This window comes from Phoenix dactylifera, chromosome 1, assembly GCF_051530095.1.
Source record: "Phoenix dactylifera cultivar Ajwa chromosome 1, Ajwa_hap1_PhDact_Kaust_v1.1, whole genome shotgun sequence".
In the NCBI taxonomy this organism is placed as follows: domain Eukaryota; kingdom Viridiplantae; phylum Streptophyta; class Magnoliopsida; order Arecales; family Arecaceae; genus Phoenix; species Phoenix dactylifera.
Genome location: NC_143190.1, coordinates 52,785,326 through 52,920,083, shown reverse-complemented (window position 1 = coordinate 52,920,083; position 134,758 = coordinate 52,785,326). Strand labels below are relative to the sequence as shown.

Here is a 134,758-nt window from a genome sequence, read left to right as displayed (position 1 = left end):
TTTGCAATCCAAGTAGGAAGATAAATCGAGATATCACCACGGGACTGGTGAGGGAGCTCCATCGTCACCCCAACATAGTTATTCCAAGCCATGAGCCCAAGAAAGAGAGAAAGAGAATACGATAAAGTCTATGGTACAGACAATGATGCAACCACCAAAGAACAATAATGGGAAAACCCAGTATCATCATGAATCTCATGAGAATAAGAGAGGCGATAGATCAAAATTTCACGGCTTAACAAAAAGGACCCTCCTGCGTGTTGAAAGGGGGAGGGGAGGTAGGATAAGCAATAAAGAAGAAATTATCAGGTGAACCAAATTTCTCTTTATTTTTCAAATCAAAAAAGTGGAAAAAAAAACATAGAAGCAAGAAAAACAAGATAAATTTATTTTTATAGTATATTGAAATATGTTCCCGTGTAAATTTATATATATAGTAAATGATGGGGCATACTATTTTAAATATAAGAAAAGTTAAGCTTTGACAATAATACAAGTTGGACGCCATCTAAAGCACAATTTGGACCAATTTGTAATCCAAGTAGGAAGATAAATTAAGATATAACCGGTGAGGGAGCTCCATCGTCACCCCAATATAGTTATTCCAAGCCATGAGCCCAAGAAAGAGAGAAAGAGAATACAATAAAGTCTATGGTAAAGACAGTGATGCAACCACCAAAAAACAGTGATGGGAAAACCCAGTATCATCATGAATCTCATGAGAATAAGAGAGGCAATAGATCAAAGTTTCACAGCTTAACAAGGAGGACCCTCGTGCATGTGGAAAGGGGGAGGGGAGGTAGGATAAGCAATAAAGAAGAAATTACCAGGTGAATCGAATTTCTCTTTATTTTTCAAATAAAAAAAAGAAAAAAAATATAGAAGCAAGCAAAACAAGATAAATTTATTTTTATAGTATATTGAAATTCCCGTATAAATTTATATAAATAGTAAAAGATGGGGCATACTATTTTAAACATAAAAAAAGTTAAGTTTTGACAATAGTACAAGTTGGACGCCATCTAAAGTACAATTTGGACCAATTTGCAATCCAAGTAGGAAGATAAATTGAGATATCACCACGGGACTGGCGAGGGAGCTCCATCGTTACCCCAACATAGTTATTCTAAGCCATGAGCCCAAGAAAAAGAGAAAGGGAATACAATAAAGTCTATAGTAGAGACAGTAATGCAACCACCAAAGAACAGTGATGGGAAAACCCAGTATCATCATGAATCTCGTGAGAATAAGAGAGGCAATAGATCAAAGTTTCACAACTTAGCAAGGAGAACCCCCGTCCAAGCGGAAGGGGGGAGGGGAGGTAGGATAAGGCATAAAGAAGGAATCATCAGGTGAGCCAAATTCATCATGGATCTAAAATAAAATCATCTTAGATGAATTTATTTTATTTTAGGCCTATAGTGGATCTGACCCGTCTAATAATTTTATGATATAAGAGGCATAAACAGAGAAAAAGAAGAAGGGATCCGAAGGATGAGAGGGGGGGAGAGGAGAGAAGAGGGAAATCACGAGAAGGGGGAGGGAAAGTGAGGACCACGCCAAAATGAAATTTAAATTCAAGATCGCATGTAATGGCATGTGACAGAGAAAAATCAACAAAATGATAAATATACAATAGATATATTATTCTTGTGTTGATAAAAAAAATAAAGAGTTTTGTAAGCAAAAAATATGTCAAATGATAGCCAATGTTAGCATCCTAGTAGTTACAGCATCTATTTAATTAGATGACCCAAACGAAGTGACCTAGATATATAATACCACAGTGGAGCCCCTAAAAATAAATAATTCCGCGTCTATTCTTTGCTCCGAGATATCTGGGCAATGGTGAGGGATGGAGGGACTTTTCAGATCAAGCATGTCTTCCGTGAAGTTAATGGGCCGCGAATTGGGTGGCTGCTTATGTAGTCAGTCACTCGGATAGTATTTTGTGGGCTGGAGATGAAAAGTTGCCTCCAGCACTCTGAAGTATTTTATTTTTTGGTTTTATTGAGTGCATCTGTATTCGTCTAGTATGATCCATCCGTTTTAAAAAAGAAAAAAGGAAAAAAAAAAAAGATTCGAAAGACATTAAGCTTCAGTGTTTTAAGGTCAAGTTAGGCCATCTTGTTCCTGACGCCCGTAACCAAAAACCAAGTCGGATCCGGAAGAATGATTCATCTTTTTTTCTGGACGTCAGCCGTTGGATCGCATATCGCACAGATGTCAAAGCAACCCGACCCTTTTTTTCTTTCTCGCGAATCAACGGTCGACGTCGCAAAAGAAGGTGACTCGTTCTTTCGCACGAAAGATCTGACGCCGAACCCGTATCATGGATCACGTCAAGTGGGCCCACCTGGCCTTTAATTCCTCCCGTCATGTGATGCGAAGAAGACGTGGAAATCAAAGACACCGGACGACACGTGGGGCGACGTTGACTTATTTTTTAAGTTTTCAGTCTTTTCCCTCTGTGCTCGTCTAGAATTGTTATTAGGGGTATGATTCTCCGGATATGCTTTTGATTTTAGAAAAATAATAATTACAAATCACAACGTATCACACGTTGATAGATGCAGATATGAAACATTATTTTTGAGCCAACGCTGACGGCAAAGTCACGGCCCTCCCACAATCCCACTAGCTCTGCATATGGAATAGGACGACAGATGGTTACCAGCGAGGTGGTAGCACAGCTGGGCACCAGTGATAGTGCTAGAGTGACGTACTTATACGCGGATTCGACCGTGCTGATGGGGAGAATATGAAAAATTTTCTATCTGCATCAAACATTTTCTGGTAGAAAAGAAGCTCAGTGTATTTTAGCAAAAAAAAAAAAAGAAAAAAAAAAGAAAAGAAAGACAGATAGGTTAAGTCCCCAAGAGATCCTATCGTCACGCTGTCCAGATTTAGTATTGACATATTGCCGATGTGGACCACCAAGTCGGATGAAAAAGTAGCCTGTAACTTCGGCCGGTCCCATGACCTACCATGAGAAATAAACTCATTAGGTAGTATTAGTAAGGTCCACCTCCATATTCATATAAGTAGGCTACTGTATCAATAGAACATTAGAACATCATGAATATTAATTTAAAAATCTGATTTTTAAATTAAAATCAGATTTTTGGCCTATTAAATAAATATATCATATTCGAATAGGCAATTTTTTGATTTATACTATATCTGCTCTAACTTGTATCTGATTCGACCTAATTTGATTGCCGCCTCTAATTTTGGAGGAGAGCCTAGAGCTAGAACCGGCTCGATTTCCACAAGCAAATTTGTGGTCCAACCTTGATTTAGAGAGGGCAAATTGATTCCCAGGATAGGTGGGCGGATGCACGTCACAGAAATTTCTTTCTTGCACTTCACGGATAGCTAGCTAAAGTACCATTAATAACATCAGAGCCTAAGAAGTTTCGAGTGTTTGGATATAAATATTAATAACATGAAGCAGTTTTCTTTTTTTTTCTTCTTTAAAAAATAATAAAAATTCAGGTGGATCTCATCAGTCTGAGTTTGTACGCGTTAGTAGTTGCACATAAGATTTCAGCGAACAAATACCATCTTCTCCTCAAGGCGAATAAATCTAAATTCATGCTACAGTAAATATTTATTCATAGATAAATAAGGTTGCAAGAAGAGTGTATTTTGATACCCTATAAGAGAAGCAAAGTCTGACTTTTCTAATCACCATATCATTCAAAAAATCTGAGATTTGATGGTGAAAGGTTGCCGACCATTGTGACCCTCAACCTTGACCCATGGATCTTCCGCTGAAGGCAATCGTTGAGGGAGCCTATACGGAACTCTCTTTTGGATTCTTATTTAAGAGTTCGAGGGACCATTAGGTCTTGCTTCAGAGACCAAGCCCAATTTCTCCTCGCCAGGTAGGTGTGCGATAGCTTGTGGTGCCACGAAGCAAACCGATAGCAACTTCCGTTTTAACAAGCACAAATCATCTTCCAGGTCTGCGGACCGGCACCGGGTCAGAATGACCACAGGATGAGAACTTTTAAGCATTAAAAACCAAGGTAAAAAATATATATGATTTTTTTTTGCTTTTTATTTTTCTTTTTTTTATTTCAAGACAAATAAGAGTGCAAAAAATTTATTTCAAATTGTTACAAATAAGAAACTTATTTTTTTTTTACCACTATTAATACCATCTTTACGACAACCATCGCTGTCCTTGTTGCTACCGACGTTGTTACCTCCACCGCCACCCTGTCACCATCTTTTTCACACCATCATCGCCATTATTATACCACCTTGGGCAAATCTTGCCACTTGTAAGGTACAAAATATTAGAGTGGTGTTTCTGAAATAACATTTTTAAAGAGATATAGACTTCTTCTGAGCCACTCATGTTTATTGGAAGGCAGCTATCTGGGTGAACCAGGCGGATGTTTTCTACTCTTTTTGTGAGCTTTTTTTTTTTGAATTTATTGGCGGTATACATATAGGTATGGTGTGAGGAGCCGGTGCAAAAGAAAAGAAAAAAAAACTCTAGCTTAATGGGGCCTTTCACTATTATTATATATTTGAGAAAAAATTAATAGAGCACGATGTAGTTAGTAAAAATAGAGGTAGCAAAATTCAAGTACTACTAGCAATTATCCTGCAGGAGCACGTTTAAGCTCAAGTAGTTAGAGCTCATAACTATAATAGGATTATGCAGCCACTTGGAACTTCCCACCTGTCTTGTGTTACCCATCTCTTAACATCAAGTTTAACGATATTCTTTTATGTTGCAGGGATCCATAGTCAAAATGCTTAAAGCCACATGAAACTCAAGCTACAAATTCTCTCGCAGGATGAGGACATTAATCGAAGGTGATCATATCAAAGCTAGATGTCAAAGAAATATTATTTCCTCATACACAAATTTGACATAGTATTTTCATGTGTTGAAAGTTGAAACCATATTTCCCTATCAGCTTGAATTGAAAATGGATCCAAGTCATTCAATAATATCCATTGATATTATTGATACTAAACATAAACATTAGGTACTGCCGATTATCAAATGGACAAAATCCGATCGTAAGCAATAAAAAATGGACTCTGAGTTTCCAAAATTGTTTAAACTTTGAAGTATATTTTTCCTAGAAAGTGTTTTAATAATTCATGATATTAAAGTTTAAACTATAAACATATTTCTCTCAATAATATTTTATAGAATATAAACTATAAATATACTTAATCTAGAATTAAGTTTAGCCTTCCCACCTCATTGGAGAGGCAGAACGTCGTAGTATTATTATTAATATTATTATTTTACCAAATGACGTTGGAAGTAGAGAAGTCTTGCTTCTAAATTCTAATTTGCGGCAGCTACACTCCGCAAAGCAACCCCGCTATTTAACAATCGTCCATGAACACTTGCTTTCATCGACCGAATAAAATAAATTGTGAGACGTCATTCGGCTTGGGAGATTCCGTCGGAACTTCATATAAAAATATGCAAAAGTTATTGATATTTTTAATAAAATATTAAAAATATTATTTGGATACTATTCAACTTATTTCTAGCTCTATCGAGGGAATGGGCTTTGCCTTTTTTTTTATATACAACAATAAATATTATTTTAACCATGTTGCAAGAAATTTGATGTGGGAGCTGATGTAATGGAACAAGGATGTTTCTTTGATGCATCGACATTTAGAGATATCAAAGGACCAATACCTAATTTTTTATTGTCTTGAACCCAATCACCAGCCCAAACTTAGTTAAAAGTTCATTAAGTTATATGTTTGATTCCTGACAATTGCACACATATATGATCTTAGCACGGTTTTGATTCTTTGCACATAAAAACATATCAAACTATAAAATTTGCATTTGGCCTATGATCATTTTCTACTTCATTAGTGGACAGGTTACTCTATACCCTTTGCAACACAATTTTAGCCACGCAATGATGTAAATCCAAACTAACGACTTGTTTGGTTTGTGAATTTTTTTTTATCTCATCGAAATACTTTGTATGTGAACCTAATTTCTGAATATATGATGCTTGAAAAAATAATTTTAACATATTTGGTTGATCATAGAAAAGTGGTCATTCCAAATGATTTATATTTGGTTGAACATGTACTTTCTTATAAAAGTCGTTTGAAATATCTATCATATCCTTAATAAAGGAAAAGACCTTATCAATAGATTTTGATGATTTAAGAGTAGTTTCGGAGAAAAAAAATCCCAATTTCTGATGGAAAAGTAGCTTTTTCATATTCATTATAGGTTTTTTTTCCATAAAATAAAAAAATCTTATTTTTATAAAAATACTATTTTTTAATCTCTCTCGATTGAAATTCCAACTAAATAAGATGCCTTTCTTCGTCTTCCCATTTATCATACCTTTTTTCTTTCTTTTTCTAAGGACTAAATGAGCCCTAAATTACTCCGGTAAAGAGTCAAAATAATTAAAAGGATGTGACCATTTTACGTCTAGTTTGAATGAGTGAGTAACCATGGATGCCTCCATAAAGGATTCCTTTTCTAATTTATTGCTCTACCCCTAATAATAAATGCATATGTTTCAAAATTTTCAAATAAAGCCAATCACATGTAGAAGTTGTTAATATGTTGTTTTTACATTCTTGTTTCATTTAGTAAGCTTTTTCTATTAATTAGCTAAATTTGCAAGTTAATATTATGTTTCATTGAAGCCTTTATTATAGTAACAGTAACAATATTTACAAATAGATGGCCATATTTACATGGACTGCCAGATATATTTACCACAACCCAACTAACACTTAGTAATGCTTCACAATATATATAAGAAATGATTTTGAGAGCACAAGCACCATTCTTGAAACTTGAATTATCTTAAAATGAAAAGAGATATACCTACATAAAAATTCGTAAAGATGCAAATCAAAGCAAGGAGTTGAGCTAATATGGCCCAAAGGAGGAGAAATTACAAGTATATTAGTTGACATTAGGTTTAACATAAACTAATGTTCTCAAAGACAATCTAACCTAAACTAGGTAATAAAGGAGTATCACATGAACCGTGGAAAATCAAGTCCATGTACATCGAACCATGGAAGCTACCTGAGCTATAAATAATAAACTTATATATAAGATTGAATCAAGCAAAACCAAACCCATCATTGAAAAATTTCAAATTTAGGTCAATATATTTAATTTGATGTCAATCAAGGTGAGTCATAAATCAATCAGATCATAATAGAGTTACCACTCAAGAGCAATTTCATTGTCATACAACTACAATAAATCTAATGAAGTATCAAAACATGTATGTAGATGAATCCTAGAAGTTTCGACGTCAAAATTGGACATGTGAGAATAAGTGGCTCATATTAAGTAGTATTCTTATTTGAGTGGGATACTGGTATTCTAATGGAGCGGAGCGAAGCAACGGGATATATTTATCTTTGGGATAATTATGTAGTGTTTTTATTTTACTAGGGATGCTGATAGGGATTGGGACTCTAGGTTAGGGTTTAGCTATAAATATCTTGTAACCCTTGTTATTTGAGATAGTTGAAAGTTACGGCCGTTTCGCTCCCGTGGACGTAGACACATTGCCGAACCACGTAAATCCCTGTGTTGAATTCCTCTTCCTCTTCCTCTCTCAATTTTATGCGTTGTTCTGTTTGCCGTTTGGATCCTGTGTTTTGCGCAATAATTGGTATCAGGGCCAGCGGCACGGGTTCGATTCCTAGGATAAGCAATTAAAGAAAAAAAAAATCCCTTGCTGGAGGGGGCAATTGTTGGCGGAGGCCGGTATGGGCCAGGTCAGCAGGGCTCGCTTGCTGGGGAGGATTGTTGGCAGAGGCCGGTGTGGGCCAAGTCAGCAAGGCTTGCCCGTGGCGGAGGTCGGTGTGGGCCAAGTCGCAATCGAACGCCGGAGGAGCGCTTGGGATGGTCGGTTTAAAGAAGGCTCGTCGCGTCGCCACCTGCATCCTCGCGCCGCCGCCTCGTGAACGGATCCAGAGGAGAAGAACCTTCATCGCCGAGAAAGGGGAAAGCCCTCCTATCGCCGGCCACGAGCAAGGAAGCGCCCCACTGCACTGCCGGAGGAGAGGAGAGAAGACTTGTGTCTACATCCACCGCCGATCTGCCTGTGTCCGTGTCCTCGAACGGCCCGACGCAAGCAAGGAGGGCGCCGACTGCGTGCCCGCCGCTGCCGCACGTCTGATCCGAAGGAAGAGGAGCCGAGCGTTCCACCACCCGCATCGCTGAGCCACTGTGCTCACGACCCCGCACGCGCCGTCGTCTGCCTTCACCCACCCGTACGTCGCCATCCGCACACGAGGAGAGGAGTTTCTGCTGAGCCGAAACACCTTGGATCAGGTCCTGTTTTTATTTCTTTTTCCCCGTTTTATTTTGCAAAAGGATAACATGGCATAGATTTCTTCTGCGAAGTTCGATGGAACTGGACATTTCGGGCTATGGTAGAGGAGGTTAAAGGATCTGTTAGTATCACAGGGTATGGTGAAGGCCCTGTACGGAAAGAAACTAGATGACATGGGTAATGCAGAGTGGAAGGAATTGGAGGCGAAGGCTATTTCAAATATACGACTTTGTCTGGCTGATGATGTAATGTATCATGTCATGGATGAGGAATCGCCGATGACAATTTTGTCAAAATTAGAGAGTCGGTACATGTCTAAGTCGTTGACGAACATGCTCTATCTTAAGCAGAAACTGTACAGTCTTAAGATGGCGGAGGGTGCTGATTCAAGCCAACATATCAACGTGTTCAATCAGATTATCAGTGATCTGCAGCGAGTTGATGTGAAGTTCGAAGACGAAGACAAAGCGTTGATGTTATTGCATTCTTTATCCGCTTCTCCTACATACGAAAATTTGGTTACAACTCTGACGTGGGGAAATAAGACCCTAGAGTTAGAGGATGTCATTGGAGCCTTATTAGGTTTTCATCAGAGGAAGAAAGTCTGTGCTGAGAGTTCTCAGGGAGAAAGCTTAGTGGTGAAGGGTAACCAGGAGCGTGGAAGAAGCAACATAAGGAATGGATCAAATCGCAGTAAATCTCGATCTAAATCCAGGAAAAATAAGAGCATAACGTGCTACAAGTGTGGAAAACAGGGTCACATAAAGCGGAATTGTCCTGAGAAAAAGAAGGGTAAAGACGATGACAGATCTGAAGGGTCCAAGTCTGCAAATATAGTGAAAGAAGACACAGAGAGCAGTGACGGTGATATACTTTCAATTTCGTCCAGTTCAAATCATCTCGCGGATTCTTGGATTCTGGATTCAGCATGTTCCTATCACATGACGCCCAATAAAGATTGGTTTGACACCTACAGGTTAGTTAATTCTGGTTCTGTTTTGATGGATAATGATGCATCTTGCAAAGTTATTGGAATAGGGAATATCAGAATTACTATATTTGATGGTGTGGTTAGAACGTTGTGTGATGTTAGACATGTTCCAGATTTGAGAAAGAATATGATTTCATTGGGTATCTTAGACTCTAATGGATTTTGTTACAAGTCTCAAGGTGGAGAAATGAAGGTTAGTAGAGGTGCTATGACAGTGATGAAGGGACAGAAAGTAGCAGGGAACATCTACAGGTTGATAGGGACTACTGTTGTAGGTGGAGTTGCTGCTGCAGAGTTTGAGTATGATAATACAGTCTTGTGGCATATGCGTTTGGGTCATATGAGTGAACGTGGTATGCTGGAACTGCATAAAAGAAATTTTCTGAAGGATGTTAAAACTTGCAAACTAGATTTCTGCAAGTATTGTGTTCTTGGAAAACTGAACAGGGTTCAATTCAGGACTGCCACGCACAAGAAAGAGGGTACTCTTGATTATATTCATACAGATGTTTGGGGACCAGTCAGAGTAGCATCACGGGGCGGACATACATATTTCTTAACTTTTATTGATGATTTCTCGAGAAAGGTCTGGGTATACTTCATGCAGCACAAGTCAGAAATGTTTACTAAGTTTAAGTTGTGGAAAGCTGAAGTAGAGAACCAGACAGGGAGAAAGGTCAAATGCCTCAGAACAGACAATGGGACTGAGTACACAAAGTTCATAAAGTTTTGTGAGCAGCATGGAATTAAGAGACACTTCATAGTACACAAGACACCTCAGCAGAACGGTGTGGCGGAAAGGACGAACAAGACTATAGCTGAAAGAGCATGATGTCTCAGGTTAAATGCAGGGCTTGCAAAAAACTTCTAGGCAGAGGCAGTGAATATGACATGCTTCTTGATTAACAGGTCACCGAGGGCAGCACTAGATGGTAAGGTTGCAGAGAAGGTATGGACGGGTAATGAGTTAGACTACTCTAGTTTGAGAGTATTTGGATATCATGCCTATGTGCATATTCCTAGTGAGGAGAAGTCAAAACTAGACCCGAAGTCTAGACAGTGTATCTTTCTAGGGTATCAGAAAGGGGTGAAAGGGTAAAATCTTTGGGATCCGAAGGCAAACAAGGTGGTGATCCGCAGAGATATGGTTTTTGATAAGAAAGCCATATTAAAAAGTACTCAAGAAGAAAAAAGTAGATACCAGAAAGTTGTAGCAACAATAAGCAGGTGGTGCAGGTGGAGTTAGAGAGTTCTGTCAAGAAAAATAATATTCAAGGTACAGAGACTTCTACCTCAGCCGATCAAGAGCAACATAATATAATCACAGACAGACCCAAACGTACTATCAAGCCACCAACTAGGTATAGTTTCAAAGATTTGGTTTCCTATATATTAATCACTAGCAGTGGAGTTCCTACTACTTTTCAGGAGGCAGTTCACAGCTAGGAGAAGAGTAGATGGATGGGTGCTATGATGGAGGAGATGGAATCTTTGAATAAATATTAGAAATGGAAGTTGGTGGAGCTTCCGGGAGGGGAAGAGAGCGATAGGATGCAAGTGGGTGTTCAAGAAAAAGGAAGCAGTATCAGAAAAAGAAGAGGAAAAGTTCAAAGCACGTCTGGTAGCAAAGGGATACTCACAGAGAGCTGGGATTGACTATGATGAGATTTTCTTTCCAGTGGTCAGACACACTTCCATCAGGGTAGTGTTGGCATTGGTAGCACATTACGATATGGAGTTAGAGCGGATGGATGTAAAGACAGCTTTTCTTTATGGTGAGTTGGAGGAGCAGATTTACATGCAGCAGCCAAAAGAGTTTTCAGAACCTAGACAGGAGCACTTAGTCTGTAAATTGAAGAAGTCATTTTATGGGCTAAAACAGTCTCTGAGGCAATGGTACAAGCATTTTGACTCCTACGTGATTCGGATTGGCTACAGGAGATGTGAGTATGACTATTGTGTTTATGTGAGGAGCCTTGATGATGGTTTTTTTATTTTCTATTACTTTATGTGGATGATATGTTGATTGCTGCGAAGAGTATGAATGAAGTTAATAAGTTGAAGACTTTGTTGAGTAGAGTGTTTGACATGAAAAATTTGCACGTGGCCAAGAAGATTCTTGGAATGGAGATTCGTAAGGACAGAGATTCTAGAAAATTGTGGTTATCTCAGGGTAGTTATATACAGAAGGTGTTGGAGAGGTTGAACATGGGTAATGCGAAGCCAGTAAGCACACATTTAGCGAATCATTTCAGATTGTCTACCTCATAGTGCCGAAAGACAAAGAAAGAAATTGAAGACATGTCAAAGGTTCCATATGCTAGTGCAGTGGGATGTCTGATGTATGCTATGGTTTGTACTAGACCGGATTTGGCGCATACAGTTAGCACAGTGAGCAAGTTTATGGCAAATCCAGGGAGACAGCATTGGGATGCAGTCAAGTAGATTTTCAGATACTTGAGGGGTACTACAGACCATGGTATCTATTTTGTCAGACAACAGGATGATCCTTCAATCGTAGGGTATGTTGATGCAGATTATGCAGGGGACTTGGATGACATGAGGTCGACTATAGGCTATGTATTCACTCTTGCAGGAGGGCCTATCAGTTGGAGGTCCATGGTATAGTCTCTAGTTGCCTATCTAGTTACTTGGACTTGGTTAACATCTCTAGGTGCTAAAGAGGATGTGTTCCAATCTATCAGCGTCAGGTGGTGTCTCAGGTTATTTTTCCTCCTAAGGGGTGAATATTCGCCAAAGTGGAGATTGTTAGAATAAGTGGCTCATATTAAGTGGTATTCTTATTTGAGTGGAACACTGATATTCTAACGGAACGGAGAGAAGCGACGGGATATATTTATCTTTGGAATAATTATGTAGTGTTTTATTTTACCAGGGATGCTGATATGGATTGGGACTCTAAGGTTAGGGTTTAGCTATAAATATCTTGTAACCCTTGTTATTTGAGATAGTTGAAAGTTACGGCCGTTTCGCTCCCGTGGACGTAGACACATTGCCGAACCACGTAAATCCCTGTGTTAAATTTCTCTTCCTCTTTCAATTTTGTGCGTTGTTCTGTTTGCCATTTGGATCCTATGTTTTGCGCAACAGAATAATATTAATCCAAAAAAATCTCTATCAGCATGGTTTCCAATCAGTATTACTCTAATTGTTTGAGTGCGAACCCTAGAAATAACAATTATATATAACGGTCCACTGTATCTTGTTGTTCCACTCGTCAGCACATCATTTTTCCAGCCGTGAAATATGGTGTTCGCTTTTACCCCAGCTACTTACTGCCCTGCATCAGATCCCAGCCCGCAATTTCGAGTTTAAAAATGCTTCCAGACCCAACAAATTTACCGAATCATCTTTTTGTTTATACGTGGCAATAAATGACTGGTTGTTTGGATGCCATTATTGCGTCGACCAATGGAAACCCACCAATCACCTCGTGCCATATGGTAGAATAGTAAGAGAGCGAGCGGCTAAAGTTTTCTATAAATAGGCAGCCGGAAGGGCTCCCTCCACGCCCGCCGAGCTCTTGATCTGTCTCTTCTTGTTGCTACTCTTCACTCTTCTTTTCTTCTCCCATCTTTCACGGAAATCCCTTTTCTTCTCCGATCTTTCACGGAAATCTAGGGTTCTCAGAGCCTTCTCGTGGGTTTCTGTCCCTTTCTTGTCGCCATCGAGCGCCTGTTTTCCCTTATACGTGCCCTCGATCGGATTCTTGAGGGGATCTCTCTTTAAGTTTGTGGTTTTCAATTTTTAGTTCTGTGTGTTGGATATATATATATATATATATCTATAGAGAGAGAGAGAGAGAGAGAGAGAGATACAAAGAAAGAAGAAAATAGTGATTTTGGAGGGAGAGTGAGGGAGGGGGCACTAAAGAAAGGAAGAGAGAGATGTCTCGGAACGTGGTGGAGAAGTTGGCATCGATCGATGCGCAGTTGAGGCTTCTGGCGCCGGGGAAGGTCTCGGAAGATGATAAGCTGGTCGAATATGATGCCCTCCTCTTGGATCGGTTCCTTGATATTCTCCAGTACTTGCATGGCGAAGATCTCAGGGAAACGGTATTGCAAATTCTGCCTGTGTTTTCTTTTGGTGATCCGTGTTGGTTTTTTCGACCTCTTTTACCTAAAAGAAATAGCTTTTAAAAAAATCTGGGCTTGAAAAAAACCCATATTGCCTCTGTCAGAAGTGGATGGTATATAGCAGGATTTCGAGTTATTTAAATGGTTGAAACGTTAATCTGTTGATAATTCATTTTTGGGAGAAATTTCATTTCAGATTTTGATGTTTGCTTTGGAATTTTTCCCTCGTTTTCTAGATGAGTGACTAATTGAATCAATATCTTAAGAATTGAAGATTTTGGTAGGTAATTTACGCTAAATGATTGGCCGTTGATCTTATGTTAGAACAAAATTGGAGGCCAATGGATGCCAATTTCAGTAAGCTGACTTGGAGTCTGAGGGGCACGGCAGGGTGTTCCTTGGCTGTTTTTGATTGATGCTTTGGTAATTCATTAGGATGAGAGAAGAAGCGCACTCGTGTTGTTATATCTTGTTTTTTTAAAACTAGAAAAATAGTTTTTTTTTCAACAGATCAGTTTATGGTTGGTGTTTATGTTGTTTTATTCAATCGCTCAATTTGCTCATTTAGTCAGTGTTCGTACTGTAGATGGTATGGTATACTTCTTCTGAACAGAGATTTGAGATCAACACATGGCTTGCTTTACGTTGCTAGGTTCAAGAGTTATATGAGCTGTCTGCAGAGTATGAAGGGAAGCCTGACCCTAGCAAGCTCGATGAGCTGGGGAATGTGCTGACAAGTTTGGACCCAGGTGACTCCATAGTGGTCGCCAAGTCGTTCTCACACATGCTTAACTTGGCCAACTTGGCTGAGGAGGTCCAGATTGCCTACCGTAGGAGAATCAAGCTAAAAAAGGGTGATTTTGCTGATGAAAATTCTGCAGCGACTGAATCAGACATTGAAGAGACACTTAAGAGGCTTGTGGTGCAGCTGAAGAAGTCCCCAGCAGAGATCTTCGATGCTCTGAAGAACCAGACAGTTGATCTCGTTTTGACTGCACATCCAACTCAGTCAGTCAGGAGATCACTGCTTCAGAAGCATGCGAGGTTTGTAGCCAATAATCAGAATTGTTTCTCTGGGCCAGTTTAGTATACTTATACTCACGTTTTCTTTTTCAAATTTGACTAGTCAGCTTAATTATATACACATTCTAGTGCTTTTATTTTTTGTTGCATAAACTTATTTTCCCTGACCAGTCTCTTCTCTGGGACAATCTTTCTTCACATGCTTCTAGATGAAACAAATTGCATATCATTTTTGAACATTTGCTTTTGTTGTTCAGGATAAGGAATTGTTTGGCGCAGTTATATGCGAAGGATATTACTCCTGATGACAAGCAGGAACTTGATGAGGCTCTTCAGCGAGAGGTAATTTGATAAGAATGCACGTTATGTTGCAATTGTTACCTCTTCAATATTTTGTTTTCAAATTTTATGTCATCTTGCCTCAAGCTTGAAGATATCATTCCAGTTTCATATGTCTTTTTTAATCTGGAGTTTGTAAAGAAAATCAACTGATCACCTTCTAGCCTACAGGCCAATCAGCTTGATTCACTAGTCTTCCAACAGTCATGCCCTATAGAGTTAAACCTAACATAACAAAGCATCTCTGAAAAAATTTACTGGTTTTTAAGAATGGTCGGCTAAGTCACCTACTGAATCATTTGATCTACTGTAATTAGAGTTTGGAACTTTGAACCTGGTATGAGACTGCTTGTTTTGACTATTTGGTTTATCATTTGTCCATCAAAGTTGAACACCATTACCATATCAAACCTGTTATGTACTGTCACTATCCAGTCCTTCTGAAATTAGGTAAAAAGATTTTGATGATTACCGGACAGCAAATTGGTGCACTGTTTACTAGATCCTTTCAGTTTGATTCCTTTGTAGAATGAATATGTTGGACTTTCAGTTCCATACAGTGGTCATTTTGACCCCAAATTAAAAAGGGGTTTCAGAAGTTGTATACAAAATTACAAATCAAGATAAAGGTACAGCATAAAAGGAGTGAATTTAATATGTATGAATTTTAGAAAAAACAAATAATTGTAGTAACATGGAACAGAACATAGATTATCTCAGACTCATGGTGATCATGGACAAATAGCACGCCAGTAGAAAAACTCAAAATCATAGGAGAGATAAAACTAAGCTAAGAGAAAATTCCTAAAAAACCAAAGGTGGTTTGAAGGATGAGGTGTGAAGAAAATATTGATGTTATTTATTTATTTTAATTCAGCGATTGGGATAGTTGGTGTTTTCTCATAGGCATATTTTATTCTGTTAATATATGATATTGGACCAGAATAGTCGATTGGCAGGTTAGTCTTACATAGTTGAATTGTTGAAATTCTATGTTTAACTATGTTTCTTCACCATGCTTTTGGATTTCTGGATGTGGACTTAGTTTGTCCTTTACCAAGGGCATCTCTTTATTCGCGCAAAAAATCTTCCTTCTCTCTCAAGACAGCGATTCTCCATTTTGGCAAGTTTTGGAATGATTTAATGGGGATCCATTGCCTTTTTATTGACATAATCATGTAATGCTTTGACAGTAAATGCAAATGCTATTAAATGAGTGAGATTCCATCAGAGATAATGCTTCATATTCAGGCAGATGCTCAAGATGTTAGTTACCGAGTCTAAGCTTTTCTTCTTTTGTGTTAGGGACTTCATCTCTTTCAACTGATCAAATATACCTTTGACTTATATTTAGATTCTTTGAGGTGCATAGGCTACTCTTGAATTTTGCTGAGGCTATCTAGAGCAGCTAATATTAATTATATCAGAAATTGGTCCGACTTTTAAAAATTGTTCTCTTTAGAAGTGTGTATGATCTATGCATGTACATCAATTGCCTGTGTGATTTTTCTTAAACTGCACTTTACGATCTCATTGTGAACAAGTGCATACTAGTTTCTGTTGGCTATTTATTTATGCTTCCCAGAAATCTTTGATTTGATTTTGCTACACTCCATCTTAACAAATTTGTATTATTGACACTTTCATTTCACATGTAGTTCCAATGTTTTCAACAAAGAGATGATGCAAAATAGTCTTATTATCTTATGTATATTTATATACTAGTAAGCCTTTCTAGCTTCCTTATTGGAAACATTCTCATCTATCCCTCCATCTTTTTCCTCCACTGCAGTAGTGAAAAAAATGTTTAGGATATTTTCTAGCCACTAACTTTAGTTAAAGCATCATCTTTTCAAACATTACTATTTTCGGGTCAATCTCTCCATCATTGTACTTCATTTAGTACAAAAAGTACATTTCTGAGTTATCATTTAGCCGTTAACTTCAGTTAAGCATCACTACTAATTTTTTATGCATTTTTGTTCTTTTTTTTGACTAAATTGTACCTCTCACTATCTCAATAAACTTCTGTGTGTTATACTTACAATAGGGCAAGAATAACACAATAAAGTTGTTAATAATGGAACTCTTCTCACATTATATTAGTTAGGTCCTATTTGTGAAGTTAAATTATGTACTTACATTGTGCATTCTCTGTTTGTCAGCTGTGCAGATACATTACGTTTGTTATGTTGCACATTGTGCTTTTGAATAAAGAAAAGCTTTTGGCTTTCCAATATGACTGTCAGCTGTATAATTGCATGCTTCACTTCATAGTATCAGATCCTGGTTTCATAGAACCTTTCTCAATCATTTCATAGCATCGGAAGGAGATTATATAAAAGCCAATGTTCTCAATGTATTATACACAACAAAACCACCTCACGATAAAAAACAATATTGCTGGATACATAAAATTTAATTGAGTTTAATCATTTCTATTAATGTCTAGTAAAGTAGGAATACCAAGAAGAAACATACTTCACAGTCACAGACTATGCAAGTAGTGTCACTGCCACTGACTTTTTACTGACCATTGTCTTATTTGTATTTTTTTTTTCAAAAAAAGAACTTATTGAAAGCCAGCTTCTTTACCTGTTCTAAACACTTGCCTGTTTTGCTTATTTGTTTTATACTATTTTTGCAGATTCAAGCTGCCTTTAGGACTGATGAGATACGAAGAACTCCTCCCACTCCTCAAGATGAAATGCGGTTTGGGATGAGCTATTTTCATGAGACAATATGGAAGGGTGTTCCAAAGTTCCTGCGCCGGGTTGATACAGCTTTGAAAAACATAGGAATAAGTGAACGTGTTCCTTATAACGCCCCTCTTATTCAATTCTCTTCTTGGATGGGTGGGGATCGCGATGGTATGATACATCTCCAAAAAATTTTTATCGAACTTCATTTTCTTACTAATTGCCTTGATGATATCATGTAATGCTAACAATATGTAATTAATTCACAAAAACTGATGATTCTCTCGAGGAAGGGAGTTACTGAATTCAGGAAAGAGTTTTTGCATATTTTTCATTATATCAGTCATCTAGGCAAGGGTTTTTTTGACCTTTTCTATGTTATTGCAAACTAATGCCTGTGTGCTATGACATATAGGAAACCCTAGAGTGACTCCAGAAGTAACAAGGGATGTATGCCTGTTGGCTCGAATGATGGCTGCTAATTTGTACTATTCCCAGATTGAGGATCTAATGTTTGAGGTATCACTTTTTTCACTCTTCATGGTTGTACCATTTTTTTGCCTTTTGTATTGTTATTTATTTGTCATGAAGAAACTTATGCACCATCTAATGGTTTCTTGCACCATTTTATTTTCCTGCAGCTTTCTATGTGGCGCTGCAATGAAGAACTCCGAGAACGAGCTGACGAACTCCACCGCTCCTCAAAAAAAGATGCTGCAAAACATTATATAGGTGTGTAAAATATGTTTTCTCCATGAAATTAGGTACATTTAGCATATCACGCATCCCATTATTGATGTGAATAGAATGGCCTTGCTTGGAAAAGTGTTTTGGATGCTTTGTATGGATTCATGGGTCAATTTCCTTGTATTTTCTGGAAATTTGGATACTTTATTCTGTGATCTCCTCCAATCACAAAATTTGCTCCTCAAATTTGTTAGTTGCAGGGGTTTTAAGCCATTATAATCTGTTATTACTTATTTCATTTTCTAACATCCCTTTATTTGCTGCGATTTCCTTGTAGATATTCAGCGTTTTTTTGCATAATTTGTATCATTCATTCATTGTAGTTTATCTTAAATGCCCTTAAGTCTTGCTAGATATTTGCAATCCCTCTAACAATTTAGAAGTAATTATTTGCTTTGCAGTCCCTATTCAACATTCAATTATCCATTTCAGGCAGTGATCCTCTATGTTGTAGGGTTCAAAACTTCACTTGGAGTGATTTACTTTCTCATAGAGCTGAGATATTTATATACGTATGAAATCTTAAAGGCATTTATTAACCCCTTCACATTCTTTTCAGCATCCTTGCTTACTACTGCAGTATTTCTGTCTCATGCCCGGAAACTTTTTCATTCCCTGATGACTGATACAGATAATCTATTGCCAAATCCTTTCCTAGAAGTCCTAATAGCATGTGGTGGTCACAACCGTGCATGAAAGAAGCGTATCTCCAACTCAACTACCCTGCTTGAAATTATATTGCTTCCATCTAGCTATTATCCTTACCTGCTGTGATGAGGAGGTTTTAATATACTATTGGAAGCGAATTTCTTTATATTGTATCATGCAGACTAGAGCTTGTGAAATGGCTGGAAGCTTGTGGAGGTTGCATTTTGATGGTGTAATACTAATGCATCATATTGATGATCTGTGAGGAATTATAGATAAGAATCTTTACATAATATCCAATATCCATCAAGAGGTAAATAGCCTTGCTATACATGATAGACCCACCATGCTTAAGTCTTTCTTAATGTTCATTAGGCTAAGAGCCACATATTTCGTGCTCAATTTTATGGCTTATTCCTTGAAAAGAAGGAATATATGCCAACACTAATCTAAGAGACAAGTGTTTGTGGCCATCTTTCCTACAGATTTTTTTTAGTTGCTTCTTTGACTTCTTTTATGGGTCTGATGTGGAGTCTAGCGGCAAGCAGCAAACATGCAAGTATTACATATGAATTTTAACATTATTCTATGCTTTTCTTATGTGAAGCTGTCAAGGATGCGTCTTAAAGAAGTATAAAAATTTGCGGGCAAGGTATGCTGAAGTGGGCCGAAGTGCCCAGTTCACCTTGTACCAAACCAAACCGATGGAGAACCGGGTCGGTTCAACACTAATATTTGAAATTCCTCTGGAACTACCCCGAACCAGACGGTTCAGAGCAGAACCAGTTTAGGCCCCCCCATCTCTTTAAAGGCTTGAAATTGGTCTATTGAACCGGGTGTGAACAAAGTCTCCAAGCTACCTAGGCGCAAAGGCAAAATGATGGATCTGAGTGCAGTTTGACTATTCTGATTGAAGCCTTGGATGACCACATTCTCGGGACTGAGGTTCAGAATGTCCAATGCTAGCCTTTTCAATGTGCAGAAGGACATTAAGTTGACTGAAGAGCTAGGATCGATCAAGATTCGATTGATTCTCTCCCTCTCAATCATTCCCGTGACATAAAAAGAGGGTGATTATGTTCCGACTGCCCGGTTAACCCCGTACCAAATTGGTAGTCGACCGGCATGGGTCCCTGTACCGATTCGGCGGATCTTGCTTGTGAGTTTTTTTAGAATTATAGACTCCTACCAACAACTTACAAGATACAACCTACTAGATTTTTTTTTGGTGTACAATGGAGACTTGTGATTCTCTTTAGACACATATTGAGGGAGGGTTATACATGTGCATATTTATTTTTATATATGTGCAAATATGTAGTGATATGCAATGGTGAATTTGTTAACAATATGTAATAATGGTAAATGGAAAATTTTAATCAAGTGAAAGAAGGCTATAAAAAGAATACCATGAAAACAAAAGGACAACACAGTATGATGCCCGCATCTTATAGGATTTAACACCCAACTATAGGTAGATATTTATATGAAACATTTTGAAGAGAAAGACAACCAACATAGGATATATGAGTCACTACTTAAAACCAAAACATGTATAATAGCACTCGTTTGTGAATACTTCTGCCAACTAGAGATAACTAGATACTACGTCACCCTTTTGACACGTGAAATAGACTAACCAGACAAATGGCAGCCAGTGCATCACTTGAGTCACTTCTTAAGTTGCACGTTTCAGGAAACGGTTTGCTATATTTTCTTCTGCCGTGTGACCATGTCATTATATTGTCACAGAAAGTTTTTTTGGACTTCAGGATAATTGTTAATATTGGTATGCTTTAATTGTTTTTCTGATAATTTTTGATTGCAGAGTTTTGGAAACAAGTTCCTCCAAATGAGCCTTACCGTGTTATACTTAGTGATTTGAGAGATAAGCTATATAATACACGCGAGCGGTCCCGCCATTTATTGTCGAATGGATATTCAGACATTCCTGAGGAAGCATCTTTCACCAATCTTGAGCAGGTAAAATGATTAAATGGAGCAAGCACGAAATAAAGATTCTTTGTTTTCTTTTCCCCTATATTGGAGAAACTGGCATCAGATCTTCTACATCAAGATCTCCTTTTCAAAAGATCTAGATCTGGCAAAAAACAATCAAGTAAAACTCAATTTTTTAAAATCATTCTTTAGCCATAGTTTCAGTTAGTATTTTCTGAACTTCACATTTGATAAACTTTCATATACCACTCTTTTCTACCTCTGTAGTCATTTGTGCGTGCATACTTTTCTTCCATCTGTTTGTCTTAAAACTGCGCTGGGCTTTTCTTGCAGTTCCTGGAGCCCCTAGAGCTATGTTACAGATCTCTCTGTGCTTGTGGTGATAGACCAATTGCTGATGGTAGCCTTCTTGACTTCTTGCGTCAAGTATCGACCTTTGGCCTGTCACTTGTGAGACTTGATATCAGACAAGAATCTGACAGGCACACCGATGTTATTGATGCTATCACCAAGCATCTAGGAATTGGATCATACCGTGAATGGTCAGAGGAACAACGTCAGGAATGGCTGTTGTCTGAGCTTAATGGAAAGCGCCCTTTGTTTGGTCCTGACCTTCCCAAAACTGAGGAAATTGCTGATGTTTTAGATACATTGCATGTTATTGCAGAACTTCCTTCAGACAACTTTGGGGCATATATCATCTCCATGGCAACTGCTCCATCAGATGTTTTGGCGGTTGAGCTGTTGCAGCGTGAGTGCCGTGTGAAGAAACCTCTGAGAGTTGTCCCACTGTTTGAGAAACTTGCAGATCTTGAGGCAGCCCCTGCTGCTTTAGCCCGACTATTTTCAATAAACTGGTACAGGAACCGGATTGATGGGAAGCAGGAAGTCATGATTGGATATTCAGATTCAGGAAAGGATGCTGGGCGTCTTTCTGCAGCTTGGCAGTTATATAAAGCTCAGGAGGATCTTATAAAGGTTGCCAAGCAATATGGAGTGAAATTGACAATGTTCCATGGGCGAGGCGGAACTGTTGGAAGAGGAGGTGGTCCAACTCATCTTGCTATATTATCTCAGCCACCAGACACGATCCATGGATCACTTCGAGTTACTGTTCAAGGTGAAGTTATTGAACAGTCATTTGGAGAGGAGCATTTGTGCTTCAGAACACTCCAACGGTTCACAGCAGCTACTCTTGAACATGGAATGCATCCCCCTATTTCTCCAAAACCTGAATGGCGTGCATTGCTGGATGAGATGGCTGTTATAGCCACAAAGGAATACCGATCAATTGTCTTCCAAGAACCACGTTTCGTTGAATATTTCCGCCTAGTAAGTAATCTGGCTTTCTTATTTATTACGCAGCTAACAAACTACTGTGGTAAGTGTTATGGTTGTGCAGCGCAATATCTGCTTGAAGATTACCTAATAATGTTTCATTCTTTTGGACACTTGGATTACTGCCACAAACTTTCTAGAGATTTACTAAACCTGATTTTCTTTTGCATTTTTTCCTTTTCCTTTTTATGTTTGATGGATAGGCTAACTCTTTGATTTACAGGATGTACTGATTTAAGAAAAGTGTTCCTACTTTGCGTAACTGTCTTATTAGGAAATAGTGATTTGGTTGTATCATGTAGATTCTTTAATTTCTTCCTTGAGTTTCTTTGTATGCTTGTCTTCTTCCATTAAATTTTCTTGGAGATATAATTTCATATAGATCATGACAGGAATGTTTTTATAAAAATTTGTAGGCAACTCCAGAGCTGGAGTATGGTAGGATGAATATTGGCAGCAGGCCATCAAAAAGGAAGCCCAGTGGGGGCATAGAATCTCTACGTGCAATCCCATGGATCTTTGCATGGACACAGACACGGTTTCACCTTCCAGTGTGGCTTGGCTTTGGTGCAGCATTTAAGCATGTCATGGAAAAAGATATCAGGAATATTCATATGCTTCAAGAGATGTACAATGAGTGGCCATTTTTCAGAGTCACTATTGACTTGGTTGAGATGGTTTTTGCCAAGGGAGATCCTGGTATAGCTGCTTTATATGACAAATTGCTTGTTTCTGAAGACTTATGGCCATTTGGCGAGCAACTAAGAGCCAGCTACAAAGCAACAAAGCAACTTCTTCTTCAGGTAGGTTTCTCTTTCCATATACATGGATTTTAAGGAAGCTTAAGGCTTGTCTATCAGGGTTCATGAGATTTGAGCAGTACATTTCCTAACTCAGGTATTTAATTTTTTCATATAAAGAAGAGGGTTACCATTTGTCATTCTAGAATTTTGCCAGGAATGGAGCAACTTCATTTTTCTCCTTCCCCCAGAGTTCAAGTAGGGTAGTTGGTCCTTGAAAATACCATATTCCTGACATAAGAGCATCACAGCTAAGGCAATGACACCATTCTGTGTGATGATATGATGTTTATGGTCAGCAAAGCTGGACGCAACTCCATTAACCATGTAGATATTTTCTCCCCTAATAAGTGCCCAGTCAAGCTCTTAGTATGACTTCTCCATATAGAATGGTTGTCATTATGTTTCTAAAGACCAAAGTTTAGTTTGGATAAGTCAGTCTTTCTTACATAGGACAAATGCAACAACAAAACCTTCTATATTGAATAGGGAAAATCTGTACATTTGAGTAGATGATTTCACTCTTCAGGATGCACATGCCATATACGCCTCTAATTTCTGCATGGGACCTATCCTAGTGCCTTTGGGTTCCTTTAACAAGGGCATGTGTATGCACTCAACTTTTAGTGTTTCATCTTCACAAACATGCAGTCTTATTCTTCAATGTGTAGTTTCAGTCTGAAATGAATGATCTCTATATTCTGTCAATATAATCTGTTAATCTCTATAACCAGTCAATGCTGTGTATCTGCCCTCAAGAACTTTACATAGTTCCATGCAGTTGTAAACCTTATAGGGTATGAGAGTGTTCTAATAAAGGATCAATTTCATGCTCTTTTGTATGCCAAATTATTGCTTGCATCATTTTCTTGGTGCAGTCATTTTATATTTTAAAACAGTCATTTTATATTTTAAAAAAAAACATCTTTTACTCTTTGTTGTACCATAGTGAAAGATTATTCAATATGAGATAACAATTCAGGCATAATCATTATTTCGCTAGATCAGGAAAAAGGATATGAAACTCTGGAGAGTAACAGTTCAAAGTAATCATACTTTCTTTACATATCTCAAAGTTGTAACAGTCATAAATTATTTTTAACATTCTCAAAGTTGTAACATTCATAAATTATTTGTAACATCTGTAATGTATAAAACAATAGATATGTCCATGATCTCAATGATCTCAGAAATTTGATCTGAAAGTTATATTACTTTGACTTGCAGCCTGGTTTTCGTATTTTATTTGTAGACTCATTTGTTATGTTGCTAAGTGATCTCTGACGGACCGAAAGACAATATTATGAATTTTAACTCAAACTTTTTACCCAAGTTAAATCCATATTTCCTCCTAACTGAATCATGTACCTGTTTATTTTAAGATCCCGATAAAGTTACATTATTCACTGATATGTACTTCTCAGTTGTCAGATATCATTAGTCACATAACAGCAACTAAACATGGATTTCTGCAGGTTGCTGGCCACAAAGATCTCCTCGAAGGGGATCCATATTTGAAACAGAGACTACGTCTCCGTGATGCATATATCACAACTCTGAATGTTTGCCAAGCTTATACGCTGAAACGGATTAGAGACCCCAGTTACCATGTGAAGATGAGACCACATCTGTCAAAGGAGATAGCAGGGTCTAGCACGCCAGCTGCAGAATTGGTGAAGCTAAACCCCACAAGTGAATATGCCCCTGGACTGGAGGATACCCTCATTCTGACCATGAAGGGTATAGCAGCTGGAATGCAGAACACTGGCTAAATTGGTTAATTATGTGCCGGAAGAATGTTTATTCAAAATATATCTAGAGTTTTGTGTTGTCTTTTCTCTAGAAACTTTGCTGCCTTGCTACTATCTTGTATGTATGCAGCTATCTGAAATGGCGACAAACTCTTTGGGCTTCGTAGCCCTGGTATGAATAATGAGAATGAAACCAGGCAATGGAAAACTAATCTATAAACTGCTATATCTTCTGATTGGATGAAAAAGGAAACCATAACCTGAGTGAATTAATGATTCATGTGTGACAAATTATAAGATTGAGCACCTTTGTACTAATTATGTGGGCAGATCCTGGATTTTCAAACTGATGCTTATTGGGTTAAATCATGTCTGATTGGTTGGGTTTTCCATAACCAATCCATACCGAACCGGTCCGGAGTGTGGTCTTAATTGGGACCCATGCCTGACCCATGGGTCTTCAGTTTTGGCAGGGGTTAGATCTTAAGCCAGGTTGGGAATGGTAAGATCTGTTTCAATGTTTGGAGATAAAATTCTCACTTTGAATTTCATCCTGATCATCTAAGTCTCACTTGTAGCCTTGGTGGCTTGACATTCCCTTGCTCCCACATGTAGCTCTGCTGCATGTAAAAGTTGACATAGAAGGGGAAGGTTTAATTAATGTTTTAGAAGTCGGTCAAGCACACACATGCTGGCTGGAATGGTTGCGATCATAAGAAAACTTTCTCAGTGACTATTATGTATATTTTCATTATGTCAAGTCTGTCATTGAGCACAATTGAATGGAGAAAAATCTTCCAAGTCGGAAGTTGCAATTTTATAATTTGTCATTTACATGCTCAGAGCAGCAGGCAGCTAGTTAAATTTGGATGGTGAAGACTAGTTCTTTTCCTTCACAAGCTGTTTTTCACCATCAGCCTAGAAGATTCTCACTTGGTTAATTTCTCTTGCACTGGAGCCCTTGGAATTTTCTATTGTTTGTGAAATAGATGGTAAATCATGTATAATTTCCCCATTACTGCTGCATCTAGAAATTTTTGTGCTCAATGTCTAGGGCATTGCCTGCATGATAGCACATGCAGTTGTATGGCATAATTCTTTAAAGATGTGATGTCTGACCTTTATGAGAGCATACGCTAATGTTGCGGAAGATGTGTTCGGAGATGCTTTAATTTGTCATCAAAGGCTTGTTCTTGTTTTATACTTGATATCATTACTGTAATTTTTTTTATTAAAAAGTTGGATGGATTTACAAAAGAATAATGAGAGTTAGGTTAATCATAGACAGGAGAAATATCATGAACATTTGCGGGGTTTAGAGAAAGTTCAGGGTACATGGAGATCTGAGACACAAGTAAGCTGTGATATTTGTGGTCACAACACCAAATACTCAAGCTGTCTTTGATATGGTTTTGAAAGCTTATAGGATTAGAGAGAGAGAGAGCAACATATTAATTCACAATTGTCTTGTAGGAGGGCATCAGTATCCCCCAACCATGCAGTAAGTTGACTAATCCGTGAGCTATATTTTTTAGTTTCTTTTTAAATCTTTTTCTGCTCTCTAAAGTGCAAACTTCCGTTTCAATTGATGTTCCTATTCAGTGCAATTTCTTGACTACTATATGTCGGCTATCATAGATGGGAATTTGTAGGATATTTTTAGGTTTTCTTTTTAATTAATTCTTTGTGCACCCTTTCATAGATCCAACAGCAAGGCTCCCTTTTCTAAATTCATCACTTTGATTAAAAGATTGTTGTTTGAACAAAAAAGATATGAACGAAGTGGTTGTTGCATATTTATTACCTTTAGATAAGGGCCATGATTTAGACACTGAGATTCCATACTTTACTTTAAATGCTAATTTATTGTACGGCTAGCGCTGGCATATAAAGTATACTTGATCATAATATGCTGATGTAAAATCCAGTCCTGCCCATCATCTGTTAGCTGTATCATGTGACAATGGTTAAGAGAGATTTCCTAAACCTTTGCAGTCCACAAGATTACATTCAAAGAAATAAATATTCGATTTTGGATGAAGATTCTGGTTGAAAGCTGACCTAACAAGCGCATGTGTAACGCGATATTTTTATACAAAACAGTTGAGATGCAACTTTTTTTCTGCTTACGCTTTGAATTGTTACAAATGGTATCGAAGCAAACTCGGTGTATAATCTATGTAGACTAAAAGAATACTAGAATACAATATAGATCCATTTGGATTGATTACTTGCTGATCATGACATTTGTAATTAGATTTATGATATTTATAATTGGATTTGAAATGATCATTATTCTTGACTTGCTGAATATGCTAAAATTTAAATAGAAAGAATATATGAGGATCCGTGCGGGCATATATTTAATTCTATACCAAATATATATTAGATAGATTTTAGATATTTTTATAGAAATTTAAATAATATTTTTGTGTTTTTGGGTGAGATTTTAAGCTTTTGCATACTCAACGCGTGTACTTCACCTCAATGAACCAAAAAACTATGATAACTTTTGTGTAAGATTTTCATGGGACCTCAGCCCTGCTTAAATTTTCCCTCCTGAGACTTCTGGGACGGCATTTCTCAGCACTTCATTGTTGTCTCCAACTTTTCCTCTGTTCTTTTCCAGTCGCGTCCGTGCATGGTTACCGGAGCTAATCTCCCGGGCTATGAATCACGTATCAAGTCATATTAATCCACATCCATCACCTGATGATCTAACCGATTGATACAAGATTTCATACTTGCAAACCTAATCTTTCGGTCAGCTATTGTATGTAGATTACCTTTATTTATTTATTCTTTTAAGCAGTATTTGTGCTTAACGATAATCCTCGCAGTGAATAAATGAAACACCTTTATTCATTTTGCAATTTATAGGAGGTGTTAGATTTGATGCTTGAATTTTTGGTAGTTGGGTATCCAAGTCCTGCTGCTTTAAGATAGAAGTCTCCTAAGAAAAACCCCCTGAGATAGTTGGGAGAATCCAACCAATTCTTCCAACTGATGCCCAGGCTCTGAGGCTAACACAAGATTCATACCTAAGTAACCTAACACTGTAAGTTTCTTATTACAAAGGAAAGCCAAAAAGAGGGCAGACTCAGGATCTTTCCAAAAGTGCAGAGGGGTCCTTGATCAGATCAGTCCACCAATACTTAGAATTTCCAGGATAGACCTACAAACTATAATGGGCACTGGGCAGCCAGTCTATCTGTATTAATGGCATGGTAGAGGTGGGGTGAACCCTAGGAAAGGAAAAGGATAAGGATATGGCTGGCCTTTGCATAATTTATGGAAGGGGATTATTAAAAAAAAAAAAAAGAGATCAATCTTGGAACCAAACAGCATCATGGAAATGTGGACTTTCCAAATAAACAGCTGGTTCTCGCTTCTTCTTCTTCTTTTCTTTTTAGTTCTAACAAAAAGCTATTAAATTGTAGGAGGAGAAGACCCATGCTTACCCAAAAAGCATATACTTTTTCAAGTGAAAGAAAAGGGGGGAGATGCCCATCGGAATAACTAGTTATACAAGGAAAAGTGATGATTTGACTAAAAGATTGAGAGGGTGCTTTTGAATTATTTTAATTAAGATTCCTTCGTAAACAAGTCCAATTCTTGTTGACACACAAATAAAGAAAAAAATATTTTCTATACAATACCAATCAGATAGCTGTGCACGCCACCAATCACAACATATGGATTCTATTCATCAAGCATGCATTGCTACAGAAATGAATAGTTGTGATTGGAGGCATGCATGGTCACATAATATAGAAAATAATTTCTCCAAATAAAAACTATTCTGTTTAACTATTTTGAGATGAAACCAAAGATTTTCCTTCTGGGTCAAGGCAAACTAGGAATTGTTGTGGTTGCTTTGGACAAAGGTACTACTTGAAACAGGATGGCCACACTTATGGCAAGGCACAACAAAGGCTGCAAATGAATGAGCTGCAAAAATCAAAACCTTTGTGCCAAGTTTCAATTTATATAAATGATTGGAGCCCGAGTCATCCTCATCTTGCTCTAGTCAAACTTATTCGATTAGGAAAGGAGCCAAGTTTGATCAATGCGTGTGTGCATAGGTGGCCTTTGCTCAAGCTTTTAGCACCATTTTCGTATAACAAATTGAATAACCATCCCAAAGCCTGACCTATTTGCTGCCGTGAGGCAATAGCATCGACAGCTACAAGAATTAACCGCATAGTTTGATCTGATAAGACACCATGAAATGAAAAAACCTTAGGTATGTATGATATGTCGATGGTCATGCTGTGAGCCATGGAGCGCCCGTTATTATTATTATTATTTTTTGCTAAAATAAATGTATTATATATTATAAATATGAAAACAGATAAAAAAATAAAAAATAATAAGTTTTGAGATGCATAAAGTAGCTTCTTCCTCTCCGTGTCTGTTAGTTCACCCATCGCTCCCTGCGTTACATGGGATGAGGAGTGTCCACGACCGCCTAATTCACAAAGTTGATGGCAGTAAATAGAATAGGTTGCTACTGAGGTGGTAGTATGGTGGGAACGGGGCTTTGATTCCATCGAAGTGATCCAGGTTCGAAACGCGCGGGCATCGATTGAATATGGAGATCAAATGCTCCCATCTGACTCATCCGGTGGAGTCGCTATCTGGTCTGCTGGTACCGAGGTAACGCTGGGGTGATGTACTCACACATGGGTATTGATTCCAGTGAGAAGAGCTCATGGGTCAGAGAGGGAACGTAAAAATTTGCAGCATTGAACATTCTCTGGTGGAGAAGGTTTCCAGTGGGGACTACTATGCGGATGAAGTACGTCTTTTTTTTTTTTTTTTTTTCTCTCTTCCATTTTTTATGAAAGAAAATAAAAAAATAGAAGAGGTTCTCTGTTCATTTTCTCACGTCAGCGGCGCATCAGATTGGGTGCTCCGAAGCTTTTCCCTTGCAGACGAGACAATTATTATTGGGTTGGGTACTGGTCCTCCCTCAGAAGGGTTGGGACCAGTGATTGATAGGAGCTGAAAGCCATGTACTAAATAACATAAATGAGAGGGTGGGGGGAGAAAGAAGACACCATAAAAGAATCAAAAGCTCCAAAATCTAACGCTAACCGTGCCCTTTTCAGCCCTCAGTGCCCAGCTTTAGCCATGTAACTCCAACTCCGTCCCTTGTCAACTTCTCAACCCTCCCAATGACGTGATGTTATTTGTCAGAATCCATACACTGAATTTGAGCAATCGACAAACGTCACATGGGCGTAATTCATTATGAAACACGACCACTTGCACCTCGTTTTGATGTAAACGTTTTTTCTTCTTCTTTTTTTTTTTTAATGGTTGTATACATGGCCTCTATGTCTCCGCTGTAGAGCCACTTGACACGGCCTAGCTGAAATGGTGCAATATGTTTTACACATTTCATATAACATAAATCACCATTTGGGCTAAATACCGCATTTTAAAAATACATCACCAAGCGTTTTTACCTGCTTCTCTATATGAATTCTATGAGAATCCGTGTAAACATGTGTTTAGTCTCACATCGATTATTCGCTGGATAGATCTTGGGTACTTATACAGAATTAAGAAATCCAAATAATACCTTACGGCTAGACATTCTGGGTGAGGTCTTGAGTTATTATAAATTGTATCCGAACGGATCCAGCCTATAATCTATATGGACTAAAAGACACTGCAGTACAGATCCATTGGGGCTGACTTGAATGAGAAAGTATGTGAGTAGTCCCACATCGGTTATTCACTGAATAAATTTTAGGTACTTATACAGGATTAACGAACACAAATAATACCTTCCAGCTTGCCATTTTGGGTGGAGTTCTGGGTTGTTACAAATTCATTGTAAGATATTTCTTTTTGTAAATCGAATTTATTATATACCAATCTAATATAAACATATTTGGGAGATTAAAATATGTAAGAAATTAGGAGAACCACAGTATAACTTTCATATGATTGACTATATATGAGACCTGCAGCGCTACTCATTTTCCTATAAACATATGTTGTCTTGTAGCAAAGAGTTGTCCTCGTTTTTAAATAATTCTGTATCTCAAAGACCGACGGAGTGGTATCAAAAGACCTTCCGCCGCATGCATACTCCGGCAACAACTTTGGCATGGCATCACTCGCTTCCTCTATCTCATGAGCTCGCACTATTGGATTGGCTCCTACTGTTGACCTATTATGTGGTGAAGTCGTTCTAGGAGGACCACTAACTTTAGTCCCAACTTTGTGAAGACATGATGGTAGGAGAGAAGGAGAAACAGTTGGGCCTTCGTCAAAAAAGAAAGAGAAGATGTGGAGGAGCCCAACGGAAAGTAGAAAAATTGGAAATTTGAATACAAACCTTGGAAACAAAGAATTAGGCATTAAATTGAATGTTTCAGCGGGACAGTAGATCTATAGCAGATATGGACCGTCTTGAATGTAATGAGGCTTGGATCAGATGCAGCAATGATAGCAATGACTATCATTTAGAGAGAGAGAAAAAAAAGCAAGGAGGAATGGCGTGATGTGACACCTTTCACCAACATTACAAATTATTTAGTTACAGAGAGCTAAATTCTGGAATGAAAATAAAAATGAGCGACTTCTATTTTGTTTATTTGGCTAAAAAAGTCCTAATCTTATTCTAATTTTAGAGGAAAATAGATATACTACTTTAATCTTTCAAAATCTAATTCCGATTCGCCTATTACGGACCAAACGCATTGAAAAATATAATCATTTCAATTTTTATTCTAATTTATTCACCCTAACGTAGAAGCAATAATAAAGTTGTTTGACCTAGAGAAAAGAAGGCGGAAGTTGCCGACTTAGAGAAGAGACGGAATGTTAACGCTCCATTCCTCTCATAATCCTCCAGCTGTCTTGACAGAGCCGAGTTCAGACGCCACGTCAAGCACGTAAATGGTTTCTGTAACCATTTCGTGCTCAAGTACAGCATTCCTCGAAATGGAAGGCAAAATGGTCCCGTGCATCAAACATTGCTTTATTCCACTCATAACCAAAGTGTACAAAAATTATGTAATCCATGCACCCCATACTTAATCAACATCCCTATTAAAGGATGTGCAGACTTTCTGCTTGCAGCTTGGTGCAATTCATGACGAGCTTTAGCAAATTTATCGCCATACGCCTGCCGTGATTCTTAAAAGTTTTCCAACCATAGCAGACCCAAGCCATTAATTCCTTCTTACTTTTTCTATAGGGCCTATTACTTGATATTCAAGGAAATTACGAAGTGAAGGCACGGGCTAATTAATCTGGTAAAATCTTTAATACAAGCGGTCTACGATTCCTGTTGTGCGGCACAGTGATAACGAATCTGTTCTTACAACAAAATGCATGAATGAATGAGTGAATAATAAAAAGTAAATCCCCCAACCATATCAAGATCTAGTTTGATGGAATAAGAGATGCTAATAGAACCCGATGATGTCAAAGTTTTATGCTACGCAAAAGTTGAATGATTCTCGCATTTATCTAGAGAAACATTCATTAACAATTGCCAGATGGCTTTTTTATCCAACTTTTGCTTATGCGGGTATCTATCTATTTTTAGATGGTTGCTGGTAAATGATGCGTGCTTTGCGGTTTGGTGAGGCTTCTCGCGTAGAAGCTAACAATATTGTAGATTGGATGGCGAGCTATGTAGCTAATTATACTGAATTTACATTATAAAATTTTTCTATATATCTTCTACACTAATTTTTATGAATGTATTGACACTCATTTTAAATAACTAATTCATTCGTTCTACCAAAAAAATAAATAAAAATAAAAGAAGAAGGAGAAGAAACCGTACAGTCTTTGCAAGATTTTTACTATGCTGTCTAGTATAAAACGGCGGGGTCTCACCCAGAAAAGGTCTCCTTTGTCAAACTAATTACTTGGGCTTTTGCCCATCCATACTGGTGAGAAACATTAAAGAATGAACCGCCTCCCTTGTATAGCCCTTTATATAGCCACAGCATAGCTCACCCCTCTCCCCCCCTACTCTCTCTCTCTCTCTCTCTCTCTCTCTTGCTTGCTCTCTCTTACACACACACACACACACACACAGAGGTGAGCTGAGCTGATCGGCATGGCCGACGTCGAAATGCGTGGCAGCGGCGAAGAGCCGGGCTTCAAGCTCTTCGGAACGGTGATCATAACGGAAGACAGACGGCCAAAGGAAGAGGAGGGGGATAGGCCAGCGGAACCGGTGGCGGCGGAGAGGGTGGTGGTGGAGGCGGCGGTGAGGGGGACGGCGCTGCCGTGCCCGAGGTGCAAGAGCAAGGAGACCAAGTTTTGCTACTTCAACAACTACAACGTCAACCAACCCCGCCACTTCTGCAAGGCCTGCCACCGCTACTGGACCGCCGGCGGCACCCTCCGCAACGTCCCAGTCGGCGCCGGCCGCCGGAAAAATCGCCCCGCCCCCCGCAGCGGCGCCGCCGCCGCCGCCGCCTCCTGCATCCTCGAGTACCCCTCCTCTTCTCACTTGGATCGCGGGGAGGTCGAGCGGTGGCTGCTGCAGCCGGACCCGCCGGCGGCGAGGCCGAGGACCAACGAGGGGTTCAGACGCGGACTTCGTTGAGTCTTCCGTCAGGGTTGCCGTATTTTTCTTTTTCGGGGTTTTCACTTCGTGTTTACTTTTCTAATATCTCCGTCTCTTTTTTTGGTTTGCAAAACGTGTACATCCCGAGTCTAGCGATCGCCCAATGATAGAAGTAGGAATATGCGGCGGTATCTAAGAAGTAGGTGGAACCAGAGATGGCTCATGGTTGGATTCCCTTTTACTGGGAAACGCTACGCTTGAAAAATGTTGGATTCTCACGCACATCAATGAGATTTTTTCTTGTGGTTTCTTGGAAGCTTGTTGATTTCGTGAAGATTAGGCATGGTGGTGAGTATTCTCCTTTGAGCAATCTTCTGAAAAAGACAATGTATAGTGTATTAGGGATTGACAAGTGGATCACCTTCACTTCTCATTCACATCATGGAAGTGAAGTCAAAGAACAGTTCCTATACATCTCTTCACGCCAAAAGCATTGATTTAATGAAAAAAAAAAATGTTTTACTTCTACTACAAGGTCCTGTTGCTGGCTAATTTCTTTTTTCTGATGATCAGCCAGGAAATTGTGTAGTCCATCATAACTTGTTCCAAACCAAATGGATAACGATGGCGGGCTGGAAGAGCTTTTGTCTTCAAGCTTCTTTTTGGCTCGATAAGGATCACCATTTGTGCAACAATTGTCAGCATTCGCTTCTTCCAAAAAAAACAATTCAGTATTCGCACTGATACTTCAGTATACCAAATGTTTCACAACCTGTGGTATTTAGGATCCATTAAAAAACAGAAGTTTACCACACGCAAACATCAAATTTATCAAGCAGAAGATTGCAATTGTGCAGCTTACACTGGGCTTACCTAGAAGCAAATATTAGTAAAGAGAGAGCAATAAATAGAAAACAAGCAAATACCTTTTGCTGTACACTGTAGAGGAGGATGCTCTTTCCTTGCAGCACTTGCAATCTTGTATGCAAATATACAATGGTTAGCTTGTCCAGTCATCCATTTGTCCTTACCCATGGGCTGCACAAATCCCAGCTGATTGTATAACATCAACGTCCTTGTGTTACACATGATAGGGTTCGCAGATTTACGTCACTTGATTTGTCCATACACTTCTCTCGTTGGCCCCAATCTGGTCCAGTTAGAATAGATTCAATGAATATACGGCAATTGTACAGAGAATTGATATCAATTCCACCTTTGTGTCTATATGTCGATGATTCAGAAAATGGTTGGAGAGATATTGGAACCCTTAAAAATTTCTGTGGGATTTTCTCCATGATTCTCTACCTATAAAATCAGTTTATCTATATTCATGGGAATTTGAACCTGCACAAGTTAGAATATGATTTAGATGATACAACATTAAAAATTCAGCATGGATGCATCATAGTACCAAATGAATGCCAATATATGACCATATAACTGGATTATCATCATTTCTGTGCAACAATCATTTTGGACTCGTTCGGTTCGTAGAAAAAGGAGGAAGGTGTGGTCAATGGAAAAACAAAGAAATACCTCTTGTTTGGTTCGAGTTTTCAAAGGAAAGAGATGAAAAATTAGCAATCCTATTAAAATAAGATTTTTATATTTCATAGAAAAAAAAATCCATAGAAGACATAAGAAAGCTACTTTCTCACTAATTGAAAATTGGAGTCCCTTTTTTTCCAAAAGTACCCTTAAACCATCAAAATCCATAAGTAAGGTCTTTCCCTTTATTAAGATTACAATATATATTTCATACAACTTTTCCAAAAAGGTAGATGCTCAACCAAACATAAGCTACTCTAAAATGTGCCACTTTTTATAATTAACCAAACATACTAAAATCTTTTTTCTAGACATCATATTATTAGGAATCATCTTTTCAGAAAAAATATTCTAACGAGGAAAATTTTTTTCCGCAAACCAAACAAGTCCTTAATTCTCTATATAAGATGCCAATGGCATTGACGTTAATATTCAAACTTGGCACTTCTCAACTGCATTCAAAGCATCCTGAATAGCTTGGACAACAGTGGCAAACCTACATGTGAAAAAAACCGACAAGCATCGGTATCAGCGCCAGGTGCATGAAGCCGTAATCTAGGGCTAATATCCAAGCTCTTAGAGATGAAATTGAAGGACAAGTACCTCATTGGAAAGAATGATATTGAAAAAAGTTCAGAACCATGGAAACTAAATGAGTGCAATATTCATGATGCATAATTCTCAGAGACCTGACCAGTTCATGCATTTTGAATGCATCAACAAAGTCTTTCAAACGTACTGAGTCATTCCATCTATTGTATTTCATGACAAGTGCCAGTGTGCCACTGGAACCAGTAGCCTTGGTTGCCAATTGCTCCCCTGAAGACACGTTCTTCAGTGAATCTTTGAGCTTTACAAACAAAAGCTCTTCATTTCTTCTTTTAATTTATCTACACTAAAGGTAGCATGCTATAAACACAAGAACAAAAATCTTACACCCACTTACAAGAACATGAAATCCAGAAACATACGTGATGGTGACATTTCTGGTGTTCTTAGCAAGAGATATCACTCAATCGCTTGTTTGGCTTGAGGCAAACTAGACATACAAAATGCATGACCTTTCTAGAGTCGACATTTAGAGGCACCTAGCTAATTTGTGGGGACCAAATTATTACGTCCATCATTCATATTCTCAAACAGTCTCCAATAATTCTTCATACAATATGACACAAATTATCCTCCAGCTACATGATTAAGAAATTAATTAAGTTCTTCAGAGTACTGGTTGCATGTGATGAAGACTGCAGCAATATTCATAAGGATGGAGGCTCTCATTGTCATGGAGATCAGAAGTGAGGAGTCTTAAGACTTAAGAAACATGGAGTAAAGTTGCGAGCTAAGATCTAGAAAACCCTGTTTTAGCTGGGAGCAAAGCTCTCAATGGCAATGAACATAAATGTGTGTGTGTGTGTGAGGGGGGAGAGAGAGAGAGAGAGAGAGAGAGAGAGAGAGAGAGAGAGAGAGAGAGAGAGAGACTTAAAATAGATCCAGAATGAGATGGGCTATAATCTTTCTTATCCTCCACTCAGAAAAACGGTTACTTTGTCTTTAGACATGTAGTTAGCTTGTAACTAATTTCAAAGGAGGCAACACATACTTGACCATCCCTTTAGCCCCAGCTGCCATGGAATTTACACTATTTCCAAGCATATGTATGTACACCAAAGAACCAAGCAGCCCTGCGGCTTAGCTTAAGGAAGAACAAAGCATCAAATGCTGTGAAGAAATGATTTTTTAAGGAAAAATCTTGACCTGCACATGATGTTTATATTAGGCTCCCTTAATTACCTTAAATATTTGGAAATATAGAATAAGAGAACTAATGGGAAATGATGGTCATTCTTTTATAAAATTATCCTAGGATATGGTTTACAATTTACGCGCACTCCTTGGGATACTCAAGTGAAATGCATCCGCACTTATCACAAAACAAGATGCAATGAAAATACAAGCAACAAAAAAAGCTCCATTTTCTTTGAACAATAATCACAAGCAAGCATTGCTACAAAGAATTATGTCAATATGAGTTCATCAAATTTATAAGGAGGAGAAAGCTTGATAATTGCATGTATTAGAAATAGATAACAAAATTCAGTAACGGTCCACATACAATTCACTGAATTAGCAGGCATAAGAATCGAAATGTGTAAACTAGCAAATGAATAATGAACATAAAATGCAATTAATCAATATTTACTGCAAAAAGAAGTGAATGTGGGAAAGGAAAAAAAAGAAAAGAAAAGAAATAATACAGGAAGGAAACCCCAGTAGATATTCTACAAGTATGTTTGTGCTTTTTTTTTGGGGGGGGGGGGGCGGAAGAACAATTCACTGTAACATGGTACTTCCAGGCCAACCTAGGTCCAATTTCAGGAGAGTAGGAAATGCATGAGCCTACTCCAATGCCACCAATGCCCGAAGGAAGGAGTTGCATCTCCTATTTCAACTGCAACAGGGAGAAAGAAAAGGCCATAAATATGAACTGGTGAAACATTGTTATATGGTATGTATGGTGAAATAGGATGTGATCTCCTTACTCTTTCCACAATCCATCTCTTACAAGTAATTCAGGGGAGAAACTTCCAAAAAATTAGAATAAATAAATAAATTCATCAAATTGATTTCTTTTGGTAGAAATCAGATAGATCAATGACAAGCTAAAGATATTTTCTGACTGAAATAACAAGCTAAAGATAAAGATTGCAGATTTGTTCACTGAAAGAGACCACAGGTTCAGCAGGAAAAAGAGGATACCTTGAAATACTGCTCCCTTCCCTTGGGATCCCCTCTCTGTCTTCTTGATTCCCGTAAGACAACATCATACAACGAAAATCCATTCAAGTACCAAGACAACCTTTGACATACATTGGCACTTAAGGAAACAACATATAAACAAGCATGTGTGCTCAGTGATCATTAGCAGTGAACTTTCCACCGATTCCACGTAGTAATGAACCTATCAAAATCATAGCTCAAAAAGCCCGAGCTTCGCTCCTTCTAGTTTATTTTGGAGGGAAAAACTAAATTAGAAATTAGAGGCAAAGAAAACCCCAGAGAAAGATCGAATTTTGGTGATTGGAGATGAGAGATACTACGGGAGGAGGGTAATTGGGGGTGGCCGGGTCTTCTCGGAGGAGGCGATACATGCGGCTGAGGAAGTCCTTTTTCCAGATGAAGTCGTCGGTGCCGGTGACGGGATCCTCATTGCCGCGGCCGTTCCAGTACTTGCGGAGCTTGGTGGTGGTCGGAAGTCCGCCGTACTCCCCCGGAGCGACGCCGTTGGGCCATTTGAGGGACTTCCACCTCGGGCGCACCAGCTTGACCTGGCGCGCATCCAGCCCACAACTAAAAATCCACCTAGTTTCGGCCCAGTAAACATCAACAACAATCCGATGAATCTTCACCTCAGCCTAGGGCCAGCTCATCATCGGATCTTCACCGGAAGCTTCACCAACTTCAGACAAACACCGACCCATCCCGACCAAGTTCGGAATACCAAACCTCCGGCAATACGCTCTGATCCTCGAACTCGGAGCGCACCTCCGAGCACACCTCGAAACCACGAAACCGAGCTACTCCCAGTATCCGCCAAGCCGACCTCATCAAACGCATGACATGACTACTTAACGAGCTCGGTCTTGTTAGCAACCGTATCTGTGTGCGGGCCTATGCCTACCTACGTGGCCGTACCCCCACCATACTGTCGTGTCATGTCTTCATAACCGGCCAACAGCAGTCAAACGGCACCCTGCCAATTTCGGCCATATCCTGCTGTGACTGTCAAAACTCTACCGTTCTCAAGAACGGGTTGTACCGCATGTCACCAACCAATCTGAGCTGCGCGCCATCCGGCTCAGAGCCATGCCCCCTCATGATAGGGACTGACAGTATCTCCATCACCTAGGCTACTCCACCGAGGCTATAAATAGCTCGGTCAGGTAATTTCTAAGAAACCTTTGGGCCGGACCAAATTTGTCCACTCTAACTTAATCGTTGGAGGACCCTCATCGGGAATACTAGTGAGCCTTTGTGCAGGACCGCGGCCGTCGCGTAGGAGGTGGATCCCGTCTTCCTCTTTCCAACACCGACGGCTCCTTCGACTCAACCAGCGTGGTCACCTTCGGGCCAGATTTGAACCACAACAATTTTAATAAAGGAAAAGATCTTATCTATAGATATTGATGGTTTAAAAGTAGTTTTGGAAAAAAAAAAAAAACATCCTAATTTTCAACTAGTAAAAAAGTACCTTTCCAATATGATTTATATTTTTTTATAAAGATAATAATTTTATTCTCATAAAAATATTATTTTTTTTCTTTGAAAAATTTAATCAAATTTTTCTTCATTTTTTTGTTGACCCCACTTCCTTCCCTGATTTTTCAACGAACCAAATAAGTAGAGGGACCTCTATGGGCTTGTTGGGTCCGGCTAACTGGCTTCACATGACGCTCGTACATTTAGCCAGAGTTGTGACATAGTAGGGCCCAATAGCACCACAGGAGGTAGCATCTTCATATACCAGCAGCATAATGTTACCAATTCTAATGTTAACTCCAATCTCCTAAGTATCGGTATCATGGCCGCCAGGATTTAAATATGTATGTTTTAACTTATTTTTAGCTTCTTTCTAGTATATTTACCCAATTACTAGCAAATAGGCATGTACATTACATATTTTTAAAAATAAAAATCAAAGTATTAAAATAAATATATAAAAAATAAAATAAATTAAAAATGTAAAATTATAAAAAATAAGAAAATAAATTAAAGTGTAAAAATAAAAATCAAAAAATACAAAATCATAGTAAAAACCAAGCCACAAAACAAACCCCCAACAATCAAAATGCAAAAATTTAAAATAACAAAGAAAAAAGAAATAATATACATGATTAAAAGTTGGAAAGAAATAAGTTATTTAGAAATAGAAAAAGTTAGAAAAAAATTAGAATAAATTACAAAAACTTCCTTGAGATTAGAGGTAAATTATACTTACATCTAATTGTTTAAAGATTTTATGCTTTTCCTCATAAGGTTTATTTTTATCCAGCACTTTAACCCATAATTTAATACCATATTAGTCAAATCGTTAACTTTAAATAAAATCCAAATACCACAACAGAAAAAAATTTAAAAAAAATCAAAATAATCTTAAGTGATATAATAGCCGCCAAATAATATAAGAAAATATATGCATCCTTCGCTCCACCTAAATGGTAATTTTGACTTTTCCACGTGAGGTTAATAGTTTTATTAACGTCGTTAATTTAACAGTATAAGTGCAAGTTGCATGAACTATTAGGTGTATGTATAATAAACATGAATATCATGAGAATTTTTGTATTTTACTCACAAGATTAATAGAAGTATTTATTAAAAATAATAAGTAATTGATGTGATAGCCAAAAATATTAATTTTTTTGTATTTATACGGAACATGATAATTCAAAATGTCAAGTTAATGATATAAAATATTACTTAAAAATGACTTAAATAAGAAAGAAAAATTAAAGAATGATAAAAATAAAAATGAAGAATGAAACTACATAAAAGAAGACAAAAAAAGATCAAATAAAAAAATATAAAAAATGACTTTTTGTTGACTTTTTATTATTTTGGTTCGGGAAAGTCTAATTTTGTCTAGATTAGTATTTTAATATGAGTCCCATCCGATTGAAGAGGAAAAAGGAAGCGTATAACGGATGGCATTACAGAAATAAATAGAACTATATTTAACTTATTAATCACATTATTATCGCAGATATTTGTGAATGGAGGAACTAAAAGTATGCTGGTCACAAAAATTGACAAGCAAATTCTGAAAAAAAAATGCCTCTATTTTAATAGTATATTTAGACATAAATAATAGAAGTCAGATTGATAGATAACTTGCATCTACATTATTTTTAGCTTGCATCACAAACCAAGCTCTTGTGACTCATGAATAATTTAGGAAACAAGTCTGTCTTTTTACAATCAATTATAAAAGATGATGCAAAACATTAGTGTTAGGTGTTAGAAATGATTCAATATCCAAGGTCTATCCAGTAATAACAGATTGATGGGAACACTTCAACCCACACTCTTGAAAGATGGTGACTTTGTCTGAGTTCATCATTCAATGCAATGGATGACCCTCACTGAGGGAGATGGAACATGCTACCTCCCACCAAGTAGAGTGGTTAAATGAATGATCAACGCCAAGCCAAAAGTTGGGCCCTTCAAGCAAGGTCTTGATTGCAGCAAGAGTGCATTGAAGCTTGGCTTGAGTTTAAACCATTATTACCTATGCATGTTAAGGCTTGGTTCTTAAGTTACTTAAATGAACTGGTTCAATTGTTTCAAGAAAAAAAAAAAAAAGGTCAAAAAAGCAAAAAGAATGCAGCTTGAGGTAAATGGCTGTTGAACGCATTGATTTACACGAGTTTTCTTTGGGGAAAAAAAACCAAATAAGTAGAAGCAATATATAGATAATGAACTCCACTAGGAATGAACGTATTTTTTTCTGGCTATTTTTATATTTTCAAAATCCAGCGAAGGTATGATTAGATTCCAAATATCTCGTACAACATTTATTTTGGTACATCGGCTGCTCACACTAATCTCATATGAGCACAACCAACTGAATTATTAGAAAGTAGACTACATAGTGACGAAGGGATAGAAGCATGCCCAGTCAAACACGTATATGACTTAGAAGGCACAACACTTCCTCTGTAACCACCGGAAGTCGCGCAGAAACGGGTGCTCAGCCTCCCGCCCTGAATGCGCTTAATCATCTCGGTTGAGTCCCTTTGAGGATGATACGCTCCACTTCAAACACTGGTCTTGAAGAGTCACTTCCACGCTGCCTTTAGTCCTGTCCTAAAAGTTGACACTTCAAAGGAACGACACCTCCAAGAGTGACTAATCTGGAATCCTGGTCGTGACCACAAATTGGTGCCAATACAACCTTTGAGAGGCGTCGCCAGCTACATAAATTGGTACTGTTGCTGGAAATTGGACCCGGGGGCGGCCGCGAACCGAGGAGGAGGAGCTCCGGTGGGAGAATCGGCGGACGGCGGTGTGCCGGCTGGTGGCGTCCTCCTTGGAGAGAGAGAGAGAGTCCTGCAAAAAGAAAAAGCCGGTGGCCGGGCTTTCCGGCGCCGGCCCTCCGATGCTTAAGTCAGAGGGGGCTAATATGTGGGTGGGGGAAAAAGAGAGGAGAATGTTTGTTCTTTATGTGTGTATTTGTGTTCGTGTTGGTCCCCTTCCTCCTTCCCCCCAGGTTCCCTTTTATAGAAGGGTATTTTGTTACCTGGGAGGTGACAGGGGATTTGTCCTTTTTCGTGATAATTGAGCACGATTTGGCTCATTAATGGCGTAGTAGAGAATAAGGCCGAATCAGACCGGAGTCAGGGAGTTGTCGCGGTTGATCAGACCCGTCGGCCGTGGTGGGCCTGGAGTTCGTAGATGGTAAGTGCATTAATTACCGAGTGAACCGGCGGTCAGGGAGAGCCATATGCTTTGATGGTTCGGTGATCCGGAGATCATCTTGAGCCGTGTTCATTTAATGACTGAATGCATCGGAGACCTGAGGGGGTCTCATGCATTAATGACAGGTCATGTCGAGTTCCTGTAGAGATCCCGTGCCTTGATGACTTAAAGGATGGCGGCAGATTGTAGTGGAGTCACGTACTTGGTTGTCAGACCTGTTGGAGGATTAAGCGGAGATTGGATATTCGGCTAAGGCATGGGCTCAGCAGAGGTGCCGAGCCGAATAGGTCGCTTAGCGGAGCGTCCTGTGGCGGGGTTGCTCCTGGTCGGCGCTTTCTAATCGAGCGCCTCCCTGGCCGGCGTTCTTCGGTCGAGCGCCTCTCTGGTCGGCGCTCTTCGGTCGAGCGCCTCTCTGGTCGGCGCTCTTCGGTCGAGCGCCTCTGAGGTGTCATGACTTGGGTAATTTCCCAACACTACCCCCCGACTTCCTAGTTCTAGCTGGCTACCAGCTTGAGCGCGGGAGGTAGTTTTAGTTGGGTTATTTATGGATTTAGAAATTTTAAAGTTATTGCGCATTTTTGAATTACCGGGCGCTTCGAGATGCCTTTAATAGGCGGCGTTTCTCCTTTTCCGAAATGGCCTCATTATTGGGACGCCTTCTCCGAAGCGTCCTCGCGTCGTGGGCTCATGATGGGGCCGTATGATTCGATAAGGCGCTTCTGTGTTCGAAGCATCAGCCCGGAATAAATGTGACGCTTTACCTTTTGGGTTGACACACGTCGTAATCCGAATAGGGAGCAGCATTTTTTCTCGCTGATCTGGGCCGTTGGGGGGATTTATATAAACCCTCACCTGGCTCTCCTCCTCCTCTCTTATCGTCTTCTTCCTTCAGCTTTTCTCAGTCCGAAGTTTTTTGTTCCCGGCGTTTCACAGGTCCCTTCCCCCCTTCTTCTTTTTCCTTCCAGAATCCCTTTTCCTTCTTCCTAATGGGTTCCGGTCCAAATGAAGTCGAGTCCACCATGAGCGTACTGGAGGTGGAAATGACTGAGGAGTGGTTTTTTCCTCTCCAAGGGTTCCGGTTGGAACCCACCAAGCAGGGGGATCGGGTGACCGACCCTCCGGTAGGCCGGGTTGGAGTGTATTTAGAATCACTCTGGGCCGGCCTACGTTTCCCTCTTCACGGCTTCGTGAATGAGTTGCTGACGGAATACCAGTTGGTTCCGGCGCAACTTGCTCCGAACGCCTGGAGAACAGTGATCGGTTTCCTGTCGCTGTGCTTACTGCACGGGATTCCGACCTCTGTTAACGTCTTCCGGCGACTTTTTGTGCTAAAGTCGAATCCGGGAGACGGAGAGTGGCTCTATATCGCCCTTCAGGCGGGTCGGCCACTCTTCCATGGTGCCCCCTCGTCCATCCACGACTGGAAGAAGAAGTTCTTCTTTCTGGGGTCTAGCGGTCGTGGGGGTTTGACCCTAGGTGGGGGCCAACCCATCTCAAATCTGTCAACAAAGTCCCCAGGCTTTCTTCGCGCGAGCAGGGGGTCCTCGACGCCATCCGCAGTCTCGGGGGCGGCATCTTACTGAACGGCCTCATCAGTGAGGACGCTCTAGTAAATGTTGGGCTGAGCTCGGCGCGTCCCCATGGTAAGAGTAGCGTTAAGGTGTTTTTTCTATTTTATTACAGTTTCTAAGTTTTAATCCTGCTCGTCCTCGCAGATATCGCAAAGATGGTGACCAAGAACGAGGTCCTATATGCCCGGTTCTAAAAGAGAGCGGCCGAGCTCTCGGAAGAACCGACCGAGCCGAGGAAGAAAGCAAAGACCTCGGTGAAGACCTCGGCGACCACCTCAGTTGAGGCGCGCGCTCCTCGCCCCGCGCGCTTTGAGGCTGGTCAGGGAGAGGGCGCAGGCTCTGGCGGAGCCACGATTGCACTTCCATGCCCGATGCCCATTTCGCAAGTCCCTGGTCGGCAGGAAACTCCAAATTCCGACCAGGGAGGGAGGACTTCGACAGATTTGGCGCTTGCGCGCCCCTCTTCTACCATGCGGCGGTAAGGTCGACCGCCAAACCGATCCCAACTCTCCGGTTCCGAGCCGGGGAATAGCCAGGAAGCGACGGGGTCGGCTGCACCCAGGCCGGCCGAGGCCGGCCTGGCGGGTTCATCGGGCCCCCAGGAGCGGGTGCCATACGCTCCTGGATGGGCCGTCTTTGAGGGCGACTCGGCCCTCGACAGCGTACAAGTGGCTCGCGAAGTTCTCCGGATCGCACTGCTCCCGGCCGACCAGGTCAAGATCCGATCCATGAACTATGGCGAGTTCATGGATTCCACTATTTGCTCCTCTATCCGAGTAAGTCAGCTTTTATTTCTGTGCAAATTTGTGTTTCAGCTTAAAACTATTTCTTACGTGTCCCTCTTGCAGCGCCTCCACGAGACCGAAACGATGATTCACATCATCCAAGACTATCGGGACCGGGCCCGAAGGCATCAAAGGGGGCGTGAGGAGGCCGAAGCGAAGTTCCTCGCGTCCGAGGCCGAGCAGAAAGTGCTTCAAGCGAAGCTAGGGGCGGCCGAGGACGAGGTTCGGGCTCTGGTCGCCGAACTTAAAGAGGAGAAGGGCGCGCACACTTTGACCAGGTCTGAAGTGCGCGCCGCGGAGGCCCGCCGGACGGAGGCCGAATCGTCGCTCGCTATATGCGAGCAGGAGGTGGGGGAGGCTCGAATAAAGATCCAAGATCTCGAGATCCGTCTAATTGACGTGCAATCTCTGCTCGCGGACCGCGAAAGAGAAATAAAGATTTTGGAGCGGAAGGCCGCCTACCATGAGGCTCGAGAGAAGGAGGCCCGGGAGCAGGCCCAGGACGCCGTCAAGCTCTTCCGTGAATCGGAAGAGTTTCGCGACTTGATGGAAGAGGAAGGCGTCAACGGGCTCATCCAGGGCTTCAAGGACTTCCGCAACCAGTTGCGGCGACTTCTCCCAGACTTCGACCTCAGCCTGCTTCAACCAGGCGCTGGGGTCGAAGATCCAGAAGCAGAGGCGGAGGCAGAGGTTCCAACCTCTGGCGGGGCCGACCAGGAGGGTCAAGCTGAAGAAGGCGAGATCGCTCCCGAGGTCATCGAGGCGGCTCCCGAAGCTACCGTGGAGGCCCCGACCGCAGAGGAGCCAACCGCTCCTGAAGTCGCCGGGCCTGAGCCCTTGGTGTAGTCTTCCCCTTTTTTCTCTCTCTTCTTTTTTTTGTAAGCCGGAGCGGCCTCTATACTTGTTAAGGCCGAGTCCGAGCTCTGTACTTAGCCTACGGGCCTTTTTTGAAATGAATATACACGTATTTTCCTTATATTTGCGATGCCTTATCTTTGATAGGCTTAGGTTCCTCTGCCTGGATCCTCTTTAGGCTCCAAAGGCATGGGCTCTATGGCCCCAACTTCGTCCGCCACAGGACTTGCATTTAAGCTCAGCTTGCCGAGCTCCATTGCTCGGTCCTTCGACCAGCAATATAGTGATGCTTACGCTTAGGGTGTTTGGGCTCGGGAAGTCTTTCCGAGCCTAGCCCAAAATTCGATCGAGCCCTAGAACGGTCGCTAGGACTTGAATTTTTTAGCTAGTGAACCTTGAGTCCGAGCCTCGAGTTGCCGGAGTGGACCGGATTCTTTTCCGATGAACGGGTTGAATGCTCGTCAGCTCGCGACGGGGATTCACCGAGCCTAGTATAAACTAAGCTTGCTGTTAATCGGTGTACGTAGGAAGGGCGAGGCCGGGCGATGATTGGCCCGACCAGGTACCTTGACGTCAGTCGGGGGTTTATTCAGATAATTAATCAGGGATGAAAGTAAATTGAGAACGTAGACATTGAGTGGGTACCTGGTACCGTGAGCGTTCTTACGCCGAGGCGACTGAAGACGCTCCTCTGCTCGGAGTCCGTTCTTTGAGGACGTCGGCAGAGAGAAAAAATCCAGGAATAGATAAGATAATGTAAAAACATTAAATAAATGGGTACCTGGTACCGCGAGCGTTCTTACGCCGAGGCGACTGAAGACGCTCCTCTGCTCGGAGTCCGTTCTTTGAGGACGTCGGCAGAGAGAAAAAATCCAGGAATAGATAAGATAATGTAAAAACATTAAATAAATGGGTACCTGGTACCGCGAGCGTTCTTACGCCGAGGCGACTGAAGACGCTCCTCTGCTCGGAGTCCGTTCTTTGAGGACGTCGGTAGAGAGAAAAAATTCAGGAATAGATAAGATAATGTAAAAACATTAAATAAATGGGTACCTGGTACCGCGAGCGTTCTTACGCCGAGGCGACTGAAGACGCTCCTCTGCTCGGAGTCCGTTCTTTGAGGACGTCGGTAGAGAGAAAAAATTCAGGAATAGATAAGATAATGTAAAAACATTAAATAAATGGGTACCTGGTACCGCGAGCGTTCTTACGCCGAGGCGACTGAAGACGCTCCTCTGCTCGGAGTCCGTTCTTTGAGGACGTCGGCAGAGATAGGAGAATTCAGCTTATTGCCAACCACGGACTTCCCGCTGATCATGAACAGGAGAACGAGCCGAGCTCGCTTGGTCGATGAAGACCGCATCCCAACATATCGGGGCATCCCGACCGTGGTCGAGGTAGGAGAACGAGCCGAGCTTGTTGGCTGATGTCGATGGGGAACGAGCCGAGCTCGTTGGCCGGTGAAGACCGCATCCCAACGTATCGGGGCATCCCGACGTATCGGGGCATCTCGACGTCTCGAGGCATCCCGGCCGTGGTCGGGGTAGGAGAACGAGCCGAGCTCGTTGGTTGAAGTCGATGGAGAACGAGCCGAGCTCGTTGGCCGGTGAAGACCGCATCCCAACGTATCGGGGCATCCCGAAGTATCGGGGCATCTCGACGTCTCGAGGCATCCCGGTCGTGGTCGGGGTAGGAGAACGAGCCGAGCTCGTTGGCCGATGGAGAACGAGCCGAGCTCGTTGGTTGAAGTCGATGGAGAACGAGCCGAGCTCGTTGGCCGGTGAAGACCGCATCTCGACGTCTCGAGGCATCCGAACGTATCGGGGCATCTCGATGTCTCGGGGCATCCCGAAGTATCGGGGCATCCCGACGTCTCGGGGCATCCCGACCGTGGTCAGGGTAGGAGAACGAGCCGAGCTCGTTGGTCGGTGGAGAACGAGCCGAGCTCGTTGGTCGGTGGAGAACGAGCCGAGCTCGTTGGTCGGTGGAGAACGCATCCCGACGTCTCGGGGCATCCCGACGTATCGGGGCATCCCGAAATATCGGGGCATCCCGACGTCTCGGGGTAGGAGAACGAGCCGTGCTCGTTGGCTGATGGAGAACGAGCCGAGCTCGTTGGTCGATGGAGAACGAGTCGAGCTCGTTGGTCGATGGAGAACGAGCCGAGCTCGTTGGTCGGTGGAGAACGGGTCGCGGACTCACGAACATCTTCAGGGAGTCCACGTAGGTACTTCGTCCCAAAATATGGAGGCATCCCGACCATGGTCAGGGTAGAATAATGAGCCTGGCATCATAAGATAGGAGAATTGATGAGCTCGAACAAGTGCACAAACCAGTACAAATTATCATAAAATGATACTTATGGTTGAATACTGAGGACCCCCTGGGGTTCTACTGGTAGTACACGCAGAGGTTTTCAGAACTCCAGCTTCGTGGAATGGGAGTCCTATCTAGGGACTCTAGCTTGTAAGTTCCGGGTCGGCAGATGCGCGTGACTCGGTAGGGTCCTTCCCAATTCGGAGCTAATTTCCCTTGCTCAGCTGGTCGGGAGGCCTCGGCTCTTCTGAGAACAAGGTCCCCTGCTTTGAAGGATTTGACCTTGACCCTGGCGTTGTAATACTGAGCTGTCTTCTGCTGGTACCTCGCCATACGAATTCGGGCGGTCTCCCTTGTTTCCTCGACCAAGTCAAGGTTACTTCTGAGCCGCAAGGAGTTGGAGCTGGCGTCGTGATGCTCGACTCTTGGAGAAGGAAGCCCGATCTCCAGCGGGATGACTGCTTCCGTCCCATATGTCAGGTTGAAGGGAGTCTCGCCAGTGGGGACACGGAACGTGGTCCGGTAAGCCCACAGGACATTGTATAGGTCTTCAACCCATTGTCCTTTAGATTTGTCGAGCCTGGCTTTGAGCCCCTGCAAAATAGTACGATTTGTTACCTCGGTTTCTCCGTTTGTCTGAGGATGCGCGACCGAGGTGAAGCGGTGGTCGATGCCAAGCTCGGAGCAGAATTCTCTGAAACGGAGGTTGTCGAACTGGCGGCCGTTGTCAGATATGAGGATGCGGGGAAGCCCGAATCTGCAGATTATTGACTTCCAGACAAAATCCCGCATCTTCTGCTCGGTGATTCGGGCAAGTGGCTCGGCCTCCACCCATTTTGTAAAATAGTCGATGGAGACGACCAGAAATTTCCTTTGCCTGGTAGCCAGAGGAAATGGCCCTAGAATGTCAATTCCCCACTGGGCAAAAGGCCAAGGGGAGCTGATAGAGGTTAAGGGAGCCGAGGGTCGGCGTTGGACATTGGCGTTTCTCTGGCATCGGTCGCATCTCCGGACGAAGTCCATGGTATCCTTCTGAAGTGTCGGCCAATAATATTCCTGGCGCAAAATTTTATGGGCCAATGCTCGTCCCCCCAGGTGACTTCCGCAAATCCCTTCATGGACTTCGCTCATTGCATAATCAGCCTCCGTCGGGCGGAGGCATCTGAGGAGGGGAGAGGTGAAAGATCTCCGATAAAGCTTTTCCTCGTGCAATATGTACCGGGTGGCGGAGCGCTTCACTCGGCGAGCCTCCCGTTCATCATCGGGGAGGATTTCATCTTGCAGGTAGCTGATGAGCTCGTCCATCCAGCTTGGCTTGAACTCAACACAAAGGGCCTGCTCGGGCTCCTCCGTACTGGGTTCTTGAAGGTACTCCAGTGCCGTTGTTTTGGGGAGCTCGCTCATGCGGGAGGACGCCAGCTTTGACAGCTGGTCGGCCCTGAGATTCTCCGACCTGGCAACATGTTGGATGTGAAAAGAATCCAAGGTCGAGGCGAGATCCCGTACCTTCTGAAGATACTTTTGCATTGTGGAGTCTCTGGCTTCGAAGTCGCCCAGGATTTGGTTGACGATGAGTTGAGAATCACTGAAGGCCTTCAAGTCCTTCACACCTAGCTCCTTGGCTAGCTTGAGCCCGGCGACTAGTGCTTCGTATTCCGCCATGTTGTTGGAAGCAGGGAACTCGAGGCGTAGGGCCTGCTCAGCGACCACCCCCTCCGGGCTGGTGAGGATGAGACCTGCTCCGCTACCCCCCGAGTTTGAAGAGCCATCGACATGTAGGGCCCATGCCAGACTAGGGGTCTGCTTTGTTGGTGTAGGCTCGGGTTCAGGCTCGACCTCGTCCGGTACGGTGCACTCGACTATGAAGTCGGCAAGTGCTTGAGCTTTGATCGCCGGTCTGGGTCGGTACTCGAGGTCGAATTCTCCGAGCTCGATGGCCCATTTAGTAATCCGGCCGGCGCGGTCTGATCTCTGCAGGATCTGCTTTACTGACTGGTCGGTCAGCACGGCCGTTGTGTGGGCTTGGAAGTAAGGCCGGAGTCTTCGAGCTGAGATGACCAGAGTATAGACAGTCTTCTCCAGCTTAGAGTATCGGGTTTCAGTATCCCTCAAGATCCGGCTGGTGTAATACACTGGTTTCTGGAGCTTGCCCTCCTCTCGGACCAGGACCGAGCTTACTGCTACAGGGGAAACAGCTAGATACAAGTAGAGGAGCTCGCCCTGTTGAGGCTTTGTGAGTAAGGGAGGGGAGGCCAGAAGGTGCTTGAGCTCTTCAAAAGACTGCTGGCACTCATCCGACCATAGGAAATTATTTGGCTTCTTTAGAGCCGTAAAGAGGAGAAGGCAGCGCTCGGCCGAGCGAGAAATGAATCTCCCGAGGGCTGCAACCCGGCCTGTAAGCCGTTGTACCTCCTTGACTGTCTTCGGAGGCGTCATTTCTTGGAGGGCTCGGATCTTTTCAGGATTCGCCTCGATTCCCCGCTGTGTAATGACGAAGCCGAGGAATTTGCCAGAGATGACTCCGAATGCACATTTGGCTGGATTGAGTTTCATTTGGTATCTTCGGAGTGTGGAGAATGCTTCATCGAGGTCGGCCACATGATCTTGCGCTACCTTGCTTTTTACCAGATGTCGTCTACATAGACCTCCATGTTCCGGCCTATTTGATCTTTGAAGATCTGGCTGACCAGCCTCTGATAAGTTGCCCCGGCATTCTTTAAGCCGAATGGCATCACTTTGTGGCAGTAGGTTCCCCCGTCGGTGATGAAGGCCGTTTTTTCTTCATCTTCTGGCGCCATGCGGATCTGGTTGTATCCAGAAAAGGCATCCATGAAGGCTAGGAGCTCGTGACCCGAGGTGGAGTCCACGAGCTGGTCGATGCTGGGGAGTGGAAAGCTGTCCTTTGGGCAGGCTTTATTCAGGTCGGTGTAGTCCACGCACATGCGCCATTTTCCGCTGGCTTTTTTGACGAGGATCACATTGGCGAGCCACTCCGGGTAGGATATCTCCCGGATAAAGCCAGCTTCAAGGAGCTTATCGACCTCCTCGGCTGCTGCTCGCTGTCGCTCAGGGGCGGCGCCTCGCTTTTTTTGTCGCACGGGCTTGCAGGTTGGCTTTACTTGAAGCCGGTGGACCATGATCTCTGGATCTATTTCCGGCATATCCGCGGGCGACCGTGCGAAGACATCCATGTTGTCTCGCAAGAAGTTGACGAGGCGATCCCTCTCGTACTCATTGAGGCCAGAGCCGACCTGCACAGTTAGCTCGGGAAAGTTCTTGCGTAAAGGAACTGGGATTAATAACTCACCAGGCTCTACCCGCTTTTTCTGAGGATTGACCCGTGCCTCCAGAGTCTTAGTTGGGGGCTGGTCGGTTGCTGGGATGGGCACCTCGGCTGGTCGTTTTGCCTCGTGGGTCGCCAGGTAGCATCGCCTTGCTACCATTTGGTCTCCTCGAACTTCGCCAATTCCTTGGCTGGTGGGGAATCGCATGAGCAGGTGGCGTGTCGAGACCACTGCTCGGAGGGCGTTGGGACCTGGCCTTCCGAGGATGGCATTGTAGACCGAGGGCAGACGTATCACGAGGAAGCTTGTCCCCACGGTACTTTCACGGGGGGCGAGCCCGGCTGTGACCAGGAGGTCGATCTCGCCCTCTACTGGGACCGAATCCCCAGTAAATCCAACTAACGGAGCATTCATTCTCCGTAGCTGCTCTTTTGTCATCACCATTTTACAGTAGGCATCAAAATACAAAACATTCGCCGAGCTTCCATTATCGATCAAGATGCGTTTTACATCGAATTTATTTATGATCATGGAGATGACCACGGCATCATCGTGGGGAGTTTCGACTTCCTCTAAATCATCATCTGGGAAGGAGATGGCTTCCGAGGCGCGCAGGCGCTTCGAGGAGGTTCCTTCCCCTGGAGCTTCTCCAGCCGAGGCCCCGCCTCGGATGGTGTTGATGGTGCCAGCGATGGCCCTGTTGGCATTTGGACCCTCAGGCTGAGCGGCTCCTCCGGCTGGCTTCTTCTCTTCACGCCGGCCTCGCACGAATCGATCAAGCACCCCTCGGCGGATGAGCTTCGATTTCGTTCTGGAGCTGGTAGCAGTCCTCGGTATCATGGCCGTGATCCCGATGATAACGGCAATACTTCCGGGGATCACGCCGGGTTCTGAAATCTTGTTTCGGAGGTGGGAGCCGGATGCAATCCCGACCCTCAATCTCCATGAGGATTTCAGCCCGAGGAGCAGTGAGGGGAGTATAGTTTTCATACCTCCCTTCGGATGCACGGGCCCGTGGTGGGAACCTCGGGCGAAGCGGTGACCTTTGCTGAGGCGGTCCCCGTAACCGGGGTGGACTCTTCAAGCGGGGCGGATTTTTAGCTCGACGCGGGGACGGGCTTCTGGGTTGGCCACGTTCCTCGCGGCGTCTCTTCTGTTTCTTGGGGTTCTGCTCAGCCCCGCTCCGCCTAACAGCCACGGCTTCTTCAGCCTTGGCGTACTTCCGTGCCCGAACAAGCATCTCGGTGAGATCCGCAGAGAAATTCTTCTCGATAGAGAAGAGGAACCTGTAAGACCGGGCTCCAGTTTTTAGTGCTGACATGGCAATTGACTGGTCAAGCTCCCGGACTTCCCATATTGCGGCAGTGAAACGGTCCAAATACTCCTTGAAGGATTCTCCCTCCTTTTGTTTGATATCAAGGAGGGAGTCCGATGTCCGCCGCTGGGGCTGGCTGGCGGCAAAATTGCCAGCGAATTGTCTGCCGAGCTGCTAAAAAGAGGAGACTGTACTCGGCTTCAGCCCGGTAAACCAAAGCCGGGCCGGTCCTCGGAGTGTTGCTGGGAAGGCTTTACACATCATGGCCTCCGAGGCTCCTTGTAGGGCCATTAAGACCCGATAGCTTTCCAGGTGGTCGAGGGGGTCAGCCCTGCCGTTGTAAGGCTCCACCTGGGGTATTTTGAACCGCAGTGGGACTGGTTCGTCCTCGATCTCCGGGGAGAAGGGGGACTTTGTGGTGAACTCGAAGTCACCATCACATCCTGATTTCCTTTCGTGGAGTGCCTGGATCTGGCGCTCCAACTTCTCGACCTTCTTGTCGAGTTCATCATTCTGGAGGACCGCTGCGGCGGTTCGTTCGGATGCAAGTTGCCCTGTAACCGACTCAGCCTCTGAGGGTTGTGGCCAGCCTCCAGGGCCTCTGACTGGGTGTTCTCTCCAGAGGGAGGCCTGGACTTGAAAGTCCTGGCCTTGAAGGGGGAGCCCGCTTGTAGGGGGCTCCGGTTGAACTGGAGCCGGAGGAAGTGGTGCCGTCGGGATGCCCCTAGGTTGCAAGCCTTGGACAGTGGTAGCCAAGGCTTGCACCTGTTGCACCAGGGCATCAAACTGCTCCGGCCGAACTTGAGGAGTTGTCTCGGCCGGAGGCGGCGAGTTTCGGACAGAATGTTCAGGACTAGGTGGAGGACGTCGAGAGGTGTTGGAAGCCCCTTTACTCCTTAGCTTCATGGCAGCGACTCGGACCCTTCCTCTAGCGCCAACTGTTGCTGGAAATTGGACCCGGGGGCGGCCGCGAACCGAGGAGGAGGAGCTCCGGTGGGAGAATCGGCGGACGGTGGTGTGCCGGCTGGTGGCGTCCTCCTTGGAGAGAGAGAGAGTCCTGCAAAAAGAAAAAGCCGGTGGCCGGGCTTTCCGGTGCCGGCCCTCCGATGCTTAAGTCAGAGGGGGCTAATATGTGGGTGGGAGAAAAAGAGAGGAGAATGTTTGTTCTTTATGTGTGTATTTGTGTTCGTGTTGGTCCCCTTCCTCCTTCTCCCCAGGTTCCCTTTTATAGAAGGGTATTTTGTTACCTGGGAGGTGACAGGGGATTTGTCCTTTTTCGTGATAATTGAGCACGATTTGGCTCATTAATGGCGTAGTGGAGAATAAGGCCGAATCAGACCGGAGTCAGGGAGTTGTCGCGGTTGATCAGACCCGTCGGAGTGGTTGAACCGTCGGCCGTGGTGGACCTGGAGTTCGTAGATGGTAAGTGCATTAATTACCGAGTGAACCGGCGGTCAGGGAGAGCCATACGCTTTGATGGTTCGGTGATCCGGAGATCATCTTGAGCCGTGTTCATTTAATGACTGAGTGCATCGGAGACCTGAGGGGGTCTCATGCATTAATGACAGGTCATGCCGAGTTCCTGTGGAGATCCCGTGCCTTGATGACTTAAAGGATGGCGGCAGATTGTAGTGGAGTTACGTACTTGGTTGTCAGACCTGTTGGAGGATTAAGCGGAGATTGGATATTCGGCTAAGGCATGGGCTCAGCAGAGGTGCCGAGCCGAATAGGTCGCTTAGCGGAGCGTCCTGTGGCGAGGTTGCTCCTGGTCGGCGCTTTCTAATCGAGCGCCTCCCTGGCCGGCGTTCTTCGGTCGAGCGCCTCCCTGGTCGGCGCTCTTCGGTCGAGCGCCTCTCTGATCGGCGCTCTTCGGTCGAGCGCCTCTGAGATGTCATGACTTGGGTAATTTTCCAACAGGTACCATCAGACGGTGTTTGAATTGCCCAAAAATTGATGCAAGCATGAACACGGACTTTCCATTCAAAAAGAAAGAATAATCACCCAGCTCTTGATAGTATTAAAATGGAAAAACAAAAAAGGAAATTTCTCATCTCCGAGCGCCAGGCGCATGGCATCGTTGACCGAGCCAGAGAAATCGCACCGAGCGCCGCTTCTTAGATCCTCCCGCCGCCCACTCCGCGCCCATGTCCGCATGTGGCCACATGAAGCGACCCACCATCCACCGCCGCAGCAGGATACGGAGGCCCATAAAATATTTCTACGTGGCGCATTCCAATTCGTCAAACCCGGAAAACATTTTCGTACTCGTCCTCCCTCGTGGTATGATGTGACGCGTTGCCCACTCCTTGCCGACCTCCTCTTAGTCTCCCGCAATAGCTGCGTGCCACGTACGCTTCTCAGCGTTTAACGCTCTCCACCTGGACCCAGCTTTCCTCGGGGGTAAAGGACGCGGAAGCCGGAGAGAAACAGCGCGCTATTTCCCGTTAGAAATCCGAGACAAGATCCGCTACGCCCGCCTCTGGACAGCGCTCCTTCCGTGCAATCATCCTTTGATGACCCCGTGGCATCCTCGACTTGCAAGATAACTTGAAATGGTCTGTGGGGCCAGTTAGAGCTCCAGCTAAAGAAGGATGGTTCGCTGTCCGGGATGGAACGCCTGAGCTCCCACGGTCCCACCTCCCATCCCTCTCGGCGAACTTTCCTGCAAAGAATGCCGAAGACTTACAACGGGAGGGATATCCACATACGCGGCTTCTTTTTATTGGTCCACTCCATACTTTACTTCCGCAAATGGGAAGATTCCGGCATGGTTCTGGAAAAGTCGGTGCAAACTATTACTTTTTTAATGCACACGCGGTATCCGCCATCTACCATGGCTTCTAGCCGTTGTCCACCCCGCTCTCCGCTCTCTATATCTGGGGGGCACCGCGGCCTCCATGCTACTCCAAAATTGAAGCTAGATTTCTGAGAGAGAGAGAGAGACAGAGGAAAGGAGATCGATAGGAATAGCTGCAACTGTTCTTGAGGAAGCAGGCAACTACGAAATGACGGTGAGTCGTCTCTTCTCCAAGTTCTCAAACTGCTTACTTTCCCCTCTCTGAATGGCCATCGAGATCTTTTTCAGCAGCCTTTCATAAAAAAGAGATCTTTATCAACTGTGGTGTGTTTCGATCTCATTCAACGTTATGTTGTGTGCACACAGATCGTCGAGATGTGCGTGCATATGGATTGCTCTGGTTGCGAGAGCAAGATAAGGAAAGCTCTTCAGAAGCTCGAAGGTATCGTATTACAAGCTTATACATTCAAGAGGAAACGCGTAAAAAAATAAAGGATATCAGTTTTCAACCAATCTTTACACCTAGATGTCTCTGTGTTTCCCTGCAAGAAAGTTTGCACTAGTCCTCCAAACTCAGCGTCTAAAACCTAAAGCTTTAGGAACTGAAAGGAGTTCTTATGAAGCCATTAATTTTAATGCTGCAAATTTTAGAAAGCTAATTATACCTGAATTATTCATTGATTAGTTTTCTAATTTGTGAAACAGGGGTGGATAATGTGGACGTAGACATGGGGAGGCAGAAGGTTACAGTCACCGGGTGGGTGGATCAGAAGAAGGTGCTCAAGGCTGTGAGGAAAACGGGGAGGCGGGCGGTGCTATGGCCATACCCGTACGGCGCGGAGAACCACACCTTCACCGTACAACAGTACTACAACCAGCACCACCCGGCTTTGGCTACCGCTCCGGTGAGCGCCACCGCCGCCCCTTCCTCCTCCTACAACTACTACAAGCATGGCTACGACGACTCCCGCATGCATGGCTACTACCAGCCTTCTGCGCACTCTGCCGTTGTCAGCGGGAGGGCAGGCGATATCTTCAGCGTTGAGAACCCGAATAATTGTTCTATAATGTGATTGCTCGTCTTTCTTTCTTTTTTTTTTCCCTCAATTCTATTTATCTCGTTTCTTCTTTTAAGACAAGAAACGATTCCGATTTCCAAGTGCGAGTTATGCTTTGTTCGTTGTAAGTTGGGTTAATTTCCTTTCTGTAATTTATGATCGACATTAATTAGAGACTATTTGGCACATGAGATCTAAATGCTTGCAGAGCTATAATTGACAATAATGACATTTATAACGTAAAAAATTTATGGGAATTAGCCCAGAGGTATTTTTCGTTTGTGTCAAATCAAACTGACCATAGACGCGTTTGGTATTGCTGCTGCTTTAGGAAGAGAGAAAGAGAGAGGAAAGCTAAGGGCTAGGTTATCCGGTAAGAGAGCCTTTTTAACTTTTTCTTCATATGGAATCATTTTTTAAATGATGTTACCAAATTTTTATTTTTTAGGAGAAGCAATATTTTGATTCGGAAGTTATATAAGCACTTCTTTTAGGCAATGCCAAACATACCTCTACCATATCTAGCAAATTAATTTCCTACAATTGAGGTCAAAATTGCTCATTTTCAAGATGAAACAATTTGTATATGGAAATATACATGAAAGAATAAAACTGCACATTCTTCAATCTTGTTCGGAATTAATTAGTGGACAAGTTAAAGTTAAAAAATGATAATTATTTTGTTAGATTTAAATATTGTGATTTGAATACCTATTGCTTGATAAGTGGAAAATAATTGTTAAGAGTAGGAATATGACATCTAAAGAGTTTTCAGAATAATTAATTTGATGTTAAATTAATGACTGGAGTTGCAGTAACTAAACCTTGTCCTAGTCATCCAAAGCTGGCATTGTAGAAATTTATTTGCTGACTTGTTTCGGAATATTGAATCATGATTTTATTCACTGTTTGAGCTTTCATTTGTGGGTGGCACTTTTTTTTGGCTAGATATTGATATAGTACTTTAAACTTAACTTTTATACCGGAGTTGTGGTTCATGCTCATCAAAAGGACCTTTAACATTTAGGACTGCTTCCTTTTGGAGTATCATATTTCGCATAAGTTGTTTTAACAAGATATATTAAATGATGCTTTTGAAGGATCTCTCTGATGATGATTTAATCTAGATATCCATCCCCAAATGATTCTGTCGTTGTTATACATTGTGTAGGAAAAAACAACAAAAAGAAATCCTTGGGCAATACATTCAATTAGTTGGATCATGTTATGCCATGTGGATGCGTTATACACATATATTTTAATTTTAATTCAAGTGCGCCACACAAAAGCCTAATGCATGTATTTTATTAGCTATGCACACTAGAATAGCTAAAGTTGTGCTTGGAAGGAGAACATTCACACTAAGATCTCATAGCAAACTAATTGATGAAAATAAGCTAATACAGTGTCTTATCTGTTGGGGGAAAACCCAAGTCGTCCCGAAACAAAGGCGCCGACCAGAAGGCGCCCGACCAGAAAGCGCCGACCAGAAGGCGCCGACCTGACTACGCTCGAACTAAGGGCGCCCGACTCGGCAACTGCCTCGGCTCGGCACCCAACCAGGCGCTGAATTCCGAAATGCCTTGCCTAAGTATTCGACCCCAGCTTAAGCCCTTAAAGGAGCCTTACTCCAGATACTCAATCTCACCATATCCTGCTACCGTCGTCAAGCCATAAATGCACATGGCCTTTGCAGGCCTCCGGCACACCCGATCATTAATGCGCGTGGCCTCTGCAGGCCTTCGGCGCACTCAACCATTAAATGAATATGGTTCATGATGATCTCCGGTTCATTCAGCCACCGAAACGTATGACTTCTCCCGATCTCCGGTTCACTCAACGATTAAAGCGTATGGCTTCTGTCGTCTACGGACGTCGAGCCTCTTACGGCAAACCCACTTAATCACTGATGATGGCATGACTCGACGACGACTTGAGGGCTCCGGCCTGATCTCCAACAGCAACGGTGTTGACTCACACGATCGAACATTAATTCTACTGCATGCCAGACTGTACGACAGGCCGATTGCCCCGTCACATCACAGGTAACCCAGCTCCCTCTATAAAAAGGGAACTCCTCCAACTTCTTACTGCTATCTCCACCCCCATACAGACTCCTGACTGACTTAACCATCGGAGGGCCGGCGCCGGAGAGCCCGGCCATCGGCTTCTTGCAGGTCTCCAGGAGGACGCCGCCCGCTGACGCGCCGCCACCCAGGCAGCGGAGCTCCTCCTCTCCAGCCGACGGCCGCCCCCGGGTCTAATTTCCAGCAACATTATCTATTTTCCTAAATGGAAGAGAGTAAGTGCGATGCTTTTTAAATAAAATGTACATGATAGAAAGTAAAATAGGTAGCAAACCTGAGCTCAAAAACAAATCCCATTTTCTTGTTCTCAACGTCTTCCCCTCTCTCCATCTTATCTCCTTGAATTGTAGCACTTCGACAAATCTTTCTTTTGCAAGTCTCCACTATAAACTACGGGAATTCACAGAAAGAACATTTTAAATTCTCCTTTTCTTATCTTGAAGCTAAAAAAAAAATCCTCTTTTTTATCAAACAAATAATAATAAGAAAATCCTCCAAGCAAACCCTTCATGATTTTTTCATATATTATATCTATAAGTATAAACCCCGTCAAAGCATGAACTTGAGTTAATATTCCATATGACCTTATCTATTTCATGATTTCATCTAAATCTTCCAATGCCAGCAGTGAAGGTGACATCTAGCTTCAAGTCTTTTATGCATGCTAGATCGTGGCTTCTATTGCCTCCAATATGTAATAAAGTTAGATGATACGATTATGTAAACTGAGTATGAATTCATAACATACTATGGTTATTAACAGTAAGTTGCTCTTGACTACAACAATAAATCTTCTACATCTATGTATAACTTGATTATGTTGATGTTTTGGATTGACTCGGGCTTCGTACCATTGTTGGATCACCATCTTTTTTCTAGAAAAATCCCCCACTTTTGGAAGCATAAAGTGACAACCAAGTGCTACACCGTTCTCTACTAAAATTTTTCTATAATTACATAGTTTCAAGAAAATTTTTAATGTTGTGATGCAGATGATTTGTACATATATATCATGTTCCACATACTCACTCCATTCTATAAATATGTATACCTTTTTCTATAAAAAATATGAAACATTTCCCATTATATTGATTACTCATTACCCATTTAAGAAGCCATGCTTGAGGGGCAATCACCCTACATTTTTTTTTTGGAAGATTACCTTTGCCTTTCGAGTCAATAATGAACTGGTTATTAGCAAATGAAGTGATTATTATGAACTGCTAACTTCTTATGTAAGAGTTAATATATTAGCATCGCTGCAATCTTATTCATGCCAATATAGGGGAATAAAAAATTATTTTATTTACTAAGAAAATCAAGAAAAAAAGAAAATACCTAATTGGTTCTACTATAATATAATTTTGGGCAAGCCAAGTTGGGCATATCCTAAGTAGGTTGGACTGGATTTATATGTCAATGGCCTAATTATATTTAAACTTTTGTCAATATTTGACATTGGTTTGGACATGATACAAATGAGTAATACTCACAGAAAGCAGTGTTTGAAAGTGGGCCATAAAATTTTAAGCATAAAATTTTAGCTCCAAGGCTTAAAATTTTATTTACACTAGATAAATTATTCTTAGATACTTAGAGCATTGATACAAATTAGCCACCTATTGCTGCCTAAAAAAAAAAAAACAAACAAACAAACAAACAAACAAACAAACGATGCGTGATGTAAAGTTTAACACTGTTAAAAAACGACATGCAATGTACAAAGGTTGAAAACTAAATGTTAGAAGACCGCTTTAATAATTTACTAGTATCACCTGCGGAATGCATGAAGGCAATTTTTTTTCTTTCTTCAACTATTTTTAAAATACAATACCAATCAAATGATCAAGCTGAGTGGATTGATATCTGAGTCAAGCTCAAGCAGCTCGCGAGCTGCTCGACTCATTGCACCCCTACAAATGACAGATATAGAAAACAACATAATAGTAGGGGTGGTAATTGAGTCGGATCGGGTCATAAACGGGTCGGATCACATGCAGGTCGGGTCTGAAAATCATAAACTTGAACCCGACCTATTTATTAAACAGGTCAGAAATTACAACCTCAACCTGAACCTGACCTGTTTATTAAACAGGTAAACCTGTTTACCCAACCCGACCCGACCTGTTTAACCTGTTTGCCCAACCTGACCCGTTTAACCTGTTTAGACCTGTTTAACCTGCCCAACCCAATCTGTTTAACTTGTCCAACCCGACCTGTTTAGACCTGTTTAGACCCGTTTAACCTGTTTAGACCTGTTTAACCTGTTTAACCCGTTTAACATGTTTAGACCTGTTTAACCTGCCCAACAGTTAAACAGGTTAAACAGTTTAAACGGGTCAGACATCTAAAACCCGTATCCGACCCAATTAATAAACAGGTTAAACGGATCGACCTATTTACGACCCAAATCTGTTTAGGCCAAACCTAAATCTGTTTATGGCGGGTCGAACACGGGTCGGGTTGGCGGATCGAATCATATTTTGCCACCCCTACATAATAGCGACAAGTACCAAATTATTTTCTAAAAGAAATATTTAATATTAATATTATGATATATCATCACTATATAAAATTCTAATAGTATATATTAATTTACCAATATAGTACAATATTTATTATAAAATAATTAAATCGTGATCCAATCAATGTATGGTAAAGAAATAGAAATTAAAGTAATTTAGTGACCTTGTTTGTGATATGGAAAGGATACAACATTATTAGAAATTATTTTTTATTAGCGAGCGTACATTAAGCAAACAAATTATCAATAATTTAGTAAATTTCTATATTAATTTAGTAGCATTAGCAAATTTATTCGATAAGATTTAATAAACTAATAAATTTCTTATTAACGATATTATATAATTATATCGCGATAAAGAATAGTATTGAAAAGAAACCCTATTTATTATTAGATAAGTAATGTAGTCAATGAAATGTGCTTTTTTTTAAAAAAAAAAATCAGTTGATATCGATTGAACATTTGAAAATATTTCAATATATTCTTTGCGAATTCAATGGAAGTTATATTGATTGAAAAATATAAAACATCAGCTGTCCTGCAAGACCCGCCTTAGGTAGTGGGCCACCACCGTTTCCAGTCTAAAATAGACGTCCGGGTCTGATGCAATATAAATCAAATTGAAGTCATGTAGTGGTCTGCATCCAACGATCAGACCGTCCAAACAGTACCGTTCCAATTGTCACCGTCCACTTTTATTTAGGCGCCAGGCGCCAGCAAAGAATGCAACGCGTCGAAGAAACGCGTACTTTTCACGCTCATCCTATCGACGTAACCGCTATCTCACACATCGACGGACAGGTTATAACTTCTAAGAATCACAACGCGGCAAATCCGTAAATTCAGGAAAGTTCAGGGGCATATCTCAGTCTATGGCCGCTGTCCGTTGGGTGGTTCTATATACACCCCCCCCATTGCTCAGGACACCCCCCAAAAATTAAAAAAAAATTAAATACTCTCTACACCCCCCATTTGCTAAGGACACCCCTAAAAAATTAAAAATTCCTAAATTACCCCCCACCCTCCCTACCCCCTCACCTAAATTGCTCTCTACACCCCCCAAACCCCCCCCCACCCCGCTCTTCCCCTCCAAAACACCCGCCGGCTTCTCCCTTCCGCCCAAAAAACCTCGCCTCAAGCACCTCGCCGGCGGCCAAACCCCCTCCGTCTCCCCCTTCTCCCTCTCGTCGCCGGTCGGTGCAGTGCACCTCGCCAACGCCCAAAACCCCCCCGTTCCCCCTTCTCCCTCTCGTCGCCGGCATTCTCCCGATCTTCGACCACCTCGCCGGCTTCTCCCGGAACCACCTCCCCGGCCATCTCCCGAGCAACGAGCACCTCGCCGGCGCCTCCACGACCACCTCGAGGTAGCTCCCCCCCCCCCCGCCTCCCCAAATCGTTCGGCACTGGATCGCCGAACAAAAGGCTTCTGTTCGGCTGAACAGTGCCGAACAGAAGCCTTCTGTTCGGCAACCATCAACCGAACAGAAGCCTTCTGTTCGGCTGCACAGTGCCGAACAGAAGGTTTCTGTCCGGCACTGTGCAACCGAACAGAAGGGTTCTGTCCGGCTCTGTGCAGCCGAACAGAAGGGTTCTGTCCGGCTCTGTGCAGCCGAACAGAAGCCTTCTGTTCGGCACTGTGCAGCCGAACAGAAGGCTTCTGGTGCCAAATCACGTGCCGTGCTGAATTTTGTGCCGAACAGATCCTCTGATTCATTAATTCTTGGTGATAAATTATTTTATATGTAGGGCTATGCTACAACCGAATCGTATACTTTTATTGAGTTATGTCTTGAGTTTACGAGTCGTATACTTTTGAATTATCATTTATGTATGCAATTGAAGTAACATTGAATTATTTATCACAAAATCCAATCATGTAGATTCCAAGAAGTAACTTGTTTCTTTTTTGGCTTGTTTTATCATTTATCATTTATGTATGCAATTGAATTATTTTCTTTGATATAGCCTAACATTGAATTTCTATATTTTCAGACATGGATCCCGGTCCCGCCAGAGTTAGACCTACGGCGTCAGCTAGGAGACGTCGTGCTAGGATTGCTTCTCCCGAGCCTGCTCATATGCCATCGCCCTCTCCTGAGTCAGAGCATGATGATATGCCCGCTAGGGGCGAAGACGATGAGTCCGTTGGACCATGTCCAGGAGGTCCAGAGGATGAGTCCATCCTGATCAGTTTCAGGACGCATATAGCAGCTTCCATCTGGAGGCAACAGGTATTGTTTATTTGTTATAGCATTATATTTTGTTTATTGATGTTTTATAAAGTAGTAGTAATTATACATTTATATTACAGGAACGGGCTCCACTAAAGTGCATGAACCATACTGCCAAGGTTGGTGAATGGAAGTGGTGGTCTTCAAACCAACCAAATACCAGGTTCAAAGCACTATTGAGGCAGTCGGGCCTCATAGAGTTAGTACAGTGCTCTTATCGATTCATCGATAAGATTCTGATTTCGGGCTTCGTAGAGAGATGGCAGCCCGAGACGAACACCTTCCATATACCATTTGGCGAGATCACTATCACGTTGGATGATGTATCCGCCATTTTAGGGATTCCTGTCGCAGGTGCCTCAGTAGCAGTTTCTCCTGAGAGGATGAGTGATCGGGATGCTGAGGAGCTACTTGTGGAGTTGTTGGGGGTGTCAGCTGAAGACGCGCGTCAGGAGGTACTGTCATCGCGCGGTCAGTCTGTGAGGATGGAGTGGCTGAGGACTCAGTTTCACTCTGTATCTGATAGAGACAGCCAGCAGAGGATAGAGTGTGCAGCACGAGCCTATTTGTTATTTTTGTTAGGCTGCACACTCTTTGCTGATAAGAGTGGGACCAGGGTGCCTATAGCGTATCTGTGTTTACTGCGGGATCTGGATAGGGTGAGCACATATGCCTGGGGTACAGCTGCCTTAGCATATTTGTATCGGCAGTTGGGGATTGCGTCGAGGTCATCAGTGAGACAGATCAGTGGTTATATGATGCTTCTGCAGGCATGGATTTATGAGCATTTTCCAGCACTCAGTCCTCACCCGTCGCTTGAGTATACTGATGCCAGTCCCCGCGTGCACCGCTGGATGCCCGGTACTCCATCCCGTACCACGATGGACCATTTAGTGGTTCTACGTGAGTCATTGGACCTTTTGAGCATCGATGAGGTACGTATCATATTACCATTTGCTTGTGTTTGTCAGTACTTTTAATATGCGATATAGTATAAAACTGAAATGGACCTTTTGTTTTGCAGGTTATTTGGGATTCCCATCATCGGCTTCGGGGAGATCGCCCATATGTTGATATCGCATTTTTTAGTGGCTCCATCAAGTGCCTTGATATCGTAGAACCCTATCATCCAGAAAGGGTTCTTAGACAGTTTGGTCGTATTCAGACCATCCCTCGAGCGCCACTAGCCCCTACGCGAGCCAACAGAGGTTCCACAGCAGGCTCGTACCGGATACATTACTCCTATATGGATCAGCTTTGGGAGCGGTGGGAGGACCACGTGCTGAGCCAGGCGAGCAGGAGCCACCCAGTTACCCGGCCATCAGACAGCGTACCGGGATACATGGAGTGGTATCTCCGTATCACGCACGTTGCAGTTCAGCCTCCTCATCTGCGCTCGAGTACTCATTCTGGAGCTAGGGGAGGTCATGATGATGCTGACATGCACCGGCGGCGTATTGCAGATGCACTCGGTATCAGTACCGACATTGTACGGATGGGTCCCTCCGAGGCTACGTCACTAGGTGCCGGGCACCTATTTCATGCTATTTGTCAGATGCATCAGTTACTTCTGGGTGATGAGCCTGGCCCGAGTACAGCACCCTCTCATTCGGATCCAGCACCCTCTCATTCGGACGTACAGCAGTACACGCGTCGACGACGGCGTCATAGGGATTGATGATGGAGCCTTTGTAATCTTTGTAAAGCCTTTGATATTAATGAAAAATATATATTTTTGGTACATTTACGTGTAATCTTTGTAAAGCCTGGCCCGTTCTATTTTACACAAATATAACAGTGCACATAACAATCAATCTAACAATGCGAAGACAGATATTTTTTGATTTATATTGATGATGGAGTTTCACAGTACATGACTCTAAGAGCCCAAAAAAATTTACAACTTTCAAAAATTGTACATATATAAACAATCAATCTAACTCTACTGTCTCGCTAATTATAACATTAGGTGAGATGCTCTCTTTGAACTGTTGAATCCGGGCTTCATATGAATTTTCCCATCCGGTAGCACAAGGAAGATGATATTTTCGCCAGTTGGTCGCTACTGGCGGAACGGGATGTCCCGGCAATAAGAACACCTTCAAAATTAGAAATAAGAAAATATTAATAGCTACAAAATTATAAATAAGCAAAATTAAACGTAGTACCTCAACAAAATGATTTCCATTTACGAATCCGATAGCGATATCTTTGCGGGATAGAAGAGGTACTGGCACAGAACGGAGAGGTAGGAAGGTCAGACATTGTTGCAACGAGAGATGGTATAGGACAACATTATAGCAGGATGCTATAAGATGACCCATGTCCGGCATAGTCATCCATCTGTCATATGGTGGACAATCATCATAATATGATAATGCATGAGTGATCTCAGCAATCGTCCCTTCCACACCATATAATGTGCGATAGTGGTCCGAATGACATTGCAACTCTTGCAATAAATCCTTCCTAACACGCACCCAGTCATCTTCTCCAAATCCCAGTAAGTCAGCTATTGCCCTAAATCCGCAATTCCCATCAGCTTTTACATCCTTGATATGCTGGATGTATGGTCTCAAGGCAGAAGGAATAGCATCAATATAGATAATGGGCGTATGTGACTGGGCTCTAGTACGAAAAACCTGCAAATAATATCAAATGATAGAAAATATGTAACAATGGCAGAAATATCCAAATAGTTATCCGTCTCAGCACATCCCGTACCGGCACGGCACGGCACGTCCCGACATGTCCCGTATCGGCACATCTCGGCACGGCACGTACCGACATGTCCCGTATCGGCACATCTCGGCACGGCACATCCCGTATCGGCACATCTCGGCACGGCACATCCCGTATCGGCACATCTCGGCACGGCACGTCCCGACATGTCTCGTATCGGCACATCTCGGCACGGCACGTCCCGACATGTCCCGTATCGGCACATCTCGGCACGGCACGTCCCGACATGTCCCGTATCGGCACATCACATACCGGCACGGCACGGACCGTCCCGTAGACGTTGTGATACCTATTGTAAGGAAAGAAATATTTGGTACTTACCTTTTGCTTGGGCCGCCTCTTTTGAATCTGAGTAGATGGATTGCGGATGGTAACTTTCTCAACACCAGGTGAATAACTATCCTGTCCAGATAGAACCAACTCAAACGCAGACGGGTCACGTCGAGTAGACGTATCAACCTTCATTGAAGCGCGCCCACGTGAACCGGTCTTCCGTTTTGCAGGCTCTAAAAGAGGTGTACTATCTGGACTTGCAATCTCTCGTAACTTCTTGATCATCTGCAATTGAGAAGCCCCATCTAACTTCTTGAATCGTAGCGCAATCAAATCTAACTCTGCATCACAACTCAACTGAATTGGCTGCACGGGGGGGGTAGGCACAATATCAAGTTTCCTCCAATGAGGATCTATGCAGTCGAGAGGAATGGGCCGACCTTCCACCCTGTACCGCGCAATCTGGTGAGCACATGGTATACCATGTGTGCGTCGAATAGCGCACCCACAATTTGAATCATCAAACCCAACTGAATTGGCTCGTTTCGATTGGGCGAGGACATGATTTAACGCACTTATAGATATGAAACCTCGCAACTCTTTGAATTCAGCTGGCTTGAAGTTGTGCTGCACTACCAATAAACTCTTCTCCAATGAGGCTTTAACGGAGCTGTGCTGCAACTCAATCAATCCATGTATTCTAGTCCAAGATGACTCGAAACTTCCTTGGCTTGATCCAAGCTGCTTTTTGAGCTTTGCATATGCACTCTCGACCCTAGTAAACAAATGAAAGTTAGATATAACAATTGAGGCAAATTAAAATTAAATGAGTCTTTATTTGTGATACCTATTTGTCGTCACATTTCCGTAGTGCCTGCATGTATCCGTCCACGCCGTAACAAATCTTTCCTTGTATTTGCTCAGCCAAGTATCTGACACATACTGTAGTGCATCTGGATAGGTACCGAACTCTCTCTGCAGTGCACTCCAGCGATCATTATACTCGTCTTCCGTGGAGGACAGCACTAGTACATTCCAACTCATAATAAATTTATCCCATTTCTCCTTCAATTCGAAAAATTTTTTGCACTTGGCCAAAACATTCCTACTAATATGCCATCTACATAATAAATGTCTAGCAGTAGGAAATACTCTATGAATTGCATTCATCAAAGCCAAGTCTCTATCTGTAACAATCAACTCAGGCAAAACATCATCAGCTATGACACTGCGCAATCTCTCTAATGCCCAAGTATAGCTTTCTTCCCGCTCAGAATTTAAGTATACAAAAGCAATTGAAAATGTCATGTCAGTAGATGTCACCCCCACAATCTCTAAGAGCGGAAGACGATACCTATTCGTCTTGTACGTGCAATCCATTATCAACACACGGGGAAATGCACGGAACAAATCAATGCTGCCAGGGTGTGCCCAAAATAAGTCATGCACAACATCCGTATTAGTACAATTCCTATGCCACTCAATATATTTAGCCTCTGATAATTTACCTAATAGATGTTGCATTTCAGACCTCCCGGCTTTCTCTACAACCTTAAACCGTTGACGTACATTGTAGATAGTCTTGATAGTCGTAACATTGAGGGCATCTCTTTCCTTCAATGTGGATAATATGTCCTTTGGACGAACCAAACTCTTCGACATATCCACTAACAATTCCGTCTTCTGCTCAGATAATCTCCCTGCATATGAGTGCCCCTCCAGATTCTCTGCAGCGGGATGATTGTGCACTCCACATACGACCAGTAATATCCAATCATCCGCAGTATCCAATTTCTTTCCTCTTAATGCAAAAGGGCATCCACACTTCTTTGTCCCACAGGTAGTCTTTATTCGCTTTTCTTTTTTGGTTCGGTACGTCCCACCCCTCTCACAACCTAACGTAATTCTGGGTTTCTTAGAAATGGTACCTGCATCGGATGATTTGATTACAACAACAAAACCATTTCGCCTCCCAGCTTCACGACACCAATTACACAAGTCCTCTCTACTCTTGAAGATCTATACATTAAACAATTTATGTAAGTACACAGTTGTAAAAATAGCTCGCTAAACTAATACAAAATTGCACAATACATTATAATACCTCGTAAGTTGTAAATTCGCTTGTGTAATCCAGTACAAATTCTGATCCAATTATACTCGATTCGGTTGTAGCATAGCCCTACATATAAAATAATTTATCACCAAGAATTAATGAATCAGAGGATCTGTTCGGCACAAAATTCAGCACGGCACGCGATTTGGCACCAGAAGCCTTCTGTTCGGCTGCACAGTGCCGGACAGAAGGCTTCTGTTCGGCTGCACAGAGCCGGACAGAACCCTTCTGTTCGGCTGCACAGTGCCGGACAGAAGCCTTCTGTTCGGCACTGTGCAGCCGAACAGTAGGCTTCTGCTCGGTTGAGGGTTGCCGAACAGAAGGCTTCTGTTTGGCACTGTTCAGCCGAACCGAAGCCTTTTGTTCGGAGATCCAGTGCCGAACGGAGCACGAACCGTGAAAAAAAAAATTTCGAAACAAGGTGGAACACGTACCTTTGCGGCCGATTCTTCGTCCCAAATCACTAGTTGCTTGTCCATGCTTCGAATGGGGCTTAAATCTCCTTCAAAGATTGCCTAAACGATGTAAATGGATCGAGGGGTTTAAGGGGGGTTTGAGGGGTGTTTTTTTTTTTCTTTTCAAAACGAAACGGAGGAGGAGGAAGGGGGGGTGTATGAGAAAATTTCAAGGGCAATATGGTAATTACACAAAAGGTTAGTTTGGGTATTTTGTTTTTGGTTTTTGGGGGGTGTCCTTAGCAATAGGGGGGGTGTATATAGAACCACCCTTTTCCCCTCTTCGTCCCCATTACCGTCAAGCTCGCGAGCCCGGAGCTCGGAGACGAAGAAGCGAGAGGAGAGCGAGAGAGAGATCAAGGTAGAGCTCGGATCCGATCGATAATGGCGTCTCAGAGAGAACGCGAGAACTTCGTTTACATCGCCAAGCTCGCCGAGCAAGCCGAGCGCTACGAAGGTAGGCTTTCCTCTCGCGATCTCGATTCTTAGGGTTTCCCCTCTTCGATCGGTGATAGGGTTAGGGTTTTAATCCGATCCGTGTTTGTTCCCCTCCACAGAGCTGGTGGAATCGATGAAGAAGGTCGCGAAGCTCGATGTGGAACTGACGGTGGAGGAGCGGAACCTGCTCTCCGTGGGCTACAAGAACGTGATCGGGGCGCGGAGGGCGTCGTGGAGGATTCTCTCCTCGATCGAGCAGAAGGAGGAGGCGAAGGGGAACGAGAACCATGTGAAGGGAATCAAGGAGTACCGGCAGAAAGTGGAGTCAGAGCTCTCGAATATTTGCAATGATGTCATGGCCTTGATCGATGAGCATCTCATCCCTTCGTCCTCCGCCGGGGAATCATCAGTTTTCTACTACAAGATGTGAGCCACATCTGATTTTTTGGGGCCAAGATTTCGTAGGTTGTTAGAGATTTTTGGGGTGTTGAGCAGTTTTACTATTTGATTACAGGAAGGGTGATTACTATCGCTACCTGGCGGAGTTCAAGACCGGAAATGACAGGAAAGAGGCGGCAGAGCAGTCCCTTAAGGCATATCAGGTATATATATTGATTTCCCATTCTCCTTTAATCACTGTTAGAACTTTTCTAATTTTTTAATTGTATTAGTTGTTCGCTTTTTTTCCCTGCTTGCACTCTTTGTTGAATAACTTTACCTTCTGGCCACAGCAAGCATTACACCAACACTTGCATTTGGTTCTCTGTTTTTTTTTCCTGTGGTCTGTGAACAAAATATTTTGTTTTTAAATTATGTAAGTGATAAATATTTGGCTTTTACATGAAGCATAAAATTGCATTTCCTGCATGTGGATTTCTTGTGTTTATTGTAGCTTTATCTGCTAATTGATTGATTAATGTCTTCAATTCGGTTGTTGAACTTTGCATTGGTCAACATATTTAGAAAGTGTTCCGATATGGTTACGTGCATTCACCCATAGTGCATGTTAATTCCCAAAATTTATTTCTAACTGGATATTATTGATTTTACTGTTTTTTAAGGCAATCAAAGAATCAAAACTTTTTAAGAATTGCATCTTTGATGACCACATATCCTAGGTTTATTGCCTTTTTATCCAGTATCATCGCTCCTTGATTTGGCTATTTTGAACATGAATGCTAAAACGTGTGCCAACACGGTTACAAGTGCAGGACAAGTGTTATACAACGTGATACAAGAACTAAGTTATTGATTGTTTTCCCACTTATAGGGATTCCATTAGATGCAAAATATGTAAAATTTGATGCTTTTCACATGCTTAAGTTTAATTATTTTATTTAAGATTTATAAATATCTATATCCCGCACTTTATATAACAAGAAAATATTGCAGTTCTTGGAAAGTTAAGATTGTCATCATCAAGCCAAAGTATGGAAACATCTTCCATAAATTCTGAAGACAATAATTTAATAAAAAATGCTCAAAAAATAGAATATCCGAAAAATCTGGATGACATACAACTGGACAATTCCAAAAGTAATGCCTAGTGAAATATATCACATAGGACTTCTTGATTTTAGTTCTAAAATGATCATAAAAATCATAGAGCAAACAATCCAAATAGATGGATCACCTCAAACTCTTAATTTATTGAGAGAAGAAGATATAAAAAGATATAAGAAAGAATATAAATTCCTACATATAGGAATGATACAGGTAGCATTTAAGCCCTTGACTTTATTATGAACAAATACTAGTCTCATGTCAATCATAAGAGATGGACGTTGCAATGATTTCAAGTCCTCCTTAGCAGCAGTAGTAGAAACTAGTCTCTGCCATGGACCAATATACTTTAACTGCATTCCAAACCTTAGTCTGTCATTAACAGACTAAAATATATATGAAGCATTAAATTTAAACATAATCACATGTGGATATAATTATATACCAGGATCGAAAGTTATAGCAGTAAGCTATAGAATACACTTCAGAGTACTAAATAACTTAGCACCTAAAAATAAAATAAACACCCAAAAGGGTCAAACAACCTTAGTTACACGAACCTAGCAACTTCTAATATTGCCACAAATAGACTAATTACTTGGAATGCAATTAGCTTCCCAGATATATGGTCTTTGGAGGAAATAATTCCCACTCAACCTATATTAAATAGAAATATAGATCAGATAATACAAATGACTGATGGGTCAGTAGAAATTATGTTTAATAATTCATCAAGAAAAGTAAGAATCCCTAAAATCGCTAGATCCCTATCAAGCAGAAACTTTGATAGGTACTACCAGGGCCTCAACTTCTCGGGAAAGAAGTGAAGAACTAAATGTGGTAGAAGGAATAAACATAAGTAAAACTAATATTCCTTATGGAATATACAAGGGTAAGGAATCTCCAACCCAATCAGATATGAGTTTTCAAATTAATTAATGTATTTTATAGAAGGAAGAAGAGCTCTTAATAAAGAGTTCCAGTCAGAAGGAAATAAAGGCTTCAGAAGTACTTTAAGCAATTCTCTCCATTAGAATTAAGATACTATAAAGAAAAATATTATGAAGAATTAAGAATCTAGAAAAGATGGCTCAGATGATATAAATGAAATGGTTAGAGCATTTCATCAAAAGATTGATATAGAATCTGATAACCAGAATAATGAAGAGTTATCAGAAGAGGAAATACCAAACTTAGATAAGTTTGAGGATCAATTAACAGAATTAAAAATTAATCTGATTAGGTACGAGCCTAAACCATTAGAAAAGTACTACTATAAAAGACCTTCACCATTAGACCTTCTACATGAGGAAAAAGAACCTTTCCAGAATTCTTACTTTCGAAAACATATCTTTGAATGGAACATAGATGCAATGAGTGATAAACAAATATTAGATACAATACATAGAATGTTAGTGTATTCTACTATATGTCATCAACATGGTAATACTGACCATGAAATTGCTAAATTCATCACAATAGGCTTTGTGGGACAACTAAGAGGTTGGGGGCAAGGATATGTTAATCAAAGCCGGAGAGATAAAATTTTAGGCCATATAAAGATAATAAAAATAGAGCCAGATAGGCCAACCAGTAGTAACACCCCAGGAACAAATACTGAACAAGATGCAGTATATACACTATGTGTTGCAATAATCCGAAATTTCATAGGAATAGAATTAAATCGAGCAGTATATACACTATGTGTTGCTCTTCTAATTACACTTCCTTCTATAAAATACATTAATTAATATGAAAATTCATATCTGATTGGGTAGGAGATTCCTTACCCTTGTATATTCCATATGGAATATTATTTTTACTTATATTTATTCCTTCTACCACATTTAGTTCTTCACTTCTTTTCCGAGAACTTGAAGCCCTGGTAGTAGGAAGGGTTTCATACCTATCAAAGTTTCTGCTTGATAGGGATCTAGTGATTTCAGGAATTCTTACTTTTCTAGATGAATTATTAAACATAATTTCTACTGACCCATCAGTCATTTGTATTATCTGATCTATATTTCTATTTAATAAGGTTGAGTGGGAATTATTTCTTCCAAAGACCATATATCTGGGAAGCTAATTTCATTCCAAGTAATTAGTCTATTTGTGGCAATATTAGAAGTTCCTAGGTTCGTGTAAACTAAGATTGTTTGACCCTTTTGGGTGTCTATTCTATTTTTAGGTGCTAAGCTATTTAGTACTTTGAAGTGTATTCTGTAGCTTACTGCTATAACTTCCGATCCTGGCATATAATTATATCCGGATATGATTATGTTTAATTGTAATACTTCATATATATTTTGGTCTGTTAATGACAGACTAAAGTTTGGAATGCAGTTAAAGTATACTGATCCATAGCAGAGACTGGTTTCTACTACTGCTGCTAAGGAGGACTTGAAATCATTGCAACTTCCATCTCTTATGATTGACATGAGACTAGTATTCGTCCCTAATAAAGTTAAGGGCTTAAATGCTACCTTTATTTTTTCTTATATCTTTTTATATCTTCGTCACTCAATAAATTAAGAGTTTGAGGTGATCCATCTATTTGGATTGTCTGCTCTATGGTTTTTATGACCATTTTAGAACTAAAATCAAGAAGTCCTATGTGATATATTTCACTAGGCATTACTTTTGGAATTGTCCAGTTATATATGTCATCCAGATTTTTTGGATATTCTATTACTTGAGCATTTTTTATTAAATTATTGTCTTGAAAATTTATGAAAGATGTTTCCATACTTTGGCTTGATGATGACTTTAAGTATATGATGTTATGATGTTATTGATCTTAGATATTTTATTGTATGATTATCCAACACAATCATTAGACTCTTGATATTTATCCTATCACAGGCGTTTCTCTGATCCTATCAATCTTGCCATATACCATGTTAATTTTGTTCCTTTGGTCAATAAGTCTCTAACCATTTCATTTATATCATCCAAGCCATCTTTTCCAGATTCTTCACTATCAGGGTTAGTCCTAGAATTTCTACTGACTACTCCGATGTGTATCCCTTTTTATTATTTTTCCAGAATTTTTATGAATTCTGGATTTGGTTTTTCTAATTTAAAGTCTTTTACCTCTGGTGGAGGCTGAATAATAGGAATCATTATCTCAAAAGAGCCAAATCACGAAATAATCTCATATGCTTCTTCTTTGTCTTCTTCTCCTCCTCTCTCTCTCTCTCTCTCACACACACACACACACACACACACACACACACACATCTTGTATTTCACAATTAAGACCTTATTTTGCTTCTCTACATTGTTTTTTGAATTGTCCGATATTCATAGTGAGTCTTGCTACTGCTCTGCTATGTCACCTGTTATGGTGACGTTTCTGAGCATATGCTCAATCTATTTGCAGATGGCTTCAAGTACTGCTGAGGCAGACCTGTCTCCTACTCACCCTATTCGATTGGGTTTGGCATTGAACTACTCAGTTTTCTATTATGAGATCATGAGCTCACCTGAGAGGTATGCATTTGCAATAGGAGTTCAGATGTCTTCTATAATATCTTATTATGGATATAATGTTAGACAAACAATGATTCCAGGGCTTGCCACCTGGCCAAACAAGCTTTTGATGAAGCTATTTCTGAGCTTGATACATTGAGTGAAGAATCTTACAAGGATAGCACTCTGATCATGCAACTTTTGAGGGATAATCTCACCTTATGGACCTCTGACATCCCTGAGGATGGAGGTAATAGATGATCTGCTCTGAGGGCGACCCATTCAAGCACAGCTTCTGTTACTCTATGAATTTTTTAGGAGTAACCTCTATAATCTCATTTTAGTTAGCTGCAGTATCTGGGTACTTCTAGCATCATGCTGATTTTTCTAGTTTATATCTTATTACTAACATTTGTTTATGCATTCACAGCTACAACCTTTCTTTTGTAGGTTGGGTACTAGATGATGATGCCCACTCAATTTGCAATTCTGGGTTCTTGTGATTATGTATTTCTTGCTTTGACATTAATTTCAGAAACTGCTTGACTGTCTTAAAATGTTATGTGCTTGTTACTCTTTTCTTCCCATTTGAGGTCCATACAAATGATGTAGCTGCAGCCAGCAAAAGAGTCAGTTCTATGATATTGGAGTCCTGTTTGGCTGAATGTGTGCTGAACAGGGCTCAGTATTTGGCAAGACCTCTTGGAGACAAAGAAAAAGGCTGAACGCACATTGGGCTCCTTACGAATCTTATAACGAAATATAAACAACAAGGATCATCCTATATTTCCAAATTCTTTTTTGTTTGTTTGGCCAACTTTGGGTCATGAAATAACAGTAGTTGTGTCGACAGCAGAATGGTTGGGGAAAAAATCCATTGGTTTTTTTTTTAAAGAAAAATTCCTCTAATTGAGCAATATATGTGTTATTCTTTAAAAGGGATTATGAGATTGAGTTGTCAAAATTGTCTTTTTCTGAAGTATAGAAATTGCCATTAAAAAGAGATGTCTTTATTTTGAATTTTATGAATAATTGCATGGACCTGTTTATTATGGACAAATTTTTGATAATGCTAATGGTTATGTTTTCTAACATTTACTTTCAAATTTTGGAGACGTATTTTGCAAGATTGAATAGAAGTATTTTACTAAGTTTCATCTTTCTTTCATTGATATATGCACTTTGAAAAAGATTGTTTGATATGATTTCAAAAGGGTTGAGCTTGCCATAGTTCTATTTTACTCAACATAAGTAGGAGCTGACAAATGAAATGGAGAAGACCTCTCTCTATGTAGTGCAATGTTCATCTGAAAGCACTGCTTTTTGAAATTTGTTCCCCCCCCCCCTCAATGAAAATTTTTTGAAGAAATGTTCTTGCAGAAACACTGTTCATCCATGAACACAATATAAGAAACATATCCATATTTGCCAATTTTAGTTGGCGTACTTAACGTTATAAGGGTATGGATGTAGATCTATAGAAGAGAATGAATCAATCTTTGCATAATTAACCTTTCATGGTTGTGTGACACTTTGGATGTGTGCATGGAGAACAAAGGACTTGTTTTGGTTGGATGAGAATTGGAAAAGTGAAATTGCCCACTTCGAACCTTCACTTTTGAAATCACCTCAATGAGTTTACAGGTATAATTTACGGAGCTGGAGAGAAGTCCTGAATTGGCTGAATTGCAATTTGGTGGTCATTTCAGGCAACCAAACATCCTGATGTTACCACTTTTGGGAGCAGTCCATGTCAGGGTGCCGATTTCTTGGTAACTGAACGTGAGCAAAGTCAAAATTTGCTAGTCACTCATGTTAGACTAAAACCTTTTAAGTCCACTTTAGTAGTGACACACTTAAATTGTGTAAAGAGTTAATGAAAGATATTATGATGAAAGCAATCTACAATAAAGGACTGAGTCCTTCCAAAATTTCATCCTGATGCTCAGTTTTTACTTGAACCTCTTAACAAGGTTTGTCAAATCGCCTAGATGGCCCTAAGCATTGACCCTTTTAAAGGCCTAGGTGAGATGCCTAGGTAATCACAAGGAATAAAATTGTATGTTTTCAATAAAAGCACATCAAAGAACACCTTCTATAGCTACTTAAGTTATGCAATAATGAAATATTTGATTTAATTATTTAAGAAATTTGCTAATAAGTGATCAGTATTTAAAACTTGTTAACAACATAGCACATTCATGTATCAATTAGTACACGAGGGAAAATGATATAAATGGACTTCTCTCATGAAGTAAATATGTACTTTCTACTTAGAGACAAACTAAGTTGGAAATTTTAATTCCTTTAATAAATTAATCTGCAAGGTGTTGAATCAAGACAAAGGCTTCCCTTAGGTGGTCAAGTAGCCACCTGGGTGCCAACCTATCCCTCTTAGTTGGCTGCCTTGCTTGAAGGTTTGGAAAATGCAATGGCCTGGGTGGTTGGGTTTTTGAATACCTAGGTGGCTGCTTATGGCAACCTTGCCTCTTAAGGATGTGGTCTTGAACTCTTGGACAAATATGATTATTTCCAAACAAGCCATACTCGTACTTGATAAGTCTTTTCTCAGATATTTGGCATAGATTTGTGCATCCAGTTCTGCCTAGGAGGCACAAATGCTTCAAATCACATGCCATCTTTGCATTAGATATGTACCTGATATCGATAATGGTCAGATACTTCTAGATACATGTCCAATAGTTATGTTAATTATCCTATTTTTCAAAATCAGAAAAGCACTGCAGATCATTCTCGGATACGCTCAAGATAATTTTGGGACATACCGAGAATGAGGGAGGGTTTTTTCTCAATTATAATGCATTGCTTTGTGCATCCAGTTCCACCTAGGAAGCATAAATACTTTAATCACATTGTCATTTCCATATTAGATATATAGGATATCGATAATTGTCAGATATTTCTAGGTTATATGTTTGAAACTTATATTAAGGATCCTATTCTTCAAAATTAGAAAAGGACTGCAGGTGCTGTTCGTACACTCAAGATGAGATGACTTTAAGAATGGTAGAATTCTGGTCACCGACCAATCATGTTTTGGAGACCTTGTAAGACAATGTCTTCGAATTATTAGGTACCCAAATTTGTCTTTATTTTACTTGTGGAGTTTTTAGTCCTTGTTATATAGTGGTATCCAGACATGCTTCCTAAAACCCCAAATATTTTGTTGTTTAAAATTTTCGTTAACATCTTTTATACACTTTCTATAAATTCCATAATCTGCCAAGACAAACAACCTGTTCCACATGAATGTCTTCCATGATCTGTATCGTATGAAATATCTATGTTTACTGTGGTCTGCAACCATTCTTTGAGAAGGTTCTAATGTTGAGCATTATTTTTCATTGGAAAATTTTGAAACCATTCAAGAGAAAGCTCCAATTAGGAGCCAACAAATTACTCAAGCTATGGCCATCTTCTAATTAGCTTTATAGAGCACAATGATGTTTTTTCCTGTCATGTCCCGACAATTGTGGACTCTAACTAATTTTTCTGTTTTCATATTTGATAAGTTCTATAGGTTTACTAAAATTGCACTTGCATCTTCATTGCTTGGACCAATGTTGTTAAGACCGATATTGTATAGGTTAACTGTAGAAGGGGGTTAATCGGGTTAGATTGCAAATCATGATATTCTCTTCGATTTCTTTTAAGCACAAAAGATGGTGTTGAAACAACATACAAGTTAAAAAGCATAATGAACTTGCGATTTAACAAATAATGAATAAAAAACCATCATATGGGGACACAAAATGTTCACTTTAAAAAGCCATAAGTTAATAAATATCATGTTCAGGAAATAAAGAAATTATATTTATAATTTTATTTAACCATATAAGCCACTGTAATACTAAATTCGAACTATTTAAACCCCACAAAAAATGTTTATGGGCACGAGCGTATTGAACTCAATTCTCCATTGAAGAGATTTTAGAAAGAACCATTTTTTTTAATGGTAGTAGACATAACTCTAGGCCTAGCTCCAAAACAACTAAATCAATTTATTAAAAGTTGGTAGTTATAAAGGAAATTGTTGATTTGATGTCTTGGAAATTTATCAATGATGATATGGTCAGTCTAAAAGTCAGAAATCAATTGATGTTAAACATTGATATTTCAACTTTAATTTGTAAAATTATGACCTCAATAGGGATCTTACAATCCAAAAGATCCATGCAGTTCATGATCCGGATCCTCTGATCCAAATCTGGATCTTATGATCCATGCTGATACCGAACTAGGGATCCAATGCAAATTGCGAAGGGTCATTTTAATTTCGACTGTACTAGCTAGATTGTGGATAAAATTGTTTGAACCATCGATAGTAATACCCTGACAATAATGCATTTGGACCAAGTAGCAACCAAAGTCTTCTACATAGGGTATTGCATTTGCTTTGGATTCTTGCTCGAATTTACTGGAAGTGTTTTCAAAATATCTGCTTCCTTGCGCCTGCTCTTTATTCTGCCAATTAAGGATCGACATTACGTTTCGTTACTATCTGGTGTGGAACAGGAGGTGTGTTGAGAGTACAATTTGTGTAATTGTTTTGTTGCCTTCTAAGATAAAGTTGTCAAGAGACTCAAGATGCCTCCTTTTCTCCCTACTTTTATGAAGATAACTGGGATGCTACTTCCATGCGGCTTTTCACATGTGGTTCCATATTAGTTTTTCTCCCATTCTTGCGGCACTGGAACATAAAGTTTTCTTGTGATACTATTAGCAGTCTAATATTTAAAGTATTAGGATTCCGAAGCATAATATGTTCTTGTGATACTGTTGTCCTACCATGTGAATGAAGTTGACCATATATTCTCCCCCTTCTCGAGTCCCTTGAAAGTACCAAGTTTTTTTTTTTGCTGGACAAAAGGGGAAGGGGGGAGGAAGGGACAAGCCCACCCCCGCGTAGCAGCTCCCACTGGGCCCTCACCCCGCCTGGAGAATATTCGATACGGGCAGAAATGACCGTGTGTTGGCACCCCGGCCGGATTTACTCATACCCTCTCCATCCGTGGGCTTGGCTCGGTTACCCCTCTGGGCTCCGGCACGAAAATCATACGTCACATCTGGCACCACCGAGGCTACCAGCAGAGCGATACACCCTTCCAAATCCCGTGTTCGAGCAGGAAGCATCCGGTCGCTATAATTTAATCGACGCCCATGCGTTTCGAACTCGGAACCACTTGGTTAGAAGTAAGGCTACGTTCCCACTGGGCTACCACCTCAGTGGTAAAGTACCAAGTTTTTTATCAACAAAAAAAATTTAAATGAGTATCCTCTGTCATCTTGGCTATTGTGCACATTCATCTCTTACCTACCTGAATGAGTTTAACAATTTCTTTGGTTTATTCTTTCTTGTCTCTACCAGCCTTATGTTACCCAGCTATTAAACATTTTTGATGTGCCATCGCCAGAATTCCCATTTCCCATGTGTTGGTGGAATGTGGATGGTGACAGACCTGGTAATGTGTCATTTTCCTTCCGTCTAGTGTCATATATCTAGACATTATATCCTTATATCTACTTAAACCATCTTTATCTCTGTTGGAAACTTCTTGAAAAATTTTAGTTCTTGTATCCTACTATTTGACCGACTAAAATCTTTTCCAATCATCAAGTAGCTTACAGAATACTGGCTTGAAATTGTAGGGGAGTAGGTAGTGCATGTAATTCTTTTGAGTTTCAGACAATTTAATGTGGTTTAATTCTCCTTTCTCTTTGTTCTTGATGTCTAGTACTTTTTAGGCCATTTGTTTCTTTCTTTTTTTTTCTTTTGTTTTATGGTTTGAAACTTACCATGATTCATGTTTTTTAGGTTCACTTCATAGGTCAAGTATTCATGTATTATGAGTTCTAGCTATATGTCGCACTAAAATTGTTTTTATCAGACTTCTTTCATTTTGCTTTATTTCCAAGCATAAAAGTGTAAATTAGCAATTTAGCACATGAAATGCATTCCTTGAATATCTGGCTTCAATACAACGATTAAGTATTGTCTACTATGCTTGCACCAGTTTGTATACCTAGTTCATAACCTGTGCTAGGAATTTTGTTGAATATGCATTATTGGTCTCATATTAGAAACACATATGCTATGCATCTATAAACCACATGCATTGATAAGGAAACTACATGCTTTGAAAAGAAATATTTTGAGTATGAAATCTAAGTAAAAACTGTAGCGATGCATATGTGTTTTTTGTGGATCATAGGATATTGTTTGATATGGAGAAGATTGGATAGGACTAGGTTGGTACTTAACTGAAGTTGTCAAAGGCAGAGGGGCAACAAGGTCTCTTGTAGCTTAGGTGCAAGGTGCAGAGCAAGGAGTGGGCTTGTGCAATGCATATTTTAGGGGAAAGATTATATACACATTCTTGTAATTGTATTACATATAAACTAATGTTTGAAGTCTTGATATTGACATGGTACAACACCGTGCAGACAGTGTGTTTGTTGGTGCTCGGCTCAACCAAATTAAGATGTAATATCATGAGTCAATCAGTAATGGTAATGTGGGGTGTACTGTCACTAGTATGTTACTGGTACAGTTAAAGATGATAATATAAATGGATTGTTATGTAAGCAAAACTTAAAAGGGAAGGGAAAAAAAAAAATGAAAAAGAGTTATCATGCTATCCCAATTGTTTCCTCAAAAACAAAAAAAAAGAAAGCATTAATTGATTGGCTAGGTTTTCGTTTTTGCTAAGACTTGGTTGGGGAGGTACTGATGACTTAAAAATAAAAACAGTATAAGGGCATTTTGGTCAGAACATTTTATATACATAATCATTCTCAGGACTCCCATTCTGTAGGCTCGTAGTTCTTTTTTCTTGTTGTGGAAAGATGGTAGCACATCAAATTCATTAAGATGAGATGCAGCTAGCATGGACTTAACATCTTTGTGGGCTTCTTCTTAAACACTCTTCAATCTACTTATGTTTCCAGTTTGATCAACTTCCCTAGTTAGTTATAAGGCCTTCACATTAGCTATAATATTCCTTAACTTTTCCCTTTGACCTTGCTCTTTCATGATTTTACCTTGTTTTATTTAACAGTATTCTTGCATGTTCTTGCTGTATCCTAGACATGATGTTAGTCAAATGTTCCTCGTTATCTTCTGTGTTCTTCAGCAATCATTGCTAAATTGAGGTTAGGTAAACTGTAGAAAATTTGAGATTATCTCCTCTAACCTTGTGTGTATCTCTCATCACTTTCTAGCTCAACCTTTTGAACTGATACCTAAAGAAACTATTTAAAATTTTTGATGTTTTCAACTCTTGGAAGATGCATTTGTAATGATATTCTCTAAATTTGGCTGCAGCAGAAGATGCTACAAAGGAAGGTGCTGGAATTAATGCAGTTGGAGATGCTGAGGTTGGCTTCTATAGCCAAGGAAATCTTTTAGGGTTATAAAGATTAGATGATCTGGTTACTCTTTTGCTGAAGTAGAGATTGTTCCATAAGCTGATTTAAAATCACTGTGTTCTTTTTTTTTTCTCAGTAAAGCAGACCCATTGTGAGTTCTGACCTGGAAGGATGAGGATTCTGAGGCCATCCACGATGGTTTTGATCTTTTAGCTTAATTTTCAGGTATCTCCTTATATTCTTGTGCTTGTTTTAAGGGATTTTAACTGACAGTGGGACATATTTACAACTTGGGGTCGGAAGATCATGTTGCTTCTACTTGTCATCACATCCTTCTCATGCTTCATAATTTACAATGTTGGTGACATGGTGTTTGTGCTTTCAAGATTCGTTACATCAAATGTTAGAGCAATGGACCACTCTCTTCAGCCTAGTTTTTTCAGGATGAGCATTGTCAGGTTAATTTTTTGCCCTAAATTGAAACTACTGAACTTATTCTGGTAAGTAAGAGTGGAGACTAAGTATTGAATGGGTGTAAGATAAAATGATGGATGTGATGACCTTGGTGATCACTTACATAGCTGCTCAATGATTTAATATTTTGTGAGATAATGAGATTTTCTTTGTTTCTCATTTCCTGATTTTTTTTTTTTATTATTTTTAAATTTTAAACATCTTCCTGAAAGTTTCATGAATGGCGTTGTGCTGGATAATGATGGCAGAGTGATCCTCCGAAACAATATTTTATTTCGTTCATGGTCTATTTTATTTTATTTTTATTAAGAACTGGGACTGATGGAAATCCAGCAAAAAATGAGGTTATTAAGGGTATGTTTGGGACGTTCTCGCCAGATCCAGTATGATCTGCAGGGAAGAGAGCGTTGTGGTGGTGGGGAGTTGTAGAAAAAGGATCTCGGGAGATTTTTTTTTTTTTTTTTTAAACACCTCTGGATCGGGCCATGACACTAAGTGATCTCCCTCACCCTTTCATGCACTCCGTGACTCCAACCCCTATCCATTCATCTGAATTTGGCTTGTCAAACATGCCCTAAATTTAAACACAGAAGACTACGGCCATGTGCTTCCCAACCTATGGACCTGCCCATGGAAAGATATTACCAAATCTAGCAGATGTAATTTTTATTGTAGCGTCATCTCCTGGTGCGCTGGGGTTTATTTGCAGAGTAGCAAGAGAACTTTTCTAGGGCCGGTAGGTATTACTAAGGATCTGTTTGAGTATTCCTGTATGCATATCTTTTAGGAACAAGGCTTGTTGGCCCGTCGAACCTGTAGTCTTCTAAGTTCAAATTGTAGTCTAAATTTTAGGTTGTAGGCCTATCGTTCTGCAGGAAAATTGATCCATGAAGTGTCCCACAATAAGCCATGCTGCTCAGGTGTTGGATTACCATGGCCCATATCAAACTCTAGTCTAAATTTTAGCCTGTAGGCCTATCGGTCTGCGGAACAAGAAAATTGATCCATGGAAGTCTTCTTTCCTACAATAATTGGTGTTGCTAAGGTGTAGGATTAGCATGGGCCATATCCAAATAAGCTAGTAGGAAATCGAATCCAATTCTACTGGATTTCCCAGATAGCCCCTAAATGCAGTAGATGTACTTATCTTGCATTTTGTTAATATTTTTTTTTTTTGGCAAGAAGACAACTCTGTGACATGCCGTGCTATATGCATGACGGTGGCATCCACAGCCACCTAGTTCATGAGATCTGCAGGCTAATGAACAGCCCAGGGACAAGGTTGTGTATGGTTAATAACAAAATTGGTTAGCCTATCAGCACACTGATTGGCTTCACAATATCCATGTAAAATATCAACGGTAAAGGTGTGCTCAAACTATATATATATATATATATATATATATAAGATTTAGCCAGACCCAGTTGCTGACTTAGCTCCAATATCCTTGCTCGTTTCGAATAATGAAGGCCGATCCAGCCCACCCATCCTAGTTATCTTGTGATAGCAGCAGCATCTTGGTGATACTAAAGATTTAATTTTGATGATGCAAAATATTTGAGTAAAAAGTTTACTAATCAGTTGCCTTGAGTATACATGAATGTTTGCAAAAAGTCAAGAAGAAAGCTTTTAGTAACTCTCAAATGAAGATTAATTATTCAAAGCTCACGCAAAGAACTTGACTCCAAAAGGGCCTTGAAGTAACCCTGGAATGCTAACATACAAATACAGAAAATTTTGACCTGGGCTATCTCAAGAGTTGACCCTTAGTTTGCAACGAGTCGACCATGGCACATCGATACAGATTGATACGCTTTCACGAGTCGACTCTTGCAGATCACGAGTCGACATCATAATAGTCTTAGAGACAAGATAGAGAGCTATAAATTTTACCATATTGGCAAGTTGACATATGAAGAACATGAGCTGACTCCAGTCAAACAAGAGTCGACCCCAGAAGTAAATTAGTTGACCCCTGAATAGTTACAGACAAAAGATAAAGAGCTGCAAATTTTACCATATTGGCGAGTCAACATAGTCAGTCAAGAGTTGACTATAGAAGCAAGCGAGTTAACCCCTAAATAGCCACAGAGAAAAGACAGAGAACAGTAAAATTCAGTCTATTGGAGAGTCGACCCATGAAGGTAACGAGTCGGCCTCTATTAATGGACGAGTCAACTCCTAAACCAAAAGAGTTGACTTCACAATGGTCGCAGGAGAAAGACAGAGCATAATAAAAACAACAGCTAATCTGAGTCAACCGTTGAAAATTATGAGTCAATTCTTGAAGATTATGGGTCGACCCCTGAAAACGTTGAGTCGACTCTCTACACCCGACAACAATAACATCTAGTTTTTATGTAAATCAGAATAGCTGTCTTTATCTTACAATAGCTCTTTGAATCTGTTTAAATACTAAGAGAGTCTTCCAACCACTCCTAAATGTTATAAATACATAATAACACTAAAAGAAAGCAAAGTAGAAGAAAAATAGAATAAATTGAATAGCCAAAGAAAAGAAAAGATCCTCAAAAAGAAAAATATTCAAGTATATTCATTAAGAGCCGAAAAATCACATTTTCTACAACTAAGAGAGTGGATGAAATACATTCAAGTTTAATCAAGGCCAACCAATAGATTCAAAGCTCTATTTATTAATTGTATTTCTCTTTAAAGAGCTATATTTTTATTGTGTTACATATTATTCTCTATACACTAGTGTGTCAAGTTTTAGAGACTAAAACTTAAGAAAAAGGTCTATCCAAATCTTGAATTAAATTGTATTGAGCCTGGAGATAGGCTCGATTGTGGTTTTGGTTGATTGCTAGTAAAAATCAACTGGGTTGATTGTAAACCCGACTAAAACAATCGGACTGCAATCTTGAAAAGATTATACTAGAAATTTTCAAAAAAGATGTCTTGAAAAATGGATGTAGGTGCAGGATTGACATCATACTACTATAAATTTTGTTGTATTTATAATGCATGTATTATTTACATTGATATCTTACATATTTACTTTTATTAATTACTCGTTTCAACTTGTATGCACTCATCAAGTTTTATTCTACTATATTTTACTTAAAATTTTTGAAAAACTCAATTTATCCTCTTGTTGGGCTGCATAGCTGGATAACACATCTCCTATTGCATTGGGATTTATCTGTAGGGTAGAAAGAGAACTCTTCCATGGCTGATATTTTATAAATCCCGATCACCAAATTATGCGGTGCTTAGAATTTTTAACATCAACTATAATAATTTATGTTTCTTAAACTCTCTAACTAGAGAACAAAGGGAGCAATTTTTTAGGAAGCATGGACGATCAGTTATCAAACTCATGCGGGTCTGTTCCTACATCTAGAATAATACAGCTCGAAATTTGAATTGCGAGAGATAAAAAGCCATGTACGTGGATATAGCCCGATGTAGCAGTACAAAGAGATTCTCTTTTGAACCCAAACTATACGAAAGTAAGAGCGTGCAACACAAACAACTATTAAAAAATATAAAAAAAATTACACCCCCCAAGAGCCAGAGACAGTCATGAAGCTTCCACTGATGGAGGTTTTCCATAAGCATTAAGCAATGCTCTTCACAAAACGCTGTTTGGAGTCGCCTCTCTTTTAATTTGGGCTCCAAGTGAAAGAAGTTTCGGCTCAAAATTCTCATAACCTCTGTCAATATGAGCAACACCGCCAACCTCCGTAACCCCTTCTGCTGCCATTCCTGCTAAGACCAGGGCAGCTCCACCTCTCAAATCAGCCGCAGCAATGGGACAACCATAGAGGGCAAAGCTAGAAAGGAAGATTTAAATAAGTATTCCGATTGATGTTTTTGTCAGGAAAAAGATTGGTCATACGGCTAGAAATTAACCTCTAAAATGGTACCTGCATACATTCTCATACTTCTTATAGGCACGATCAAGGAAATAATATAACAATTACCTCCTTGGTTTTCTTCCTTCAACTAGTGCTGTGCTTCCATGAAGTTTAATTCTGGCACCGAGTTTCTGCAGCTCTTCCACTATCACAAGCAGAAAGACAGTGGATGATGCTGGTCAGATAATAAGAAACGTACTACTGTATATTCTTAGCATGTCAAATTTATTGGAGATAGATTTTGAACTCATTAGAAGTAGCCTTACAGAGACCCAACAAGGAAGTGCGCTGAAGAGGCAACATCAAGAATAGCAGTCATAAACAAACACAATCTCAAAATGGAATCTCATTTTCTAAACTAAAGTATGATAAAACAACTCGACTGAAACACATGCAGCTTTTTCACTAAGTGAAGATTTGATGTCATGAACTTGCAAGCCTATACCGATCAAAGCACATCATTGCAAACTTGAAAAGACCAGTGAATGGAAGGTTTTGTATTTTTATTACACGACACTGAGAGGAAAGGTCTCATGTTATCCCTTTGACTTCACCGAGTATTCCTTTGACTTCAACAGAGTTAGATTTAACAACAAATTGGATAAGGTCAAGAACTGCGCCAAAGGAAAAAAGAAATCTGATCTATAAATCATGTAATAAGGCAAATATGAACATCATACTCATATGTTAGTCAAGCCAAATGAAACAAGAAGGATGCCAAATGAAAAAAAATGATTCAATAGTCATATTACAGCATACCGTGATGCATACGGTTTTCGAAGACGGATTCTTCAACAATGCTTGACCCATTGCAAGTGGTAAGCAAGGCCATGAACTGAGGCTGAAGGTCAGTAGGAAATCCAGGATATGGTGATGTCTTCAGATAAAAACCTTGAAGATCTCCTCCAGTTGTTGCAGGCACTGCTGAAATCTGCTAAAGTGGTTAAAATTCTTAAGCCTTTGAGGTTCTACAGAGAACAAGATATAGAAGATGAAGATAAAAGCTACTCATACCTCTAGAATACCAGGCCCTCTCTGTGTGATTCTGCAACCAGCTGCGGAAAGCTTGTCTATCATGCTACTTAAGTGATATGGGATGACAGGTGACAGTGAAATGCATGAACGAGTAATGGCTGCAGCGACCATGAATGTACCGGCTTCAATGCGATCAGGTGCTATGGTGAATTCAGCACCATGCAGCTGCTTTCTACCAGTAACAACAAGTGTGCCTGTGCCAGCCCCTTCAATACACGCCCCACAGGCAACTAGAAATTGAGCAAGATCGGCCACTTCTGGCTCCTGCAACGCAATCAACATAATCCTGAAATTTCTATAAGACAAAGAAACGAGAGAAGATCTAATTTTGGTTCCTTAATATCTTACCCGAGCTACATTTGAAAGTACAGACACCCCCTCTGCCATAGATGCCGCCATCATGAGGGTTTCAGTTGCTCCAACACTGGGATAATCAAGATGGAACCGACCTCCAATGAGGCCTCTGCCATTTGCTGCATGTACTCGGACTTTCCCATGCCTGTGAAAAAAGTATGCACGGATTTATGTCAGTGCTTGCTCCCAGCATTCAGCAGCTTATAAGTGGTCTCACAAAGTCAAATTATGGGATTATCACAAGCATTGTTAAGTAAAGAAGGAAGATGTAGAGGCCATGGTCATCGTTAATTTTAAGTGGCTCAGAAATCATTAGCTGAAAACAATTGATTTCTGAACTCATAAGTCGCACGCAAATACCTCAATCAAAAAGGTCTAATCTTTATCTAATTATATACACTTTGATCTGCTTAAAGGTGCCGCTCGGGCAAATACATTCAGAACTAAGTGGTGCAGAATACGTAAGTATCCAGCAAGGTCAAAGTATATTTGTCGAAAAGAGCATCATTTACTTATAAAAAAGATCTGAATAATACATTGAGTATCTAATAGCAGACTATCTGGTTCTAAATCTTTATTGATAAAACTAAGAGATAATTGATAAATTATTCCAGTCTAACAATCCATGTGTGTGTTTTCAACTGGAAACTTGCTGATGACCAAATATTCTTTCTATATTTTCCCACGTCTCATACCGATGCTAAAATTTCTGCACTTACTAAATGACAGACCAGATTAAAAACAAATGAAAGATATATACAATGAATGCCTTGGATCATAATCCCTTTGGATCCAAACTTTATTTCGACTGGAAGGCTTGTTTCTTCTCATCACCAGTAACCAAATTCTGGTTCTCATGATCCAACCCTGCTTCCTGCTTGTGTTTCAGAATGGTACAATTGTTCGTAGCTCAGTTCCGCTTTTATTTAATTTAAACATCATAAAGGAATTTTCTCCAATGTTGTGATTGTTCTCCCTATGAATCTATCATCAGTCACAAAATTCAAGAACTTGCATCAAAACATTCAACCAACAGTATAAGCTATAAAAATCATAACTTTAATGCTATTTCTTCTCAAACAGGTCAACGGAGTTTAGTATTAGACTCAACTCAATTCAACAACAGCCCCAAGAGCCGAGAACCCCCGGACGTAGAGATCAATGGGCCGCGCCCCAATCTTGCACCCTCCGGGCAGCGCGACCTCGGCCTCCCCGAACCTTGCCACCAGCGGGCCCAGCACGAAGAACCCCGCCCGGATCCTCCCCACATCGTCGGGCGACGGCTCGACGGAGCTGACCCCGCTAGCGTCCACCACCACCTCCCCACCGCCCGCCTCCTCCACCCGCGCCCCCACCGAACGAAGCACCGCGGCCATGGTCCGGGTGTCGGATAGGTTCGGCACGCCGCGGATCACCGCAGGCCCGGCGGCACAGCAGAGGGACCCGGCGAGAACGGCCAGGGCGGCGTTCTTGGAGCCGCTGATGTCCACGTGGCCGGAGAGCTGGCGGCCGCCGGAGACGACGAGCTTGTGGTCGATTGCCAAGGATGGGGTCTCGAGGTGGGCGGGCGCGGCGGCGGCGGCGGAAGGGGTCAATGGCGGGGGTTTTCGGGGGAGGGAGAGGGGGAAGGGGGTCGAGGGGGCGGCAGCAAGGGCCATGGGGGTGGGAATGGAGGGAAGGTTAGGTTTCGGATTGGAATGGGGATCCCGAAATGGGATCGAAGGGGACGCCATTGGATTTGGAGGACTTAGGAATAGCGTTTTTCTCTCTTTCCTCGTTTCTTTTTCGGCACAACTCTCTGTCCTTGTTTCGCTTCGGATGCTCATTTCGGCGTGGATAAGGCGATGAAGGCTTGAAGCTCTGCTCTCAGTCTGGTGATCCCATATGCTCTCGTTCTCGTTCTCGTTCGCATTCGAGTCGAGCGAATAAATATGGACACATGGCAGTTGATTAGGAGAATTTGAGATTCGATTTTAGAATACAACGGCGACAGGAACAGCCAGCTTCAAATAAATGACTCCAGGGTGGTGTTTTGCGGGAAAACTTTCGGCTTCTTTATTTATATTTTTGGGAGAGTGGGTCCCGCAGATCTAGTGACGTAGCAACGCCTCAGTGGAGAATGGAGCTGTTTGGTGTCAAGCATGAACAGCTGATTGTACCTGTACGACACACCTTTAACTTGCTCGACTGTCGAAGGAAACTTAAAAAGTAAATGTAACAAGTTAGATGAAGAGATTTAAACATTACACGTGTTTCATTTGGTTGTAGCCCGTCGACATGATCTGATTTGGGATAGCAAATTTATTTTAAGCTAAATGACCTAATTAATCGAACAATAGTTTGGATTACGTGGACATCTGGAGCCATTTTAGACAAGTCGTTTTAGACATTTGATTGTCGGAAGCGACCTGAAATGAGTTAAGAGAGAGTCCTTACCTTGGTCAATGTATAAACAATGTTGAATCCAGGGCTTTCCTTTATCATTGAGTCCAATGTTTCATACAAGGTGCATATAAATGATTTTTTAGTTATTACATAGAAACTCAAAACTAGATTTGATTATGATTCATAAGTATAAAATATTTACGATTAAATTTTATGTTTCGTATTTAATACAGTGTCCAAAAAGTAGTTTTATGGTCATTATATGAAAGTATGAAATTTGAACTTTTATAAATAATTGAACTACAAATGGATCTGACATTAAGCTTTATTTCATATATCCCGCGGAGCAAATGCAAAATAGTCTTCTAAGCACTCCATCGAAACACAAAATTTAGATCTAATTATAGTTAACGAATTATAAGAAGACTAGGCTCTAAATTTTATATCCTCTATCTCATACAGCAAGTCCATGGTCACTCTATAGAAACTTAAATTTCAATCACAATATAATCAATCAACTATTGAGGGTTCCATCGTTAAATTAAATTTGTCATATTTATATAATGGCCACATGATGGTTCTATAGTTAGCATACAAAAATATGATACTTGGCCCTTATTACAATTAATTATTTACCACCAAAAGGGATATATTTCTTAATTGTTTTCTCATGTTTTATATAATGATGAGAAAATGATTGTTTGGTTATTATACAGAAGTATGAACTTTTAATTTTATCCTAATCAATTATCTATAGAGTGACTTGTTCTCAAATATTGTTTTCCATGTTATATATATTGAACATCGAATGTTTCTATGGTCATTGATGGGGGGCAAAATGGATTGTCTTGCTCAGGACAAGGGATCATCTCATTCCAGCCGGGCAGACCTCAGCACCGACCAGGCCAGACCTCAGTCCTGCTAAGGACTAGCCCGATCTCGGACTTCGCCAAAGGCTCAGTCGACCTCGGCTGAATCTTTTCGTTGCTACAACCTGCAGCAACATCTTTTGATGCTTATAATGACGTCGCAGGCCCGTACCCTACTATGTCGACTGCGAGCCAAAGAGCTCCTTCGACCGCAGGATTATACGACGATGCGCCCCGACCAAGCTCGGGGCATCTTTATATTCGCTGACACGCCTCGATCTAAGTTCGGGGTGCTCTTGATATTCGACGACGCGCCCTGGCCAAGTTCGGGGTGCCCTATCCAACAACGTGCCCCGACCCTCGAGCTCGGGACACCCTACCGAGCAAACTTTGGAATCGGAGAGGCTGAGTTGACCTCAGCACTTGCTAAGCCAACCTCGCCGAATACATGATGTGACCTCTCATCAAGCTCGACCTCGCCTACGACTGCATCCACATACGTGCCCATGACCACTCATCGAGCTAGACCTTGGGATCGGCCTCCGTCCCGACCTCGAAAGTGGCCTCTGTCCCGGCCTCGGCAAGCTCTTTGTCGACTCTGCAAAGTTATCTGGCAGCATGGAGGCTAAGTCAATACCTAAACTGTGCAGTTCGGACCTTGCTAGCTAAGCATAAAGCTTCAAGTGAAATGAGTTCAAACACTATGTCAGATTTCAAGACGCAAAGTAGTGAAGAAAATGCACTTTATTCATATTGAAAGGCCAAGGGCCGAGTACAAAAATAGCCGACCTTGAGGTCGGGCTACATACAAAAGGCCTAAGTGGCCGATCTAGCAAAAGCAAGAGAAAAAAGAAAACAAGTAGAAAAGAATTGTTAGCTTAAACAGCTTCTGATCCGACCACAGTGGCGGCCTCTGCAGCATCCCAGACCGTTGCATCGGCGACGAGCTCGCGCACCTCGACGAGCTCGTTCGCTCCAGGCATCATCCACCCTAGCATCGGCGGGCCAAGACAAAATGCATCTTGTAGCGGAAGCCCTTAGTGATGCCGGTGATGAGATTCTGCGACTTCTTCTCAGACCGAGCTCCATTCAACGCAACCACCTCGTTGTGTCGAGCCATCAAGGTCTTATTGCTGAAGATCATCCCTACAACTTCTCATAATGAAGATGGTAGCCAGGAAAGAGGACGAAAGCAAAAGATATCGAGTGAGCGCTTTAAGATCCTCCCAAAATCTTATATAGCCTGCCTCAACGGCTCAAATCGGGTTAACCAAACGCCCAAGTAGTTGGATCTCAGAAATGAATGGGAAGATAGAAAAATTAGAAGAAGAAAGGATTTTTTGGTTAGACCACATGGCAGATCCAGAATCTCCCTCGGCGGATCTTCCTGGATCATAGCATTGAAGACGGAAACGGTCATGAGAGCCGCTTCGGAGAACGGGACATTAATGACTAATTCCTTGCGTTCCACCCAGCGATGCCTTGAGAAGGAGCATGCATGCAACACTTCAAAGAGCTCCTGCGGCCGCTCCCGCTTCAATTGACGTGGCAACCTGATCCACTCAAACTCTGCTTGCAAGACTCGGCCTGAAGCAACCAGCCCTCAATTATGTGAAGTATACCCAGCTCAGTGTGCACGTCCTCATAAGCACTTGGTTATGACAAGACGACCAACTTTCGAGCTACTTCCTTCGCCCGAGTCGAAGAGCGACTCGACCTCGGAAGTCGAGGGACAAATGATAGGGGGCAAAATGGATCGTCCTGCTCACAACATGAGACCACCCAATTTCAGCCAAAAAAACATCAATACTGAGTAGGCCAGACCTCGGTCCCGCTGAGCACCAGTCCAACCCCGAACCCTACAAAAGGCCGAACAGATCTCGGCCGGACCTCTACACTCGGAGCGCTCTGCAGGATCGACCAAGAGCCGAAGAGGCCTCGTCGACCGTAGGTATCCATAATGACGCCCCGGCTCGAGCTCGAGGCCCCCTACCGAGCTGACTTCAGAGCCGAGGACGTTAGGCCGACCTCAGTGTCCGCCAAGCCGACTTCACCAAATATATGTCGCGGCCCCCTAAGTCGGCTCGACCTCAGTGCTCATCAAGCTAACTTCACCAAGTAAAAGTTGCGGCCTCTAAGCGAGCCCAATCTCGCCCACGGCCACATTCACGTGCGCACCTACGCGCGCCTCTATGTCCACATACATGGTCGTACATTACAACCTTACCGCGCCATGCTTTGCTTGCTAGCCACTCCACGACATATCAACCAGGAATTATACCCCGCCACCTCTGTCGACGCTATACATTTCACAAGGACGGCCTACACCATATGCCTCAAGCAAGCCTTGACTGCACGCTACCTGGGTACCTCCGCGAGAACTATAAATAGTCCCATTAGGTAATGCCTAAGGACTTTTTGGCTGGACCACCTAAAATCTACTCTAACTTCATTATCGGAGGGGCCTCACCAGAACTCCACCGATGAGGCTTTGTGCAAGTCCGTCAGCGTGCAGGAAGCAATTTCCTTCTCCATCCCGTCCGGCAGCTCCCTCTGACTCCTCCGGCATGGTCACCCTCAGGCTGAATTTGAACCACAACATATTTGTTCTTCAAGAACTGCGAAGTCTATCTTATCTAGTGGATTTCAGCTTGCTCGTTTGCTTTATATTGGTGAAAAGAGGCTTAGATTTAAAGAAAAATGCTTGGATTTAGAGAAACAAGCTTCAGTTTGGATATGTGAGAGAAAAAGGGATTCAAATCGAGTGAAAATAAGCTCTAGATCTTTTTCTAAAGATAAATTTGCATCCTGTCAAACCACAACCAGGTAATACATAGCATGGCGGAAGCTGACCTCAGGTGGATTAAGTGCTAATTTTTAAATTACAGATGGGAGCATTGATGGATAATCTATAATCATTTCTATTTTTATTTTAACATGGTATCAGAGCAGAGGTTCTGAGTTCGAACTTTATTTCCACACTCTTTAATCCTATTATTAAAAAATTTTACATATTAGGCTCACCCATTAAAAAAAAAGTTCGGCCCACGTGTGAGAGAGAATGTAAGAAAATATAAAATATATAAATAAATCTACCTCATTCTATCCGTTTAAGTTTTTGGGACAAGTGGTGATTTTAACATTAATCTATAATTATTTCTATTTTTATTTCTAAAAAATAATAATTTTTTACTATTTCAGAGACAAATTGCAGTCGCCAAGAATGATGGCCTCATCCTTGATGCTTGCTTCGACTGCATGATGGCATGAGTTTCTTGGGTGAAAAGCCATCCAATAGCCTCATATTATGCCATTGGAGCCTCACTCTCAAGTGGACCAATTCTAAGATCCCAAGAACATGGCATCACAACCATTCCAGAACACAAGGAATATTAGAGTGCGCATTCGTTGATGCAATCTCCTTGATAAGCATATCCAAGGGATACTACCACCATTTATTAAAGAAAAACTCAAGCACTGAACCCAACCAAAGAATTCAGTTCCCCTGAGTATGGCAATGATCTCATGGATTCAAAAAATCAAAACATTTCAAACAATTTAATTAAACACAAATGTATCAATTCCATTTGATCTCAAATATGAATAACCAATAATTTTAAAAATAATAGAAAAGAATATCCTTTTGTTCCTTTTAAAAGCATCAGATACCGCACCTTGTTGCCGTTGCGCAGGTAAGACGGAATCCGTACATAAATTAGGGGACCGGGTTGTATCTTTCGAGCAAAAGAAGGATTCACCTTCCTTCGCGCAAATCAACCGTTAGATCGCGCAATAGTGGCTTTGAGATCTGTGCAGACTGTGAATGGTAGGTTCGGAGTGCTTTGAGATCTGTGCGGACCGCGAAAGATACAACCCGTCATTCCATTCCATCCCTGAGGACTCCGATCCCCCACGGCTCTCCGAATCGATTCCCATTCCCTCCTCCTTTTCTCCATCCTCTCCCTCTTAAATCCCCGCCACCACCTTCTCTTCTTCGCCACCTCCCATCTCCTTTCTCTGCCTCCCTCTTCGCTTCTTCTACGCTCTCTCGATGGAGAAAGATCGGCTTTTGGCCGTCATTTTGGATTTGGACGGCACCCTTTTGGACACTGGTCTCTGATTTCTTGTCTCGTTTTGTCCTCTCCCCCCCTCCCCCTGTGTGTGGGTTATCGGTTTTTAATGCAATTTTTCTTCCATGTAGAAAGAGCAACAAAGAATGTTCTGAAGGAGTTCCTGGCCAGGTATGGAAAGGTCCCCGATGCGGAGAAGGAGGAGAGGAGGCTGGGACAGATGCAGAAGGAGGCGGCTGCTGCCATTGTGAAGGATTATGACCTCCCACTGACTGCCGATGAATTCTCGGAGGCGATCATGCCAATGTATCAGGAAAAGTGAGGTCTTCCTTTTGAGAAAAAAAAGCTAGATTGATGCATCCTTCTATTTGTTAGATTCTAATTCATATTTATCATGCGATTAGATATGAGGGCTTAACATTATTTAGAGTCAAGCATTTAATCATCTGGCATGAACTATAGCTAGCGAGTACTGCTACATTCTTTCAGGCCACATGATGTGACTAACTCTTCTGAAAATTTTGGATTTGCTTGGCCTGACCTGCTCCATTTGCATTGCTAAGTGAGCCTGACCAGAATTGTGGGTAACAGAGACAACATGCCTAGTTTTGATTTTATGTGTCGCTTGGATTCCGCCCTTCATAGTATAAATTACTATGAAATTGTAGTAGTAGAGCTTTCATGTTAAAGAGATCTTGATTGTATTTTTATCGAGGATAGATTAATTTTCTGAAGGGACATAGGAACTCTATGCAAACTTTGTGGTAACAAGTCTTTGTGGTGCGAATTCGCTTAATGGGTTGAAGTTCAACATATGCACCTTTGAAAAGGTCTTCTCCATTTATCTTTCTATGCCAATAAATAAGCGTATGGGTAGAATATGACCACATTCACTTGGAGTATCATCAATTCATGACTTCATAAGCTGCACTGTGACCTAGCAGATTGTGTTTTTAATATTTGTTCGAATGGCCCTTTATTAGACCTTTTATTACAAGTCTTGATAATATACACTTGTTGGTGGAATAGTTGAGAGGGTTTCTGGGCAATTAGCAGTCCACGAACTTGAATGATATTTCTTATTAAGCCATTGGATGGAAAATCACAAAGGCAAGGTCGATTTAATAGCACAATATATTAGTTTAGAAGTGCCAAAGTGTGTATTATAGTTGAATGAAGGAATTGTAAAGGGCTGAATCTGTGTGATTCCATTTCTCTAGGTTGCCACAAGCAAAAGCACTTCCAGGTGTTAATCGCCTCATTAGACATCTTCACAAGCATGGAGTTCCTTTGGCACTTGCTTCAAATTCCATCAGGAGACATATAGAGACAAAAATTTCGCACCAGCAAGGTTATCACTTTCCCTTGAATTTTTTATGAACTTTATATTCTTCTGTAACATTTTTGATTTTCTTGCCTTAGACAAAGATTCTTGTTCAGGATTCTGGCTTAAAAATTTTATGTATTAGTATGTACTCGACAGCTCCCCCCTCCCCCTTCACATGCTTGAACTGCTAGTAGGTTTTCCAAGGTAGTTGGACGACACATTCTTGGAATATTTTTCTGCGAAAGCTTAGACTTGCCTTTGGCTTTACCATCTTTAACATATTCCTATGGCTGCGGCATGGAGATAAGAAAACCCATACACTTTGCATAAATTCTGTACAGCTTAACCTGTGCCTTCTTGCCAAAGCATCACAAGAAATGCAGCTTATTTATATTTTAGTTAGCATAATATCATGTTGTTTTATGTCAACCCTACACTTTGCATAAATTCTGTACAGCCTAAATTGTGCCTTCTTGCAGAAAAATGTCACAAGAACTGCAGCATATTTATATTTTAGTTAGCATAACATGCTGTCTTATGTCAACATGCTGTAGATAGCTCCAGGGAAAATGATATCTTGATGTGCAAGTTTTTTTATGTGATATATTAGCCTGCGGTTCATCAATTGTGTATGCATATTTTCATTTGCTATCAGAAACATTGATACAGGTTGGAAGGAATCCTTTTCTGTCATACTTGGTGGAGATGATGTTAAACATGGAAAACCTTCTCCTGACATGTGAGTGTTTTCGCTAAAGGATATAACATGCCTCATTTCTTGGCTTGAATTGTTTTTGCATTAGGATTAACTGTTGCTGTCCTACATCTGTTTTCAGATTCCTAGAGGCAGCAAAAAGACTTGGCATAGATTCATCAGCCTGTCTAGTGATTGAGGATTCCCCGTGAGTAGAACTGGATATTTGTTAGTTGGGTGTTGGAAACGTTGCATGATTAGTTTTTATACAGCATTACCGGATAATATTTTAGTAATTTTAGCCACATACAATTGATCACCAGAATGTGATCCTTCATTTGATATTTCCATATAGATACCATTACTCATCAATGAAAGTTGCTCTCTTAAATAATATGAATGTTTTGGACATAGTCAAGACAAGTTTCCAGTAAGAGTTTGGTTTTAAACATCCATTATTTCATAAGCCGGCATTGCTGACTTATATGTAGTAGCTAACAAGGGCATTTGCTTGTTCACAAGAAGTGTTAAAAACAAATATTAGACATAGTTCGGATGTTGCATAGATATTCTGCCTAGATGATTAAACATTAAAAAATTACTTAAGGAAATGTAATATTCATCAAAAAAAATTTTAAAAGAATTTTTTTAGTGGATTTCTGGCGTGTTACTTGAATAATTAATTCTGCAGCCTCAAAAATTTATAGAATAATGCTGTATCTGTTGAAAATTCATGTAGTTTATGGAGGCAATAGAATTCAGAAAAAAGCTAGAAGATCTAATTCTCTCATGTTACTTGAATCATTCTGCAGCCTCAAAAAATTATAGAATAAAGCCATATGTGTTGAAAATTCATGTAGTTTATAGAGGCAATAGAATTCAGCAGAAGGCTAGAAGATCTAATTCTCTCCATGTACGATCATTGATGAGTACATTTCAAAATTTCTTACAATGAAATTTCTTTCTTACTCGAGTATAAGTTGACATCAACAATGCTACCTCCCAAATATACCCCATAAGCAGCAAAAGTAGGTGGCAGCCCTTATTTTGTGGCGAATGCAAGTGGTTCACAATGGCAAAAGTTTGCTGGGAAAACTGATATAGCATGTGGAAGGTAGCATGACTAGTGGCTAATTAAGAAAACCTGCAAGTCACATGATAAAAGCTGCAGGGCGATCAATAATCCCATAAAATCTGATCTGAAATATTTACCAGGCTAGCATGTTGCACACTGCTAGATTAAAGTTCCTGCCTTGCATTGTTACCTTAATTTATCAAGAGGAGCTATTAACTATATCCTTATTTTCGACATATCATGCATGTCGGCATCTATTTCTTGGAAGTAAATCAGGTTGTTTCATATAGGGTTGGTGTGAGAGCTGCAAAGGCTTCTGGAGCGAAGGTAGTGGCTGTTCCATCTCTCCAATGTCAGGATGAACGTTATTCAATTGCAAATTGTGTGCTTCATTCACTTTTAGAGTTTCAGCCTGAGTTATGGGGCCTTCCAGCGTTTGAAGACTGTATAATTCTATTTCATTCTCATTTCATATTTCCTGTGGTTACATTCTATCATTAAAGCATGCTGTTATGGTGCAGGGGTTCAAAATGCATTGCCAATTGAACCATTGTATGCTAAAGATCTGCTAGGTGAGCTATTTCCTCATGATGGCTTTGCTGTTGCTAAAATAACTGAAGGTCAGTAAACTTCCCGATTTAATGTTTCATCTGATATTGTGCATCTATTGGGGCATTGTAGTATTGATTGTTATTTGATCAATGCATAGTTATTGCTTCTAGGTTTCACTTGACATTTTATTCTGTAAACAAACAGATAATGCTTCATATGAATTTGTTCCTGATCAAGTATGCGGAGTCTTCTTTGGTTGGGCCAAACTTGAAATACATGGAATCTTTAAGGTTGTGGTGAGCATTGGATGGGACATTTCCTTGGGCACTGTTAAAAGAGTAACTGTGAGTATCTTATAATTGATTTCTGATCAGTTATCAAAAGTTAGATTGTATATTCTGGTTTAAGACAACAGTTTGCTTTATTGGATAAATTTATAAAGCAAATTTCATCTAACATTTTCTTGTTATTTCACGAAGAAAGGGAATCAACTTGTTACCTCTTATTATCTGCATGTGTTTTCCTTAAATGGTGACTGCTGAACTTTCAACTGATAATGGCATTTCCTGTTTTTAGGAAGCATACAATGGTTGTTGTCAAAACTTCTTCCTCCTGAGTCTTACAGTACATTCTGTGAATTCTGTTATGCCTAAGTACTTTGAATCTTGAGAGACTGGAAGATTCCTTTGCCAAGATTTCTTCTCCATGTCCTCTCATATATCAGCTCGATTTTTTCATTGAAACTTTACATGTAGTTTTCCTTTTGTTTTTGTGAGTCACCTGAGTATGCATTGGATGTCTAGTTATAAATCTTAGATTGGCGACACATGCTTATAGTGGCCTCTAAAATGACTATTTCTGAAACATCAGAAGACAGAAATTCTCTCTCAAGGTGGATATTAAATTTTATTAGTTGCTCGGTCCCAATTGGTATTTTTCCTCCTGCAGGAACTACGGCTCATCAGCCATATCAACAGCTACACAAAGGAACGATTGCACCTGCTGTTTGTTGGATACATCCGGAAGCTGCGAAATGAGGTACTAAAGTATTAGGAAACATTTTGAAAGAAGAGCAGCTAGCCATAATTATTAGGAAACATTATTGTTGGCTATAGTTGTTTAAATGTAAACTAAATTTAACAAGCCTTTCTCCCATCAATTTGGTATTAGTAGATTGTTTCATGTCCAAGACAAAGTCCTTAGAAATTGCAGGTGTTTTGGATGTTTCTCAACCTCCTCCATCCTGGTCTTACTTGGTCTCCCCTTCCCTTTGGCCCTCTTGTTTGTGAGAATCGAGAACCCCTTCTGCAACTGTCTGCAATTTTCATTGCACATCTCAGTATCATACTAAACAATATTTTTCACTTAATACTTTGTCATGCAACTCCTAGTTGTTTCCCTTGCCCATTCTAACTCTACCTTCCTAGCGAGAAGAAAAGAACTAAAATTCATACTCATTTACTACTAATTTACTTATCAAATCTAATATATGCCTGCTAGTATGATCAGAACTTTTGTTCTTGCAGCAATATATATTAGAGGCTTTAAAATTATCTGAAGAAGATGTGATTGTTGCAAGAGATGCATTGGATCTTCCAAGTTTCTCTCACCAAGTGAGCAGCCCTCTCTTTGCAGAAGCAATCCTTGAAGAGGAATCATAATTTGCGGAGAGAAGATAGCTTGGGATCAAATCTCATTCACAGTTTTCACTGAAACAATTGTATCTTAGCTTTCATGTCTCAAAAAAGAAAAGTATTTTGGCTTTCAAGCATGGATAGGAAGGCAACTATGCTTTGTGTGAAGTTTAGGTGCTTCTCCTTCTGCAAAATTCAGTATGCATACTTCAAGAATAGGTGTGATCAAATTGTTGCAGGACTCTTCTGCACCTGAATAGTTCTCAGACTTGTTAGATCATACTTCAATTCAAAAAACTGACTTTGTCTCTATTGATAGCCACATCTTTGATTTTTATAGTAAGGAAGTATGGTTTTCTATCACTGCCTTGTAATCAACAGTTTCTGAGCACTCGCAGGGGGGTTACTGCCAGAACCTATTCTGAGCAATGTTACTGAGACTTGAGAAAAGGAGTTATTTCATATGCGGAGCCCATACATGGAGCAAAAGACAATGCAGAAAGGTGGTAGTTCCTCTGCAAGAGGAATCCTTTTCTTCGGCACATAAGGTTTCTGAGGCGATGTTCTGTGTTGCATAAAAGTTCCCATTCTGTTATTTCTAGAATAGCTGTGTGATGACTGGAAATCATTTCATATATGTTATTTTTAGAATAGCGGTGCAATGACTGGTAATCAATTCATGTAAGTAATCAAAGTTTCTAAGCCAATGCTTGGGGAAACTGCCCTCAAGGTTCAACAGAGATCCTCCTCTTGACAGCACAGGGATGTCACTACTAGGCTGCAGCTCTATTTGCAAGTGTGAGTTATGATATTTTTTTGATTATTACAATGGTTTTGAGGCAGGGTAATGGCATTATGGAAGCCCCTTGCTCGATTGGATTACTGTAGTTCCATCAGCTTATTTGTGAAGAGTAAGTGCAAGTTCAGCCTTCTGTATTGTGATCTGCAATTGCCTGGTCCTGGAAATGGGATTTTTTGCCTTCAAAGATCGCAACTTTTTTTTTTTAAAAAAAATTTTAATGTGAGAAGTACACCAAAGCTACCTCATTCTCCAACAACCAAGCATACCTCATTCTCCAAAGCCATGTCAAATAAATTTGCTTTTATTACTGAATTTATGCCACTTTGTTACTAGGTCGCCACTTAGATCTTGTTATTTGATTGAATAGCTGACTTAGTTGAATTTGGATCTTGTCTTATAACATTAATAAAGAACGTTGAACTGAGTGGTTGTGTTCAAGATAATTGAGAGATGTAGAGAGGCAACCAGATGCCAACTTATATATAAACCTCACCATAGGAGCAAATCGATGATAATCTACACGCAACACTAGCAATGAACAATTGCTATTGAGGGAGAAAAACATCTTTCGCGTCTACAAACTAAAGCAGATGATATCTTATTTTTCTATAAAAAAGAGGTCATTAACCTAGTTATGATCCCAGCAATCTGGGATGAAATGGAGACAAAACCTTTAATCTTTGGTATAAATAAAAAAGGTCTTTTATTTATTTTTCTATAAAAAAAGGTCATTAATATTAGTTATGATCAAATACTTGGAATCTTTTTATTCAAAGTGCTGTCCTGAGATTTGAACCCATGCTCCATTGCACTTGTTAGCCAAAACCTTTTAACCATTGCATTGAGTAATGATCCCTAGATATTAATCTAGGGACAATATCACCTAATGGTATATCCATAATTTTTAACCTTTTCACCGCCAATATATGGGTTTCTTACACAAACCAAAGCTAGAATCAAGTAAAAACAATCTATTGGTCCTAAGGAATAAAAGGATTGACCGAAAACAATGCATCTGCCGACAGAAGAAGCATGCAGTTCTACAATTTTCAGCAGAAGGGCATGGCATGCCAAAAGGCATATCTAATGTACTTCCAAGAAATTCTTCTCCAAAAGAGGATGTTAAGATCCAAAAAGTGATCTTGCCATTTGGCCAACAGCCTGTAAGATTCTTGCTCTTGCACTTCAGCGAACCTATGCCACTACTCCCATACCTTAAAGCAAATCTAAGTGACCAAAGATAGGCACCTCTGCATTTGCTTTCGCTTGAAATGGATCCTCCGACAAGACTATCACTGATTCATATAATCATATCACCATTCGTTCTATGCTTTCTAATGTGACATGTTTCCATCCACAATTCCACATTAACCAATTATTCTTATAACAACTTAGGACCTCACCCAAAAAAGCTAGTTAGAAGTTATTTTTTTTTTATTCCTTAGTCCTATATAAATACTCAAGATCTCCTCGGCAAATAACCGATATCGGACTAAACACACGACCATACAGATCCTCACATACTCTTCCCATTCAAGCCCTGACGTTCTCGTTAGGCTAAGGGTTCAAATCCATTCAAATCTAATCATAAGTACCACGATCGACCTATGGTCAGCCTCCATAAAATCGTACTGCAGTGTTTCCTTGTCCACATAGGTTATAGGCCGAATTCGCTCTGATACTATTTGTAACAACTCCGGACCTTATCCAAAAAAACTTGCTGAAAGTTATTTTTTTGGGTTTCTTAGTTATATATAAGTACGCAAGATCTTTTTGGCGAATAACTGATGTGGGTCTAAACACATGATCGTATGGGTCCTCACAATTCTAATGATGCAAAGTTCTTTTTGCCCATCCTGTCCATCTCTCTACTTCTTGTTATCATGCATACCAGGAATAGCCCAATATTAGAAAAGATGAAATATTCCATTCCTTTATATAAGATTGCTTTCTTTTGTCCACTACAGAGTCACCAAACGCAGGCTTTTTTTCTTCTTCTGAAGACGGGCATTTCATACAATATGGGTACGAATACACCCAATAGAGTCAGAAAACAAAAGGCCCCAAAGTGTTCCGGGCTGCTCACTCTTCCCAGACCATAGGGTACCTCCTGAGTGACTCGCAACATATGCCGCCACCCAATCGGCCGCCCCATTGGCCTCACGATATACATGCATGGCGTGGAATGTAACCTCCCTCGCCATATCCCAAATGTCACGGAGCAGAGGGTGAACTCCTCCATAGCTGCACGAGCCCTTTCGGACCCAGCTGATCACAGTAGCAGAATCTCCCTCTAGCAGGACAGAACTCGTCTGAAGCACTCGCCGCACATAATACATACCCATCCAGGCCGCTCGCAGCTCTGCCCCAGGAACCGAGGTGTCAAAAATCTGACAGCCCCCTGCCACCACCACACCAGAGCTCGGCCCCCTGATAACGAATCCAACCCCTCCTCTCCTACCTCCATCCAAGACTGAGCCATCAAAATTGACCTTGAGGAAACTCAAGGGTGGGGGCTCCCAGGTAAAAAATACCCTATGTAGAGCTGCCGAAGCAGTATGGGGGCCCCAGATGTCCCGAGCTGTCAAAGGTCTATGGGCTAAATCTACATGTATAATCTCTGCTGCCTGAGCTCTAGCCCGCTCCATCACAAACCGCGGTGATGGGCTACCCTCGCCAAATATACTGGCGTTCCTGGCCAGCCATATCTGATAAGCTGTACAAGACGCCCGAATAGCCATGCTGCGCATCTGAGGAATGCCAGCCCATCGCTGAACCATCTCCAAAAAACAGTCTCTCCGGCTCCAAGCATCCTCCGGAATCCCAGTCAGCCTCCAAGCATCCCGCGCCCGATTGCACTGGAAGAGGACATGATCCACCGACTCGTCCACCCCACAATCCGTGCATAGAGGGGGAAGGCTCACTCCTCGTCTGCTCAGCACTGAACACGTCGGCAAACACTCCCAAGCCACCTTCCAGAGGAAGAGAGCAGCCCTCTGGTGTAGCCCAACCCTCCACACTCAGCCACAGTCTAAGCCCGACACTGACTCCCGCTGAATAACTCGGGAAACATCACCGACCCCAACACTCGCTCTGCAAGTAGTACTCCAAACCCTAACATCCGGACCTACAGAATCCGGAATGGGAAGTGCCCGAACCCGCTCTGCCAAATGCTCTCCAAACAGCTGGTCTAGTCTGTCACCATCCCACTCCGCCGCCCTCGGCCTGAGAAGGTCAGAAACCTGGAGTCCCTCTGCCCCCGAACCACTAAACATCGTCGGCCATAGTCTCAATGGGAGCGCATCCACCCACGAGTCCTCAGTCACATCAATACTCCGTCCATCGCCAATCAACCATCTAGAATGAGCCAAGGCCATCGGCAAATATCTCCCAATCTCTCGCCACATAAAGGAACATCTGCGGCCCCCTACCGCCTGTGCAGTGAATCCCGCACGACCGTATCTAGCTGTCATGATCTGGCTCCAAAAACCATGCGGCTCCAAAACAACCTGTACTGCTCGTCGTGCCAGTAGAGCCTCGCGCCGCGCCTGGAGTGACTGCACCCCTAAGCCACCCTCCCGCAGAGACAAGCATACTCTCTTCCAGGCCATCAGATGTACTCCGCGACCTCCCCCACGAGAATCCCACAAAAACCTCCTCATGAGCCTCTCAATCCCCTCCAGTACCGTCTTCGGCACAACAGTGTGTGCCATCAAATAAATAGGCATAGAACATAGAACTGACCTGATCAGCGTCAATCTGCCCATCATAAAGAGTGAGGACGCTCTCCAACCCTCGAGTCTGGTCCGCACCCTCTCCACCGAGATAGAGCACTCCGCCACCCGCAACCTCCTCCCTGTAAGGGGGACCCCCAGGTAAACCAGGCCCCCCTCCTCCTCCTGCATCCCCAGAATCGCCCTAACCTTCCGTCGCACCCTCCGCTCCGTGCTCGGACTGAAATGTATGGCTGATTTTTGGAGATTGACTCTCTGCCCAGACATCTCACAGTACTCTGTCAAAACCCTCCGAAGGGCTCTCGCATCAGTCTCTCTCGCCCTGGTGAGCAAGAGGCAGTCATCTGCAAACATTAGATGAGAAATGGGAGCGCCGGGGGCTGGACTATAGGCGACCAACTCCCGGTTCCCACAAGCAGTATGCAAGGCACGAGAGAGTATATCAGAACAAATAATAAATAGATACGAAGATAGAGAACATCCCTGACGAAGACCCATAGTAGCTCGAAAGGACGGCGATGGTGTGCCATTGATCAAAATGGAAAAACTGGGCCTCTGCACACATCCCAAAATTCAGTCAATCCAAATCTGGTGGAACCCAAAGCTCTCCAGCGCCCGCCAAAGAAAATCCCACCGTATCCGGTCGTAGGCACGCTCCATGTCCAACTTCACTGCCATCAAGCATCGCCTCCTCGAGGCTCGCACTAGGTCCCCCATCATCTCCTGAGCTAGCAAAATGTTATCAGAAATACTCCTCCCTCCCACAAAAGCTTCCTGCTCCTGACTCATGATCCTCAGTAGCATATCTTTCATCCTCTCCACCATGATCCTCGCGACCACCTTGTACATAGTAGTGCATAAACTAATGGGTCTATAATGACTCGACTCTGAAGCATCCGGATGCTTCGGTATCAATGTTATAAAGATGGCCTTCCACTCATTCGTCATCACCGACCGACTAAAATAAAGCTGTACTGCCTCCACCACTCCCCTCTGAATGATGTACCAATACCTCCGAAAGAAGAAGTGTGGGAATCCGTCCGGCCCTGGGGCCTTATCCTCAGCCAGACTCCATACCGCCTCCTTTACCTCCATCTCTGACACGGGCCGAATCAAAGCTGCATTTTCAGTCTCCTCAATACTAACCCCCGACCTGGGGAGCTGACCTGTAACATGTGATCCATCATCCTCCATCCACCTCGATCTGAAGAACTCCACTAACACCTGTCTCACTGCAGCATCCTCCTCCACCCGCTGACCTGCCCCAACCCGCAAGGAGCGAATCATGTTCCTCTACCTTCTAATGACTGTCGACCGGTGGAAGAAGCTGGTGTTCCGGTCACCATCTTTAACCCACTGTACTCTGGATTTCTATCTCCAAAAGATCTCCTGCTGGCGAAGCAAGGAATGATGGGTAGCTCGAGATCACCGTAAGTCTGCCATATCTGCCACCGTAAGCTCCTCTCCCCGATCCTCCCGCCCCTGGAAATCCACTATCTGGGCCTCTACCGCCTCTAATCTCCGAAAAACATTGCCGACGACCTCACGGTTCCATCGATGAAGGCGCCGCTTGGTAAGCTCCAGCCGATGCGACACCCTCTGCATAACATCACCCCGTACTGGCATACCCCAGGCCTCCCTGACCACATCCCAAGACTGGGGGTATGACAACCATAGCTTCTCAAAGCGGAAAGGGCTACGATGTGTGGACCCCGACACTGTGGAGATCAAAAGAGGGCAATGATCCGATGCAATCCAAGCTACATGACTAACCTGATAGGATGGAAAACGTTGAACCCAGTCTAGAGAAGCAAGTGCCCTATCAATCCGCTCCCACACTCTAGCCTGCCCAAGCTGATTGTTGCACCAAGTGAATCGAGATCCAGAGAAGCCAAGGTCCACCAGTCCATTCCTCTCCAAAACCTCCCGAAACTCTCTTTTGTCCACAGACTCTGAGTAGGCTCTGCCTCCTCTCTTATCACTGGGGCTTAAGATACAGTTAAAATCACCTACCACCATAGTCGGCACTCGCTGGGTCAATAGACTCGTCAGCTCGTCCCAAAATACTCTCCTAGTCCGGTAGTCAGTGCTGGCATAAACTCCACACAAAACCTAAGAAGGATTATGTGGTTCCGAAATTACCATCACAACCTGCTCAGAACAATTGCAGATGATATCTACGGAAGCTATCCCCCGCCTCCATAACACTAGGATGCCCCCAGACAAGCTCCGAGACTCAACTGCATACGATTCCCAATCAACTGCCAAGCGCCGCTGCACTCGACGCAACCCATCTTCCGATACTCGGGTTTCACAAAGAAAACAGATATCCGGGCCATGAAGCTGAATCAATCTCTTAAATGACGACAAGAAGGACGGCTTGGCTGCCCCCCTACAATTCCAAGCGAGTATCTTCATTCAAACATTAAGAAGAATTTTGGCCCACTCTCACTGGGCTAATCACTGCGTGTACAGAGATCACTCCTTCCCCTGATGCCGAAACATCCCCTTGGATCGCAGCTCTCAACAGATCCACCACCTTCCCATGGTCCAAGATCGGAGAAGAAGATCCCTGTCCCGAACCAGACGACAGGCCCCTCCTTTGAAGGAAAAATTTCCTTCAAGTTGTCCGATAAAATCGAACGCCAGGCATGAAAAATCAGTTTTAAAGTTTTTTTTATTTTATTTATAACAATTATAAATATATTAAATTTAACTTTTATGTAAAATTACCTCAAGCCCGCAGCGGAAGTTGGTCAAGGTAATCTGGATCTGGATCCGGATCTAGATCCCTGAAAGTAGCTCTGCGAGGCCTGGATCTGCAAGCCCTCTACTTCGCACGCACGTCAAACTTCGCAAGAAGGTTGGATGATGTTTTTACTCGTGCAAAACAATCTTTTGTAAAAAAGGACCCTTGGAAGAAAAGAAATCCAGAAAAAGGACCTTCCCTTTTCTCTTTCTTTCTTTCTTCTCTTTCTTTCTTTCTTCGGTTTCTTTTCTCCCGTTTCTTCACAGCACGCCTAAGCCACAGATGCCCGTCTCTTGATCCTGATCACAGAGGGAATGGAAGGGAGGAGAGGACACCGGATCTGGGCCGAACTCCAAACCACCAGAGAGAAAGGACTCCTTCCTCTCTCTTCTTCTTCTTCTCCACAGAATCAAATCTCCTTCTCTGTCTGACAATTTCTTCTCAAGAAAATTCTCTTCCTCTCCATCTTCAAGAGGATACGGTGGCCTACAAATAGGCCAACACTGAGAGGAGTTAAGAGGCGTTATTGGCCAAGCATTAAAGAATTCATTCATGATGAATTTCATAACGTTTGTTTCAAAACAAACGGTTGAAAAAAAACTAGTGAATCCATGAAAACGTGCCTGATTTCGAAAATCTAAATGAACCGAAATGTAGCCGGTTCAAAACCGAACATTCCGGTCCAGACGGCAAGCCGAACGGAGTCCGGATGGTGGCACGGCGTGGCGTTGAACCAAGGACGGAGAAGACTCTGTTTTTGCTCCCAGGCGTTTCCTTTCCATCGCGGCTCACAAGCATCTCTTAAGGGTCCATGAGCTTAAGGGTCCATGAGTCCACAGGAGTTTAAAACAAGTCAGCCGTTCACCATTCAAATGGGATTAGCCAAATAGGAAATGGGTTAGCCCATTTTGTAATAAAGCAAGCTTATTTGGTTCTAAACCAAATTGACAGCCCATTTGAATGATTTTTGATCCGAAAAAATTCCACATGAGTCCGACTCATGAGAGATACAATTAGGTCCAGTTTCGGCTCGATCCAAGTCCGACTTAGATCAGAACAAATACGAAATTAAATCCCAATTAAATCATGATCGAGCCCAATTACACTAATTTAGACTCAATTAAATCCAATCTCAACAATTGAGTCCTGATCAAGTTCAATTACATTAATTGAAACTTGATTGACCCGAAATACAGACTTAATTAGTTGTTCATCTATGAAATTTAGCATGTACCTCATGTTCAGTGCTAGCTGAACATAGACAGAACCAAATTCCAAATGACCCACAATTTAATTCTTAATTAAATTGGGTCAAGACCTTCTTACTTAGTTTGACTAATGTGCGTGACTCCGATAGGTTCGAACACTAAGCCGGTAGTACATGGACTACTCCATGCACTAATCGAGGTGACCATCTAGCAATGATACCCGACGTCCGGATAGGTCGAATATGCAAAGCAACATTCAAGAACCTAGACGTATGGTTGTTGCATAATTCATCCCTATGACCATCGATGCTCAAGATGACCTCAGAGTGGACTGTCGACCTCTGGGTCCGGTCATCCATAGTGTATTTCAAATAATCAAATCAAGTGACCTATCACTTGGTTTATCCTGGCCAAGGTTTTACTGAATTGAAATACAATGAGACATCAACTCCTAAAATCTGGAGCGGTCAATCCCATCTTGACTCATACACAGACTTCGCGAGTACTTGACTGCACCCAGCATCCTTCTGATCCCTGAATTAGAAATTCAGGTCATCCAGTGCCTAAGTACAGTGAGTTGCTTGCAAGTCACCGTGACAATCTCAGGTCTATGAGGTACTTATGTCCACACGCTTTGCGAGCTAACTCCCGACAGTGGAGTGCTACGCAGGTGAGTCACTGTTCAGTGATGATGTACTCCTACATCTCACCTGTATGCCATACAGTGTCTCCACACTCCTTGGTTTAAGAGGACAACCAACTAAATGACACACAACGACCTATACTTGATATAGCTATCGTCCAATTGACAGCTCATCATTTGGTCGCGAACTGGTTTAAGGACTAAATGATAAAACCTCTTTTATCCACTAAATTAGTCCTAAGGACTTCATCACAATACACAGGAGTTCAATTTGAAGATGTAACACTTGTGATGAATAGAAAATTGCCAGAATAAATTTTTATTCATTTTAATAAAATATATACATAATCTAATTTCTTACAATTAAAAATTGGCTTTGGGACACAATTTCCAACAACTCCCACTTGGACTAAAGCCAATTTGTACAGTATCTTATACCCATCTTCGATTTGTGATAATCGAACTCCTTTACAGAAAGGGCTTTAGTGAATGGGTCAGCTAGGTTCTCCTTTCCATCGATCTTCTGAAGATTGACGTCACCTCGTTCCACAATCTCTCGTACAAGGTGGTAGCGACGCAGAATGTGCTTGGTTCTATGGTGAGACTTTGGCTCCTTTGCTTGTGCAATGGCTCCAGTATTGTCACAATACAAAAGAACTGGACCATTGATTGAGGGAGCAACACCAAGTTGATTTACAAACTTCTTGATCCAAACAGCTTCCTTTGCCGCATCTGATGCAGCAACATACTCTGCTTCGCATACGGAATCGGCTACTGAATGCTGCTTGGAACTTTTCCAGCAGACTGCTCCTCCATTCAGGGTAAACACAAATCCTGACATACTCTTACTGTCATCATGGTCTGACTGAAAACTAGAGTCTGTAAACCCCACAAGTTTTAAGTCAGATTCTCCATAGATTAACCATTGGTCCTTAGTATTTCTTAAATACTTAAGAATGGTTTTCACCACCTTCCAATGGTTCTCACCCGGATCAGACTGATACCTACTCGCTACTGCTAGTGAGTAAGCAACATCCGGTCTTGTACATGTCATGGCGTATATGATAGAACCTATTGCAGAAGCATATGGGATTCTACTCATACACTCTCTCTCTTCGAAAGTTGTCGGACAATCTTTCTTAGAGAGAGAAATTCCTTGGCCTATCGGAAGATAGCCCTTCTTGGAATTCTCCATGTTGAACCGCTTCAACATAGTGTCGATGTACGTGAATTGGGACAATCCAAGCAACCTCTTAGATCTATCTCTATAGATTTTCATCCCTAGGATGTAGGATGCTTCTCCCAGATCCTTCATGGAGAACTGTGATGACAGCCAGAGTTTCACATTTTGTAATGCAGGAATGTCATTCCCAATTAAGAGAATGTCATCCACATACAACACAAGAAATGTGATCACTGAACCGTTAACCCACTTGTAGACACAAGGTTCTTCTTCGTTCTTAACGAAGCCATATGTTTTGATAGTTTTATCGAAACGTATGTTCCAACTTCGAGAAGCTTGCTTAAGTCCATAAATAGACTTTTGTAGCTTGCATACTTTGGACTCGTCTATGGATGTGAAACCCTCAGGTTGTATCATATACACCTCTTCTTCCAGCTCTCCATTTAGAAAAGCTGTTTTCACATCCATTTGCCAGATTTCATAATCCATATATGCTGCTATAGCTAGCATGATCCGAATAGATTTTAGCATTGCCACAGGAAAAAAAGTCTCGTCATAATCGATACTATAACGTTGACGATACCCCTTGACAACCAGACGGGCTTTATATGTCTCCACCTTTCCGTCTGCGCCTCTCTTTCTTTTGAAGATCCATTTGCACCCTATGGGTTTTATCCCTTCGGGTGGATCAACTAGTGTCCATACACTATTGATTTCCATGGATTTCATTTCAGATCTCATGGCATTAAGCCATAACTCAGAGTCGGACCTTTGCATAGCATCCATATAGGTAATCGGATCCTCATTGTTCTCATCAAGCTCAATAGGATCTGCATCTTGGACCAAGAAACCGTAGTATCTGTCCACTTGACGCGGTACTCTACTTGATCGCCTTAATGGTGCTTCTACATTGGGCTCCGGGTTTGATCTAATCGAATCCGGTTCTGTCGGTTCAGTAGTTTGTGTTAAATCTTCCATCTGCTGAGCTTCATTAAGTTCAACCTTAGAGGCAACAATTCCTTCACTAAGGAATTCTTTTTCCAAAAAGGTTGCCTTAAGTCCTACGAACACCTTTTGTTCATTAGGAAGGTAGAAGTAATAACCCCTAGTTTCCTTGGGGTACCCTACAAAATAACACTTATCGGATCTAGGACCAAGTTTGTCAGTTTGAGAACGTTTAACATAAGCCGGACATCCCCAAACCCTAAGATATGAAAGTATCGGCTTACGCCCAGTCCATATCTCATATGGAGTCTTCTCAACAAACTTACTTGGAATCTTATTTAGTATTATACACGCAGACTCTAAAGCATAACCACAAAAAGATACAGGCAGACTAGTAAACCCCATCATGGATCGAACCATGTCTAACAGAGTTCGATTCCTCCTTCCGGATACACCATTGTGCTGAGGTGTTCCTGGAGGGGTCCATTGTGAGAGAATCCCATTCTCCTCTAGATAAGTCAAGAAATCACCGAAAAGGTATTCTCTTCCTCGGTCTGACCAAAGGATCTTAATACTCTTTCCAGTCTATTTTTCTACTTCATTACGAAATTGTTTGAACATTTTAAATGATTCCGACTTATGCTTCATCAGATAGATATACCCATACCTGGATAGGTCATCTGTGAAGGTTATGAAGTAGGCATAACCACCTTTGGCACTTACGTTCATAGGTCCACATACATCAGTATGTATGAGGCCAAGAACATCGCTGGCTCGTTCACCCTTTCCAGAAAAAGGTGACTTGGTCATCTTACCCAGAAGACAGGATTCACAAGTTGGCAATGATTCACAATCATTGATTTCTAAAATGCCCTGTTGGGCTAACCTGTTTATCCTGTTTTTATTTATGTGACCTAACCGGCAATGCCACAAATAGGCTTCATTGACATTATCTAACTTAGGGCGTTTATTAGAGGTGTACATTACATTCACCGGCAGTGATAGAGTATAAATGCCATATTTCAATTGTCCACGAAAAATTTTAATACCATTCAAAATGATATCACAAAAATTTTCTTTTATTGATAAACAATAACCATTTTTGGCCAAAAGGCCTACAGAGATGACATTCATTAAAAATGTTGGACAATAATGACAATCATCTAATATGACTACTCTAGATTCAAAAACAAGCTGAATGACTCCTAAAGCTAGGACTGGAACTGATCTTCCATCTCCAACGTTCAGGAATCTCTCGTCATTCTTGAATCTTCTACTAACTTGAAGTCCCTGCAACGAATTGCAAATATTAATTGGACTTCCGGTATCCAATACCCAAGTGGTAGAATCATAAATTGAAAAATTACAAGGTGTTATCATATAATTACCTTGTGCAGCAACTGTTTGCTGCTTTTTCTTCTTAGGCCTGTTTGGATCAAGGGACGCTATGTAAGCCGGACAGTTCCGCTTCCAATGACCTATCTTCTTACAGAAGAAGCACTCTGCCTTGCTCTTATCGGCTTTACGCTTTTTAGTCTGGCTGGGCTTAGAGACCCCAGCACGAGCTTTCTGCACCTTCTTCTTCTTTCCTTTCTTAAAGGAAGAAAGTCCTGCAGAAGTCCCACCTACCACATTCACCGACTCCTTTTTGAGTTGGTGATCCTTTTCATAGGTCTGCAGTAAACCTAGCAAACCATGATAGGATACTTCAGGTTTAGTCATTCTATAATGACTAAGGAAGGTCAGGCAGGACTTGGGAAGTGAATTCAAAATGACATCCTTGCCCAATTGCTCGTGCAAAGGAAAGCCAAGTTTACTTAGGCGATCGATTTGTTCGACCATGTACAATACATGATCGGTGACCGATGCCCCTTCCCTCATGCGGGCATTGAATATAGAGCAGGAGGTCTTATGTCGTTCCACATCATCAGGTGTGCCGAAAGACTCCTTCAACATTTGAAGGATTTCCACTGGCTGCGCTTCCTCGAATTTACGACTAAACTCATCATTCATCGAGGCCCTCATGATGCAACGCACTGTAGTGCGATCGTTGAGCCACTTCTGATAAGCGTCTCTGATTGCACGTGGTGCATTGGCTGCAGGTTCCTCAGGTGCAGGATCCGATATCACATACAGGATCCGCTCATGCTCTAATACTATTTTCATCTTTCGATACCAGCTATCGAAGTTAGGTCCATTAAGCTTATCATTGTCTAATAGTGTTCGGAGGGACAATGAGTTAGCCATATCTGAAAAATAAAGGAAAAACCCAACTAATCAGTATATGATTTATTTAATCCTAAAGACTTGGACTTTAGTCTAAAGTTTTCTCCCACTATTTTAATCAAATTAATAGCTGTTGCTGGTGGTCCAAACCGAGAACGATTGACACGACGGTGTGAACGGGGTTCCGCCTGAGTTGTCTTGGTTGGTGCTGGTTGCGCTCCACCTTCCGCCAAGGAACCTGCAAACAAGCCTTGCACCACCACCAGGGTGGTGATGGCCCTCCGACGGTCAAGTCAGAGGAGATTGGAGGAGGAGAGATGATAATCACAAGTGGGAGAGAGTGCTCTGGGAGGTATTGCTTACCACCCCCCCTTCTCCCCCCAGCCGCATATATCCCTGGCTGGGAGGTCTCTCAGGGGGGTTTGTCGTCGTGGGGCACGATAGAATGGCCACTGACATGGCCGTTACGGGGCGTCGTGGAGCAGCGCCGGGTACGGTCATGGCAGGGCGTAGTGGAGCTCCGCTTTGTACGGTCGATACAGGAGATCGTGGGCAGCATCGGGTACAGCCGTTGCAGGGAGTAGTGGAGCAGGAGGCCGCGGCGTGCCTCTGGAGAATAGCCTGTCGTTATCAAAAGATCTCCGATTCGGGGTCGGAGTGCTGGATCATAGGGCAGCCGACCCGGGGTCGGGCTGCGGAGCCGAGGAGGTCCGACTCGGGGTCGGAGTGCTGGATCATAGGGCAGCCGACCCGGGGTCGGGCTGCGGAGCCGAGGAGGTCCGACTCGGGGTCGGAGTGCTGGATCATAGGGCAGCTGTAGCTTTCCTGGATACGCGTGCCGATCACGTGGGGCATGGCGGCTCAATTCCCCCATAACAGTAGCCCCCCACTTCCGAGCCTGGAACCAGAAGGGGAACAGGTGAAGGGAGTGATGTTTCGAGATTGCCGCCATCCTTCGGAGAGGCGCGCGCGCTTCAAGCTTCCCGCCTTCTTTATGGCGTATGGCGGTTGCTGCTGACCTGGCAACCTGAGGATTTCGGCGGACATCCTTCCTTAATGGTGTCGATTCGCCTTTGGGGTGCGAGCGACCCTTCGGCGGCCAGGCGTCTTCTGGCGTCATCGAGGTGTCACTTGCCCTTTCGCCTATTTAATCGGGGGCCCTCCCCCGTCCGTCTTCTTCTTTACGGACATTTTCGAGTTTCTCCTTTGCGCTACCATTGTTGCCGCCGAAACGTTCGCTTGCTTTTCCTTTGACGCTCTCGGAGCCGTTCTTCCTCCTCTTCAAGTGAGTTTCCCACTCTTCTACTTTGAGCTCTTCATACTTTTTCTTTTTGTACTAGTGCACCCCAGTCGTTCCGGCCTTTCCCTCCTTCTTGACCCCGTCCTGACCGTAGATTGGCCATTAGGGATGGGCGAAGTGGGAGCAGATAGCATCAAGTCAAAACTGGTCGCCGAGGACTTAGACGGATTTGTGGCTCGGTACCACCTTCCCGAGGCCTGCAATGTCACGCTCCCAGGGCCTGAGGAGAGGATGTCTCATCCTCCCCGAGGGAAGATCGCCATCAATGAGGGCATCCTCCAAGCCGGGTTCCGCTTTCCCCCTTCAGACCTAGTCTTACAGGTGCTCCGGGGTTTAGGAATGGCACCGACGCAACTGGTGCCGAACTCGTGGCGTGCTCTGACGGTCTTCCAGGTTCTCTGTCGCTTGCATGCGATTCCCGCCACCTTGAACGTTTTCTGGGAGCTCTACGGCCTGAGCGGCCACCCCCAGGACAAAGGGTGGTGGTGCTTCGCAGTGCGGCGAGGGTGCGGCCTTGTCAAGGAGGGTCCTACCTCCATTCACCACTGGAAGGAGCGCTTCTTTTTCGTTGATGCAGACCCCTCCTGGGAAATCAGGGCAATCTGGGGGACGCCGGCGAAGTCCCCAATTGGCCTGTCGAAGTTGTCGAGGGAGGAATCCGAGGGCGTCGCCGCCTTGAAGGGGTTGGTCGCCGAGGGCCAGCTTCCCCCGGTGGGCCGCCTCATTTCTGAGGATACCTTGGTGAACGTCGGTTTGAGCTCGGTCCCCACCGACCGTGAGTCCGCCATCGTTTCTTTAGCTCTTTTCTTCTCTTTCGTTCCTTCTTCCTTTCGGTTTCTCAGTCCCTGACCATCCCGTCCTTCTTGCAGAGGTCGACGACGTCATGCGGTCGGTGAAGTCGAAGGCTGTTGGTAGGGCGTCCCTGCTGGAAGCAGTCCGGAGGAGGAAACGAGCTCTTCCGAGCGGGGCCCCACCGGCGAAGAAGTCCCGTAAGGAGATACCTCCGATGCCGACCGACGAGTCCGGGCCCACCGGTCAGGGAGATGTCGTGGGCACCGACCGGCAGCTGACGCTGTATCAGCCCTCCGGTGGTAAGGTTGCCGCTACTCCGGAGGTGCCACCTGAGCCTGCTCAAGACGGACGGGTCGGACGTGATCGGTCCCCAACCCGGCCTTCGACTCGGTCGGCTCCTGATGACTCGAGGAGGGACGCGCCGAGGCCCCGGCCGAGCGGGACCCTATCAATTCCTGGGGCGACCCCCGCCCCGAGCGCGATCAGTCGGACTCTTCCCCAGGCGATGGATAAGGGTAAGGCTGCAGAACCACCATCCGGCTCCGGGGAGAAATCGGGGTCTGCCTTCACTACCGATGGCGCCCGAAATCTCATCGAAACAGTGTTGCTGGAGAAGGACCGTCGGCGGGTCCGGGAGTTGGATGTCTCTGACGTTGGGGCCGCCAGCTGCGTCTGTCTCATGTCGGTGAGTGTTCTTCTGGCCGTCTTTCACCATTTATTGGCTCTGTTGTTCTCCGCCTGACTCCCTTATTTTTCCTATTTCTTAGCTCGCCCAGTACATGATCCGTCTGGAGGAGTGCTACAAGGAACAGGCGGGGCTTTTGGCGAAGGCCGAGGACCGGCTGAAAGCAATGGAAGAGGGAGGCCGGGCTGCGGCAGGCAGGACGACCGGGGACCTCGAGGCGAGGCTCCGGGAGGCCGAAGAGCGGGCACTCGGCTTCGCCGCCCTGGAGGAGCAACTGTCAGAGGCTCGGGAGCAACTCAAAGCCGCCTCGGGCCTCGAAAGCAGGGTCAAGAAGGCGGAGGAACGGGCTGAAAAGCAATCCCGGAAGATCGCGGACTATCGAGAGCGGTGGGAGAAGGCCCAGTGGTCTGCCGACAACGCCTGCGACCGAATCCGCTCTTTTGAAGCCAAACTAGGCGAACTGGAGTCGGCCCTGGAGAAGTCATGCACGGACGTCCAAGAGCTCCGTTCGCGCCTGAAGGAAGCCGAGGCCGCTCGGGTTGCTACCGAGGCGAAGTATAAAGAGGCTCAGGCTGATCTGCTGAGGGTCTCCTCTGAGGCCGAAGGCCGGATTGTGGCGAAGGTCTTGGAGGCCAAGGCTCAGATTATGGAGCGAGCTGAGGCGGAGCTGGCCGAGAAGAGGGCGGAAATCGGGCGTCAGGCGGTAGAGGCTTATCGCCAGTCCGCCGAGTTCGCCCATGATATGTCGGAGGCAGTGCGGACCTATCGCCAGTCTGACGAGTTTGTCCATGACGCGTCGGACGCGGGGGCCGAAGCCTTCACCTTGGGCTTCGAGGAGGGCCTGGCAAGGGTGTCGGCTAAGTATCCCGAAGTTGACCTGAGCGAGATCTCCCTCCTGGACTCCTCTCCGGCGCCATCGCCTGCTGGTTCTCCTGCTGCTTCCCTACCTCCCGCGGACGAGCCCGGCGTTCCCGACTCGGGAGTTCCTCCAAGCTGACCTCTTGTACCTTCCATTGTCTTTTTTATTTTTGTATGTCGGCGTTTTGCCCAATTGTATGGGCCTCGGCCCTGAAAATTAATGCACGTTGAATATTTCTTCATCTCGCCCTCGTCCTCTTTTTTTTTTTTAGCTCTTGGTTGCTTCTTGCTGACTTTTGATTCCCGAAGTTCTTCCGGCACTAGGCCAGGCATCCGAGGGTTAAACCTCAGGAAACTCTTCCGGCGCTAAGCCAGGCATCCGAGGGTTAGGCCTCAGGAAATTCTTCCGGTGCTAAGCCAGGCATCCGAGGGTTAGGCCTCAGGAAATTCTTCCGGCGCTAAGCCAGGCATCCGAGGGTTAGGCCTCAGGAAACTCTTCCGGCGCTGAGCCAGGCATCCGAGGGTTAGGCCTCAGGAAACTCTTCCGGCGCTAGGCCAGGCATCCGAGGGTTAGGCCTCAGGAAACTCTTCCGGCGCTAAGCCAGGCATCTGAGGGTTAGGCCTCAGGAAATTCTTCCGGCGCTAAGCCAGGCATCCGAGGGTTAGGCCTCAGGAAATTCTTCCGGCGCTAAGCCAGGCATCCGAGGGTTAGGCCTCAGGAAACTCTTCCGGCGCTGAGCCAGGCATTCGAGGGTTAGGCCTCAGGCAACTCTTCCGGCGCTAGGCCAGGCATCCGAGGGTTAGTCCTCAGGGAATTCTTCCGGCGCTAGGCCAGGCATCCGAGGGTTAGTCCTCAGGGAATTCTTCCGGCGCTAGGCCAGGCATCCGAGGGTTAGTCCTCAGGGAATTCTTCCGGCGCTAAGCCAGGCATCCGAGGGTTAGGCCTCAGGAAATTCTTCCGCTCGCTGGTCGACCAAGGCTGGCGCAAGCCGAAGCGACCGGTCGGGGCTTCCGGCTAGTCTGCTCCCGGGATGATCATCGGGTTAGCCAGGCATCCGAGGCCCGAGCCTCGGGAGATTCCACTCGTTGGTCGGCCAAGGCTGGCGCAAGCCGAGGCGACCGGTCGGGGCTTCCGGCTAGTCTGCTCCCGGGATGATCATCGGGTTAGCCAGGCATCTGAGGGTTGTCAAGCCTCAGGGAAATTCCGCTCGTTGGTCGGCCAAGGCTGGCGCAAGCCGAGGCGACCGGTCGGGGCTTCCGGCTAGTCTGCTCCCGGGATGATCATCGGGTTAGCCAGGCATCTGAGGGTTGTCAAGCCTCAGGGAAATTCCGCTCGTTGGTCGGCCAAGGCTGGCGCAAGCCGAGGCGACCGGTCGGGGCTTCCGGCTAGTCTGCTCCCGGGATGATCATCGGGTTAGCCAGGCATCTGAGGGTTGTCAAGCCTCAGGGAAATTCCGCTCGTTGGTCGGCCAAGGCTGGCGCAAGCCGAGGCGACCGGTCGGGGCTTCCGGCTAGTCTGCTCCCGGGATGATCATCGGGTTAGCCAGGCATCCGAGGGCCAAGCCTCAGGGAAATTCCGCTCGTTGGTCGGCCAAGGCTGGCGCAAGCCGAGGCGACCGGTCGGGGCTTCCGGCTAGTCTGCTCCCGGGATGATCATCGGGTTAGCCAGGCATCCGAGGGCCGAGCCTCGGGAGATTCCACTCGTTGGTCGGCCTAGGCTGGCGCAAGCCGAGGCGACCGGTCGGGGCTTCCGGCTAGTCTGCTCCCGGGATGATCATCGGGTTAGCCAGGCATCCGAGGGCCGAGCCTCGGGAGATTCCACTCGTTGGTCGGCCAAGGCTGGCGCAAGCCGAGGCGACCGGTCGGGGCTTCCGGCTAGTCTGCTCCCGGGATGATCATCGGGTTAGCCAGGCATCTGAGGGTTGTCAAGCCTCAGGGAAATTCCGCTCGTTGGTCGGCCAAGGCTGGCGCAAGCCGAGGCGACCGGTCGGGGCTTCCGGCTAGTCTGCTCCCGGGATGATCATCGGGTTAGCCAGGCATCTGAGGGTTGTCAAGCCTCAGGGAAATTCCGCTCGTTGGTCGGCCAAGGCTGGCGCAAGCCGAGGCGACCGGTCGGGGCTTCCGGCTAGTCTGCTCCCGGGATGATCATCGGGTTAGCCAGGCATCTGAGGGTTGTCAAGCCTCAGGGAAATTCCGCTCGTTGGTCGGCCAAGGCTGGCGCAAGCCGAGGCGACCGGTCGGGGCTTCCGGCTAGTCTGCTCCCGGGATGATCATCGGGTTAGCCAGGCATCTGAGGGTTGTCAAGCCTCAGGAAAATTCCGCTCGTTGGTCGGCCAAGGCTGGCGCAAGCCGAGGCGACCGGTCGGGGCTTCCGGCTAGTCTGCTCCCGGGATGATCATCGGGTTAGCCAGGCATCCGAGGGCCGAGCCTCGGGAGATTCCACTCGTTGGTCGGCCAAGGCTGGCGCAAGCCGAGGCGACCGGTCGGGGCTTCCGGCTAGTCTGCTCCCGGGATGATCATCGGGTTAGCCAGGCATCTGAGGGTTGTCAAGCCTCAGGGAAATTCCGCTCGTTGGTCGGCCAAGGCTGGCGCAAGCCGAGGCGACCGGTCGGGGCTTCCGGCTAGTCTGCTCCCGGGATGATCATCGGGTTAGCCAGGCATCTGAGGGTTGTCAAGCCTCAGGGAAATTCCGCTCGTTGGTCGGCCCCCTCGCGCCGCTCCTTGTCTCCCACCCACCGGTCGCGCTCCCTGGACCGGCGGGTGGACGATCTCCACAGACAGCTCCAGGTCCTGAAGGGCCACTCCAAAGATCCCTTCGCCGACTTGGAAATCTCCTCCCAGCCGGCGCTTGCCTCAAGGATCCTGCGAACCCTAAACCCGCCGGGGTTCAAAATGCCGGCGATCGAACCCTACGACGGGGCGGCGGACCCACGGGACCACGTGGAGAGTTTCAGGACTCTTATGCTCCTCCATGGAGCATCGGATCCTCTCCTCTGCAAGGCCTTCCCGGCGACCCTCCGCGGCCCGGCAAGGGCGTGGTTCGCCGGCCTGGAGGCTAATTCCATCCAGTCCTTCCACCAGTTCACCCGTCTCTTCATCAGCCATTTCGCCGTCAGTAGCCGGCGAAGACTGGTCTCCGACTCCCTCTTCGATGTCCGGCAGAACGAGGGAGAGAGCCTGCGGGATTATCTCACCCGCTTCAACAAGGCAACACTGGAGGTCCGGAATTTGAGCCAGGAGGTGGCTCTCTCAGCCCTGAAGCGAGGCTTCCGGAAGGGCAGACTCACCTTCTCCCTGGACAAACGTCTGCCGCGGAGCTTCCCGGAGCTGTTGTCTCGGGCAAACCAGTATGCAGACGCCGAGGAGGCAGCCTCCCACCGGAACAAGGAGGCCGCCGAAGCCCCTCTAAAGCCCGGGAAGAAAAGGCGAAAAGAGGCACCCCAGAGGAGGAGCCCGACGCCTCAACGCCGGCGCAGAAGCCCGTCACCAGCAAGGAACCACGGCGCCACACGCCCTCGTTCTCCGCACCGACGCTTCAACCGGTACACCCCACTCCTGGCCCCCCGGGCCCAGATCCTCATGGAGGTCAAGGGGCGGGAGGACCTCCCGGTCCCGAGGCAGATGAAGAAGATCCCTGGGAGGAAGCCTTCTCGGGCGTACTGTGAGTACCACCGAGACCACGGCCACGATACCGAAGACTGCTTCCAGCTTCGGGACGAGATCGAGGCTCTCATTCGCCGAGGACGTCTCGGTCGATATGTAAACGACCGACGTCCCCCCGCAGACCCGCGTCCAGCCAACCCGGCCCCTCAGGAGCCTCGGGAGCAGAATCGACCCGTTGCGGGAGTGATCCACACCATCACTGGGGGCTGCTCTCGGCCCGTGAGGAACGCAGGGGGCTCGGCGGAAGTATCAGGAGTGGCCGTCGCGAAGAGGCAGCGGGTCGGAAATGTAATCACTTTTTGTGATGAAGATGTAAAGGGGGTTCAGACTCCCCACGATGACGCCATGGTGATCTCTCTCACTATGGCGGACTATGATGTAAGGCGTGTTCTTGTGGATAGTGGAAGCTCAGCTGATATTTTGTATTACGAGGCCTTCCAAAAGATGGGCTTTTCCCGACAATTGTTGCACAAAACATCCACCCCCCTCATAGGATTCACTGGAGACGCTATCTCGGCCGAAGGTGTCATCGAGCTGCCTGTGACTGCGGGCATTGCACCCGCAGAAGCCACGGTGCGGCTCGGGTTCTTGGTCGTCCGTGTCCCCTCGGCCTACAACGCTATCCTCGGACGACCCGGACTGAACGCCCTTCGCGCGGTGGTTTCTACCTACCATTTGCTCATGCGGTTCCCCACAGCGGCCGGGATTGGAGAGGTCCGAGGTGACCAGCCGACCGCACGGCAGTGTTTTCTAGCAACTCTCAAAGGGAAGAAGCCCATGGAGGCCCTAAGCGTCGAGTCACTTGACGCCAGAGACGAAGTGGCCTTGCGGCACGGGGAGCCGGCCGAGGGCGTAATCGAAGTTCCCCTCGAAGAAGGCCGCCCGGACCGCACGGTCCGGGTCGGTGCCAACCTCGACTTGGAAGCTCGGCTCCGGTTAGTGGAATTCCTCCGAGCCAATGCAGATGTGTTTGCCTGGTCGGCGGCCGATGTACCTGGGATCGACCCGGAGGTCGTTTCTCACGCCCTCAACGTCGACCCGACCCACCGACCAGTAAAGCAAAAGAAGAGACACTGTGCCCCGGATCGGATCCGGGTGGTCGACCAGGAGGTAGACAAACTCTTGGAGGCAGGTTTCATAAGAGAGGTGAGCTACCCCGAGTGGCTGGCAAACGTCGTACTTGTCCGGAAGGCGAGCGGGAAGTGGAGGATGTGCGTCGACTACACCGACCTGAACAAGGCGTGCCCCAAGGATAGCTTTCCGCTTCCACGGTTAGACCAACTGGTCGACGCGACTTCCGGATATCAGCTACTGTCTTTTATGGACGCCTTCTCCGGCTACAACCAAATAATGATGGCTCCACAGGACGAGGAGAAAACTGCCTTCATAACAGACCGGGGGCTGTACTGTTACAAGGTAATGCCCTTCGGTCTGAAGAACGCTGGCGCCACTTACCAGCGCCTCGTCAATAAAATCTTCAAGGAGCAGATCGGCCGGAATATGGAGGTGTACGTGGACGATATGCTGGTAAAAAGCCGCCATGCAGACCAGCACATTGCAGATCTGGAGGAGACTTTCACCACCTTGCGAAAGTTTCGCATGAAGCTAAACCCAGCGAAGTGCGCTTTTGGTGCTTCGGCCGGGAGGTTCCTCGGTTTCATTGTCAACCAGCGCGGGATCGAGGCCAACCCGGACAAGATCAAAGCCATCCAAGATATGTCCCCTCCGACCAAAGTGAAGGAGGTTCAGGAGCTCGCTGGAAGGGTCGCCGCGCTCGGACGATTTGTGGCAAAGTCGGCCGAACGCTGCCAACCATTCTTCAAGGTGTTGAAGCGCCCAAAAGACTTCCTCTGGACGGCCGAATGCCATGCGGCGTTCGACCAGCTCAAGGAGTACATGGCGTCTCCTCCCCTGCTGTCCAAGCCGCAAGAGGGGGAGATGCTCTACCTTTACCTGGCGGTCTCCCCAACCGCAGTCAGCGCAGTACTGGTTCGGGAAGAGGCAAGACTTCAGAAGCCTGTATACTACATCAGCCGAGTCCTCCGGGATGCCGAGACGCGGTACACGAAGGCTGAGAAGATCGCCTTCGCGCTGCTGACTGCGACCAGGAGGCTTCGCCCCTATTTCCAGGCTCATTCTGTCACCCTTTTGACCGATCAACCACTGCGGCAGATTCTCAGCAATCCAGAGAATGCGGGACGGCTGGTGAAGTGGGCAGTAGAACTTGGTGAGTTCGACATCCGCTACCAGCCCCGACCAGCCATCAAGGCCCAGGTACTCGCGGACTTTCTCGCTGAGTGCACTGTGCAGGAGGCGGAACCTAAGCCGCCGGAGACACCCAGCCTCGATCTCCCGATCTGGACGCTCCACATTGACGGGTCGTCGAACCCTGAAGGTGGAGGGGCTGGGCTGGTCCTCACCAATCCCGATGGAGTGATAGCCGAGTATGCCTTGAGGTTCGGATTTTCAGTGACCAACAATGAGGCGGAGTACGAGGCCCTAGTCGCGGGACTCAAACTCGCCAAGGAGCTCGGCATCCGGCGTCTGAAAGTCTTCACCGACTCCCAGCTGGTGGTCGGGCAGGTTCGAGGGGAGTTCGAGGCGCGGAGCCCGACCATGCAGAGCTACGTCCGGAAGGTGCAAACACTCATTCCCGACCTCGGCAGTGTTGACATTCAGCAGGTCCCGAGGAGCGAAAATGCCAGGGCCGACAGGTTGTCCCGCCTAGTGGACGCAGACGCGCACAACTTGTCGAGGGCAATGTACCTGGAGACCCTGGATGCCCCGAGCATTGACGGGGCTGGAGCGGTGATGGCAATTGATCCGGAGCCGTCTTGGATGGACCCGCTCGTCGCCTACCTCGCCGAAGGAATCCTCCCTGAAGACGAAGATCAGGCCCGGCGGCTTGTAAAGAAGTCCGCCCACTACGTACTTTATGAAGGGAGGCTGTATCGGACCTCGTTTACCGCCCCCCTCTTAAGGTGCCTCCGCCCCGCGGAAGCGGCCTACGCCCTCGGCGAAGTCCACGAAGGCATCTGCGGATCGCACTTGGGGGCTAGGTCCTTGGCGCATAAGATCATGAGGCAAGGCTACTATTGGCCGACCTTGATGGAGGACTCGAAGGACCACGTGCGGAAATGCGACGCCTGCCAGCGCCACGCCAACGTCCAGAGAGTCCCCTCTGTCCCCTTGGCGCCAATCACCGCGCCCTGGCCCTTCGCACAATGGGGAATGGATATCCTCGGACCATTCCCCGTCGCTTCGGCCCAGCGGAAATTTTTGATTGTCGCCATCGACTACTTCACCAAGTGGGTGGAGGCAGAGCCACTGGCCACCATCACGGAGGCACAAGTCCGGAAGTTCGTGAAGAAGAACATCATTGTCCGATTTGGAGTACCTCGGGTCCTCATCTCGGATAACGGTCGACAGTTTGATAACAAGCACTTCCGGGACTTCTGCGAGGAATTTGGGATCGAGCATCGGTTCACATCCGTGTCGCATCCCCAAACCAACGGCGAGGCCGAGGTCACAAATCGGACAATCCTCCAAGGTATCAAAGCGCGGATCGGCCGGACGGGGCAAGCTTGGGTCGAGGAACTCGAGAATGTCCTTTGGGCGTATCGGACCACACAACGGACTCCTACTGGAGAGACGCCTTTCAGCCTAACCTATGGCACGGAAGCCGTTGCCCCCGTGGAGCTCGGACTCCCCTCGCCTCGGGTGGCCGCGCACCGACCCGAGGCCAATTCAGAGCAACTCCGAGGGAACTTGGATCTCTTGGAAGAGGCAAGGGAAATGGCTCAGGTACGGATGGCAATGTATCAGCAGAGGGTGGCCCGATATTACAACTCCAAAGTCCGACCGAAGCTTTTCAGAATTGGAGATCTGGTGCTGAGGCGAGCTAAGGCATCTCAACCTACGGAAGGTGGGAAGCTAGCGCCAAATTGGGAAGGCCCGTATAAAGTTCGTTGGGTAAACCGACCTGGCTCCTACCAGTTGGAAGCCCTAGATGGCCGAGAAATTCCAAGGGGCTGGAATTCCGCTAACCTGCGGATGTATTACCAGTAGAACAACAAGGCCAGAAAGACAATTTAAAAAGGTGCAATACTTTTCATTTCAATAATTTCTGGTTACAGTGGCGTGCTCGTGTGATTACAAGGAATTCCCAGAGGGGAATTAGGGAGTAAAGAAAGTAAAGAAGAGGTGGGGACCCAAACCCTCAACCCAGGGCGGCTGCAGTCCCACCAGAAGTGGGTGCTTCTAACCGGAGGCGCCATCCAGCACCTCACCAAAAAGAGGAGGAGCCGCCGCAGAAGAAGCTCCCGCTGCCCCCAGGGGAACGCCGCCTCCAAAGGATATTCCCATCTTCCCCAGTGGTAGGAAAGAGAAGGGATTCGAGGGGGAAGAGTATATGGAGGCGCGGTCCCGGATTGAGCGTCCGGCGCAGAGCTCAACCGGGAGGCTGAACTTCAAGGAGGGGAGATGTGATCCCGGATGAAACGCCTAGAGCGGAGTTCCGCCGGGGAGACCCTCCTTGTTGATCCCAGATGAAACGGCTAGTTGGCTGAAGTTGTAAGGGGAGCGCCTCCCCTTTCCTTCGACAGGAGTCTCTCAGTCATATGCCAAGGAGGAGGTCCGCGATCCATGGCAACCTGCAGCTCCGGCTTAGCAAATTCCATCGTACCTGCACCTGTATTTATAGCCAAGCTGCGGCCCCCTGGTAGTTCCGATACGGGTGGCTCCAATAAATGCAGGCGCACTGAATCCGGAGCCGTTCCGGCTCCCGAGGCGTATCTCCCCGCGATTTCCTAAGCGTCATTCTCCTTAAATCGCATTCTTTGTGCAGGACGATCCGGGTGACGTATACCCCTAGGTCCACGTGTCTCCGCTCGCGCCCAGGCCGCATCCTCCTCGAAGAACCCGCGTATCGCGGCCGCTCAACTAACACTCCTCACCAGCAGCAACTGGCGATCCGATTTCCCAGGTAACGCATTAATTAGCGTTTAATACCCTTCTCGTGTTCCCCTCAGGCAACGCTTGGAGGAGAGGAGAAACACGGTCGCGGCTGGGCACAGAGAAACCCCGATGGGCGGCGAGCGACAAGTGGCCGACCAACGAGTGGAATGTCCCGAGGCTCGGCCCTCGGATGCCTGGCTAACCCGATGATCATCCCGGGAGCAGACTAGCCGGAAGCCCCGACCGGTCGCCTCGGCTTGCGCCAGCCTAGGCCGACCAACGAGTGGAATCTCCCGAGGCTCGGCCCTCGGATGCCTGGCTAACCCGATGATCATCCCGGGAGCAGACTAGCCGGAAGCCCCGACCGGTCGCCTCGGCTTGCGCCAGCCTTGGCCGACCAACGAGCGGAATTTCCCTGAGGCTTGACAACCCTCAGATGCCTGGCTAACCCGATGATCATCCCGGGAGCAGACTAGCCGGAAGCCCCGACCGGTCGCCTCGGCTTGCGCCAGCCTTGGCCGACCAACGAGCGGAATTTCCCTGAGGCTTGACAACCCTCAGATGCCTGGCTAACCCGATGATCATCCCGGGAGCAGACTAGCCGGAAGCCCCGACCGGTCGCCTCGGCTTGCGCCAGCCTAGGCCGACCAACGAGGGGAATCTCCCGAGGCTTGACAACCCTCAGATGCCTGGCTAACCCGATGATCATCCCGGGAGCAGACTAGCCGGAAGCCCCGACCGGTCGCCTCGGCTTGCGCCAGCCTTGGCCGACCAACGAGCGGAATTTCCCTGAGGCTTGACAACCCTCAGATGCCTGGCTAACCCGATGATCATCCCGGGAGCAGACTAGCCGGAAGCCCCGACCGGTCGCCTCGGCTTGCGCCAGCCTTGGCCGACCAACGAGCGGAATTTCCCTGAGGCTTGACAACCCTCAAATGCCTGGCTAACCCGATGATCATCCCGGGAGCAGACTAGCCGGAAGCCCCGACCGGTCGCCTCGGCTTGCGCCAGCCTTGGCCGACCAACGAGCGGAATTTCCCTGAGGCTTGACAACCCTCAGATGCCTGGCTAACCCGATGATCATCCCGGGAGCAGACTAGCCGGAAGCCCCGACCGGTCGCCTCGGCTTGCGCCAGCCTTGGCCGACCAACGAGCGGAATTTCCCTGAGGCTTGACAACCCTCAGATGCCTGGCTAACCCGATGATCATCCCGGGAGCAGACTAGCCGGAAGCCCCGACCGGTCGCCTCGGCTTGCGCCAGCCTTGGCCGACCAACGAGCGGAATTTCCCTGAGGCTTGACAACCCTCAGATGCCTGGCTAACCCGATGATCATCCCGGGAGCAGACTAGCCGGAAGCCCCGACCGGTCGCCTCGGCTTGCGCCAGCCTTGGCCGACCAACGAGCGGAATTTCCCTGAGGCTTGACAACCCTCAGATGCCTGGCTAACCCGATGATCATCCCGGGAGCAGACTAGCCGGAAGCCCCGACCGGTCGCCTCGGCTTGCGCCAGCCTTGGCCGACCAACGAGCGGAATTTCCCTGAGGCTTGACAACCCTCAGATGCCTGGCTAACCCGATGATCATCCCGGGAGCAGACTAGCCGGAAGCCCCGACCGGTCGCCTCGGCTTGCGCCAGCCTTGGCCGACCAACGAGCGGAATTTTCCTGAGGCTTGACAACCCTCAGATGCCTGGCTAACCCGATGATCATCCCGGGAGCAGACTAGCCGGAAGCCCCGACCGGTCGCCTCGGCTTGCGCCAGCCTTGGCCGACCAACGAGCGGAATTTCCCTGAGGCTTGACAACCCTCAGATGCCTGGCTAACCCGATGATCATCCCGGGAGCAGACTAGCCGGAAGCCCCGACCGGTCGCCTCGGCTTGCGCCAGCCTTGGCCGACCAACGAGTGGAATCTCCCGAGGCTCGGGCCTCGGATGCCTGGCTAACCCGATGATCATCCCGGGAGCAGACTAGCCGGAAGCCCCGACCGGTCGCTTCGGCTTGCGCCAGCCTTGGTCGACCAGCGAGCGGAAGAATTCCCTGAGGACTAACCCTCGGATGCCTGGCTTAGCGCCGGAAGAATTCCCTGAGGACTAACCCTCGGATGCCTGGCTTAGCGCCGGAAGAATTCCCTGAGGACTAACCCTCGGATGCCTGGCCTAGCGCCGGAAGAATTCCCTGAGGACTAACCCTCGGATGCCTGGCCTAGCGCCGGAAGAATTCCCTGAGGACTAACCCTCGGATGCCTGGCCTAGCGCCGGAAGAGTTGCCTGAGGCCTAACCCTCGGATGCCTGGCTCAGCGCCGGAAGAGTTTCCTGAGGCCTAACCCTCGGATGCCTGGCTTAGCGCCGGAAGAATTTCCTGAGGCCTAACCCTCGGATGCCTGGCTTAGCGCCGGAAGAGTTTTCTGAGGCCTAACCCTCGGATGCCTGGCCTAGCGCCGGAAGAGTTTCCTGAGGCCTAACCCTCGGATGCCTGGCTCAGCGCCGGAAGAGTTTCCTGAGGCCTAACCCTCGGATGCCTGGCTTAGCGCCGGAAGAATTTCCTGAGGCCTAACCCTCGGATGCCTGGCTTAGCGCCGGAAGAGTTTCCTGAGGCCTAACCCTCGGATGCCTGGCCTAGCGCCGGAAGAGTTTCCTGAGGCCTAACCCTCGGATGCCTGGCTCAGCGCCGGAAGAGTTTCCTGAGGCCTAACCCTCGGATGCCTGGCTTAGCGCCGGAAGAATTTTCTGAGGCCTAACCCTCGGATGCCTGGCTTAGCGCCGGAAGAATTTCCTGAGGCCTAACCCTCGGATGCCTGGCTTAGCGCCGGAAGAATTTCCTGAGGCCTAACCCTCGGATGCCTGGCTTAGCGCCGGAAGAGTTTCCTGAGGTTTAACCCTCGGATGCCTGGCCTAGCGCCGGAAGGACTTCGGGAATCAAAAGTCAGCAAGAAGCAACCAAGAGCTAAAAAAAAAAAGAGGACGAGGGCGAGATGAAGAAATATTCAACGTGCATTAATTTTCAGGGCCGAGGCCCATACAATTGGGCAAAACGCCGACATACAAAAATAAAAAAGACAATGGAAGGTACAAGAGGTCAGCTTGGAGGAACTCCCGAGTCGGGAACGCCGGGCTCGTCCGCGGGAGGTAGGGAAGCAGCAGGAGAACCAGCAGGCGATGGCGCCGGAGAGGAGTCCAGGAGGGAGATCTCGCTCAGGTCAACTTCGGGATACTTAGCCGACACCCTTGCCAGGCCCTCCTCGAAGCCCAAGGTGAAGGCTTCGGCCCCCGCGTCCGACGCGTCATGGACAAACTCGTCAGACTGGCGATAGGTCCGCACTGCCTCCGACATATCATGGGCGAACTCGGCGGACTGGCGATAAGCCTCTACCGCCTGACGCCCGATTTCCGCCCTCTTCTCGGCCAGCTCCGCCTCAGCTCGCTCCATAATCTGAGCCTTGGCCTCCAAGACCTTCGCCACAATCCGGCCTTCGGCCTCAGAGGAGACCCTCAGCAGATCAGCCTGAGCCTCTTTATGCTTCGCCTCGGTAGCAACCCGAGCGGCCTCGGCTTCCTTCAGGCGCGAACGGAGCTCTTGGACGTCCGTGCATGACTTCTCCAGGGCCGACTCCAGTTCGCCTAGTTTGGCTTCAAAAGAGCGGATTCGGTCGCAGGCGTTGTCGGCAGACCGCTGGGCCTTCTCCCACCGCTCTCGATAGTCCGCGATCTTCCGGGACTGCTTTTCAGCCCGTTCCTCCGCCTTCTTGACCCTGCTTTCGAGGCCCGAGGCGGCTTTGAGTTGCTCCCGAGCCTCTGACAGTTGCTCCTCCAGGGCGGCGAAGCCGAGTGCCCGCTCTTCGGCCTCCCGGAGCCTCGCCTCGAGGTCCCCGGTCGTCCTGCCTGCCGCAGCCCGGCCTCCCTCTTCCATTGCTTTCAGCCGGTCCTCGGCCTTCGCCAAAAGCCCCGCCTGTTCCTTGTAGCACTCCTCCAGACGGATCATGTACTGGGCGAGCTAAGAAATAGGAAAAATAAGGGAGTCAGGCGGAGAACAACAGAGCCAATAAATGGTGAAAGACGGCCAGAAGAACACTCACCGACATGAGACAGACGCAGCTGGCGGCCCCAACGTCAGAGACATCCAACTCCCGGACCCGCCGACGGTCCTTCTCCAGCAACACTGTTTCGATGAGATTTCGGGCGCCATCGGTAGTGAAGGCAGACCCCGATTTCTCCCCGGAGCCGGATGGTGGTTCTGCAGCCTTACCCTTATCCATCGCCTGGGGAAGAGTCCGACTGATCGCGCTCGGGGCGGGGGTCGCCCCAGGAATTGATAGGGTCCCGCTCGGCCGGGGCCTCGGCGCGTCCCTCCTCGAGTCATCAGGAGCCGACCGAGTCGAAGGCCGGGTCGGGGACCGATCACGTCCGACCCGTCCGTCTTGAGCAGGCTCAGGTGGCACCTCCGGAGTAGCGGCAACCTTACCACCGGAGGGCTGATACAGCGTCAGCTGCCGGTCGGTGCCCACGACATCTCCCTGACCGATGGGCCCGGACTCGTCGGTCGGCATCGGAGGTATCTCCTTACGGGACTTCTTCGCCGGTGGGGTCCCGCTCGGAAGAGCTCGTTTCCTCCTCCGGACTGCTTCCAGCAGGGACGCCTTACCAACAACCTTCGACTTCACCGACCGCATGACGTCGTCGACCTCTGCAAGAAGGACGGGATGGTCAGGGACTGAGAAACCGAAAGGAAGAAGGAACGAAAGAGAAGAAAAGAGCTAAAGAAACGATGGCGGACTCACGGTCGGTGGGGACCGAGCTCAAACCGACGTTCACCAAGGTATCCTCAGAAATGAGGCGGCCCACCGGGGGAAGCTGGCCCTCGGCGACCAACCCCTTCAAGGCGGCGACGCCCTCGGATTCCTCCCTCGACAACTTCGACAGGCCAATTGGGGACTTCACCGGCGTCCCCCAGATTGCCCTGATTTCCCAGGAGGGGTCTGCATCAACGAAAAAGAAGCGCTCCTTCCAGTGGTGAATGGAGGTAGGACCCTCCTTGACAAGGCCGCACCCTCGCCGCGCTGCGAAGCACCACCACCCTTTGTCCTGGGGGTGGCCGCTCAGGCCGTAGAGCTCCCAGAAAACGTTCAAGGTGGCGGGAATCGCATGCAAGCGACAGAGAACCTGGAAGACCGTCAGAGCACGCCACGAGTTCGGCACCAGTTGCGTCGGTGCCATTCCTAAACCCCGGAGCACCTGTAAGACTAGGTCTGAAGGGGGAAAGCGGAACCCGGCTTGGAGGATGCCCTCATTGATGGCGATCTTCCCTCGGGGAGGATGAGACATCCTCTCCTCAGGCCCTGGGAGCGTGACATTGCAGGCCTCGGGAAGGTGGTACCGAGCCACAAATCCGTCTAAGTCCTCGGCGACCAGTTTTGACTTGATGCTATCTGCTCCCACTTCGCCCATCCCTAATGGCCAATCTACGGTCAGGACGGGGTCAAGAAGGAGGGAAAGGCCGGAACGACTGGGGTGCACTAGTACAAAAAGAAAAAGTATGAAGAGCTCAAAGTAGAAGAGTGGGAAACTCACTTGAAGAGGAGGAAGAACGGCTCCGAGAGCGTCAAAGGAAAAGCAAGCGAACGTTTCGGCGGCAACAATGGTAGCGCAAAGGAGAAACTCGAAAATGTCCGTAAAGAAGAAGACGGACGGGGGAGGGCCCCCGATTAAATAGGCGAAAGGGCAAGTGACACCTCGATGACGCCAGAAGACGCCTGGCCGCCGAAGGGTCGCTCGCACCCCAAAGGCGAATCGACACCATTAAGGAAGGATGTCCGCCGAAATCCTCAGGTTGCCAGGTCAGCAGCAACCGCCATACGCCATAAAGAAGGCGGGAAGCTTGAAGCGCGCGCGCCTCTCCGAAGGATGGCGGCAATCTCGAAACATCACTCCCTTCACCTGTTCCCCTTCTGGTTCCAGGCTCGGAAGTGGGGGGCTACTGTTATGGGGGAATTGAGCCGCCATGCCCCACGTGATCGGCACGCGTATCCAGGAAAGCTACAGCTGCCCTATGATCCAGCACTCCGACCCCGAGTCGGACCTCCTCGGCTCCGCAGCCCGACCCCGGGTCGGCTGCCCTATGATCCAGCACTCCGACCCCGAGTCGGACCTCCTCGGCTCCGCAGCCCGACCCCGGGTCGGCTGCCCTATGATCCAGCACTCCGACCCCGAGTCGGACCTCCTCGGCTCCGCAGCCCGACCCCGGGTCGGCTGCCCTATGATCCAGCATTCCGACCCCGAATCGGAGATCTTTTGATAACGACAGGCTATTCTCCAGAGGCACGCCGCGGCCTCCTGCTCCACTACTCCCTGCAACGGCTGTACCCGATGCTGCCCACGATCTCCTGTATCGACCGTACAAAGCGGAGCTCCACTACGCCCTGCCATGACCGTACCCGGCGCTGCTCCACGACGCCCCGTAACGGCCATGTCAGTGGCCATTCTATCGTGCCCCACGACGACAAACCCCCCTGAGAGACCTCCCAGCCAGGGATATATGCGGCTGGGGGGAGAAGGGGGGGTGGTAAGCAATACCTCCCAGAGCACTCTCTCCCACTTGTGATTATCATCTCTCCTCCTCCAATCTCCTCTGACTTGACCGTCGGAGGGCCATCACCACCCTGGTGGTGGTGCAAGGCTTGTTTGCAGGTTCCTTGGCGGAAGGTGGAGCGCAACCAGCACCAACCAAGACAACTCAGGCGGAACCCCGTTCACACCGTCGTGTCAATCGTTCTCGGTTTGGACCACCAGCAACACTTATAATTCAGTACAAGATTGATATTTTATCAATAAATCTAGATCTAATCTAAATTTAAAAATTAAATCATGCATAATTCTGGATATTATAGGCCAATTCTATCGGCCAACCTGGCTCTGATACCAGTTGAAGGAAAAATTTCCTTCAAGTTGTCCGATAAAATCGAACGCCAGGCATGAAAAATCAGTTTTAAAGTTTTTTTTATTTTATTTATAACAATTATAAATATATTAAATTTAACTTTTATGTAAAATTACCTCAAGCCCGCAGCGAAAGTTGGTCGAGGTAATCTGGATCTGGATCCGGATCTAGATCCCTGAAAGTAGCTCTGCGAGGCCTGGATCTGCAAGCCCTCTATTTCGCACGCACGTCAAACTTCGCAAGAAGGTTGGATGATGTTTTTACTCGTGCAAAACAATCTTTTGTAAAAAAGGACCCTTGGAAGAAAAGAAATACAGAAAAAGGACCTTCCCTTTTCTCTTTCTTTCTTTCTTCTCTTTCTTTCTTTCTTCGGTTTCTTTTCTCTCGTTTCTTCACAGCACGCCTAAGCCACAGATGCCCGTCTCTTGATCCTGATCACAGAGGGAATGGAAGGGAGGAGAGGACACCGGATCTGGGCCGAACTCCAAACCACAGAGAGAAAGGACTCCTTCCTCTCTCTTCTTCTTCCTCTCCACAGAATCAAATCTCCTTCTCTGTCCGACAATTTCTTCTCAAGAAAATTCTCTTCCTCTCCATCTTCAAGAGGATACAGTGGCCTACAAATAGGCCAACACTGAGAGGAGTTAAGAGGCGTTATTGGCCAAGCATTAAAGAATTCATTCATGATGAATTTCATAACGTTTGTTTCAAAACAAACGGTTGGAAAAAAACTAGTGAATCCATGAAAATGTGCCTGATTTCGAAAATCTAAATGAACCGAAATGTAGCCGGTTCAAAACCGAACATTCCGGTCCAGACGGCAAGCCGAACGGAGTCCGGATGGTGGCACGGCGTGGCGTTGAACCAATGACGGAGAAGACTCTGTTTTTGCTCCCAGGCGTTTCCTTTCCATCGCGGCTCACAAGCATCTCTTAAGGGTCCATGAGCTTAAGGGTCCATGGGTCCACATGAGTTTAAAACAAGTCAGCCGTTCTTTAAAACAAGTCAGCCGTTCACCATTCAAATGGGATTAGCCAAATAGGAAATGGGTTAGCCCATTTTGTAATAAAGCAAGCTTATTTGGTTCTAAACCAAATTGACAGCCCATTTGAATGATTTTTGACCCGAAAAAATTCCACATGAGTCCGACTCATGAGAGATACAATTAGGTCCAGTTTCGGCTCGATCCAAGTCCGACTTAGATCAGAACAAATACGAAATTAAATCCCAATTAAATCATGATCGAGCCCAATTACACTAATTTAGACTCAATTAAATCCAATCTCAACAATTGAGTCTTGATCAAGTTCAATTACATTAATTGAAACTTGATTGACCCGAAATACAGACTTAATTAGTTGTTCATCCATGAAATTTAGCATGTACCTCATGTTCAGTGCTAGCTGAACATAGACAGAACCAAATTCCAAATGACCCACAATTTAATTCTTAATTAAATTGGGTCAAGACTTTCTTACTTAGTTTGACTAATGTGCGTGACTCCGATAGGTTCGAACACTAAGCCGGTAGTACATGGACTACTCCATGCACTAATCGAGGTGACCATCTAGCAATGATACCCGACGTCCGGATAGGTCGAATATGCAAAGCAACATTCAAGAACCTAGACGTATGGTTGTTGCATAATTCATCCCTATGACCATCGATGCTCAAGATGACCTCAGAGTGGACTGTCGACCTCTGGGTCCGGTCATCCATAGTGTATTTCATATAATCAAATCAAGTGACCTATCACTTGGTTTACCCTGGCCAAGGTTTTACTGAATTGAAATACAATGAGACATCAACTCCTAAAATCTGGAGCGGTCAATCCCATCTTGACTCATACACAGACTTCGCGAGTACTTGACTGCACCCAGCATCCTTCCGATCCCTGAATTAGAAATTTAGGTCATCCAGTGCCTAAGTACAGTGAGTTGCTTGCAAGTCACCGTGACAGTCTCAGGTCTAAGGGGTACTTATGTCCACACGCTTTGCGAGCTAACTCCCGACAGTGGAGTGCTACGCAGGTGAGTCACTGTTCAGTGATGATGTACTCCTACATCTCACCTGTATGCCATACAGTGTCTCCACACTCCTTGGTTTAAGAGGACAACCAACTAAATGACACACAACGACCTATACTTGATATAGCTATCGTCCAATTGACAGCTCATCATTTGGTCGCGAACTGGTTTAAGGACTAAATGATAAAACCT

The 134,758-nt window shown here is 44.2% G+C and overlaps 8 protein-coding genes and 1 long non-coding RNA gene across 15 annotated transcripts; 6 read left to right on the top strand and 3 right to left on the bottom strand.

The window, feature by feature from the left end:
* Positions 1-12,766: 12,766 nt before the first annotated feature.
* On the top strand, positions 12,767-24,945 carry LOC103724317 (phosphoenolpyruvate carboxylase 2-like). Its single transcript, XM_008815540.6, has 10 exons — positions 12,767-13,400; positions 14,074-14,465; positions 14,702-14,786; positions 17,431-17,653; positions 17,898-18,001; positions 18,124-18,214; positions 20,706-20,860; positions 21,170-22,168; positions 22,591-22,977; positions 24,450-24,945. Exons 1-10 carry the CDS (start codon positions 13,233-13,235, stop codon positions 24,744-24,746), a joined length of 2,901 nt encoding a protein of 966 aa, XP_008813762.3. The 5' UTR covers positions 12,767-13,232; the 3' UTR covers positions 24,747-24,945.
* A 7,642-nt stretch (positions 24,946-32,587) lies between these two features.
* On the top strand, positions 32,588-33,592 carry LOC103724319 (dof zinc finger protein 5-like). Its single transcript, XM_008815542.6, has one exon. It carries the CDS (start codon positions 32,821-32,823, stop codon positions 33,313-33,315), a length of 495 nt encoding a protein of 164 aa, XP_008813764.4. The 5' UTR covers positions 32,588-32,820; the 3' UTR covers positions 33,316-33,592.
* A 59-nt stretch (positions 33,593-33,651) lies between these two features.
* Positions 33,652-38,188, bottom strand: LOC103724320 (uncharacterized). 3 transcript variants are annotated; one of them, XR_016396518.1, is made up of 4 exons: positions 37,585-38,171; positions 37,188-37,276; positions 34,203-35,323; positions 33,652-34,048 (listed from the first exon to the last, which is right to left on the bottom strand). It is a non-coding gene; the product is annotated as an uncharacterized LOC103724320 (long non-coding RNA). The 3 variants fall into 3 exon arrangements; XR_016396519.1 differs by having other exon boundaries at positions 34,203-34,623; positions 37,585-38,168; XR_005511461.3 differs by having other exon boundaries at positions 34,203-37,276; positions 37,585-38,188.
* Positions 38,189-55,276: 17,088 nt separating this feature from the next.
* Positions 55,277-56,470, top strand: LOC103724321 (heavy metal-associated isoprenylated plant protein 28-like). The gene is made up of 3 exons (XM_008815544.6): positions 55,277-55,440; positions 55,593-55,668; positions 55,932-56,470. The coding sequence occupies exons 1-3, from the start codon at positions 55,435-55,437 to the stop codon at positions 56,297-56,299; spliced, it is 450 nt and encodes a 149-aa protein (XP_008813766.3). The 5' UTR covers positions 55,277-55,434; the 3' UTR covers positions 56,300-56,470.
* Positions 56,471-68,973: 12,503 nt separating this feature from the next.
* On the top strand, positions 68,974-82,125 carry LOC103724322 (14-3-3-like protein D). Of its 3 annotated transcripts, none has more exons than XM_089925482.1 (7): positions 68,974-69,169; positions 69,270-69,576; positions 69,665-69,752; positions 74,036-74,145; positions 74,226-74,374; positions 81,473-81,522; positions 81,650-82,125. In XM_089925482.1, exons 1-7 carry the CDS (start codon positions 69,097-69,099, stop codon positions 81,650-81,652), a joined length of 780 nt encoding a protein of 259 aa, XP_089781608.1. In that variant the 5' UTR covers positions 68,974-69,096; the 3' UTR covers positions 81,653-82,125. The 3 variants fall into 3 exon arrangements, with proteins under 3 accessions (XP_089781608.1, XP_089781606.1, XP_089781604.1); XM_089925480.1 differs by having other exon boundaries at positions 81,470-81,522; XM_089925478.1 differs by lacking the exons at positions 81,473-81,522; positions 81,650-82,125 and adding an exon at positions 79,560-81,469.
* Positions 82,126-85,375: 3,250 nt separating this feature from the next.
* On the bottom strand, positions 85,376-89,160 carry LOC103724323 (uncharacterized). Of its 2 annotated transcripts, none has more exons than XR_015969564.2 (6): positions 88,371-89,160; positions 87,253-87,405; positions 86,884-87,168; positions 86,629-86,800; positions 85,879-86,014; positions 85,376-85,785 (listed from the first exon to the last, which is right to left on the bottom strand). XR_015969564.2 is itself a non-coding variant. In XM_088706183.2 (6 exons), exons 1-6 carry the CDS (start codon positions 89,082-89,084, stop codon positions 85,584-85,586), a joined length of 1,605 nt encoding a protein of 534 aa, XP_088562309.2. In that variant the 5' UTR covers positions 89,085-89,159; the 3' UTR covers positions 85,376-85,583. The 2 variants fall into 2 exon arrangements, 1 of the variants encoding a protein (XP_088562309.2); XM_088706183.2 differs by having other exon boundaries at positions 85,936-86,014; positions 88,371-89,159.
* A 5,247-nt stretch (positions 89,161-94,407) lies between these two features.
* Positions 94,408-100,432, top strand: LOC103724324 (bifunctional riboflavin kinase/FMN phosphatase-like). Of its 2 annotated transcripts, none has more exons than XM_039125512.3 (10): positions 94,408-94,624; positions 94,714-94,900; positions 95,803-95,933; positions 96,579-96,648; positions 96,746-96,811; positions 97,969-98,123; positions 98,200-98,298; positions 98,435-98,574; positions 99,179-99,268; positions 100,263-100,432. In XM_039125512.3, exons 1-10 carry the CDS (start codon positions 94,564-94,566, stop codon positions 100,287-100,289), a joined length of 1,026 nt encoding a protein of 341 aa, XP_038981440.3. In that variant the 5' UTR covers positions 94,408-94,563; the 3' UTR covers positions 100,290-100,432. The 2 variants fall into 2 exon arrangements, with proteins under 2 accessions (XP_038981440.3, XP_008813770.4); XM_008815548.5 differs by lacking the exon at positions 100,263-100,432 and adding an exon at positions 99,757-100,227.
* A 5,393-nt stretch (positions 100,433-105,825) lies between these two features.
* LOC148715387 (uncharacterized) lies at positions 105,826-106,419 on the bottom strand. The gene has a single exon (XM_088709931.2). It carries the CDS (start codon positions 106,417-106,419, stop codon positions 105,826-105,828), a length of 594 nt encoding a protein of 197 aa, XP_088566057.2.
* Positions 106,420-114,316: 7,897 nt separating this feature from the next.
* Positions 114,317-116,188, top strand: LOC149768747 (uncharacterized). Its single transcript, XM_089925472.1, has 2 exons — positions 114,317-115,429; positions 115,524-116,188. The coding sequence occupies exons 1-2, from the start codon at positions 114,763-114,765 to the stop codon at positions 116,186-116,188; spliced, it is 1,332 nt and encodes a 443-aa protein (XP_089781598.1). The 5' UTR covers positions 114,317-114,762.
* The last annotated feature ends 18,570 nt before the right edge of the window (positions 116,189-134,758 follow it).

Bases quoted from the DNA above. Each gene is read 5' to 3' on its own strand.
- LOC103724317 (XM_008815540.6), top strand. From the start codon at position 13,233: ATGTCTCGGAACGTGGTGGAGAAGTTGGCATCGATCGATGCGCAGTTG. The intron at 14,787-17,430 runs GTAATTTGATAA...CTATTTTTGCAG, and splicing joins ATGAGGCTCTTCAGCGAGAG to ATTCAAGCTGCCTTTAGGAC. The intron at 22,169-22,590 runs GTAAGTAATCTG...AAAAATTTGTAG, and splicing joins TCGTTGAATATTTCCGCCTA to GCAACTCCAGAGCTGGAGTA.
- LOC103724319 (XM_008815542.6), top strand. From the start codon at position 32,821: ATGGCCGACGTCGAAATGCGTGGCAGCGGCGAAGAGCCGGGCTTCAAG.
- LOC103724321 (XM_008815544.6), top strand. The intron at 55,669-55,931 runs GTATCGTATTAC...TTTGTGAAACAG, and splicing joins AGCTCTTCAGAAGCTCGAAG to GGGTGGATAATGTGGACGTA.
- LOC103724322 (XM_089925478.1), top strand. From the start codon at position 69,097: ATGGCGTCTCAGAGAGAACGCGAGAACTTCGTTTACATCGCCAAGCTC. The intron at 69,577-69,664 runs GTGAGCCACATC...ATTTGATTACAG, and splicing joins TCAGTTTTCTACTACAAGAT to GAAGGGTGATTACTATCGCT. The intron at 69,753-74,035 runs GTATATATATTG...ATCTATTTGCAG, and splicing joins AGTCCCTTAAGGCATATCAG to ATGGCTTCAAGTACTGCTGA.
- LOC103724323 (XM_088706183.2), bottom strand. From the start codon at position 89,084: ATGAGCATCCGAAGCGAAACAAGGACAGAGAGTTGTGCCGAAAAAGAA. The intron at 87,169-87,252 runs GTAAGATATTAA...ATTGCGTTGCAG, and splicing joins TACTTTCAAATGTAGCTCGG to GAGCCAGAAGTGGCCGATCT. The intron at 86,015-86,628 runs GTATGCTGTAAT...TGCTTGTGATAG, and splicing joins CGAAAACCGTATGCATCACG to TGGAAGAGCTGCAGAAACTC.
- LOC103724324 (XM_008815548.5), top strand. From the start codon at position 94,564: ATGGAGAAAGATCGGCTTTTGGCCGTCATTTTGGATTTGGACGGCACC. The intron at 94,901-95,802 runs GTGAGGTCTTCC...CCATTTCTCTAG, and splicing joins ATGCCAATGTATCAGGAAAA to GTTGCCACAAGCAAAAGCAC. The intron at 98,575-99,178 runs GTGAGTATCTTA...TTCCTCCTGCAG, and splicing joins GCACTGTTAAAAGAGTAACT to GAACTACGGCTCATCAGCCA.
- LOC148715387 (XM_088709931.2), bottom strand. From the start codon at position 106,419: ATGGTGGTAGGTGATTTTAACTGTATCTTAAGCCCCAGTGATAAGAGA.
- LOC149768747 (XM_089925472.1), top strand. From the start codon at position 114,763: ATGGGCGAAGTGGGAGCAGATAGCATCAAGTCAAAACTGGTCGCCGAG. The intron at 115,430-115,523 runs GTGAGTCCGCCA...TCCTTCTTGCAG, and splicing joins GAGCTCGGTCCCCACCGACC to AGGTCGACGACGTCATGCGG.